The sequence below is a fragment of the Oncorhynchus masou genome, chromosome 4 (assembly GCF_036934945.1).
Source record: "Oncorhynchus masou masou isolate Uvic2021 chromosome 4, UVic_Omas_1.1, whole genome shotgun sequence".
Lineage (NCBI taxonomy): Eukaryota > Metazoa > Chordata > Actinopteri > Salmoniformes > Salmonidae > Oncorhynchus > Oncorhynchus masou.
Window position 1 is genome coordinate 14,102,664 of NC_088215.1, and position 144,179 is coordinate 14,246,842.

A 144,179-nucleotide genomic window follows, 5' to 3' on the forward strand; every position below is an offset into this window, starting at 1 on the left:
GATTTAACAAGTGACATCAATAAGGGATCATAGCTTTCACCTCGATTCAACTATGTCATGGAAAGAGCAGGTGTTCCTAATGCTTTGTACACTCAATGTATAGAGTACTTGTCAAAAGCACCTACTCATCCAAGGCTTTTTCTTTATTTTTACTATTTTCTACATTGTAGAATAATGATGAAGACATAATAACTATGAAATAATACATGTGGAATCATGTAGTAACCAAAAAAGTGTTATTTTGTATTTGAGATTCATTCAAAATGGTCACCCTTTGCCTTGACAGCTTTGCACACTTTTGACATTCTCTCAACCAGCTGCATGAGGGAGTCACCTGGAATGTATTTCAATTAACAGGTGTGCCTTGTTAAAAATTAATTTGTGGAATTTCTTTCCTTCTTAATGCATTTGAGTCAATCAGTTGTGACAAGGTAGGGGTGGTATACAGAAGATAGCCCTATTTGGTAAAAGACCAAGTCCATATTATGGCAAAAACAGCTCAAATAAGCAAAGAGAAATGACAGTCCATCATTACTTTAAGACATAAAGGTCAGTCAATCCGGAAAATTTCAAGAACTTTGAAAGTTTCCTTAAGTGCAGTTGCAAAAACCATCAAGCACTATGATGAAACTGGCAGTTACCTCTGCTGCAGAGTAAAAGTTCATTAGATTTACCTGCCTCAGAAATTGCAGGTAAATTGTGTGGTTCCCACTGTGAAACTGATAAAAGAATTTATAAGGGTAAAGATAAATGATTAAATAATTCTACCCGGAAACTTAACCGTTAGGTATTAGAGGTTTTGCAGCATGGATAATGAGTAATTAAAAAACACAAGTCTGACTAGGTTAGACCGGGAGAGAGAGGAATGTGTGTGTGCCTAAGAAAACACCTAGAACAATTCAACTGTGTTTGGACCGACCCGGCTATAACTCTGAGAAAGAGCGATAGGACAGGGAGTACCCCTCCAGGTTTCCCTTATCTGGGGGAGGGGGGGGGGGGGACTGGAACTGTCAGCTGGTTAGTGATAAACTGTGGAGAGAATTTTGGAGAACAAGATAGCTCTCCTGATGTTAGTGTGCATGTGTGTGCGTAAGTAAGAAGAATGTTATAAAAGGAATGTCTTTGTGTATGAACGGCAGAGCTCTCATGAATAAACTTTGATTTGACTATTGTGAGCTGGGAATTCTGTCTGTTTCATTTAAACCAGAACTTTACACATTCTGGGTTGCAGACACATTAGAATAATTGAAATTTAGGAACATTGATAGCAAAATTCCATATCAGAAACATGGAGAAGGAGGTGTGATGGTGTGGGGGTGCTTTGCTGGTGACACTGTCTGTGATTTATTTAGAATTCAAGGCCCACTTAACCAGCATGGCTACCACAGTATTCTGCAGCAATATGCCATCGCATCTGGTTTGCACTTAGTGGGACTATCATTTGTTTTTCAACAGGATAATAACCTAAAACACACCTCCAGGCTGTGCAAGGGCTATTTGACCAAGAAGGAGAGTGATGGAGTGCTGCATTAGATGACCTGGTCTCTACAATCACCCGACCTCAATACAATTGAGATGGTTTGGGATGAGTTGGACCGCAGAGTGCAGCCAACAAGTGGGAAAAAAAGCAGCCAACAAGTGCTAAGCATATGTGGGAACTCCTTCAAGACTTTTGGAAAAGCATTCCAGGTGAAGCTGGTTGAGAGAATGCCAAGAGTGTGCAAAGCTGTCATCAAGGCAAAGTTCGGCAACATTTTAACATCTAAAATAAAAAGTATATTTGGATTTATTTAACACTTTTTTGGTTAATACATGATTCCATATGTGTTATTTCATAGGTGTCATGTCTTTCACTATTATTATACAACGTATAAAATAGTTTAAATAAAGAAGAGCCCTTGAATGAGTAGGTGTGTCCAAACTTTTGACTGGTAACTTTTGACTGTAAGTCTATGCTACTAACCCACAGTTTTGGGACATATTTCTGCGAAAACAAAGAGACTATATCAAATGGGGAAATTACAAGGAATATGCCAGGGGGTTTCGACTTGTGATGTTGAGGCTTGCATGGCATGGTATTTCATTCATGTGATGGAATTCTGAAGGATATAAATCTCATGAGGTCGACAGAGTACATATGACTCACTTATGACCTGACCCTGTTTATTGCAATTTTTACATTTTAGTCATTTAGCAGAGTGGGACCAATTCCGGGACGTGTTAGGGAAGGAGTTTTGGTGGAGCTTTCTCTCTCTCTATGTTTCTTCCAGTAAAAATAATAAAATACTGAATACAATTATTTTTTCAATCAGTGATCACGTAGCTGCTTTTATGCATCTTTATACTTTAGACAATAGTGATGCAAAATTGCATGAATATAATAACATATGAATCAGTTGCATCTACAATAAAACACATTCAAAACTCATAATAATAAAATCTATAATTATGTTAATTTATCATTTTAACTTTCACTAGGCCTATTTATTAAGTGATGAACACTATGTAGAACCCTTCTTGTCTTCCAAAGAATCCTTCTTGCCTTCCAAATAATCATCAAACAACCCTTTCTTCCAAAAACTGTTATTAGTTCTTAGCATTGCAGTTGCAAAGGATTCTGAAAAAATATCCTACAAATTCAGACAGTGGAGAAAACGTATGTTTGCCCTGACTGTGGCACAGGCTTCAATCCAATTGGACATCAAAAGATACACATGAGGTCCCACACAGGGGACAATAGACATCATCTGTGACATACTGTATGTTTGAAGTACACATGAGTACTCACAGGGTAGAGACCATTTAGATGCAATGATTACAGAAGGCTATATACACAATGTATACAAAAGTATGTGGACAGCCCTTGAAATGAGTGGCTATTTCAGCCACACCCGTTGCTGACAAGTGTATACAATTGAGCACACAGCCATGCAATCTCTGTAGACAAACACTGGCAGTAGAATGGCCTTACTGAAGAGCTCAGTGACTTTCAACATGGCACCGTCATAGGATGCCACCTTTCAAACAAGTCACTTCATCAAATGTCTGCCCTACTAGAGCTTCCCCGGCCAACTGTAAGTGCTGTTATTGTGAAGGGAAATGTCTAGGAGCAACAACAGCTCAGCCACACAAATTCACAACACGGGTTCGCCGAGTGCTGAAGCGCCTAGCTCGTAAAAATTGAGTTGCAACACTCACTACCAAGTTCCAAACTCCCTTTGGATTTTAAAATATTTTTATTTATTTAGTTAAGTTACTTTTTTACATTTTACATTATTTATGTATGTTATCTATTTATTTATTTTACCCCCGGAAGTTATCGTCCAACTCGTTTTTCGATATTATCAGTACATGGGGCGCAATGAAGAAACGTCCGGTAGGCTACTCGCGTCACAGCAGCAGCTCAGCTAACGTTAGCTAACTAGCTAGCAGTCACAGCCTATCTAGGTAGCTATTTATCTAAATATCAACACCATAGCTACAGATCACATTATATTATGGACTGTTATTGGACAAAACTGCTAATGATTTCTAATGGAAGTGCTTCCAAAGGTTGACAATATTACATGTCCTTGACCTTGTTATTGTTGATAAGCTCAAGGTAGACTTATATCAGCATTCAGCACAAATGTAACGTTATCTTTTATTAAATTACCCAATTGCATGTTTAGAAAATTGTGTTTCTTCATCTTATCATCCTGCAGTCAAAGAGAAGGAGGAGCAACCTCCAAATCCTAGAGAATTGACTATCCAGAGTGCTCACATGAAAACCACCATCGTCTACAAGGAAAACTTTGTTCCTTATTCTACAAGGGTCTACAATTTTGTCAGCTCGCTCAGTCGGGACTCTGCATCGGCTGACAGCCAAGACAATACAAAGTAATTGTGAAAAGGTGAAAGCTGTAATGAACTGATGCCATTGCCTGCCTAGGCTACCACATTTGTGATGTGTGTAGCAAAAATATTTAGGAATTAACACTGTAAATTGTACATTGAATATATCTCTGTGTAAAATACACTGGCTGAAATTGTCACTTGTACAATGCATTGAAATACCACAGTATCCCTCTGTTCGAGAACCCCTCTGCTAACCTAGAAACATTCTCTACCGACACTGTACACGGTCTCAATGCAAAGTGTTGACAACATCTGTCTGTTGAACTTCTAGATATGGCAGTGATAACCTGTCCTGTGCATTGCTGCTGTATTACATTCAGTCCAATCAGATTTTTGCAAACATCTGAAGTAGGAGCATAACTTTTATACAACTAGCAGAGTGTCTGACAGCTGGCCTATGCATGAATTTCAGCACTTCAAGATAAATCAATAAAACATCTGTCAAATTATCTTAATTTGTAAATGAAGTGCAACTGCCAGTTAAATGTTTGCTGTCGTCTGTGTTGATCACGGTAATGTAATATCCATTTATCTGAGGATGTCCTCAACACATTAGCCTGTTATGACCTGTGGATTGTGTCTGGATGATAAAATTGGGGGAGTACCAGTACCACTCACCACTTTTTAATTGGAGGCAACTGTTAGCAGTAAAATATTTGACAGTTGAAAATGTTATGATGTGAAGAGGGAATTCAACAACTCTTGGAGGGTAGTGAAAGTAGATTTTTTTTTAAACGACCTCTAATTGAAAAAAAATGACTGGATAAAATCAACGTGTCTCTACCTTTAGCTCAGTCAGCTCTTCTCTGTCCATTTCTTAACGATTGATTGGATTGGTTTTACAGAGGGTAAAATGTTGGAGGCTTTAGAAAAACAAATAGAAATGCATTTTCAAAACAGCCATGTATGGATTCAGTGACCAATCGCAATCTTGATACAAAACAAAATGTTGGTTCTCATGTAATTGGTTTTAAATTCCCATTGTGATTGTTCCCGTCCCTAAACCATTTTGAAATATATAAAAGCCTTCATCAATTTTTCATCTGACTATAAAACTAACCCGAGCACGAAGCAGTGTCTACACTATGCCGCTACTCAAATGTGATGATAGATCCTTGCAATGCTTTATTATGGTAAAATGTTTTTCACCCCATGCATTCCGGTGTTATTGAGGCTTTCTCTGAACTGATGGCTTCTACGGTTGTGGCTAAATGGAGTACAGCGCCTTCTAGTTGTCACGTCGGGACAACTACCATTTTAGCTAACCCTAACCTTGACCTAATTCTCCTTACCTGCTGCATTAGTTATCCTAACTTGCTGCGTTTGTTCTCCTTACCTGCTGTGTTAGTTCTCCTTACCTGCTGTGTTAGTTCTCCTTGCCTGTTGCGTTAGTTTTCCTTACCTGCTATGTTAGTTATCCTTACCTGCTGCGTTAGTTCTCCTTACCTGCTATGTTGGTTCTCTTTACCTGCTGCGTTAGTTCTCCTTACCTGCTATGTTAGTTATCCTTACCTGCTGTGTTAGTTCTCCTTACCTGCTGCATTAGTTCCCCTCACTTGCTGCGTTATTTTTCCTAACCTGCTGTGTTAGTTCTCCTTGCCTGCTGTGTTAGTTCTCCTAGCCTGCTGCGTTAGTTCTCCTAGCCTGCTGCGTTAGTTCCCCTCACTTGCTGTGTTAGTTCTCCTTACCTTCTGTGTTAGTTCCCCTCACTTGCTGCGTTATTTCTCCTAACCTGCTGCGTTAGTTCTCCTAACCTGCTGCGTTAGTTCTCCTAACCTGCTGCGTTAGTTCTCCTAACCTGCTGCGTTAGTTCTCCTAACCTGCTGCGTTAGTTCTCCTAGCCTGCTTCGTTAGTTCTCCTTACCTGCTGCGTTAGTTCTCCTAGCCTGCTGCGTTAGTTCTCCTAGCCTGCTGCGTTAGTTCTCCTAGCCTGCTGCGTTAGTTCTCCTAGCCTGCTGTGTTAGTTCTCCTTGCCTGATGCGTTAGTTCTCCTTGCCTGCTGCGTTAGTTCTCCTTGCCTGCTGCGTTAGTTCTCCTAGCCTGCTGCGTTAGTTCTCCTAGCCTGCTGCGTTAGTTCTCCTTGCCTGCTGCGTTAGTTCTCCTAGCCTGCTGCGTTAGTTCTCCTAGCCTGCTGCGTTAGTTCTCCTAGCCTTCTGCGTTAGTTCTCCTAGCCTGCTGCGTTAGTTCTCCTAGCCTGCTGCGTTAGTTCTCCTAGCCTGCTACGTAAAGTCACTTCTGTCCGTAGCTGAACTCCATCCACCCACCACCATAGAAGCCATCCGCTCCAGAGAAGCCATCAGTATCACCACAGTTGTACCTCAGATCCCCCCCAAGTCACCCTGCACTAGCGCTCGCTTTGTGTTCCAGCACCTCCTGATTTACAAATGAAGCACTGGATAAAGCAGATGCTTCTTGAGCCCTACCACCAAGTAACTACTACTACTATTTTTTAAATCCCTGATCAAGGTTAAAGGCTGATTAATAAAGATTGGAGAACACTTTGGGAGGGATCTTTTACCATTCCTCCATACAAATTTTTTCCAAATCCTTGATATCCTTGTGTGTGCTTGGTGATATTGTCTTGCTGGAAGATCCATTTGTGGCCAAGTTTCAGCCTCCTGACAGAGGCAACCAGGTTTTTGGCTAAAATGTCCTGGTACCTGGTAAAGTTCATGATACCGTTGACATTAACAAGTGCCTCTAGACCAGTGGAACCAAAATAATCCCATAACATCCAAGATCCACCACCATATTTTACACTCGTTCTGAGTTACTTTTCTGCATACGTTTCCATGTTTCAATGCCAACACCACCACTGGTGTGTGTGGCCAAAGAGGTCTATTTTCATGTCATCTGACCATAGCACCGGTTCCAATCCAAGTGCTCACTCTGTTTAGCAAACTCCAGGTGGTGGATGGTCAGATGACATGAAGATAGGCTTAGTGTCATTATCCTCGCAAGAGGAGGGTGCTGGAGTATTGAAAACAAGGGTGCCATTTTGACCTCAATCTTTTATTTTATTACTTGTTAATTTTAAACAAAATAGTTCTCAGTTGTATTAGTATAAAATTATTTTTAAAACTTGAGCATACAATATACACTAGCTCAGTATGTTATTTATTTTATACAGTCTTAATTTATGCCAATAATGTCGGTCCTGACTGTATATCCCTTTCATACACAGACCAAAATCACACTAATTTCCCATACATGCTTTTTTTGCACCAGCATTTTTTGTATATCTGAAAGGGGTAAAATAACATGGTAAACTAAAAGCCACCTGAAGACCTGGTCATGATTCCTGTATTTTCACAGACCCTGTAACCAAAATACAGGTATCGGGTCTGAGTGGTGCTCTGCTTTTGTTCAGGTAAATTCATCAACACTTCCATTGTTTAACATCTCCCTAATTTGAAATGCAAACAGCCCTAATGGTTTAACAACAACAACTCAGCCTTCCAATGTGCCAGTTACCCACTGATATGTACAGTTGAAGTCGGAAGTTTACATACACCTTATACAAATACATTTAAACTCAAGTTTCTCACAATTCCTGACATTTAATCCAAGTAAAAATGACCTGTCTTAGGTCAGTAGGATCACCACTTTATTTTAAGAATGTGAAATGTCAGAATAATAGTAGAGAGAATTATTTCATTCATCACATTCCCAGTGGGTCAGAAGTTTTACATACACTCAATTATTATTTGGTAATGTTCCCTTTAAATTGTTTAACTTGGGTCAAACGTTTGGGGTAGCCTTCCACAATAAGTTGGGTGAATTTTGTCCCATTCCTCCTGACAGAACTGGTGTAACTGAGTCAGGTTTGTAGGCCTCCTTGCTCACACACGCTTTTTCAGTTCTGCCCACAAATTTTCAATGGGATTGAGGTCGGGGCTTTGTGATGGCCACTCCAATACCTTAACTTTGTTGTCCTTAAGCCATTTTGCCACAACTTTGGAAGTATGCTTGTGGTCATTGTCCATTTGGAAGACCCATTTGCGACCAAGCTTTTACTTCCTGACTGATGTCTTGAGATGTTGCTTCAATATATCCACCTAATTTTCCTGCCTCATGTTGCCATCTATTTTGTGAAATGCACCAGCCCCTCCTGCAGCAAAGCACCCCCACAACATGTTGCTGCCACCCCCGTGCTTCACGGTTGGGAGGGTGTTCTTCGGCTTGCAAGCATCCCCCTTTTTCCTCCAAACATAACGATGGTCATTATGGCCAAAGTTCTATTTTTGTTTAATCAGACCAGAGGAGATTTCTCCAAAAAGTACGATGTTTGTCCCCATGTGCAGTTGCAAACTGTAGTCTGACTTTTTATGGCAGTTTTGGAGCAGTGGCTTCTTCTTTGTTGAGCAGCCTTTCAGGTTATATCGATACAGGACTCGTTTTACTGTGAATAGAGATACTTTTGTACCTGTTTTCTCCAGCATCTTCACAAGGTCCTTTGCTGTTTTTCTGGAATTTATTTGCACTTTTCGCACCAAAGTACGTTCATGTCTAGGAGACAGAACACGTCTCCTTCCTGAGCGGTATGACGGCTGCGTGGTCCCATGGTGTTTATACTTGCGTAAAATTGTTTGTACAGATGAACGTGGTACCTTCAGGCGTTTGGAAATTTATCCCAAGGTTGAACCAGACTTGTGGAGGTCTACATTTCTTTCTAAGGTCTTGGCTGATTTCTTTTTATTTTACCCATGATGTCAAGCAAAGAGGCACTGAGTTTAAAGGTAGGCTTTGAAATACATCAAATCAAATGTATTTATATAGCCCTTTGTACATCAGCTGATATCTCAAAGTGCTGTACAGAAACCCAGCCTAAAACCACAAACAGAAAGCAATGCAGGTGTAGAAGCACGGTGGCTAGGAAAAACTCCCTAGAAAGGCCAAAACCTAGGAATAAACCTAGAGAGGAACCAGGCTATGTGGGGTGGCCAGTCCTCTTCTGGCTGTGCCGGGTGAAGATTATAACAACATCCACAGACAGACCTCCAAAATACATCCACAGATACACCTCCAGTTGACTCAAATTATGTCAATTAGCCTATCAGAAGTGTCTAAAGCCATTACATAATTCTCTGGAATTTTCCAAGTTGTTTGAAGGCACAGTCATCTTAGTGTATGTAAACTTCTGACCCACTGGAATTGTGATACAGTGAATTATAAGTGAAATAATCTGTCTAAACAATTGTTGTAAAAATGACTTGTGTCATGCACAAGGTAGATGTCCTAACCGACTTGCCAAAACTATAGTTTGTTCACAATAAATGTGTGGATTAGTTGAAAAACGAGTTTTAATGACTCCAACCTAAGTGTATGTAAACTTCCGACTTCAACTGTATAAAAGGATACATTATACTGTCTGCAAGAAAATAGTAAATAAGGCACTGTTTGAAAGGGAGTCAACTTTGCCTTATATATTTGATTTGTTACTGGTAATATACCAGATTTTCTGTCGAAAATGGGTATTACACTGCCCTCCAGGAGTTGCTGAATTTCCTCTTCATTTTGCTCCAAAACTCATGCACCTTGGTGTGGAGAGCGAGGTAGTGACAGCGCTCCCTTCCCTTTGAAAATGCTCATAATGACAGTATCGTAGGTTTTTGGGACAAATGTGCAAAACACCAATTTAACCCCAGCAATCAGTACAGAAGGTATTTTTTTAGCACTTTAATGCTGTTTTATATGGTAGCAAAATTGATCTACTGTACTCCCAACTGCTGCCGCTAGAGGCCTCTGACAACGCAGCAAGGATTCATGGGAAGTATGACGTTTACGTCTGTGCACCGCTTCAATCTGATTCATTCTAGCGAGCGAGCTAATCAAAACAATGAAGGCAATCATTCAAAGAGTGACAACAGCCAGCGTGTCAGGTGAGTAACGCTATCTACTTGTAATTATTTTATTTCTATATCGCTCATGGTGTCAAAGAATGACAGTTCTTCACCGGTAGGCATGTTGCAGGCAGCACAGAGGATTGCTAACGTTAGCTACGGTAGTTTGGTAGCCGCACGGCTATCCAATCAAATGTATTTATAAAACACTTTTTCAGTGGTGTATAGTAACTTACTTAAGTAAAAATACTTTAAAGTACTACCTATGTCGTTTTTGGGGTTATCTGTACTTTGCTATTTATATTTTTGACTACTTTTACTTTCACTTCTACATTCCTAAAGATGATAATGTACAATTTACGCCATACATTTTCCCTGACACCCACAACTAGTCAAAACATTTTGACAGAAAAATGGCCCAATTTAAACACTTAGTTGGTGATAGTCGTAGTTGGTGATCAAAATAACATTCCTGGTCATCTCTACTGTACTGCCTCTGACTCCCTACTGTGAGCACAAATGTTTATTTTGTAAATTATGTCTGAGCGTTGGAGTGTGCCCATGGCTATCCGTAAATACAATGAAACAAGTTAATTGTGCCGTGTGTTGTGCTTAATATAAGGAATCTGAAATGATTGACTTTCACTTTTGATACTTAAGTATATTTGAGCAATTCCATTTACTTTTAATACTTAAGTATATTTAAAACCACACACTTTTGGAATTTTACTCAAGTAGTATTTTACTGGGAGACCTTTGACTTGAATAATTTTCTATTAGAGTATATTTACATTTACTCAAGTATGCCCATTTTACATCAGCAGATGTCACAACGTGCTTCTATAGAAACCCAGCCTAAAACTGGAACCTAGGAAGAAACCTAGAGAGGAACCAGGCTCTGAGGGGTGACCAGTCCTCTTCTGGCTGTGCCAGATGGAGATTATAAGAGTACATGGCCATTAAGTCTGAACATCTTGAAGAATGATCTAAACTTTCATAGATGACCAGCAGGGTCAAATAATAATCACAGTGGTTGTAGAGGGTGCAACAGGTCAGCACCTGTAAATATCAATCACACTTTTTGAGAACCTGACTAAAGTAGCTATATGCCATGCTGAATTGCCCCAATATGTAATGATGTGTGCACTGACATGTCCAATGACTATTCCAAATGCTGGCTTTATGGTAATCTCTCTAGGTGGGTTCACACTAAAAGTGCTTGTTACTAGTTACCACAGCTACAAAATCCCAATCCCTGCCTGTTTATACAATTTCTCTGCATCAAATGTGATTTGAAACCTAACATTAACCATGCTGTTAACCTCATTGAATCTCCCAGGTACTGTACTGTACTATAGGAGCCTAATACTACTTGCAAGACTGTCTGTGTGTGCTAGATTAACCACACTTTTTGAGGAGGATGTGACACTGAATAATGAAAAGGACAATTATTGTATTGATTTGATAATTCTGTCCTGTGTTGTCACAGTGGGAGAGGTGCCCATCAGCTCAATAGGCAGAGGACTGTGTGTGTTGCTGGGTATATCCATGGAGGACACACAGAAGGATGTGGACTACATGTGAGTGTGGGTTCGTTCAGTCACAAAACATGGTCTTTGCACTACGGTACTGTAGCCCTTCTCCTACATAGGCAGGGCATAAGGGCCAGGTCAGGTTCATATCTGTAATAGGAATTTGTAAGACAAGCTTTCACATAGCTTTTCTTTTGTATTAGCCCAATAATTTTGGAACATCTGCACAAAATACTTGCTCACTCCTACAGCCATCTCCTTTGTGTCCCCAACACATAAATATTCAAATAAATACATTCTATATTTCAATCAATTCTACGCCCCAACGTTCATTTCTCTGCTCCTCAGGGTTCGTAAGATCCTTAACCTGCGTCTGTTTGACGATGAGAATGGCCGGGCGTGGAGCAAAAGCGTCATGGACAAGGAATATGAAGTCCTGTGTGTCAGTCAGTTCACTCTGCAGTGCATACTAAAGGGTAACAAGCCAGACTTCCATGCTGCCATGCCTGCAGAGCTGTCCCAGCCCTTCTATAATAACATCCTGGAACACCTGAGGAGCACCTACAAGCCGGAGATGATCAAAGGTGGGTGAACACACAGGACTAAATAGAAAACGATATTACTATGGGTGGACATCAATGACTGACACTGCAGGCCTACAGTCTGCTAAATACGCGCTAGGCCTCTATCAGCTGCTTTAACTCTATTACTACTAAACAAGCCTGAGATGATCAAAGGTGGGTAGCCTAGCGGTTAGAGCGTTGGTACAGTAACCGACAGGTTCCTTGTTCGAAACCCAGAGCGGACAAGGTGTAAAAATCGTCCGTTCTGCCCTTGAGCAAGGCAGTTGACAATTGATCCTCGGGGGCCGATGATCTCTGGTTATGAGGGGATGAGTTAAATGCGGAAGACACATTTCGGTTGAATGCATTGAGTTCTACAACTGACGCGGTGTCAGTTTTCCCTCTAACCTGCGTACAGCTCCCATCAGACTGCCGCGCAGACGAAATAGCCGTCCAGCCAGAGAAACGTGAGTTTGAACTTCACTCACCTTTCTTGAGTTTACCCCTTTAGTTAACACTATCAACATTTCGCTCTACTGTGGGAGTTGTGATCGAATCAACGCAATCTTAACCAATTTCAATGTAACATAGCGACATAAAACAAACTATTCAAGACTTGGCAAAACTAACTGTGCAATATATTTTCTTGTAGGCAGAGCACATTGGAGTAGGATTCTAAAGTATTGATAGGTAAGACTATAGTATTGACAGGCAGGTACTCTACACAGACCTATATGCAAATAACCATTGCAATATATGGATCTGTGTCTCTCACTTTGAGCTGGACCGTATTTAGGCTACAGTATGAGCGGTTCATATTCTTTGCTAGTTAGTGAGTTATTAGCCCAGTTATAGCTCATTTCGAGTCAACAATGGGGGAGTGTTTGCTTCCTACAAGAGCACAAAACGTCTACATTTCTAGACATCTTTGAAAACGTGTCAGGTAAATAGCTTTTTAGGTCTTAGGGTCAGTGTTGTATTTTGAGACATGCTTGAATAAGTTAAGGTGCCAATAAGCAGAGCATAGCTTAATTTGACTGATTCTCTGTAGTAATGGTATGGGAATAATAATGTATTTTATTTTGAAAAGTGCTTTTTTGCATAAAAAAAACAAACATTTTCAGTCACCTCCTTGTCTGAATGACAGGTGTATGAACAGGTTCATGTCAAGCCCTGCATGTGTTTTTTTTTCAAAAGTCTCATGGAATGTAGGTGTACATTGAACACCACACATTGGCTGCTACTGTAGGCTGAATGATAGAACAGCTATTTCTGTGTTCAAATGTTATTGGATGCATTTTTCTCCATGGTTTTTGATGGTAGGTCACTCTGGTTGGCCTACATTATGACCAAATAGCCACAGTAGCCTACTTGACCACTCTTACAACTGTAACTTAAAGCAGGTAGAACCTCAGTGTTCACAGTAAACGCGCCGGAAGTTGCACAGAATTTTCACAACCTTCAAGTTTTGCGCTCAGCCGTTCTTTAAATTTGCTCAGGGTCCCGGAGAATTTGAGGGAACATTGCTAGGTATCCCATTTCCTTTCCTCACTATTGAGTTGAACCAAGCTGAGATGTGTGCTGTGCTGACCTGGTTACACTTCCACTTTAGTTGCTGGAACCATGCTGGAAAGGACAATGTGAACAGATCATATAATAATAAAACATTAGGAACACCTCTTTCCATGACATACTGACCAGCTGAATCCTGGTGAAAGCTATGATCCCTTCTTGATGTCACTTGTGAAATCCACTTCAATCAGTGTAGATGAATGGAAGGAGACAAGTTAGAGGAGGATTTTTAAGCCTTGAGACAATTGAGACATGGATTGTGGATGTGTGCCATTCAGAGGGTGAATGGGCAAGACAAAGAGTTAAGTGTCTTTGAACGGGGTATATTAGTAGGTGCCAGGCGCACTGGTTTGTGTCAATAACTGCAACGCAGCTGGGTTTTCCACACTCACCTGCTTCCTGTGAGTATCAAGAATGGTCCACCACCCAAAGGACATCCAACCAACTTGACACAACTGCATTGGAGTCAACATGGGCCAGCATCCCTGTGGAACGCTTTCGACACCTTCTAGAATCCATACCCCGACAAATTGAGGCTGTTCTGAGGGAAAGGGGAGAAGGTGTTCCTAATGTTTGTTATACTCAGTATATATTGCAATATCACTATATCTATACTGGGCTGAGTTGGGCTGGGTGAGCGAGACACTGCAAGATGAGCCATATATATCGTTTTTAAAATAGACTGCTATTGTACAGAATTTCACATCCAGTGACCCAAAAGTGTCGAGGACACTTTGCTGTGTAGGCAGTTTGTGGGCAGAGAGAAATTAACTCTCATAAGACACGCTAGATAGGAAAAGCGTAAACGAAGAGATCATTTTGATACCTAATAGTCACTATTATCTTGGTTATTTAATAGATGGTAAAAGGATCGGCATTCTGCTAAGTGTGTGGTTTTAATATATAATAGCATTGGGTCAATGTTTTGCTCAATCATGGTTATGATGGATTGCAAAAGGTAATTTGTTCAAGCAAGGAGGTGAAGCTAAACTGAACAAAAATCTAAACGCAAACATTTCAAAGATTTTACTGAGTTACAGTTCATATAAGGAAATCAGTCAATTCAAATAAATTCATTAGGCCCTAATCTATGGATTTCATATGACTGGGAAGGGGTGCAACCATACCCCTTTGTGAGGAAAAACTCATTTTGATTGGCTGGGCCTGGTTGTCAAGTGGGTGGGCATAGGCATAGGCATAGGCCCTAATCTATGGATTTCATATGACTGGGAAGGGGTGCAACCATACCCCTTTGTGAGGAAAAACTCATTTTGATTGGCTGGGCCTGGTTGTCAAGTGGGTGGGCATGGGCATAGGCCCACCCACTTGACAACCAGGCCCAGCCAATCAAAATGAGTTTTTCCTCACAAAGGGGTATTAGTACAGACATAGATACTCCTCACCAACCCCCCTCAGATGATCCCACAGGTGAAGAAGCCAGATGTGGTGATATGCAGTTTTGACGCCGGTTGGATGCACTGCCAAATTCTCTAAAATGATGTTGGAGGCAGCTTATGTTAGAGAAATGAATATTCAATTATCTGGCAACAGCTCTGGTGGACATTTCTGCAGTGTGCATGCCAATTGCACGCTCCCTCAACTTGAGACATCTGTGGCATTGTGTTGTATGACCATTTTAAAGTGGCCTTTTATTGTCCTCAGCACAAGGTGCACCTGCGTAATGATCATGCAGTTTAATCAGCTTCTTGATATGCCACACCTGTCAGGTGGATAGATGATATTGGCGAAGGAGAAATGCTCACTAACAGGAATCCAAGAAATTTGAACACAATTTGAGATAAATAAGCTTTTTGTGCACATGGAAAATCTCTGGTATATTTTTTTATTTCAGCTCATGAAACATGGGACCAACACTTTACATTTTATTTTTGTTCAGTCTAATTGATAGCCTAAGGTCAATATCACAAACACCTGGAGAACTATAGTGAAGAGAAGGGTTGCTGTTCACAGTTTGGGGAATTGAGACACTAGCTTAAGGCTTAACAAGGGTTAGGGTTGATAAGCCAATGCACTCCTAAGTGAAACAGCCTAGACTACAGGATCACAAGCAGTAGCCTTTATCCTTAAGGCCACTCAAGACTTGACTCCTGACCTGAAAGGCTCGGAATCAGTTGGAACGCCTGCTTTCCTGTTGAAACAGAGGTTACATACATCGGCCTTTAAGGTCATAGTTCACAGTGCAAAGGTTATGGTGGTTCCACACATCTACATGGGGGTGGGTTAGTCAGGCCATGTTTAGTAATGAATTGGGTCTATAAGGTCGTTGGGCACAGTATAGAAATAAACAGTTATATTTAATTATATGGGTCACAGTGCAAGGGTTATGGCGGTTCCACATTGGGGTGGTTTTCTTTTATCGGGTCGTAGTTGGTGATGGTGTTTGGTGGGGAATTGGTTCAAGCCACCGGGGAGAAGGTGTAGTGGAGGAACTCTGTGTCCCTGCTTGTAGTGGGACGCAAGCTCTCTAATTAGTCTTCTCGCTGCCAAGGCCCAATCCCCTGAGTGGGAGAAACGAGATGATTAGGCGCTTTTTAGAACACACCACCCAGCCACCGGTTTCATGGGCAGATGATGTAATAAATCGAAACATACCTGGACCATTTTAAGTATAAACTTCCTGTCTTATTGTATCTTAACACCCTCTACCCCCATGTCCCTGTGGTACTGAGATGCCACCTGCTTATAAACCATTGATATAGAATAATGTGCCCAATAAGCAAACTGCAGTAGCTGTTACTGGATGGAAACGTTGAGTGGTGTCATTTATATGGGCCTATTTAGATGTATTAAGGTTAACCTTTACATTTTCCTTTTGTCTTTGTTTTTTGTTTTGTTTTTAGATGGGCAGTTTGGGGCCTACATGCAGGTTCACATTCAGAATGATGGACCAGTCACCATCGAACTGGTGTCTCCTTCTGCTCCCATGGACCCCAAACAGGTACAGTTGTTGTTGTTGATGCTGTTGATTTCTGCAAGTATGGAGTTGGCTCATGTTGTATGATGGTGTCATATTGCGAAGTCTCCCTTTAGCCTGTGTATTGCTAGACTATATTTGTTCTAAGTAGTTCAGACTTTCTCTCAGCACTCACTGTCTATCCTGCTATCCTCCAGCAGGTGGTGCTGCAGGCCTAACTTATTGTAGTAACAGATGGAGAGCGGACCATGATCAACAAGCAAAGCTGCACTATTGCTTTTCTTAGTGCAGTATTAGTCGACCTCTGGTCCATGGACCGGCACCGCTCCCTGAGATGTGGCTTACTGGTTCCTGAGATAGCTGTCAGACATTTAGTTGGTCAGTTTTCTGTTGTAATTTTAGTCCCTGGCTTCAAGGAGGTGAACCAGAGATTTGCTGGTCCCTGACACAAAAACCAATCCTGATACCGTAGATGTGTACTGATTATCCCATGAATCTGTCCTGCTCTGTCCCAGCATCCCTCTGGCCTTGCTGAAAGACCACTGATTGACCAAAACACACTCTGAAAGGTTTGAGTTGTCATGTGTCGGAAGTGTGTGTGTGTGTGGGGGCGGCATAACATATGATTGGCAGGCCAGGGCGAGGTGGGGGTCGCCACCGCATGGGTGCCCCCGCTCTCCCCACAGGGATCGGTTGACTCCTGAGTCACTGTGCACTCTGTTACCATGACGACGGCCTCTGCAGGTGGCGACTCAGGCCATGCTGGCTAAGAAATATATTTGAATGTGGAATAATGATTTATGAGTTCTGATGTGTAGCCTATGTAGTGACAAGTTCACCCACAATGTTATATTAATAATGGATGTCCTCTCCTAGGGCCAGTGTCCTGGCCCTAGATTAAGCTCTGTCCTGGACTATAAAGCATGCTCATTCCAAATTCTCCATTGAACATGCTTTCAGGACTAGGCTCAATCCTGATCCAAGAAACAGGCCCTTAATGTCTTACTGGGCATCTGTTTTTGAATGGTAAACTATGTTAAAAGTCATTTCAGGTCGTTTTAAGTGTATTTTAGGCAACGTATCCATCTTTAAACATGACAAATGGATAACCGTTGGGTAACACTGCTGATTCCACAGTATCGCCCAGTCCTGTTGTGTAACACAGAGGGATTTGAAGGAGCAAAAGCCTTGATGAATGTGTTACGCCACCACATCTACTTGAAGACATCGCGCTATGATCCAAACTTATAGCAGAAAGCAGTCAGGTCCACTCCAAACAGCAGCAGCCATGAGGGAGTAGGGACATCCCTCCCTGCTTCTCCTAAACCGTCCGCTTCACATTGTAATTTATTCAAATCAAACTTTTTGTCACATGCGCCAAATACAAGTGTAGACCTTACCGTGAAGTGCTTACTACAAGCCCTTAACCAACAGTGTAGACCCTACCGTGAAGTGCTTACTACAAGCCCTTAACCAACAGTGTAGACCCTACCGTGAAGTGCTTACTACAAGCCCTTAACCAACAGTGTAGACCCTACCGTGAAGTGCTTACTACAAGCCCTTAACCAACAGTGTAGACCCTACCGTGAAGTGCTTACTACAAGCCCTTAACCAACAGTGTAGACCCTACCGTGAAGTGCTTACTACAAGCCCTTAACCAACAGTGTAGACCCTACCGTGAAGTGCTTACTACAAGCCCTTAACCAACAGTGTAGACCCTACCGTGAAGTGCTTACTACAAGCCCTTAACCAACAGTGTAGACCCTACCGTGAAGTGCTTACTACAAGCCCTTAACCAACAGTGCAGTTCAAGAAGAGTTAAGAAAATATATACCAAATAAACTAAAGTAAAAAATAATAGAAAGTCACACAAAAAAATAACAATGTATACAGGGGGTACTGTATATATCTATACAATATATACAGGCTATATACAGGGGGTACCGGTATCGTGTCAATGTTTGGGGGTACAGTGAGTCATTTGAAATTGTAGTGTTTTAGCTATTTGTGAATTGTTGAAGACTTCCTGAATGTGATTCCAGTCACCTCTGTGTGTGCATGCATGGTCTTTGTGTGTGTAAACTTGACTGCTCGGTCCAATGGATGTGAGCGGCAGTCCTCAGAATTTGAATCCTGTCTGTTTTGGATGTTTGGGATGTTGTTGTTTAGTTAGAGGGGTGTATGCCAAGGCTGAGAGGATCACCAGTCAACTGGGGGAGCAGCTTAAACACACACACACACACACTTTCCATGAATCGGAAGCTTTATCGGATCCTAGGAGAGGGACAACAGAGCCTAGCAAACAATACCATTAAGTCAAGTTATCCTGATTCTATTGTTCTGTGAAAGTCATTTTGAATATAAACAGTGGTCTTAATCACTGAAATATCATGTGATCTTTTTTTATTGGGGTTTTCAAAGCCACACAACACCCTGGGAAAGATGGTATATTGCTTGCTAGCTAGCTAACTCCGATGGAGTTTGTACAGGGATAACTAGATCATTGGTGTTTTTTTAAAGTCTTATTCCCTTTAAATAATTAAGAGTTTGTGGGATGTTGTGGCTTTAGCATAACATTTAAGGCATAAATATTTCCTGTGGCGCTCATGAAAGTTTTAGCATGTATGTTTACAAACCTTTTCAGGGATAGTTGTGTACCTTTTTAGTGTAGGGTTCTTGTTTAATGTTCATTGAGCAGAACAGAGATAGCTGCTACAGTAGTTTCCTCAGAGAGGAGTTCAATAGATAAGCCTCGCAGCTAACCGTAGATGGTGAGTGAATGGGAAGATGACTCGGCTCTTTCTGAGTGTGACAGCTTTATATTGTGAAGACAGTTAATGCTACATCGAAATGGCCATGGCTTCCGGAAATAGCGGCACAGTGAAACAAAGCTCTGGTGTTTATTTCTCTTTCTTCTGCCCTTTTCATCTTCTCTTTTCTTGTTTTTATGTAGCCAAGTATTTGGTACAGTTATACATAGCTAGGTCCCTGGGTTTCTCTTGGGCACGTGACTTGACCAGTAAAAACAGGTCACGTGACCACGAACAACTCAGGTCCCTACTAATTGCATTAGATCAATCCAAGTTTTGTCCTTCTCTTTTTAACCCTTTACCACTGGCCTTGTTTCCCCCCTCAGCTCGCTAAACAGGAGAAACAGCAGCAGAGGAAAGAGAAGCAGCGCTCTAAAGGACCCTCGGAGTCAGGCAGGGAGAGGGCCGCCCCGCGCCCCAGAGCCCAGGACCCTAACGCCAGCAGTGGAGCAGACGGCGACGTGTCGTCAGAGAGGGAGACCTAGGGCAGCACGGTGAGCCTGGAGTCCCAACCTGCTGTGCTGGTAGTGCTGTATTACTTATACTAAAAAATGTACAAATAAATAACCAGTAAAGTTGTCCTCTGTTTTGGAGAGTTGATGTTAGGTCAAAGTAGGGGTATCTAGTACTGTATGCATCTGCTACAAAACGCTTTACGTCACTGGTCCTTTATCTCAGCTTCTGGATTTCCTCTCTGTATTTATTGCACACAATCATGGATGAAATAGAACCACTTCAATCCACATTGGTGTATGTTGTACTGCACATGGTCCTTGGTCGCTCCATGTTATTGTTGACATTGTAGTGAAATCCAGGAGGAGGCTGTTTCTTATACAAGTGTTCAGATCTCCGGATTAGAGGGCTTTGCTCTTATTCATCCCTAGCGTTTGTTTGTTTACTAAAAACATGGAAGTGGAGTCACTGAGTTAGTCCGTCAACCCGCCCCTGCTTGCTTGCGCGAGCGAGCCTGTGGTGTGGTGTGGTCGCGCCTACGTGTTGGGGTCAAAAATGCAGTGATCCGTGGTGGAGTTGGTATGGCTTCGGAGCGAACACACCACCACACGACGTCACTACTTGGTTACGTATCCTCTCTTTCATAACCATGCACATACCCACATCATGCACATACCCACATCATGCACATACCCACATTATGCACATACCCACATCATGCATGCGCACACACATTATACACACACACACACACACACACACACACACACACACGGTACATACAATGTATGTAATTTAGAGAGACAACACACACACTCCATGTCCCTCATGGCTCTTGGTACTCAGCCTCCGGCGGTATCCCAGACTCCCCGGTGGTGAGGACACTACTCCCCTCACTTTATGAGACAAAAAGAGAGAAGGAGACGGGAGAGAGGGGGGCAGGCTGGGTAAATATGCCGCAAGACATCAGCAAGGCCTCCCCGAGATGGTTGCATAAGGCCACTTCGCCTGACAGAGAGCGAAAGCCAAGGGAGGGAGGGGGAGGGGCGAGAGAGATTGAGAGTTGTTTTCATTTTTCACTTTCGGGGGGGAATGCAAAGGCAGCAGTTCTCTGTGTGATAAGCGAGCTCAGACTTGAAGGTAGAGAAATGCTCACTCTCCTCCTCATTGCTTCCTTTCCTCTCCTTTCCTCTCGCTTTCTCAGTTCTGTCGCTTCATTTTTTTGGGGGGGACTTTGTCTCCCTGAGGTTTGCTTACTATGACTTAAACATGAGCAGTGTGCACCACTGTGTGTGTCTCAGAATGATTAGAGTCATTTTGTGACAAGTCTTCGGCCTATCTTCCCTCCCTTCCTTCCTGCAATGTTCTATTTAAATGAAATGTTCTTGTGGTTCTGTTACTGCAAGAATCCCCCTGCTCTCAATACTACAACGACTGCTCTTTACACGGCTACTGTGTCCAATGCTACTGTGTCTAATGGTACTATGCCTTAATACTACTAACAGTCTATACAAGTTGCTCTGGATAATGGCACGTGCTAATTGATGTTCTATATATGAATATACTGATAACGATGTGTGTTGCTGCTTATAGATTTACCATATTGATGTTGGAGGAGCCCAGTCGGCCAAAATAGACTTCATCTGCAGAGACGTGACTCTGGACTGTCCTCCTGGAAGAACGTATGGCCCTCTTCCTCTCCATCTTTCTCTACAACATTGGCAGTCTCTGCCTTGTACCCTCTCTGCCACTGTCTTCCTCTACTCAAAGACAAGGGACCTTCCACCCCAAAATCCAAAGGCACCTATGACAGAGAGGGGTAGTGGCATCACAAGATGGAGATGTCGGACATTCTCTCACCTTACTTTTGTAGTTCTTGTCTTAATAAGGACAACACATTTGATATTTATGAATGTTGTGAACACGATATGTTATACTGCTGTTTAGTGAATTTGAATGTAAATGTGGTCATTTTATAAAAGAAGACATGGTGTGTGGACCTATGCTGTGTTTGTTGTCTGTGTGTGAGTGCGTACATGCTCTATCCTTGTTCTTGGATGGTCTGAGGGAGGAACACACCTACCTTCCCACTGAACACAAATACCTTCAAAACTCCAGTATTTAGTTGACAGAGCATCTATTCCTGGCCTACAGGAACTGCTGTGCCCTCGCAACGTGACGTTGTGCTGGGATGAGATTTCTCTCCAAGTTTATTTCTGGTTGAGAACAGAACAGGAGGAAACTGAAAAACAACGTCATATCATATGAGGAGAAGACGAGACATGACCCAAATATGTCTGGATCTACTGTGGTTTTTAGGGGGCTCCAGACAGTAGACAGCCCCGACCTATGTTTCATCACAACAGGGAAAGTGACTGCTGGACTATGGATGTAGATACCAACCAAGACAGTACGGCAGAAGTGATGAAAGCCATTTTGATTTTAGTGGTGAGACTGTGTGGTTCCATATGTATATTGGGGTCCCTACTGGCAATGACTCATTGGGGGGGGGGGGGGAGTCAACAGCTTGTGAGTTGTTCGGTCTTTGATAGTGTTTTGTTGTGGATCTCAGTACTGTACTACAAGTGTGCACTTCCGTGTGTGTACGTGTGTATCATCTTCCAGGCCTTTGGAGCTGTGTCTGGGTGCGGTGTCAGTTCAGTTGGACATGGGAAAGTGGGTTAAATTCCAGGCATTCTGCTACATCTGAGACTGCTACAGCGTTTGGGATTGTCTGGTTCTTTCTGAGGCTTTATCTTGCCTCATGTGTGAGCCAGTCTCTTGCCAAACCCCACTGGCTATGGAAAAACAATTTAACTGGATTTAATTTGTTGCCCCCCCCACCCCCACCACCACTTCCCTTCCTCTCCCTCTTTCTTTTCTTTTGTGCACCTCTGAGACTTTGGGAATTCATCTTATTTAGTATACTAAATAACTCCATGCCCGGGTTGAGTGCAGGATTCCTCTCTACAGGTTATAGGCAATCGTCCATTTCAGGTGTGTGTTTTTGTTGTTGCACAAAACCAAATCTGGGTCGCAATGGACAGTTTGGTTGTGTGTGATGTCTGGCTTTTGCTTCTCATGTATTTTCTCATGACAGTACAATGGCATACTTCCTTCTGTGGTCAGGTAGCTTAGAAATACTAGTGTGAGAGGACAAACCTTCTGAGACATAAAGCACTATCTTGTTGGTGGCATTATTATGCTACTTTTGTTTTTCAATTTCACCACCTCTTTTTACTTTTTTCATCTTTCATTTTCTGATTCTCTCTCTCTCTCTCCTGCTCTCCCTCCCCAGTCCTTGACTCAAAGGGTTAATGAAACCTAGTTGTTAAGAGCCCTAACCACTTTTTCCACTCTTGCTGGAAACTTTCCAGTGCTATTTATAAGATCTCAAACAATCAAAACTCACAATCAAGAGTGGCTGTTTGTCAGAATTAAGATATAATCCTAACATTATAAATATCCGAGAAACCTTTATTTTTATTTTTTTTTATCCATAATTTTATGTGAATAGCCTAATAATTTGTTTGGAGGAAAAGTTGCCTCATATCATTTTCATTATGTGAAGGCTTGGCCTGTTTATTCAAAGCATGCATGTCTAATGATAGTAAATAAAGTCAAGCTAGTTATATTGCCCACTGTAAAGTAATCACAGTCCATCTTATTTGATGACATAGATAGAAATTCATGTAAATTTCATGAGCAATGCATTCATTGATCTATTATGTAACGTATGCATAAATAGCCTATAGCCTACTCAAATATTCTCTAAGTTGGTCTGGGCACAAACAACTTTTGAAGATGTCTTTATGTAAACTTGTGTAATTCAGCTATCATGTTTTAATGCCAACATCATGCAAAAAAAACTTTCCAAGGAGAGGGTGTACCGAGGCAGTGTACCTAGCCTCGGAAAAAAAATCATGTTATACTCTCTAGGCAATTTCTACGTCAAACAGCTTGCACATTTGATCTAGCTTTCTCTCTCGCGCGCTCTCTCTCTCTCTTGTCGGACACAGCATCCTACAATAACATCACCATACACATCAGTGAGCAATCCGGCGTTGCGCGCACGAGACGCCACAGTCGCATCTATGGAGCGCTCCTGCCGCCTGTCCTACTATTGCATGGAATGAAAGTGTAATATGACATAGAAGCAAGACGCCCTGGCACTTCAAAAGGAAAACATACCTTGCAGTCTACACCTCAACACTCGCGACTTTCCAACGATACCGACTTGAAACTTTTACAAGATACCCCTCCCCCCCGCACATTACACACACACACACACCGTTCCTCCACTTTGTATCCGTTCGTGTAAAATTCCCTCGGAGCTTTGCTGCTCATTTCACTCCGGCGGCTAGATGGACGAGGAAGAAGCCGCAGAAAGGATGCCTCCAGCCGGTGTCCGACCCCGGACTCGCCCGCCGCAAGTGATGCTGAACCAGAAAAAGATTAAAGCGAGACGGAAAAAGCGGAAGGAGCTGGTTTTGATCCAAATATGCTTGTTGGGAGGGATGCTTCTCATCGTCAAGGGGTTCTCCTACCTAGCAGAAAATTCAGGTGAGGGTAGGCCTATCAACTTACCCCCCTGTTGAGGGATGGAATGCTGAAGTGGGAGTTCCATAATGGCTGTTATGTAGCCCATAGAGTCCATTGTTTTGTTACCATGTTTTGTAACAATACAATGTTACATTGATTTTGCACATCATGCAAATTGTGTTTAAACTGTAGGCTACTTTTGAGTACTCGCTTTGCAGAGTTTTGGACTGGACTGGAGTGTGGTCAGGGGTGTCATGCACCCTTAAAAATCTGAGGGGGCACAAAGTATGTGAGGATGGCTCCTGTGGGTGTGTGGTCAAGAGGGGGGTAGGGCCCTTGTACTGAAGTTGGAGAATTTTTTTATATTTTTCTAACAGCTGAAACAGTTTTTTCCTGCAATGTAGAGCACGGGTTGGAACCACATTTATTTTCCAATGGTTTCGTTCCGAACAGAACCATTCTTTTTTCGTTCCATTCCACTGTTCCAACCAGCAAAATGAAGTTCTGAACCAGTTCGAACCAAAATAAAAGTAACAGTTTATGGCGTTCCTTTCGGCTATTTTTTAAACCTCTGAAATATATATTTTTACATTTAGCTCGACAATAAATGACTTCACCAATAAATGTGCATAGAGCAGTTTTCTATGGAGTGGGTAAGCGATTTCATCTGTATAGGAAATTTAGTTCATTTTATTTTGCCCTAACAGCATGGTATAATCATAATGAAAGACAAACACACACACACACTGTGCTGCCAGTCACAGTGTAGAGCGCAATATGCAACTTTATCTGAATTAGGCCCGCAGAATTATACCAATGGAGGAGTGGCTTCTACAAAGAAACTTTTTAAATGTCATTGAACTTCCGAGTAGGTTTAACGTTGGACCACCGCAAACGTTAGCTAGGTAGCTAACACGCTTGTGTGTGCAGGGCAGCACTAGAATAAAAACATGTCTTAACTTTTTTGTAGTTAATAAATCCAATGTGACAACTATAGTATCCTTAGCTAGCGTTGAAAAGTCCATCCACTCTTCTCTAATTAAACATCTCTCCCTAATTTCTGAATTATGCTTGTAATGTCGTCAGTAGACTACAGTAACCTATGTAACGTTGTCAGTTGGCTACAATAACCTATGTAACGTCATCAGTAGGCTACAGTAACCTATGTAACGTTGTCAGTTGGCTACAATAACCTATGTAATGTCGTCAGTAGACTACAGTAACCTATGTAACGTTGTCAGTTGGCTACAATAACCTATGTAATGTCGTCAGTAGGCTACAGTAACCTATGTAACGTTGTCAGTTGGCTACAATAACCTATGTAAAGTCATCAGTAGGCTACAGTAACCTATGTAACGTCAGTTGGCTACAGTAACCTATGTAATGTTGTCAGTAGGCTACAGTAACCCATGCAATGTTGTCAGTAGGCTACAGTAACCTATGTAATGTCATCCGTAGGCTACAGTAACCTATGTAATGTCGTCAGTAGACTACAGTAACATATGTAATGTCGTCAGTAGGCTACAGTAACCTACAGTAACCTATGTAATGTTGTCAGTAACCTACAGTAACCTATGTAATGTTGTCAGTTGGCTACAGTAACCTATGTAATGATGTCAGTAGGCTACAGTAACCTATGTAATGTCATCAGTAGGCTACAGTAACCTATGTAATGTTGTCAGTAGACTACAGTAACCTATGTCATGTTGTCAGTAGGCTACAGTAACCTATAATGTCGTCAGTAGACTACAGTAACCCATGTAATGTTGTCAGTAGGCTACAATAACCTATGTAATGTCGTCAGTAGGCTACAATAACCTATGTAATGTCGTCAGTAGACTACAGTAACCCATGTAATGTCATCAGTAGGCTACAATAACCTATGTAACTATGTCAGTAGACTACAGTAACCTATGTAATGTTGTCAGTAGGCTACAGTAACCTATGTAATGTTGTCAGTAGACTACAGTAACCTATGTCATGTTGTCAGTAGGCTACAATAACCTATGTAATGTCGTCAGTAGGCTACAATAACCTATGTAATGTCGTCAGTAGACTACAGTAACCTATGTAATGTTGTCAGTAGGCTACAGTAACCTATGTAATATTGTCCGTAGACTACAGTAACATATGTAATGTCGTCAGTAGGCTACAGTAACCTACAATAACCTATGTAATGTCGTCAGTAGGCTACAGTAACCTATGTAATGTCATCAGTAGACTACAGTAACCTATGTAATGTTGTCAGTAGGCTACAGTAAACTATGTAACGTCGTCAGTAGGCTACAGTAATGTTGTCAGTAGGCTACAGTAACCTACAGTAACCTATGTAATGTCGTCATTAGACTACAGTAACCTATGTAATGTCGTCAGTAGGCTACAGTAACCTATGTAATGTTGTCAGTAGGCTACAGTAACCTATAATGTTGTCAGTAGGCTACAGTAACCTATGTAATGTTGTCAGTAGGCTACAGTAGCCTATGTAACGTCGTCAGTAGGCTACAGTAATGTTGTCAGTAGGCTACAGTAACCTACAGTAACCTATGTATTGTTGTCAGTAGGCTACAGTAACACAGTAACCTATGTAATGTCATCAATAGGCTACAGTAACCTATGTAATGTCGTCAGTAGGCTACAGTAACCTATGTAATGTTGTCACTAGTCAGGTTTGTAGGCCTCTTTGCTCGCACACACATTTTCAGTGCTGCCCACAAATTGTCAATGGGATTGAGGTCAGGGCTTTGTGATGGCCACTCCAATAGCTTGACTTTGTTGTCCTTAAGCCATTTTGCCACAACTTTGGATGTATGCTTGGGGTCGTTGTCCATTTGGAAGACTCATTTGCGACCAAGCTTTAGCTGTTGTCTTGAAATGTTGCTTCACTATATCCACATAATTTTCATACCTCATGATGCCATCTATTTTGTCTCCATGTGCAAGAGAGGAAGGGATATGTGCAGTTGCAAACCGTAGTCTGACTTTTTTATGGAGGTTTTGGAGCAGTGGCTTCTTCCTTGCTGAGCTGCCTTTCAGGTTATGTTGATATAGGACTCGTTTTACTGTGGATATAGATACTTTTGTACCCGTTTCCTCCAACAAGGTCGTTTTACTGTGGATATAGATACTTTTGTACCCGTGTCCCCCAGCATCTTTACAAGGTCCTTTGCTGTTGTTCTGGGATTGATTTGCACTTTTTGCACCAAAGTACATTCATCTTTAGGAGACAGAACGCGTCTCCTTCCTGAGCGGTATGACGGCTGCATGGTCCCATGGTGTTTATACTTGCGTACTGTTGTTTGTACAGATGAACGTGGTACCTACAGGCGTTTCGAAAATTGCTCCCAAAAACTGAGTTTAAATGTATTTGGCTAAGGTGTATGTAAACTTCCATCTTCAACTGTATATATTTACAGGACTTGTCAAAGGTTTGGACACACCTACTCATTCTAATTTTTTATTTCTATATTTTTACTATTTTCTACATTGCAGAATAATAGTGAAGACATCATAACTATTAAATAAGACATATGGAATCACGTAGTAATCAAAAAAGTGTTCAACAAATTCTTCAAAGTAGTTACCCTTTGCTTTGATGACAGCTTTGCATACTCTTGGCATTGTCTCAACCAGCTTCATGAGGTAGTCACCTGGAATGCATTTCAATGAATCGGTGTACCTTGTTAAAAGTTAATTTGTGGAATTTCTTTCCTTCTTAATGTGTTTGAGTCAATCAGATGTGTTGTGACAATTTAGGGGTGGTATACAGAAGATAGCCCTATTTGGTTAAATACCAAGTCCATATTATGGCAAGAACAGCTCAAATAAGCAAATATGAATGACAGTCTATCATTACTTTAAGACATGAAGGTCAGTCAAAACTTTGAACGTTTCTTCAAGTGCAGTCTCAAAAGCCATCAAGCGCTATGATAACTGTTTCTCATGAGGACCGCCACAGGAAAGGAAGACCCAGAGTTACCTCTGCTGCAGAGGATAAGTTCATTAGAGTTACCAGCCTCAGAAATTGCAGCCCAAATAAATGCTTCACAGAGTTCATGGTCGAGTTGCTGCAAAGAAACCACTACTAATGGACACCAAAAATAAAACCGCTGTGTGTTTGTGAGACGCGGAGTAGGTGAATGGATGATATCCGCATGTGTGATTCCCACCATGAAGCATGGAGGAGGAGGTGTGATGGTGTGGGGGGTGCTTTGCTGCTGACACTGTCTGTGATTTATTTAGAATTCAATGCACACTTAACCAGCATGGCTACCACATGCTGCAGCGATACACCAACCCGCTTAGTTTGTTTCCGCTTTTGTGGAACTATCATTTGTTTTTCAACATGACAATGACCAAAACACACCTCCAGGCTGTGTAAGGGCTATTTGTCCAGTGAGAGTGATGGAGTGCTGCATCAGATGACCTGGCCTCCACAATCACCTGACCTCAACCCCATTGAGATGGCTTGGGATGAGTTGGACCGCAGAGAGAAAAAAAAGCAGCCAACAAGTGCTCAGCATATGTGGGAACTCCTTCAAGACTGTTGGAAAAGGATTCCTCATGAAGCTGGTGTGAGAATGCCAAGAGTGTGCAAAGCTGCCATCAGGGCAAAAGGGGGCTACTTTGAAGAATCTCAACATCTAAAAAAATATGTTGAACATTTTTTTGGTCACTACATGATTCCAAATGTGTTATTTCATAGTTTTGATGTCTTCACTATTATTCTTCAATGGAGAAAATATTTAGAGTAAAGAAAATCCCTTGAATGAGTAGGTGTGTCAGAGAAGCATTGCCTGTACAACCGCAGTAAAGCTCAGGTGTTTTTACTGCAGCTAAGCTGAAATCAGGGCAGAGTACCCAGGGGTATACTAAAAACACTTCTCCAGGTTACAGAGAGAGACAAAAGCTGTCCACTCCTACTCTCTTCTTCTACTACTCTATTCGAGGTCGACGTCTGCTTTTCGTGAGCTGTCACATATATCCCATTGAATCCATTACAGAACAGGGACAGAAGGCTTGGTGCTTGTATATGAATATTCATATTTCATACTCATGATTTGTGCATCACTGCTATGTCAGTGTGCTCATCCTGGTAATGGAACAATGCAATGCAACAGGGACACACACTACCATGTGTGTGTGTTCAAACCAACAATGACACTCCAGCTAATGCATTTCTCCTCTTCCCATTGTGTGCTTGTCTGCGAAACTATTAAACAACGTGCCAAATATATATGAATTCTGTTGATTATTTATGATCCACTTCATGAAGTGCGTGCGTGTGTGTGTGTTATGTTCTCCGAGCTTAATGGAGAAGCACTCAATGCCTTGCAGGCAGTGACACATTAATCACCGGTGCGATCTGCTTGTTATTTCTGTGTATGTGTGTGTATGGATGGCCTGTGTGTGTGTGTGTGTGTCTATGAGAGGAGGTAAATACACATTGAATGTTGGCACGCAATGCCCGCTGCCTGCCTGGTGAGTACAGAATCAAAGGTGAAGATGCCAGGTGGAAAGTTCAGGCATACCTCTAGGTCTGACTATAGGACAATTGAATACCTCTGCTTCTGATTTTGATTCGAAGCTTTTCTCTTTTGTGTCTGTCAGACGTGTGGTCAGCCAGCTGAAAAGGTTAGAGTGGGTTCAGGGTTGACCAAAGGAGAAAATGAATGAATCCTGGACCCTGTTTTTGCCTCTAGATGTGTTATTTATTCAGAGTGCACTCATGATTCAAGTGGCATTTTGTGTGATTCAATACAATGTATTCTGCCCCCAGTCCTTTCCCTTCGTTTCATTCCTTAGTGCTTAATAACTTGATAAATATAACTTCAACACTGACAAAATAATCCTCCTCAGTCTTTTTGTTGATTTCAAAGTAGATCATGGTCATGTTAAGTAGGGACAAAACAGAATAAAACAGAGAGAAACCGGGAGGTAATACTCAACTGGTCCAATAACAAATGCTCCTTTTCATTTTGTGTTGCAAAGAATTTTGATCCATGTGCCTTAAGGAACATGCCCTGGTTACCTCTTTTCAAGCCTCCTTTACCTGTGTCTCGTAGGTTATGACACATCCAGCCCCACCACGTTTGATGATGAGCGATGGGGAGGCAGGAAGCTACTGCAGGAGGTGGACACATTGGACAGTAATAGCAGCATGGAAGAGGACGAGGAAAAGAAAAACTGCACCGAACCAGGTAACAAAATGAAAGAAAGAAATTAAACATCTCATATCTCTTCCTGTCTTGCCCCCGCTCCAGGTAAGAGAGAAAGAAGGAAGAAAGAGAGCACCCCGTATTCTCCCTCCCTCCCTCCGTTATTCCCATCTCTCCTTGTCTTCCCAATCTGGGGTAAAAACAGACTTGGGTCAGATAGGCTCCCATGAGTCTACAGTACATCACACACACACACACACACACACACACACACACACACACACACACACACACACACACACACACACACACACACACACACGGTAGTGTTCTTTCTGGGTGTTTCAGCACTTTTCACACTTATTCACGGTCACATTCTGGGACCCCTGTAGCTTTTCTGAAAAGTGAATGTCCCCAGTTTCCATGGCGACCTCTTATCTGATCATCAACGAGCGACTTGGGCTTGACTGTTCAAGCCGGCACTCGTCGATGGATGAATGGTGTGTAAGAATGCTTGAGTTACATGTTTTTATTTTACCTTTATTTAACTAGGCAAGTCAGTTAAGAACAAATTCTTCTTTTCAATGACAGCCTAGGAACAGTGGGTTAACTGCCTTGTTCAGGGGCAGAACGACAGATCTATACCTTGTCAGCTTGGGAATTCGATCTTGCACAACCTTCCGGTTACGAGTCCAATGCTCTAACCACTAGGCTACACACTGCTAGATGAAATGGTGCTGTATAGAACCAAACATGGTTAAACCAGTCAAACGTTTTGACACACCTACTCATTCAAGGATTTTTCTTTATTTTTACTATTTTCTACATTGCAGAATAATAGTGATGACATCAACACTATGAAATAACACATATGGAATCATGTAGTAACCAAAAAAGTGTTAAACAAATCAAAATATATTTTTCTTCAAAGTAGCCACCTTGATGACAGAACTTTTAAAGTTCATCAAGCGCTATGGTGATACTGGCTCTCAAGAGGACCACCACAGGAAAGGAAGACCCAGAGTTACCTCTGCTGCAGAGAATAAGTTCATTCGAGTTACCAGCCTCAGATTGCAGGCAAAATAAATGCTTCACAGAGTTCAAGTAACAGACACATCTCAACATCAACTGTCCACAGGAGACTGAGTGAATCAGGCCTTCATGGTCAAATTGCTGTAAAGAATGGACACCAATAATAAGAAGAGACTTACTTGGGCCAAGAAACGTGAGCAATGGACATTAGACAGGTGGAAATCTGTCCTTTGGTCTGATGAGTCCAAATGTGAGATTGTTGGTTCAAATCACCGTGTCTTTGTGAGATGCAGACTAGGTGAACGGATTATCTCTGCATGTGTGATTCCCACCATGAAGCATGGAGGAGGAGGTGTGATGGTGTGGGGGTGATTTTGCTGGTGACACTATCTGTGATTTATTTAGAATTCTAGGCACACTTAACCAGCATGGCTACTACAGCATTCTGCAGCGATACACCATCCCATCTGGTTTATGCTTAGTGGGACTATCATTTGTTTTTCAACAGTACAATGACCCAAAACACCACCAGGCTGTGTAATGTCTATTTGACCAAGAAGGAGTGTGATGGAGTGCTCCATCAGATAACCTGGCCTTCACAATCACCTGACCTCAACCCAATTGAGATGGTTTGGGATGAGTTGGACTGCAGAGTGAAGGAAAAGCAGCAAACAAGTGTTCGGCATATGTGGGAACTCCTTCAAGACTGTTGCAAGAGCATTCCTCATGAAGCTGGTTGAGAGAGTGCCAAGAGTGTACAAAGCTGTCATCAAGGCAAAATGTGACTACTTTGAAGAATCTCAAATATAAAAATATGTTTAACACTATTTTGGTTACTAGATGATTCCATATGTGTTATTTCATAGTTTTGATGTCTTCACTATTATTCTGCAATGTAGAACAACCCCTGAATGAGTATGTGTGTCCAAACTTTTGACTGGTTCTGTATGTATAACTGCTAAGCACTATTATTCTTAGCAGTGTATTTGACAGGTTTAGAAGTGCATTCCCCTACAGAGTTAATAAAGTGACTCAAATCTTAGGCTAAAACTGAGGGAATTTGAAGCAGGTCTCTTATATGTTTTTCGTCTTCAAAATCCCACATCCTTCCCAGATGAACCACAGCTTCTACTGTGTTCTTATTGGTCAGCTGCGTATGCATTTATGGACTTTCATCACCATCACCATCCTCTTCCAGACCGGCCTATCCTGCATCATCTAGCCCAGTGTCTATTTATAGCCCCATATGGATGGAGGAAATTTGACATTCAACTCTGTTGTAATGGTGGGTTGAACTGAAGCTTGGGAGAAGGAAGGAGGGGAAGAGGGGATGGAGAGGGGTTCACTGAAGGATTGCATTGACGTTTTGTTTTCTTACCTTGAGATAATGATGACAGACATGCTGTCATATCCCCCCCCCCCACAATCCCTTCACCATTTACCTTACCCACCACATTCCCTCTCCTTTCCCCCGCTCTCTGGTGTGCTAATTAAGCAAAATGGCCACAATCAATCTCCCATCTCATCCTCCTCCCTCAAGGTCACCGTTATGGTCTATTAAAGGGAGATGGGGGTCGGAGGTCAAGTTATTCTCCTTTCCCTGCCTATTATAGTTCACCTCTCCTTCTCCTTGTTAAAATGAAAGCGAGCGTTTAAGAGGCCAGGACTCTGGGGTGACTCCAGTGACGCGTGGCGTAAAGGTAGAGGTTGGACTAAATGATAACCTCTCCTTTAAATATACACACACACACACACACAGTTTGGACTAATAACCACTCTTAAAGGTGTACTTTCTTTCACCCCTTTTCCTAATTTAATTTGCGAGTCCTATTCTGGTAAAAAAAAAATAGATGTCGTTCGTGTTAAGAGTGAGTCATGTTTTGATTTGACCTTTTGAGAAAGCGCTTTTCAGGAGAGGGGGGGGGGGTGTATGATTGCATTTATGATTGCGTGTGTCTGTGAGTGTGTTAGTGTACATTTACAGTGTGTGCAGCTTTGTGTGTCTTTGAGTGCATATTTTCTTGTCTGTCTGTGTGTGTTATTGTCCATGTGAGAGAGAGCACCCTGTATGTGTGTCTGTGTCTGAGTACCCTGCTGCCTCAGCAGTAGAGATGGACAGTGCAGTACCGGTTCCCCTGCTGCCTCAGCATTAGAGATGGACAGTGCAGTACTGGTACCCCTGCTGCCTCAGCAGTAGAGATGGATGTGTATAGTGCAGTACCGGTTCCCCTGCTGCCTCAGCAGTAGAGATGGACAGTGCAGTACCGGTTCCCCTGCTGCCTCAGCATTAGAGATGGACAGTGCAGTACTGGTACCCCTGCTGCCTCAGCAGTAGAGATGGATGTGTATAGTGCAGTACCGGTTCCCCTGCTGCCTCAGCAGTAGAGATGGACAGTGCAGTACTGGTACCCCTGCTGCCTCAGCAGTAGAGATGGATGTGTATAGTGCAGTACCGGTTCCCCTGCTGCCTCAGCAGTAGAGATGGACAGTGCAGTACCGGTACCCCTGCTGCCTCAGCAGTAGAGATGGATGTGTATAGTGCAGTACCGGTTCCCCTGCTGCCTCAGCAGTAGAGATGGACAGTGCAGTACCGGTACCCCTGCTGCCTCAGCAGTAGAGATGGACAGTGCAGTACTGGAACCCCTGCTGCCTCAGCAGTAGAGATGGATGTGTATAGTGCAGTACCGGTTCCCCTGCTGCCTCAGCAGTAGAGATGGACAGTGCAGTACCGGTACCCCTGCTGCCTCAGCAGTAGAGATGGATGTGTATAGTGCAGTACCGGTACCCCTGCTGCCTCAGCAGTAGAGATGGACAGTGCAGTGCCTCAGCATTAGAGATGGACAGTGCAGTACCCCCTGCTGCCTCAGCAGTAGAGATGGACAGTGCAGTACCGGTACCCCTGCTGCCTCAGCAGTAGAGATGGATGTGTGCAGTACCGGTACCCCTGCTGCCTCAGCAGTAGAGATGGATGTGTATAATGCAGTACCGGTACCCCTGCTGCCTCAGCAGTAGAGATGGACAGTGCAGTACCGGTACCCCTGCTGCCTCAGCAGTAGAGATGGATGAGATGGATGTGTATAATGCAGTACCGGTACCCCTGCTGCCTCAGCAGTAGAGATGGACAGTGCAGTACCGGTACCCCTGCTGCCTCAGCAGTAGAGATGGACAGTGCAGTACCGGTTCCCCTGCTGCCTCAGCAGTAGAGATGGACAGTGCAGTACCGGTACCCCTGCTGCCTCAGCAGTAGAGATGGATGTGTATAGTGCAGTACCGGTACCCCTGCTGCCTCAGCAGTAGAGATGGACAGTGCAGTACCGGTACCCCTGCTGCCTCAGCAGTAGAGATGGATGTGTATAGTGCAGTACCGGTTCCCCTGCTGCCTCAGCAGTAGAGATGGACAGTGCAGTACCGGTACCCCTGCTGCCTCAGCAGTAGAGATGGACAGTGCAGTACCGGTACCCCTGCTGCCTCAGCATTAGAGATGGATGTGTATAGTGCAGTACCGGTACCCCTGCTGCCTCAGCAGTAGAGATGGACAGTGCAGTACCGGTACCCCTGCTGCCTCAGCAGTAGAGATGGACAGTGCAGTACTGGTACCCCTGCTGCCTCAGCAGTAGAGATGGACAGTGCAGTACTGGTACCCCTGCTTCCTCAGCAGTAGAGATGGATGTGTATAGTGCAGTACCGGTACCCCTGCTGCCTCAGCAGTAGAGATGGACAGTGCAGTACCGGTACCCCTGCTGCCTCAGCAGTAGAGATGGATGTGTATAGTGCAGTACCGGTACCCCTGCTGCCTCAGCATTAGAGATGGATGTGTATAGTGCAGTACCGGTACCCCTGCTGCCTCAGCAGTAGAGATGGACAGTGCAGTACCGGTACCCCTGCTGCCTCAGCAGTAGAGATGGACAGTGCAGTACTGGTACCCCTGCTGCCTCAGCAGTAGAGATGGATGTGTATAGTGCAGTACCGGTTCCCCTGCTGCCTCAGCAGTAGAGATGGACAGTGCAGTACCGGTACCCCTGCTGCCTCAGCAGTAGAGATGGATGTGTATAGTGCAGTACCGGTACCCCTGCTGCCTCAGCAGTAGAGATGGACAGTGCAGTACCGGTACCCCTGCTGCCTCAGCAGTAGAGATGGACAGTGAAGTACCGGTACCCCTGCTGCCTCAGCAGTAGAGATGGATGTGTATAATGCAGTACCGGTACCCCTGCTGCCTCAGCAGTAGAGATGGACAGTGCAGTACCGGTACCCCTGCTGCCTCAGCAGTAGAGATGGACAGTGCAGTACCGGTACCCCTGCTGCCTCAGCAGTAGAGATGGATGTGTATAATGCAGTACCGGTACCCCTGCTGCCTCAGCAGTAGAGATGGACAGTGCAGTACCGGTTCCCCTGCTGCCTCAGCAGTAGAGATGGACAGTGCAGTACTGGTACCCCTGCTGCCTCAGCAGTAGAGATGGATGTGTATAGTGCAGTACCGGTTCCCCTGCTGCCTCAGCAGTAGAGATGGACAGTGCAGTACTGGTACCCCTGCTGCCTCAGCAGTAGAGATGGATGTGTATAGTGCAGTACCGGTTCCCCTGCTGCCTCAGCAGTAGAGATGGACAGTGCAGTACCGGTACCCCTGCTGCCTCAGCAGTAGAGATGGATGTGTATAGTTCAGTACCGGTTCCCCTGCTGCCTCAGCAGTAGAGATGGACAGTGCAGTACCGGTACCCCTGCTGCCTCAGCAGTAGAGATGGACAGTGCAGTACTGGTACCCCTGCTGCCTCAGCAGTAGAGATGGATGTGTATAGTGCAGTACCGGTTCCCCTGCTGCCTCAGCAGTAGAGATGGACAGTGCAGTACCGGTACCCCTGCTGCCTCAGCAGTAGAGATGGATGTGTATAGTGCAGTACCGGTACCCCTGCTGCCTCAGCAGTAGAGATGGACAGTGCAGTACCGGTACCCCTGCTGCCTCAGCATTAGAGATGGACAGTGCAGTACCGGTACCCCTGCTGCCTCAGCAGTAGAGATGGACAGTGCAGTACCGGTACCCCTGCTGCCTCAGCAGTAGAGATGGATGTGTATAATGCAGTACCGGTACCCCTGCTGCCTCAGCAGTAGAGATGGACAGTGCAGTACCGGTACCCTGCTGCCTCAGCAGTAGAGATGGACAGTGCAGTACCGGTACCCCTGCTGCCTCAGCAGTAGAGATGAATGTGTATAATGCAGTACCGGTACCCCTGCTGCCTCAGCAGTAGAGATGGACAGTGCAGTACCGGTACCCCTGCTGCCTCAGCAGTAGAGATGGACAGTGCAGTACCGGTTCCCCTGCTGCCTCAGCAGTAGAGATGGACAGTGCAGTACCGGTACCCCTGCTGCCTCAGCAGTAGAGATGGATGTGTATAGTGCAGTACTGGTACCCCTGCTGCCTCAGCAGTAGAGATGGACAGTGCAGTACCGGTACCCCTGCTGCCTCAGCAGTAGAGATGGATGTGTATAGTGCAGTACCGGTTCCCCTGCTGCCTCAGCAGTAGAGATGGACAGTGCAGTACCGGTACCCCTGCTGCCTCAGCAGTAGAGATGGACAGTGCAGTACCGGTACCCCTGCTGCCTCAGCATTAGAGATGGATGTGTATAGTGCAGTACCGGTACCCCTGCTGCCTCAGCAGTAGAGATGGACAGTGCAGTACCGGTACCCCTGCTGCCTCAGCAGTAGAGATGGACAGTGCAGTACTGGTACCCCTGCTGCCTCAGCAGTAGAGATGGACAGTGCAGTACTGGTACCCCTGCTTCCTCAGCAGTAGAGATGGATGTGTATAGTGCAGTACCGGTACCCCTGCTGCCTCAGCAGTAGAGATGGACAGTGCAGTACCGGTACCCCTGCTGCCTCAGCAGTAGAGATGGATGTGTATAGTGCAGTACCGGTACCCCTGCTGCCTCAGCATTAGAGATGGATGTGTATAGTGCAGTACCGGTACCCCTGCTGCCTCAGCAGTAGAGATGGACAGTGCAGTACCGGTACCCCTGCTGCCTCAGCAGTAGAGATGGACAGTGCAGTACTGGTACCCCTGCTGCCTCAGCAGTAGAGATGGATGTGTATAGTGCAGTACCGGTACCCCTGCTGCCTCAGCAGTAGAGATGGACAGTGCAGTACTGGTACCCCTGCTGCCTCAGCAGTAGAGATGGATGTGTATAGTGCAGTACCGGTTCCCCTGCTGCCTCAGCAGTAGAGATGGACAGTGCAGTACCGGTACCCCTGCTGCCTCAGCAGTAGAGATGGATGTGTATAGTGCAGTACCGGTACCCCTGCTGCCTCAGCAGTAGAGATGGACAGTGCAGTACCGGTACCCCTGCTGCCTCAGCAGTAGAGATGGACAGTGCAGTACCGGTACCCCTGCTGCCTCAGCAGTAGAGATGGATGTGTATAGTGCAGTACCGGTACCCCTGCTGCCTCAGCAGTAGAGATGGACAGTGCAGTACCGGTACCCCTGCTGCCTCAGCAGTAGAGATGGATGTGTATAGTGCAGTACCGGTACCCCTGCTGCCTCAGCAGTAGAGATGGACAGTGCAGTACCGGTACCCCTGCTGCCTCAGCATTAGAGATGGACAGTGCAGTACCGGTACCCCTGCTGCCTCAGCAGTAGAGATGGACAGTGCAGTACCGGTACCCCTGCTGCCTCAGCAGTAGAGATGGATGTGTATAATGCAGTACCGGTACCCCTGCTGCCTCAGCAGTAGAGATGGACAGTGCAGTACCGGTACCCCTGCTGCCTCAGCAGTAGAGATGGACAGTGCAGTACCGGTACCCCTGCTGCCTCAGCAGTAGAGATGAATGTGTATAATGCAGTACCGGTACCCCTGCTGCCTCAGCAGTAGAGATGGACAGTGCAGTACCGGTACCCCTGCTGCCTCAGCAGTAGAGATGGACAGTGCAGTACCGGTTCCCCTGCTGCCTCAGCAGTAGAGATGGACAGTGCAGTACCGGTACCCCTGCTGCCTCAGCAGTAGAGATGGATGTGTATAGTGCAGTACTGGTACCCCTGCTGCCTCAGCAGTAGAGATGGACAGTGCAGTACCGGTACCCCTGCTGCCTCAGCAGTAGAGATGGATGTGTATAGTGCAGTACCGGTTCCCCTGCTGCCTCAGCAGTAGAGATGGACAGTGCAGTACCGGTACCCCTGCTGCCTCAGCAGTAGAGATGGACAGTGCAGTACCGGTACCCCTGCTGCCTCAGCATTAGAGATGGATGTGTATAGTGCAGTACCGGTACCCCTGCTGCCTCAGCAGTAGAGATGGACAGTGCAGTACCGGTACCCCTGCTGCCTCAGCAGTAGAGATGGACAGTGCAGTACTGGTACCCCTGCTGCCTCAGCAGTAGAGATGGACAGTGCAGTACTGGTACCCCTGCTTCCTCAGCAGTAGAGATGGATGTGTATAGTGCAGTACCGGTACCCCTGCTGCCTCAGCAGTAGAGATGGACAGTGCAGTACCGGTACCCCTGCTGCCTCAGCAGTAGAGATGGATGTGTATAGTGCATTACCGGTACCCCTGCTGCCTCAGCATTAGAGATGGATGTGTATAGTGCAGTACCGGTACCCCTGCTGCCTCAGCAGTAGAGATGGACAGTGCAGTACCGGTACCCCTGCTGCCTCAGCAGTAGAGATGGACAGTGCAGTACTGGTACCCCTGCTGCCTCAGCAGTAGAGATGGATGTGTATAGTGCAGTACCGGTACCCCTGCTGCCTCAGCAGTAGAGATGGACAGTGCAGTACTGGTACCCCTGCTGCCTCAGCAGTAGAGATGGATGTGTATAGTGCAGTACCGGTTCCCCTGCTGCCTCAGCAGTAGAGATGGACAGTGCAGTACCGGTACCCCTGCTGCCTCAGCAGTAGAGATGGATGTGTATAGTGCAGTACCGGTACCCCTGCTGCCTCAGCAGTAGAGATGGACAGTGCAGTACCGGTTCCCCTGCTGCCTCAGCAGTAGAGATGGATGTGTATAGTGCAGTACCGGTACCCCTGCTGCCTCAGCAGTAGAGATGGACAGTGCAGTACCGGTACCCCTGCTGCCTCAGCAGTAGAGATGGACAGTGCAGTACCGGTACCCCTGCTGCCTCAGCAGTAGAGATGGATGTGTATAATGCAGTACCGGTACCCCTGCTGCCTCAGCAGTAGAGATGGACAGTGCAGTACCGGTACCCCTGCTGCCTCAGCAGTAGAGATGGACAGTGCAGTACCGGTACCTCTGCTGCCTCAGCAGTAGAGATGGATGTGTATAGTGCAGTACCGGTTCCCCTGCTGCCTCAGCAGTAGAGATGGACAGTGCAGTACCGGTACCCCTGCTGCCTCAGCAGTAGAGATGGACAGTGCAGTACTGGTACCCCTGCTGCCTCAGCAGTAGAGATGGATGTGTATAGTGCAGTACCGGTACCCCTGCTGCCTCAGCAGTAGAGATGGACAGTGCAGTACTGGTACCCCTGCTGCCTCAGCAGTAGAGATGGATGTGTATAGTGCAGTACCGGTTCCCCTGCTGCCTCAGCAGTAGAGATGGACAGTGCAGTACCGGTACCCCTGCTGCCTCAGCAGTAGAGATGGATGTGTATAGTGCAGTACCGGTACCCCTGCTGCCTCAGCAGTAGAGATGGACAGTGCAGTACCGGTACCCCTGCTGCCTCAGCATTAGAGATGGACAGTGCAGTACCGGTACCCCTGCTGCCTCAGCAGTAGAGATGGACAGTGCAGTACCGGTACCCCTGCTGCCTCAGCAGTAGAGATGGATGTGTATAATGCAGTACCGGTACCCCTGCTGCCTCAGCAGTAGAGATGGACAGTGCAGTACCGGTACCCCTGCTGCCTCAGCAGTAGAGATGGACAGTGCAGTACCGGTACCCCTGCTGCCTCAGCAGTAGAGATGGATGTGTATAATGCAGTACCGGTACCCCTGCTGCCTCAGCAGTAGAGATGGACAGTGCAGTACCGGTACCCCTACTGCCTCAGCAGTAGAGATGGACAGTGCAGTACCGGTACCCCTGCTGCCTCAGCAGTAGAGATGGATGTGTATAGTGCAGTACCGGTACCCCTGCTGCCTCAGCAGTAGAGATGGACAGTGCAGTACCGGTACCCCTGCTGCCTCAGCAGTAGAGATGGATGTGTATAGTGCAGTACCGGTTCCCCTGCTGCCTCAGCAGTAGAGATGGACAGTGCAGTACCGGTACCCCTGCTGCCTCAGCAGTAGAGATGGACAGTGCAGTACCGGTACCCCTGCTGCCTCAGCATTAGAGATGGATGTGTATAGTGCAGTACCGGTTCCCCTGCTGCCTCAGCAGTAGAGATGGACAGTGCAGTACCGGTACCCCTGCTGCCTCAGCAGTAGAGATGGACAGTGCAGTACTGGTACCCCTGCTGCCTCAGCAGTAGAGATGGACAGTGCAGTACTGGTACCCCTGCTGCCTCAGCAGTAGAGATGGATGTGTATAGTGCAGTACCGGTACCCCTGCTGCCTCAGCAGTAGAGATGGACAGTGCAGTACCGGTACCCCTGCTGCCTCAGCAGTAGAGATGGATGTGTATAGTGCAGTACCGGTACCCCTGCTGCCTCAGCATTAGAGATGGATGTGTATAGTGCAGTACCGGTACCCCTGCTGCCTCAGCAGTAGAGATGGACAGTGCAGTACCGGTACCCCTGCTGCCTCAGCAGTAGAGATGGACAGTGCAGTACTGGTACCCCTGCTGCCTCAGCTGTAGAGATGGATGTGTATAGTGCAGTACCGGTACCCCTGCTGCCTCAGCAGTAGAGATGGACAGTGCAGTACTGGTACCCCTGCTGCCTCAGCAGTAGAGATGGATGTGTATAGTGCAGTACCGGTTCCCCTGCTGCCTCAGCAGTAGAGATGGACAGTGCAGTACCGGTACCCCTGCTGCCTCAGCAGTAGAGATGGATGTGTATAGTGCAGTACCGGTACCCCTGCTGCCTCAGCAGTAGAGATGGACAGTGCAGTACCGGTACCCCTGCTGCCTCAGCATTAGAGATGGACAGTGCAGTACCGGTACCCCTGCTGCCTCAGCAGTAGAGATGGACAGTGCAGTACCGGTACCCCTGCTGCCTCAACAGTAGAGATGGATGTGTATAATGCAGTACCGGTACCCCTGCTGCCTCAGCAGTAGAGATGGACAGTGCAGTACCGGTACCCCTGCTGCCTCAGCAGTAGAGATGGACAGTGCAGTACCGGTACCCCTGCTGCCTCAGCAGTAGAGATGGATGTGTATAATGCAGTACCGGTACCCCTGCTGCCTCAGCAGTAGAGATGGACAGTGCAGTACCGGTACCCCTGCTGCCTCAGCAGTAGAGATGGACAGTGCAGTACCGGTTCCCCTGCTGCCTCAGCAGTAGAGATGGACAGTGCAGTACCGGTACCCCTGCTGCCTCAGCAGTAGAGATGGATGTGTATAGTGCAGTACCGGTACCCCTGCTGCCTCAGCAGTAGAGATGGACAGTGCAGTACCGGTACCCCTGCTGCCTCAGCAGTAGAGATGGATGTGTATAGTGCAGTACCGGTTCCCCTGCTGCCTCAGCAGTAGAGATGGACAGTGCAGTACCGGTACCCCTGCTGCCTCAGCAGTAGAGATGGACAGTGCAGTACCGGTACCCCTGCTGCCTCAGCATTAGAGATGGATGTGTATAGTGCAGTACCGGTTCCCCTGCTGCCTCAGCAGTAGAGATGGACAGTGCAGTACCGGTACCCCTGCTGCCTCAGCAGTAGAGATGGACAGTGCAGTACTGGTACCCCTGCTGCCTTAGCAGTAGAGATGGACAGTGCAGTACTGGTACCCCTGCTGCCTCAGCAGTAGAGATGGATGTGTATAGTGCAGTACCGGTACCCCTGCTGCCTCAGCAGTAGAGATGGACAGTGCAGTACCGGTACCCCTGCTGCCTCAGCAGTAGAGATGGATGTGTATAGTGCAGTACCGGTACCCCTGCTGCCTCAGCAGTAGAGATGGACAGTGCAGTACTGGTACCCCTGCTGCCTCAGCTGTAGAGATGGATGTGTATAGTGCAGTACCGGTACCCCTGCTGCCTCAGCAGTAGAGATGGACAGTGCAGTACTGGTACCCCTGCTGCCTCAGCAGTAGAGATGGATGTGTATAGTGCAGTACCGGTTCCCCTGCTGCCTCAGCAGTAGAGATGGACAGTGCAGTACCGGTACCCCTGCTGCCTCAGCAGTAGAGATGGATGTGTATAGTGCAGTACCGGTACCCCTGCTGCCTCAGCAGTAGAGATGGACAGTGCAGTACCGGTACCCCTGCTGCCTCAGCATTAGAGATGGACAGTGCAGTACCGGTACCCCTGCTGCCTCAGCAGTAGAGATGGACAGTGCAGTACCGGTACCCCTGCTGCCTCAGCAGTAGAGATGGATGTGTATAATGCAGTACCGGTACCCCTGCTGCCTCAGCAGTAGAGATGGACAGTGCAGTACCGGTACCCCTGCTGCCTCAGCAGTAGAGATGGACAGTGCAGTACCGGTACCCCTGCTGCCTCAGCAGTAGAGATGGATGTGTATAATGCAGTACCGGTACCCCTGCTGCCTCAGCAGTAGAGATGGACAGTGCAGTACCGGTACCCCTACTGCCTCAGCAGTAGAGATGGACAGTGCAGTACCGGTACCCCTGCTGCCTCAGCAGTAGAGATGGATGTGTATAGTGCAGTACCGGTACCCCTGCTGCCTCAGCAGTAGAGATGGACAGTGCAGTACCGGTACCCCTGCTGCCTCAGCAGTAGAGATGGATGTGTATAGTGCAGTACCGGTTCCCCTGCTGCCTCAGCAGTAGAGATGGACAGTGCAGTACCGGTACCCCTGCTGCCTCAGCAGTAGAGATGGACAGTGCAGTACCGGTACCCCTGCTGCCTCAGCATTAGAGATGGATGTGTATAGTGCAGTACCGGTTCCCCTGCTGCCTCAGCAGTAGAGATGGACAGTGCAGTACCGGTACCCCTGCTGCCTCAGCAGTAGAGATGGACAGTGCAGTACTGGTACCCCTGCTGCCTCAGCAGTAGAGATGGACAGTGCAGTACTGGTACCCCTGCTGCCTCAGCAGTAGAGATGGATGTGTATAGTGCAGTACCGGTACCCCTGCTGCCTCAGCAGTAGAGATGGACAGTGCAGTACCGGTACCCCTGCTGCCTCAGCAGTAGAGATGGATGTGTATAGTGCAGTACCGGTACCCCTGCTGCCTCAGCATTAGAGATGGATGTGTATAGTGCAGTACCGGTACCCCTGCTGCCTCAGCAGTAGAGATGGACAGTGCAGTACCGGTACCCCTGCTGCCTCAGCAGTAGAGATGGACAGTGCAGTACTGGTACCCCTGCTGCCTCAGCTGTAGAGATGGATGTGTATAATGCAGTACCGGTACCCCTGCTGCCTCAGCAGTAGAGATGGACAGTGCAGTACCGGTACCCCTGCTGCCTCAGCAGTAGAGATGGACAGTGCAGTACCGGTACCCCTGCTGCCTCAGCAGTAGAGATGGATGTGTATAATGCAGTACCGGTACCCCTGCTGCCTCAGCAGTAGAGATGGACAGTGCAGTACCGGTACCCCTACTGCCTCAGCAGTAGAGATGGACAGTGCAGTACCGGTACCCCTGCTGCCTCAGCAGTAGAGATGGATGTGTATAGTGCAGTACCGGTACCCCTGCTGCCTCAGCAGTAGAGATGGACAGTGCAGTACCGGTACCCCTGCTGCCTCAGCAGTAGAGATGGATGTGTATAGTGCAGTACCGGTTCCCCTGCTGCCTCAGCAGTAGAGATGGACAGTGCAGTACCGGTACCCCTGCTGCCTCAGCAGTAGAGATGGACAGTGCAGTACCGGTACCCCTGCTGCCTCAGCATTAGAGATGGATGTGTATAGTGCAGTACCGGTTCCCCTGCTGCCTCAGCAGTAGAGATGGACAGTGCAGTACCGGTACCCCTGCTGCCTCAGCAGTAGAGATGGACAGTGCAGTACTGGTACCCCTGCTGCCTCAGCAGTAGAGATGGACAGTGCAGTACTGGTACCCCTGCTGCCTCAGCAGTAGAGATGGATGTGTATAGTGCAGTACCGGTACCCCTGCTGCCTCAGCAGTAGAGATGGACAGTGCAGTACCGGTACCCCTGCTGCCTCAGCAGTAGAGATGGATGTGTATAGTGCAGTACCGGTACCCCTGCTGCCTCAGCATTAGAGATGGATGTGTATAGTGCAGTACCGGTACCCCTGCTGCCTCAGCAGTAGAGATGGACAGTGCAGTACCGGTACCCCTGCTGCCTCAGCAGTAGAGATGGACAGTGCAGTACTGGTACCCCTGCTGCCTCAGCTGTAGAGATGGATGTGTATAGTGCAGTACCGGTACCCCTGCTGCCTCAGCAGTAGAGATGGACAGTGCAGTACTGGTACCCCTGCTGCCTCAGCAGTAGAGATGGATGTGTATAGTGCAGTACCGTTTCCCCTGCTGCCTCAGCAGTAGAGATGGACAGTGCAGTACCGGTACCCCTGCTGCCTCAGCAGTAGAGATGGATGTGTATAGTGCAGTACCGGTACCCCTGCTGCCTCAGCAGTAGAGATGGACAGTGCAGTACCGGTACCCCTGCTGCCTCAGCATTAGAGATGGACAGTGCAGTACCGGTACCCCTGCTGCCTCAGCAGTAGAGATGGACAGTGCAGTACCGGTACCCCTGCTGCCTCAACAGTAGAGATGGATGTGTATAATGCAGTACCGGTACCCCTGCTGCCTCAGCAGTAGAGATGGACAGTGCAGTACCGGTACCCCTGCTGCCTCAGCAGTAGAGATGGACAGTGCAGTACCGGTACCCCTGCTGCCTCAGCAGTAGAGATGGATGTGTATAATGCAGTACCGGTACCCCTGCTGCCTCAGCAGTAGAGATGGACAGTGCAGTACCGGTACCCCTGCTGCCTCAGCAGTAGAGATGGACAGTGCAGTACCGGTTCCCCTGCTGCCTCAGCAGTAGAGATGGACAGTGCAGTACCGGTACCCCTGCTGCCTCAGCAGTAGAGATGGATGTGTATAGTGCAGTACCGGTACCCCTGCTGCCTCAGCAGTAGAGATGGACAGTGCAGTACCGGTACCCCTGCTGCCTCAGCAGTAGAGATGGATGTGTATAGTGCAGTACCGGTTCCCCTGCTGCCTCAGCAGTAGAGATGGACAGTGCAGTACCGGTACCCCTGCTGCCTCAGCAGTAGAGATGGACAGTGCAGTACCGGTACCCCTGCTGCCTCAGCATTAGAGATGGATGTGTATAGTGCAGTACCGGTTCCCCTGCTGCCTCAGCAGTAGAGATGGACAGTGCAGTACCGGTACCCCTGCTGCCTCAGCAGTAGAGATGGACAGTGCAGTACTGGTACCCCTGCTGCCTCAGCAGTAGAGATGGACAGTGCAGTACTGGTACCCCTGCTGCCTCAGCAGTAGAGATGGATGTGTATAGTGCAGTACCGGTACCCCTGCTGCCTCAGCAGTAGAGATGGACAGTGCAGTACCGGTACCCCTGCTGCCTCAGCAGTAGAGATGGATGTGTATAGTGCAGTACCGGTACCCCTGCTGCCTCAGCAGTAGAGATGGACAGTGCAGTACTGGTACCCCTGCTGCCTCAGCTGTAGAGATGGATGTGTATAGTGCAGTACCGGTACCCCTGCTGCCTCAGCAGTAGAGATGGACAGTGCAGTACTGGTACCCCTGCTGCCTCAGCAGTAGAGATGGATGTGTATAGTGCAGTACCGGTTCCCCTGCTGCCTCAGCAGTAGAGATGGACAGTGCAGTACCGGTACCCCTGCTGCCTCAGCAGTAGAGATGGATGTGTATAGTGCAGTACCGGTACCCCTGCTGCCTCAGCAGTAGAGATGGACAGTGCAGTACCGGTACCCCTGCTGCCTCAGCAGTAGAGATGGATGTGTATAATGCAGTACCGGTACCCCTGCTGCCTCAGCAGTAGAGATGGACAGTGCAGTACCGGTACCCCTGCTGCCTCAGCAGTAGAGATGGACAGTGCAGTTCCGGTACCCCTGCTGCCTCAGCAGTAGAGATGGATGTGTATAATGCAGTACCGGTACCCCTGCTGCCTCAGCAGTAGAGATGGACAGTGCAGTACTGGTACCCCTGCTGCCTCAGCAGTAGAGATGGACAGTGCAGTACCGGTTCCCCTGCTGCCTCAGCAGTAGAGATGGACAGTGCAGTACCGGTACCCCTGCTGCCTCAGCAGTAGAGATGGATGTGTATAGTGCAGTACCGGTACCCCTGCTGCCTCAGCTGTAGAGATGGACAGTGCAGTACCGGTACCCCTGCTGCCTCAGCAGTAGAGATGGATGTGTATAGTGCAGTAGAATGCAGTACCGGTACCCCTGCTGCCTCAGCAGTAGAGATGGACAGTGCAGTACCGGTACCCCTGCTGCCTCAGCAGTAGAGATGGATGTGTATAATGCAGTACCGGTACCCCTGCTGCCTCAGCAGTAGAGATGGACAGTGCAGTACCGGTACCCCTGCTGCCTCAGCAGTAGAGATGGACAGTGCAGCAGTGGACAGTGCCGGTACCCCTGCTGCCTCAGCAGTAGAGATGGATGTGTATAATGCAGTACCGGTACCCCTGCTGCCTCAGCAGTAGAGATGGACAGTGCAGTACCGGTACCCCTGCTGCCTCAGCAGTAGAGATGGACAGTGCAGTACCGGTACCCCTGCTGCCTCAGCAGTAGAGATGGATGTGTATAGTGCAGTACCGGTACCCCTGCTGCCTCAGCAGTAGAGATGGACAGTGCAGTACCGGTACCCCTGCTGCTTCAGCAGTAGAGATGGACAGTGCAGTACCGGTACCCCTGCTGCCTCAGCATTAGAGATGGATGTGTATAGTGCAGTACCGGTACCCCTGCTGCCTCAGCAGTAGAGATGGACAGTGCAGTACCGGTACCCCTGCTGCCTCAGCAGTAGAGATGGACAGTGCAGTACCGGTACCCCTGCTGCCTCAGCAGTAGAGATGGAGAGATGGAGCATGAGATGGATGTGTATAGTGCAGTACCGGTGCTGCCCAGCAGTAGAGATGGACAGTGCTGCCTCAGCAGCATAGAGATGGACAGTGCAGTACCGGTACCCCTGCTGCCTCAGCAGTAGAGATGGACAGTGCAGTACCGGTACCCCTGCTGCCTCAGCAGTAGAGATGGACAGTGCAGTACCGGTACCCCTGCTGCCTCAGCAGTAGAGATGGATGTGTATAGTGCAGTACCGGTACCCCTGCTGCCTCAGCAGTAGAGATGGACAGTGCAGTACCGGTACCCCTGCTGCCTCAGCAGTAGAGATGGACAGTGCAGTACCGGTTCCCCTGCTGCCTCAGCAGTAGAGATGGACAGTGCAGTACCGGTACCCCTGCTGCCTCAGCAGTAGAGATGGACAGTGCAGTACCGGTACCCCTGCTGCCTCAGCAGTAGAGATGGATGTGTAGTGCAGTACCCCCTGCTGCCTCAGCAGTAGAGATGGACAGTGCAGTACCGGTACCCCTGCTGCCTCAGCAGTAGAGATGGACAGTGCAGTACCGGTTCCCCTGCTGCCTCAGCAGTAGAGATGGACAGTGCAGTACCGGTACCCCTGCTGCCTCAGCAGTAGAGATGGACAGTGCAGTACCGGTACCCTGCTGCCTCAGCAGTAGAGATGGATGTGCATAGTGCCCCCCTGCTGCCTCAGCAGTAGAGATGGACAGTGCAGTACCGGTTCCCCTGCTGCCTCAGCAGTAGAGATGGACAGTGCAGTACCGGGTACCCCTGCTGCCTCAGTGAGATGGACAGTGCAGTACCGGTACCCCTGCTGCCTCAGCAGTAGAGATGGACAGTGCAGTACCGGTACCCCTGCTGCCTCAGCAGTAGAGATGGACAGCCTCAGCAGTAGATGGACAGTGCAGTACCGGTACCCCTGCTGCCTCAGCAGTAGAGATGGACAGTGCAGTACCGGTACCCCTGCTGCCTCAGCAGTAGAGATGGACAGTGCAGTACCGGTACCCCTGCTGCCTCAGCAGTAGAGATGGATGTGTATAATGCAGTACCGGTACCCCTGCTGCCTCAGCAGTAGAGATGGACAGTGCAGTACCGGTACCCCTGCTGCCTCAGCAGTAGAGATGGACAGTGCAGTACCGGTACCCCTGCTGCCTCAGCAGTAGAGATGGATGTGTATAATGCAGTACCGGTACCCCTGCTGCCTCAGCAGTAGAGATGGACAGTGCAGTACCGGTACCCCTGCTGCCTCAGCAGTAGAGATGGACAGTGCAGTACCGGTACCCCTGCTGCCTCAGCAGTAGAGATGGATGTGTATAGTGCAGTACCGGTACCCCTGCTGCCTCAGCAGTAGAGATGGACAGTGCAGTACCGGTACCCCTGCTGCCTCAGCAGTAGAGATGGATGTGTATAGTGCAGTACCGGTTCCCCTGCTGCCTCAGCAGTAGAGATGGACAGACAGTGCTGCCTCAGCAGTAGAGATGGATGTGTATAGTGCCCTTCCCCTGCTGCCTCAGCAGTAGAGATGGACAGTGCAGTACCGGTACCCCTGCTGCCTCAGCATTAGAGATGGATGAGATGTATAGTGCAGTACCGGTTCCCCTGCTGCCTCAGCAGTAGAGATGGACAGTGCAGTACCGGTACCCCTGCTGCCTCAGCAGTAGAGATGGACAGTGCAGTACTGGTACCCCTGCTGCCTCAGCAGTAGAGATGGACAGTGCAGTACTGGTACCCCTGCTGCCTCAGCAGTAGAGATGGATGTGTATAGTGCAGTACCGGTACCCCTGCTGCCTCAGCAGTAGAGATGGACAGTGCAGTACCGGTACCCCTGCTGCCTCAGCAGTAGAGATGGATGTGTATAGTGCAGTACCGGTACCCCTGCTGCCTCAGCATTAGAGATGGATGTGTATAGTGCAGTACCGGTACCCCTGCTGCCTCAGCAGTAGAGATGGACAGTGCAGTACCGGTACCCCTGCTGCCTCAGCAGTAGAGATGGACAGTGCAGTACTGGTACCCCTGCTGCCTCAGCTGTAGAGATGGATGTGTATAGTGCAGTACCGGTACCCCTGCTGCCTCAGCAGTAGAGATGGACAGTGCAGTACTGGTACCCCTGCTGCCTCAGCAGTAGAGATGGATGTGTATAGTGCAGTACCGGTTCCCCTGCTGCCTCAGCAGTAGAGATGGACAGTGCAGTACCGGTACCCCTGCTGCCTCAGCAGTAGAGATGGATGTGTATAGTGCAGTACCGGTACCCCTGCTGCCTCAGCAGTAGAGATGGACAGTGCAGTACCGGTACCCCTGCTGCCTCAGCATTAGAGATGGACAGTGCAGTACCGGTACCCCTGCTGCCTCAGCAGTAGAGATGGACAGTGCAGTACCGGTACCCCTGCTGCCTCAACAGTAGAGATGGATGTGTATAATGCAGTACCGGTACCCCTGCTGCCTCAGCAGTAGAGATGGACAGTGCAGTACCGGTACCCCTGCTGCCTCAGCAGTAGAGATGGACAGTGCAGTACCGGTACCCCTGCTGCCTCAGCAGTAGAGATGGATGTGTATAATGCAGTACCGGTACCCCTGCTGCCTCAGCAGTAGAGATGGACAGTGCAGTACCGGTACCCCTGCTGCCTCAGCAGTAGAGATGGACAGTGCAGTACCGGTTCCCCTGCTGCCTCAGCAGTAGAGATGGACAGTGCAGTACCGGTACCCCTGCTGCCTCAGCAGTAGAGATGGATGTGTATAGTGCAGTACCGGTACCCCTGCTGCCTCAGCAGTAGAGATGGACAGTGCAGTACCGGTACCCCTGCTGCCTCAGCAGTAGAGATGGATGTGTATAGTGCAGTACCGGTTCCCCTGCTGCCTCAGCAGTAGAGATGGACAGTGCAGTACCGGTACCCCTGCTGCCTCAGCAGTAGAGATGGACAGTGCAGTACCGGTACCCCTGCTGCCTCAGCATTAGAGATGGATGTGTATAGTGCAGTACCGGTTCCCCTGCTGCCTCAGCAGTAGAGATGGACAGTGCAGTACCGGTACCCCTGCTGCCTCAGCAGTAGAGATGGACAGTGCAGTACTGGTACCCCTGCTGCCTCAGCAGTAGAGATGGACAGTGCAGTACTGGTACCCCTGCTGCCTCAGCAGTAGAGATGGATGTGTATAGTGCAGTACCGGTACCCCTGCTGCCTCAGCAGTAGAGATGGACAGTGCAGTACCGGTACCCCTGCTGCCTCAGCAGTAGAGATGGATGTGTATAGTGCAGTACCGGTACCCCTGCTGCCTCAGCAGTAGAGATGGACAGTGCAGTACTGGTACCCCTGCTGCCTCAGCTGTAGAGATGGATGTGTATAGTGCAGTACCGGTACCCCTGCTGCCTCAGCAGTAGAGATGGACAGTGCAGTACTGGTACCCCTGCTGCCTCAGCAGTAGAGATGGATGTGTATAGTGCAGTACCGGTTCCCCTGCTGCCTCAGCAGTAGAGATGGACAGTGCAGTACCGGTACCCCTGCTGCCTCAGCAGTAGAGATGGATGTGTATAGTGCAGTACCGGTACCCCTGCTGCCTCAGCAGTAGAGATGGACAGTGCAGTACCGGTACCCCTGCTGCCTCAGCAGTAGAGATGGATGTGTATAATGCAGTACCGGTACCCCTGCTGCCTCAGCAGTAGAGATGGACAGTGCAGTACCGGTACCCCTGCTGCCTCAGCAGTAGAGATGGACAGTGCAGTTCCGGTACCCCTGCTGCCTCAGCAGTAGAGATGGATGTGCATAATGCAGTACCGGTACCCCTGCTGCCTCAGCAGTAGAGATGGACAGTGCAGTACTGGTACCCCTGCTGCCTCAGCAGTAGAGATGGACAGTGCAGTACCGGTTCCCCTGCTGCCTCAGCAGTAGAGATGGACAGTGCAGTACCGGTACCCCTGCTGCCTCAGCAGTAGAGATGGATGTGTATAGTGCAGTACCGGTACCCCTGCTGCCTCAGCTGTAGAGATGGACAGTGCAGTACCGGTACCCCTGCTGCCTCAGCAGTAGAGATGGATGTGTATAGTGCAGTACCGGTACCCCTGCTGCCTCAGCAGTAGAGATGGACAGTGCAGTACCGGTACCCCTGCTGCCTCAGCAGTAGAGATGGATGTGTATAATGCAGTACCGGTACCCCTGCTGCCTCAGCAGTAGAGATGGACAGTGCAGTACCGGTACCCCTGCTGCCTCAGCAGTAGAGATGGACAGTGCAGTTCCGGTACCCCTGCTGCCTCAGCAGTAGAATTGGATGTGTATAATGCAGTACCGGTACCCCTGCTGCCTCAGCAGTAGAGATGGACAGTGCAGTACCGGTACCCCTGCTGCCTCAGCAGTAGAGATGGACAGTGCAGTTCCGGTACCCCTGCTGCCTCAGCAGTAGAGATGGATGTGTATAATGCAGTACCGGTACCCCTGCTGCCTCAGCAGTAGAGATGGACAGTGCAGTACCGGTACCCCTGCTGACTCAGCAGTAGAGATGGACAGTGCAGTACCGGTACCCCTGCTGCCTCAGCATTAGAGATGGATGTGTATAGTGCAGTACCGGTACCCCTGCTGCCTCAGCAGTAGAGATGGACAGTGCAGTACCGGTACCCCTGCTGCTTCAGCAGTAGAGATGGACAGTGCAGTACCGGTACCCCTGCTGCCTCAGCAGTAGAGATGGATGTGTATAGTGCAGTACCGGTACCCCTGCTGCCTCAGCAGTAGAGATGGACAGTGCAGTACCGGTACCCCTGCTGCCTCAGCATTAGAGATGGACAGTGCAGTACCGGTTCCCCTGCTGCCTCAGCAGTAGAGATGGACAGTGCAGTACCGGTACCCCTGCTGCCTCAGCATTAGAGATGGATGTGTATAGTGCAGTACCGGTACCCCTGCTGACTCAGCAGTAGAGATGGACAGTGCAGTACCGGTACCCCTGCTGCCTCAGCATTAGAGATGGACAGTGCAGTACCGGTACCCCTGCTGCCTCAGCAGTAGAGATGGACAGTGCAGTACCGGTACCCCTGCTGCCTCAGCAGTAGAGATGGACAGTGCAGTACCGGTACCCCTGCTGCCTCAGCAGTAGAGATGGATGTGTATAGTGCAGTATCGGTACCCCTGCTGCCTCAGCAGTAGAGATGGACAGTGCAGTACCGGTACCCCTGCTGCCTCAGCAGTAGAGATGGACAGTGCAGTACCAGTTCCCCTGCTGCCTCAGCAGTAGAGATGGACAGTGCAGTACCGGTACCCCTGCTGCCTCAGCAGTAGAGATGGACAGTGCAGTACCGGTACCCCTTCTGCCTCAGCAGTAGAGATGGATGTGTATAGTGCAGTACCGGTACCACTGCTGCCTCAGCAGTAGAGATGGACAGTGCAGTACCGGTACCCCTGCTGCCTCAGCAGTAGAGATGGATGTGTGTAGTGCAGTACCGGTTCCCCTGCTGCCTCAGCAGTAGAGATGGACAGTGCAGTACCGGTACCCCTGCTGCCTCAGCAGTAGAGATGGACAGTGCAGTACCGGTACCCCTGCTGCCTCAGCAGTAGAGATGGATGTGTATAGTGCAGTACCGGTACCCCTGCTGCCTCAGCAGTAGAGATGGACAGTGCAGTACCGGTTCCCCTGCTGCCTCAGCAGTAGAGATGGACAGTGCAGTACCGGTACCCCTGCTGCCTCAGCAGTAGAGATGGACAGTGCAGTACCGGTACCCCTGCTGCCTCAGCATTAGAGATGGACAGTGCAGTACCGGTACCCCTGCTGCCTCAGCAGTAGAGATGGATGTGTATAGTGCAGTACCGGTACCCCTGCTGCCTCAGCAGTAGAGATGGATGTGTATAGTGCAGTACCGGTACCCCTGCTGCCTCAGCATTAGAGATGGATGTGTATAGTGCAGTACCGGTACCCCTGCTGCCTCAGCAGTAGAGATGGACAGTGCAGTACCGGTACCCCTGCTGCTTCAGCAGTAGAGATGGACAGTGCAGTACCGGTACCCCTGCTGCCTCAGCAGTAGAGATGGATGTGTATAGTGCAGTACCGGTACCCCTGCTGCCTCAGCAGTAGAGATGGACAGTGCAGTACCGGTACCCCTGCTGCCTCAGCAGTAGAGATGGACAGTGCAGTACTGGTACCCCTGCTGCCTCAGCAGTAGAGATGGACAGTGCAGTACTGGTACCCCTGCTTCCTCAGCAGTAGAGATGGATGTGTATAGTGCAGTACCGGTACCCCTGCTGCCTCAGCAGTAGAGATGGACAGTGCAGTACCGGTACCCCTGCTGCCTCAGCAGTAGAGATGGATGTGTATAGTGCATTACCGGTACCCCTGCTGCCTCAGCATTAGAGATGGATGTGTATAGTGCAGTACCGGTACCCCTGCTGCCTCAGCAGTAGAGATGGACAGTGCAGTACCGGTACCCCTGCTGCCTCAGCAGTAGAGATGGACAGTGCAGTACTGGTACCCCTGCTGCCTCAGCAGTAGAGATGGATGTGTATAGTGCAGTACCGGTACCCCTGCTGCCTCAGCAGTAGAGATGGACAGTGCAGTACTGGTACCCCTGCTGCCTCAGCAGTAGAGATGGATGTGTATAGTGCAGTACCGGTTCCCCTGCTGCCTCAGCAGTAGAGATGGACAGTGCAGTACCGGTACCCCTGCTGCCTCAGCAGTAGAGATGGATGTGTATAGTGCAGTACCGGTACCCCTGCTGCCTCAGCAGTAGAGATGGACAGTGCAGTACCGGTTCCCCTGCTGCCTCAGCAGTAGAGATGGATGTGTATAGTGCAGTACCGGTACCCCTGCTGCCTCAGCAGTAGAGATGGACAGTGCAGTACCGGTACCCCTGCTGCCTCAGCAGTAGAGATGGACAGTGCAGTACCGGTACCCCTGCTGCCTCAGCAGTAGAGATGGATGTGTATAATGCAGTACCGGTACCCCTGCTGCCTCAGCAGTAGAGATGGACAGTGCAGTACCGGTACCCCTGCTGCCTCAGCAGTAGAGATGGACAGTGCAGTACCGGTACCCCTGCTGCCTCAGCAGTAGAGATGGATGTGTATAGTGCAGTACCGGTTCCCCTGCTGCCTCAGCAGTAGAGATGGACAGTGCAGTACCGGTACCCCTGCTGCCTCAGCAGTAGAGATGGACAGTGCAGTACTGGTACCCCTGCTGCCTCAGCAGTAGAGATGGATGTGTATAGTGCAGTACCGGTACCCCTGCTGCCTCAGCAGTAGAGATGGACAGTGCAGTACTGGTACCCCTGCTGCCTCAGCAGTAGAGATGGATGTGTATAGTGCAGTACCGGTTCCCCTGCTGCCTCAGCAGTAGAGATGGACAGTGCAGTACCGGTACCCCTGCTGCCTCAGCAGTAGAGATGGATGTGTATAGTGCAGTACCGGTACCCCTGCTGCCTCAGCAGTAGAGATGGACAGTGCAGTACCGGTACCCCTGCTGCCTCAGCATTAGAGATGGACAGTGCAGTACCGGTACCCCTGCTGCCTCAGCAGTAGAGATGGACAGTGCAGTACCGGTACCCCTGCTGCCTCAGCAGTAGAGATGGATGTGTATAATGCAGTACCGGTACCCCTGCTGCCTCAGCAGTAGAGATGGACAGTGCAGTACCGGTACCCCTGCTGCCTCAGCAGTAGAGATGGACAGTGCAGTACCGGTACCCCTGCTGCCTCAGCAGTAGAGATGGATGTGTATAATGCAGTACCGGTACCCCTGCTGCCTCAGCAGTAGAGATGGACAGTGCAGTACCGGTACCCCTACTGCCTCAGCAGTAGAGATGGACAGTGCAGTACCGGTACCCCTGCTGCCTCAGCAGTAGAGATGGATGTGTATAGTGCAGTACCGGTACCCCTGCTGCCTCAGCAGTAGAGATGGACAGTGCAGTACCGGTACCCCTGCTGCCTCAGCAGTAGAGATGGATGTGTATAGTGCAGTACCGGTTCCCCTGCTGCCTCAGCAGTAGAGATGGACAGTGCAGTACCGGTACCCCTGCTGCCTCAGCAGTAGAGATGGACAGTGCAGTACCGGTACCCCTGCTGCCTCAGCATTAGAGATGGATGTGTATAGTGCAGTACCGGTTCCCCTGCTGCCTCAGCAGTAGAGATGGACAGTGCAGTACCGGTACCCCTGCTGCCTCAGCAGTAGAGATGGACAGTGCAGTACTGGTACCCCTGCTGCCTCAGCAGTAGAGATGGACAGTGCAGTACTGGTACCCCTGCTGCCTCAGCAGTAGAGATGGATGTGTATAGTGCAGTACCGGTACCCCTGCTGCCTCAGCAGTAGAGATGGACAGTGCAGTACCGGTACCCCTGCTGCCTCAGCAGTAGAGATGGATGTGTATAGTGCAGTACCGGTACCCCTGCTGCCTCAGCATTAGAGATGGATGTGTATAGTGCAGTACCGGTACCCCTGCTGCCTCAGCAGTAGAGATGGACAGTGCAGTACCGGTACCCCTGCTGCCTCAGCAGTAGAGATGGACAGTGCAGTACTGGTACCCCTGCTGCCTCAGCTGTAGAGATGGATGTGTATAGTGCAGTACCGGTACCCCTGCTGCCTCAGCAGTAGAGATGGACAGTGCAGTACTGGTACCCCTGCTGCCTCAGCAGTAGAGATGGATGTGTATAGTGCAGTACCGGTTCCCCTGCTGCCTCAGCAGTAGAGATGGACAGTGCAGTACCGGTACCCCTGCTGCCTCAGCAGTAGAGATGGATGTGTATAGTGCAGTACCGGTACCCCTGCTGCCTCAGCAGTAGAGATGGACAGTGCAGTACCGGTACCCCTGCTGCCTCAGCATTAGAGATGGACAGTGCAGTACCGGTACCCCTGCTGCCTCAGCAGTAGAGATGGACAGTGCAGTACCGGTACCCCTGCTGCCTCAACAGTAGAGATGGATGTGTATAATGCAGTACCGGTACCCCTGCTGCCTCAGCAGTAGAGATGGACAGTGCAGTACCGGTACCCCTGCTGCCTCAGCAGTAGAGATGGACAGTGCAGTACCGGTACCCCTGCTGCCTCAGCAGTAGAGATGGATGTGTATAATGCAGTACCGGTACCCCTGCTGCCTCAGCAGTAAAGATGGACAGTGCAGTACCGGTACCCCTGCTGCCTCAGCAGTAGAGATGGACAGTGCAGTACCGGTTCCCCTGCTGCCTCAGCAGTAGAGATGGACAGTGCAGTACCGGTACCCCTGCTGCCTCAGCAGTAGAGATGGATGTGTATAGTGCAGTACCGGTACCCCTGCTGCCTCAGCAGTAGAGATGGACAGTGCTGTACCGGTACCCCTGCTGCCTCAGCAGTAGAGATGGATGTGTATAGTGCAGTACCGGTTCCCCTGCTGCCTCAGCAGTAGAGATGGACAGTGCAGTACCGGTACCCCTGCTGCCTCAGCAGTAGAGATGGACAGTGCAGTACCGGTACCCCTGCTGCCTCAGCATTAGAGATGGATGTGTATAGTGCAGTACCGGTTCCCCTGCTGCCTCAGCAGTAGAGATGGACAGTGCAGTACCGGTACCCCTGCTGCCTCAGCAGTAGAGATGGACAGTGCAGTACTGGTACCCCTGCTGCCTCAGCAGTAGAGATGGACAGTGCAGTACTGGTACCCCTGCTGCCTCAGCAGTAGAGATGGATGTGTATAGTGCAGTACCGGTACCCCTGCTGCCTCAGCAGTAGAGATGGACAGTGCAGTACCGGTACCCCTGCTGCCTCAGCAGTAGAGATGGATGTGTATAGTGCAGTACCGGTACCCCTGCTGCCTCAGCAGTAGAGATGGACAGTGCAGTACTGGTACCCCTGCTGCCTCAGCTGTAGAGATGGATGTGTATAGTGCAGTACCGGTACCCCTGCTGCCTCAGCAGTAGAGATGGACAGTGCAGTACTGGTACCCCTGCTGCCTCAGCAGTAGAGATGGATGTGTATAGTGCAGTACCGGTTCCCCTGCTGCCTCAGCAGTAGAGATGGACAGTGCAGTACTGGTACCCCTGCTGCCTCAGCAGTAGAGATGGACAGTGCAGTACCGGTACCCCTGCTGCCTCAGCTTTAGAGATGGATGTGTATAGTGCAGTACCGGTACCCCTGCTGCCTCAGCAGTAGAGATGGATGTGTATAGTGCAGTACCGGTACCCCTGCTGCCTCAGCATTAGAGATGGACAGTGCAGTACCGGTACCCCTGCTGCCTCAGCATTAGAGATGGATGTGTATAGTGCAGTACCGGTACCCCTGCTGCCTCAGCAATAGAGATGGACAGTGCAATACCGGTTCCCCTGCTGCCTCAGCAGTAGAGATGGACAGTGCAGTACCGGTTCCCCTGCTGCCTCAGCAGTAGAGATGGACATGTGTATAGTGCAGTACCGGTACCCCTGCTGCCTCAGCATTAGAGATGGACATGTGTATAGTGCAGTACCGGTTCCCCTGCTGCCTCAGCATTAGAGATGGACATGTGTATAGTGCAGTACCGGTTCCCCTGCTGCCTCAGCATTAGAGATGGACAGTGCAGTACTGGTACCCCTGCTGCCTCAGCAGTAGAGATGGACAGTGCAGTACCGGTTCCCCTGCTGCCTCAGCATTAGAGATGGACAGTGCAGTACTGGTACCCCTGCTGCCTCAGCAGTAGAGATGGATGTGTATAGTGCAGTACCGGTACCCCTGCTGCCTCAGCAGTAGAGATGGACAGTGCAGTACCGGTTCCCCTGCTGCCTCAGCAGTAGAGATGGATGTGTATAGTGCAGTACCGGTACCCCTGCTGCCTCAGCAGTAGAGATGGACAGTGCAGTACCGGTACCCCTGCTGCCTCAGCTTTAGAGATGGATGTGTATAGTGCAGTACCGGTACCCCTGCTGCCTCAGCAGTAGAGATGGATGTGTATAGTGCAGTTCCGGTACCCCTGCTGCCTCAGCAGTAGAGATGGATGTGTATAGTGCAGTACTGGTACCCCTGCTGCCTCAGCTTTAGAGATGGATGTGTATAGTGCAGTACTGGTACCCCTGCTGCCTCAGCAGTAGAGATGGATGTGTATAGTGCCGTACTGGTACCCCTGCTGCCTCAGCAGTAGAGATGGACAGTGCAGTACCGGTACCCCTGCTGCCTCAGCTTTAGAGATGGATGTGTATAGTGCAGTACCGGTACCCCTGCTGCCTCAGCAGTAGAGATGGATGTGTATAGTGCAGTACCGGTACCCCTGCTGCCTCAGCAGTAGAGATGGATGTGTATAGTGCAGTACTGGTACCCCTGCTGCCTCAGCTTTAGAGATGGATGTGTATAGTGCAGTACTGGTACCCCTGCTGCCTCAGCTTTAGAGATGGATGTGTATAGTGCAGTACTGGTACCCCTGCTGCCTCAGCAGTAGAGATCAAATCAAATCAAATCAAATTTATTTATATAGCCCTTCGTACATCAGCTGATATCTCAAAGTGCTGTACAGAAACCCAGCCTAAAACCCCAAACAGCAAGCAATGCAGGTGTAGAAGCACGGTTTGAAAAACTCCCTAGAAAAGCCAAAACCTAGGAAGAAACCTAGAGAGGAACCAGGCTATGTGGGGTGGCCAGTCCTCTTCTGGCTGTGCCGGGTAGAGATTATAACAGAACATGGCCAAGATGTTCAAATGTTCATAAATGACCAGCATGGTCGAATAATAATAAGGCAGAACAGTTGAAACTGGAGCAGCAGCACGGCCAGGTGGACTGGGGACAGCAAGGAGTCATCATGTCAAGTAGTCCTGGGGCATGGTCCTAGGGCTCAGGTCAGTTGAAACTGGAGCAGCAGCACGGCCAGGTGGACTGGGGACAGCAAGGAGTCATCATGTCAGGTAGTCCTGGGGCATGGTCCTAGGGCTCAGGTCCTCCGAGAGAGAGAAGGAGAGAATTAGAGAACGCACACTTAGATTCACACAGGACACCGAATTGGACAGGAGAAGTACTCCAGATATAACAAACTGACCCCAGCCCCCCGACACATAAACTACTGCAGCATAAATACTGGAGGCTGAGACAGGAGGGGTCAGGAGACACTGTGGCCCCACCCGAGGACACCCCCGGACAGGGCCAAACAGGAAGGATATAACCCCACCCACTTTGCCAAAGCACAGCCCCCACACCACTGGAGGGATATCTTCAACCACCAACTTACCATCCTGAGACAAAGCTGAGTATAGCCCGCAAAGATCTCCGCCACGGCACAACCCAAGGGGGGGGGGGGGGGCGCCAACCCAGACAGGATGACCACAGATGGATGTGTATAGTGCAGTACTGGTACCCCTGCTGCCTCAGCAGTGGAGATGGATGTGTATAGTGCAGTACTGGTACCCCTGCTGCCTCAGCAGTAGAGATGGATGTGTATAGTGCAGTACTGGTACCCCTGCTGCCTCAGCTTTAGAGATGGATGTGTATAGTGCAGTACTGGTACCCCTGCTGCCTCAGCTTTAGAGATGGATGTGTATAGTGCAGTACTGGTACCCCTGCTGCCTCAGCAGTAGAGATGGACAGTGCAGTACCGGTACCCCTGCTGCCTCAGCAGTAGAGATGGATGTGTATAGTGCAGTACCGGTACCCCTGCTGCCTCAGCAGTGGAGATGGATGTGTATAGTGCAGTACTGGTACCCCTGCTGCCTCAGCAGTAGAGATGGATGTGTGTACAGTGGAGGCCTTGATGACGCTCGGCGTGAGCTCCCCTGAAGTACCTGCAGAAGATTTCTCTGATTGTTCTGTTCCTTCCACCAACGTCCTGCTGCTCCTCCACTTCAGATGGAACCCCTCATTTCACTAACACACACACACACACACACACACGCACACGCACACGCACACGCACACACACACACACACGTGAGTGCCCACAAACACAAGAACACACACACACACACACAGACAAACATATACACACATGCCGCCAGAAAGACAAGACATTACACATAACCCATCATACCCATCATTACGCCACCTTCCATGATTTTAATTGCGGGGACCCCGCTGGGTGAGTTTCTTTCTGATTTCTGATGCTTGGGGAAAGGATAGGAGGGGAGGGGAAAGAAGAGAGGAGAGGAAAGGAAGGAATGGAGGGGAAAGGAGAGGGGAGAGGAAAGGAAGGGATGGATGGGAAAGGAGAGGGGAGAGGAAAGGAAGGAATGGAGGGGAAAGGAGAGGGGAGAGGAAAGGAAGGAATGGAGGGGAAAGGAGAGGGGAGAGGAAAGGAAGGGATGGAGGGGAAAGGAGAGGGGAGAGGAAAGGAAGGGATGGAGGGGAAAGGAGAGGGGAGAGGAAAGGAAGGAATGGAGGGGAAAGGAGAGGGGAGAGGAAAGGAAGGGAGGCGAAAGGAGGGGATGGGAAAGGAGAGAGGAGCAGAGGAGGGTAGAAAAGAGCAGAGGAGGGGATAGAAGTAAAGGAGGGGATGGGAAATGGGAGAGGAGGGGAGGAAAGATCAGGGGAGAGGACAGGAGAGGAGGGGGTAAAAAAACAGGGGAGGGGAGAGGAAAGGAGGGGAAAGAAGAGAAGATTGGAAAGGAGGAAAGTGGAAAGGAGAGAGGAGAGGGGAGGGGAGGGGAGAAAAGAGCTGTGGAGAGGAGGGGAGAGGAGAGGAAATCAGGGGAGGGGAGAGAGAAGAGGACAGGAGAGAGGAGAGGAAAGGAGGGGAGGGGAAAGGAGAGAGGATAGGAGGGAAGAGGAGCGGAAAGGAGGTGAGGGGAAAGGAGAGAGGTGAGGAGAGGAAAGGAAAAGAGGGGAAAGAGGAGAGGAAAGGACAAAGGAGCAAAGGAGGGGAGGAAAGAGCAGAGGAGGGGAAATGAGAGAGCCGAGGAGGGAGGGGAGAAAAGATAATAGGAGGGGAGAGGAGAGGAGAAGAGGAGAGGAGAGGAGAGGAGAAGAGGAAAGGAGAGGAAAGGAGAGCGGAGAGGTAAGGAGAGCAGAGAGGAAATGAAGGGAAGGGAAGGAGACAGGAGAGGAAAGGTGGGAAGGGGGAGGAGGGAAGGGGAGAAAAGAGCAGAGGAGAGGAAAGGAGAGAAGAGAGGAGAGGAAAGGAAGGGAGGGGAAGGAGAGAGGAATGGAAAGGAGGGAAGGGGAAAGGAGAGAGGAGAGGGGAGGGGAGAAAGAGCAGGGGAGGGGAGAGAAGGGGGAGGGGAAATCGGAGAGGAGGGGAGGGGAGAAAAGAGGAGAGGAGAGAATGTACAGATGAAAGTAGATAAAGGTATAGAATAGGCCAGAAAAGAAGAGAGGGAACAAGCCACTTGTGGCTTCAGAGATTTCTGCCCTTCATTATTTTTTAGAGGTTTCTGGTAGTGTAGGTAGATGGGTGTTCTCACTCTTCTTCTGGTAGTGTAGGTTGATGGGTGTTCTCACTCTTCCTCTGGTGGTGTTGGTAGATGGGTGTTCTCACCACTGGTAGTGTAGGGAGATGGGTGTTCTCACTCTTCTTCTGGTAGTGTTGGTAGATGGGGGTTCTCACTACTGGTAGTGTAGGGAGATGGGGGTTCTCACTCTTCTACTGGTAGGTAGATGGGTGTTCTCACTCTTCTACTGGTAGGTAGATGGGTGTTCTCACTCTTCTACTGGTAGGTAGATGGGTGTTCTCACTCTTCTGGTAGTATAGGAAGATTCTTCTCTTCTTCTGGTGGTGTTGGTAGATGGGTGTTCTCACTCTTCTACTGGTAGGTAGATGGGTGTTCTCACTCTTCTTCTGGTAGTGTTGGTAGATGGGCGTTCTCACTTTTCTACTAGTAGTGTAGGTAGATGGGTGTTCTCACTCTTCTGGTAGTGTAGGTAGATGGGTGTTCTCACTCTTCTTCTGGTGGTGTTGGTAGATGGGTGTTCTCACTCTTCTTCTGATAGTGTAGGTAGATGGGTGTTCTCACTCTTCTGGTAGTGTAGGTAGATGGGTGTTCTCACTCTTCTTCTGGTGGTGTTGGTAGATGGGTGTTCTCGCTCTTCTTCTGTTAGTGTAGGTAGATGGGTGTTCTCACTCTTCTTCTGGTGGTGTAGGTAGATGGGTGTTCTCACTCTTCTTCTGGTGGTGTAGGTAGATGGGTGTTCTCACTTTTCTTCTGGTAGTGTTGGTAGATGGGTGTTCTCACTTTTCTTCTGGTGGTGTAGGTAGATGGGTGTTCTCACTTTTCTTCTGGTGGTGTAGGTAGATGGGTGTTCTCACTCTTCTGGTAGTATAGGAAGATTCTTCTCTTCTTCTGGTGGTGTTGGTAGATGGGTGTTCTCACTCTTCTACTGGTAGGTAGATGGGTGTTCTCACTCTTCTTCTGGTAGTGTTGGTAGATGGGCGTTCTCACTTTTCTACTAGTAGTGTAGGTAGATGGGTGTTCTCACTCTTCTGGTAGTGTAGGTAGATGGGTGTTCTCACTCTTCTTCTGGTGGTGTTGGTAGATGGGTGTTCTCACTCTTCTTCTGATAGTGTAGGTAGATGGGTGTTCTCACTCTTCTGGTAGTGTAGGTAGATGGGTGTTCTCACTCTTCTTCTGGTGGTGTTGGTAGATGGGTGTTCTCACTCTTCTTCTGTTAGTGTAGGTAGATGGGTGTTCTCACTCTTCTTCTGGTGGTGTAGGTAGATGGGTGTTCTCACTCTTCTTCTGGTGGTGTAGGTAGATGGGTGTTCTCACTTTTCTTCTGGTAGTGTTGGTAGATGGGTGTTCTCACTTTTCTTCTGGTGGTGTAGGTAGATGGGTGTTCTCACTTTTCTTCTGGTGGTGTAGGTAGATGGGTGTTCTCACTCTTCTTCTGGTGGTGTAGGTAGATGGGTGTTCTCACTCTTCTTCTGGTGGTGTAGGTAGATGGGTGTTCTCACTCTTCTTCTGGTGGTGTAGGTAGATGGGTGTTCTCCCTCTTCTTCTGGTGGTGTTGGTAGATGGGTGTTCTCCCTCTTCTTCTGTTGGTGTAGGTAGATGGGGGTTCTCACTCTTCTTCTGGTGGTGTTGGTAGATGGGGGTTCTCACTCTTCTTCTGGTGGTGTAGGTAGATGGGTGTTCTCCCTCTTCTTCTGGTGGTGTTGGTAGATGGGTGTTCTCCCTCTTCTTCTGTTGGTGTAGGTAGATGGGGGTTCTCACTCTTCTTCTGGTGGTGTTGGTAGATGGGTGTTCTCCCTCTTCTTCTGTTGGTGTAGGTAGATGGGGGTTCTCACTCTTCTTCTGGTAGTGTAGGTAGATGGGTATTCTCACTCTACTTCTGGTGGTGTTGGTAGATGGGTGTTCTCACTCTTCTTCTGGTAGTGTAGGTAGATGGGTGTTCTCACTCTTCTTCTGGTAGTGTCTGTAGATGGGTGTTCTCACTCTTCTTCTGGTAGTGTCTGTAGATGGGTGTTCTCACTCTTCTTCTGGTGGTGTTGGTAGATGGGTGTTCTCACTACTGGTAGTGTAGGTAGATGGGTGTTCTCACTCTTCTGGTAGTGTAGGTAGATTGGGTTCTCACTCTTCTTCTGGTAGTGTTGGTAGATGGGGGTTCTCACTCTTCTTCTGGTAGTGTCGGTAAATGGGGGTTCTCACTCTTCTTCTGGTGGTGTTGGTAGATGGGTGTTCTCCCTCTTCTTCTGTTGGTGTAGGTAGATGGGGGTTCTCACTCTTCTTCTGGTAGTGTAGGTAGATGGGTATTCTCACTCTACTTCTGGTGGTGTTGGTAGATGGGTGTTCTCACTCTTCTTCTGGTAGTGTAGGTAGATGGGTGTTCTCACTCTTCTTCTGGTAGTGTCTGTAGATGGGTGTTCTCACTCTTCTTCTGGTAGTGTCTGTAGATGGGTGTTCTCACTCTTCTTCTGGTGGTGTTGGTAGATGGGTGTTCTCACTACTGGTAGTGTAGGTAGATGGGTGTTCTCACTCTTCTGGTAGTGTAGGTAGATTGGGTTCTCACTCTTCTTCTGGTAGTGTTGGTAGATGGGGGTTCTCACTCTTCTTCTGGTAGTGTCGGTAAATGGGGGTTCTCACTCTTCTTCTGGTGGTGTAGGTAGATGGGTGTTCTCCCTCTTCTTCTGGTGGTGTTGGTAGATGGGTGTTCTCCCTCTTCTTCTGTTGGTGTAGGTAGATGGGGGTTCTCACTCTTCTTCTGGTGGTGTTGGTAGATGGGTGTTCTCCCTCTTCTTCTGTTGGTGTAGGTAGATGGGGGTTCTCACTCTTCTTCTGGTAGTGTAGGTAGATGGGTATTCTCACTCTACTTCTGGTGGTGTTGGTAGATGGGTGTTCTCACTCTTCTACTGGTAGGTAGATGGGTGTTCTCACTCTTCTTCTGGTAGTGTCTGTAGATGGGTGTTCTCACTCTTCTTCTGGTAGTGTCTGTAGATGGGTGTTCTCACTCTTCTTTTGGTGGTGTTGGTAGATGGGTGTTCTCACTACTGGTAGTGTAGGTAGATGGGTGTTCTCACTCTTCTGGTAGTGTAGGTAGATTGGGTTCTCACTCTTCTTCTGGTAGTGTAGGTAGAGGGATGTTCTCACTCTTCTTCTGGTGGTGTTGGTAGATGGGTCTTCTCACTCTTCCTCTGGTAGTGTAGGTAGATGGGTGTTCTCACTCTTCTTCTGGTAGTGTAGGTAGATGGGTGTTCTCACTCTTCTTCTGGTAGTGTAGGTAGATGGGTGTTCTCACTCTTTGTCTGGTAGTGTCTGTAGATGGGTGTTCTCACTCTTCTTCTGGTAGTGTTGGTATCAGATGGGTGTTCTCACTCTTCTTCTGGTGGTGTTGGTAGATGGGTGTTCTCACTACTGGTAGTGTAGGTAGACGGGTGTTCTCACTACTGGTATTGTAGGTAGATGAGTGTTCTCACTACTGGTAGTGTGGGTAGATGGGTGTTCTCACTACTGGTAGTGTAGGTAGACGGGTGTTCTCACTCTTCTTCTGGTGGTGTTGGTAGATGGGTGTTCTCACTACTGGTAGTGTAGGTAGACAGGTGTTCTCACTACTGGTAGTGTAGGTAGATGGGTGTTCTCACTACTGGTAGTGTAGGTAGACAGGTGTTCTCACTACTGGTAGTGTAGGTAGATGGGTGTTCTCACTACTGGTAGTGTGGGTAGATGGATGTTCTCACTACTGGTAGTGTAGGTAGATGGGTGTTCTCACTCTTCTTCTGGTGGTGTTGGTAGATGGGTGTTCTCACTACTGGTAGTGTAGCTAGATGGGTGTTCTCACTACTGGTAGTGTAGGTAGATGGATGTTCTCACTCTTCTTCTGGTGGTGTTGGTAGATGGGTGTTCTCACTACTGGTAGTGTAGGTAGATGAGTGTTCTCACCACTGGTAGTGTAGGTAGATGGGTGTTCTCACTACTGGTAGTGTAGGTAGATGGGTGTTCTCACTACTGGTAGTGTAGGTATATGGGTGTTCTCACTACTAGTAGTGTAGGTAGATGGGTGTTCTCACTACTGGTAGTGTAGGTAGATGGATGTTCTCACTCTTCTTCTGGTGGTGTTGGTAGATGGGTGTTCTCACTACTGGTAGTGTAGGTAGATGAGTGTTCTCACCACTGGTAGTGTAGGTAGATGGGTGTTCTCACTACTGGTAGTGTAGGTAGATGGGTGTTCTCACTACTGGTAGTGTAGGTATATGGGTGTTCTCACTACTAGTAGTGTAGGTAGATGGGTGTTCTCACTACTGGTAGTGTAGGTAGATGGGTGTTCTCACTCTTCTTCTGGTAGTGTAGGTAGATGGGTGTTCTCACTCTTCTTCTGGTAGTGTTGGTAGATGGGTGTTCTCACTCTTCTTCTGGTAGTGTTGGTAGATTGGTGTTCTCACTCTTCTTCTGGTAGTGTTGGTAGATGGGTGTTCTCACTCTTCGTCTGGTAGTGTAGGTATCAGATGGGTGTTCTCACTCTTCTTCTGGTTGTGTTGGTAGATGGGTGTTCTCACTACTGGTAGTGTAGGTAGATGGGTTTTCTCACTACTGGTAGTGTAGGTAGATGGATGTTCTCACTCTTCTTCTGGTGGTGTTGGTAGATGGGTGTTCTCACTACTGGTAGTGTAGGTAGATGAGTGTTCTCACCACTGGTAGTGTAGGTAGATGGGTGTTCTCACTACTGGTAGTGTAGGTAGATGGGTGTTCTCACTACTGGTAGTGTAGGTATATGGGTGTTCTCACTACTAGTAGTGTAGGTAGATGGGTGTTCTCACTACTGGTAGTGTAGGTAGATGGGTGTTCTCACTCTTCTTCTGGTAGTGTAGGTAGATGGGTGTTCTCACTCTTCTTCTGTTGGTGTAGGTAGATGGGGGTTCTCACTCTTCTTCTGGTAGTGTAGGTAGATGGGTATTCTCACTCTACTTCTGGTGGTGTTGGTAGATGGGTGTTCTCACTCTTCTACTGGTAGGTAGATGGGTGTTCTCACTCTTCTTCTGGTAGTGTCTGTAGATGGGTGTTCTCACTCTTCTTCTGGTAGTGTCTGTAGATGGGTGTTCTCACTCTTCTTTTGGTGGTGTTGGTAGATGGGTGTTCTCACTACTGGTAGTGTAGGTAGATGGGTGTTCTCACTCTTCTGGTAGTGTAGGTAGATTGGGTTCTCACTCTTCTTCTGGTAGTGTTGGTAGATGGGGGTTCTCACTCTTCTTCTGGTAGTGTAGGTAGAGGGATGTTCTCACTCTTCTTCTGGTGGTGTTGGTAGATGGGTCTTCTCACTCTTCCTCTGGTAGTGTAGGTAGATGGGTGTTCTCACTCTTCTTCTGGTAGTGTAGGTAGATGGGTGTTCTCACTCTTCTTCTGGTAGTGTAGGTAGATGGGTGTTCTCACTCTTTGTCTGGTAGTGTCTGTAGATGGGTGTTCTCACTCTTCTTCTGGTAGTGTTGGTATCAGATGGGTGTTCTCACTCTTCTTCTGGTGGTGTTGGTAGATGGGTGTTCTCACTACTGGTAGTGTAGGTAGACGGGTGTTCTCACTACTGGTATTGTAGGTAGATGAGTGTTCTCACTACTGGTAGTGTGGGTAGATGGGTGTTCTCACTACTGGTAGTGTAGGTAGACGGGTGTTCTCACTCTTCTTCTGGTGGTGTTGGTAGATGGGTGTTCTCACTACTGGTAGTGTAGGTAGACAGGTGTTCTCACTACTGGTAGTGTAGGTAGATGGGTGTTCTCACTACTGGTAGTGTAGGTAGACAGGTGTTCTCACTACTGGTAGTGTAGGTAGATGGGTGTTCTCACTACTGGTAGTGTGGGTAGATGGATGTTCTCACTACTGGTAGTGTAGGTAGATGGGTGTTCTCACTCTTCTTCTGGTGGTGTTGGTAGATGGGTGTTCTCACTACTGGTAGTGTAGCTAGATGGGTGTTCTCACTACTGGTAGTGTAGGTAGATGGATGTTCTCACTCTTCTTCTGGTGGTGTTGGTAGATGGGTGTTCTCACTACTGGTAGTGTAGGTAGATGAGTGTTCTCACCACTGGTAGTGTAGGTAGATGGGTGTTCTCACTACTGGTAGTGTAGGTAGATGGGTGTTCTCACTACTGGTAGTGTAGGTATATGGGTGTTCTCACTACTAGTAGTGTAGGTAGATGGGTGTTCTCACTACTGGTAGTGTAGGTAGATGGATGTTCTCACTCTTCTTCTGGTGGTGTTGGTAGATGGGTGTTCTCACTACTGGTAGTGTAGGTAGATGAGTGTTCTCACCACTGGTAGTGTAGGTAGATGGGTGTTCTCACTACTGGTAGTGTAGGTAGATGGGTGTTCTCACTACTGGTAGTGTAGGTATATGGGTGTTCTCACTACTAGTAGTGTAGGTAGATGGGTGTTCTCACTACTGGTAGTGTAGGTAGATGGGTGTTCTCACTCTTCTTCTGGTAGTGTAGGTAGATGGGTGTTCTCACTCTTCTTCTGGTAGTGTTGGTAGATGGGTGTTCTCACTCTTCTTCTGGTAGTGTTGGTAGATTGGTGTTCTCACTCTTCTTCTGGTAGTGTTGGTAGATGGGTGTTCTCACTCTTCGTCTGGTAGTGTAGGTATCAGATGGGTGTTCTCACTCTTCTTCTGGTTGTGTTGGTAGATGGGTGTTCTCACTACTGGTAGTGTAGGTAGATGGGTTTTCTCACTCTTCTTCTGGTGGTGTTGGTAGATGGGTGTTCTCACTACTGGTAGTGTAGCTAGATGGGTGTTCCCACTACTGGTAGTGTAGGTAGATGGGTGTTCTCACTACTGGTAGTGTAGGTAGATGGGTGTTCTCACTACTAGTAGTGTAGGTAGATGGGTGTTCTCACTACTGGTAGTGTAGGTAGATGGGTGTTCTCACTCCTCTTCTGGTAGTGTAGGTAGATTGGTGTTCTCACTCTTCTTCTGGTAGTGTAGGTAGATGGGTGTTCTCACTCTTCTTCTGGTGGTGTTGGTAGATGGGTGTTCTCACTACTGGTAGTGTAGGTAGACGGGTGTTCTCACTACTGGTAGTGTAGGTAGATGGGTGTTCTCACTCTTCTTCTGGTGGTGTTGGTAGATAGGTCCTCAGGGACTGGAGAAGATTCCGATGAGGAGTGTTAGTTTTTAAGGAGATGGATTTGGTGCTCTATGGTTTGTAGGTAGAGGAGTTAGCCCTATGCACTTGTAGGGCATAGGGTTATTTTACAGAGGCTGTCATGAGGAGGTATAGGAGGACGGGCTCATTGTAATGCCTGGAATGGAATGAGTGGAACGGAGTCAAACGTGGTTTCCATATGTTTGATACCATTTCACGTATTCCATTCCAGCCTTTACAATGAGCCCATCCTCCTGTAGCGCCGTCCAACATCCTCCTCTGCTATGTAGGCTATTTTCACTCAGCATCTGGCCAGAAAAGGGAAGAGTAGAGATGTGTGAGATTGCTGATAGGGCTGTGCGGTTGAAGAATAGGTGACAGACAAAGAGAGAGAGACCCAAAGGTTGCGTGGGTTTATGATAAGCTTTCATGGCCTTTGATTTACTGCTGTGAGACGATCAGACTTGTACAGTTTGTAATAAAACAACACAAAAGGATGTTCTTAGAACTAGACCTTGTTGTGGTCATTGAAAGGTAAGTGTTTTCATTAGAACTTGGTTTTTCTACTCCTCCTTTTGATTTGAAACCTGATATTTGAAACATGACATGATTTGAAAACTGCTTCTCTTTTATAACTAATCCTTGTGTTCTTCAAGTTCTCTTGTCCTTCAATAGGATGCTGGAGACAATTCCATATGCATTATGCACAAAGTCTAGACTTGACCGGTAACGTTCTCGACAACTGCGTGCCGATATGATACAGTATGCCACGATCAAATGAGAACACACACACACACACTGCTGCTGCAGCGGGGACCCCAGGCCGTGTGTGAGGCTGCGACAGTACACTGCTCTCTCAAGGGGTCTCCTGCCTTCCTGGAGGCATTCAGTCTTCAGCACACACTGCACACACACTGTTCTGCACACACACTGTTTTGGCCATGACTTAATTAGGGATCCCTCTGAACAGTGTGGGTGTGTGATACCCTTAGGAAGCTGGAAGGGCCAATTGATTAATTGCAGTGTGATGCCCCAGATGTCTGTAGAGGTGGGTGATGGCTAAGTAGGTAGGTATGTGTGTTTGCCTGCGTGCGTGCGTGCGTGGATGAAGCCTTGTCTAACTCAATATACAGTTGATGAAATCAAATAATAAAACAATCTTCTGACTTATAACTGTCAGCTTTTACGTCGTGATAAACATCAGATCTGGGTTCAGCTACTATTCCAAAGCTTTCAAGTACTTTAAGTTTTTCCTCTAGCCTGCCTTGAGTTGCTGTAGCCTGCCAGATGGGTGGACTGGGCGGTTGCCGTTTCAATTCTATTTGAACACAGGTTTGCTAATCATATTCATATTGGTGATGACCCGTCTATACCAAGAGAGATTTCCTTTGAGAAATCAACTGCTGGGTATTGTGATGCTTGAGGGGGCTGAGGTTGGGGTTTTCATAATAACCACAACAGCTACAGATGGTGTGTGTGTACTTTAGTGTGCAGATTGCAGACGCCATATACTTATTGCATGAGGAATGAGGAGGAGATCATTCCTCGTGGGAATAAGACCCATCTATCGCCGCAATTAGCTTAGCAAGTTTCCCCGAAACTGTCACTGGGGTCACCACCTCTTTCTTTGCTTTTATCATTTTCTCTCTATCTCTCCCTCTCTCTCCCTCTCCCTCTCTCTCCCTCTCTCTGTCTCTCTCCCTCTCTCTCTCTCTCTCTCTGTCTCTCTCTCTGTCTCTCTCTCTCTCTGTCTCTCTCTGTCTCTCTCTGTCTCTCTCTCTCTCTCTCTCTCTGTCTCTCTCTCTGTCTCTATCTCTCTCTCTCTCTGTGTGTCTCTCTCTTTGTGTGTCTCTCTCTCTCTCTCTCCCTCTCTCTCTCTGTGTCTGTCTCTCTCTCTCTCTCTGTCTCTGTCTCTGTCTCTCTCTCTCTCTCTCTCTCTCTCTGTGTGTCTCTCTCTCTCTCCCTGTGTCTCTCTCTCTCTGTGTCTCTCTCTCTCTCTGTGTCTCTCTCTCTCTCTGTCTCTCTCTCCCTCTCTCTCTCTCTCTCTCTCTCTCTCTCTCTCGCTCTCAATTTCCCATCTTTACCTCTCTCTCTCTCGCTCCCTCTCTGTCTCACCATATCTCTCCTTCTTTCTCCTTCCCTCTCTTAGCAGCTCACCGTTGAATTATAGAACCAAGGATGTTGTCCTACAGCGGAAGTCAATCCACACACCTTTAAAGATTCATCTGATAGTGAATGATATTCAGCAGTCCTCCTTACTGCTAGGAACATCCTATTCCTTTAACTGTTTCCCCAGAGAGGTCAGAAGAGCTTAAAGAAATGTCTTTTTACATTTTTACACAGTCATACATTCCTCTTGAGTAGGTAGTAGGCGTAATGCTGTGGCTCAGTGCAGTAGAATGAGCGTCCCTGAGTTAGTTAGTTAGTTAGTGCAAGTGAGGCCAGGGATTTCAGTAGAAGATGCTAGGTCACATCAGCACATACTTTTCACTCTGTGGCGTCGATAGAGTTTCCCCTAGTGATAGTCATGAGTCCTATCTTAGGCTAGCTTATTGCAGGTTCGGTTAAGATGGGCATTTATGGTGACACAGATGTAGGATCTTAATTTGATCACTCTTTTGTTGCTGAGGATTTTCTATGCCACCGTAGGTAATGCAGATTAGCTTTGTGATTTACATAAATTCACTGAAAACCTGCACTAACACACGGTTATATTAAGTGTTGCACTTTTCATGTAGCCTACTTCTGGTCAGCTTATAGCCTCATCACAGATCATGCAACATTATGGTCTAAACGTTCAGATCCTCTTGCTGCAGGATTATTTTGCTGTGACAATACTGGTCAATTGAAGCTCCATCCATAGGTCTATCTGTATATCGGAGAGTGGTTACATTTCACAACAATATACCTTCCCAAACCAATGACCCGAAGAGGGTTCTTTTAAGTTATTTTTAGTCTTTCTCATTGTCTCCCCAGGCGTGTGTCCACACAGCTTGGCACGCGATCCTAGTGTCTAACTGACACTTTCAACTGAGAAAACTCCTCCAAACAGCACGCAATCACCCCCCCCCCCCCCCCTGTATAGCACCCAGGTCAGTTATCACTTAATCTCTGTTAACCCAGAAGTAAACACTTGCGTAATTTGGTCAGCTGCGTGATGTGATTAACTTCTGTGTTCGTACCCGTTAAAATGTTTGTCTCCACCCTCGCAAAAGGAAAACTCTCAGCCAAAGCCCCCTTGTGAAAGAGATGCTATTTTACTGTCTCTCACACCTATCTGTGCTCTTACTGTAACTCAAGTCAAAGCAGTTTAATAACACTGCCTTCACCCAATACTGAAACGTCCAAATAACCAGTGACAATAACCCCAAAACCAGAACTAATGCTGCTTGTTAGATCATGCATCCCCATTCAGTCCCGGCTGATCGGTCTACACACAGAATCTGCCCCCGGTAGGTTAGTTGTCACTTAGTGTGAATTCACTCATATGTCATTCGCTGGGGGTGGATGTGATATGTCAGTTCGGAAGCCCGCTTTGACTTGTCATTGGCTGGAGGGGATTGGAGGGGAGGGGCCGGATGTCATCTTGCGTTCAAAGACTGTTGGTGTTGAATCAAGCAGACAGGTATCAAATAACAGCAAAATACTTGTTTATAATGTTACTTATTATAATCTGTTCACTTTTACACTGGGAATTGGCCTATATGGAAAGGGCTAAATTGATATGTTTCTTACAGAAGGAATATGACAAGCACATGCATAACCATGGTAGCAATTGAAAGGGAACAGTTTGGAGTTATTGGGAAAATGATTAGACTAAAGGTGAGCACACAACAGTTCACCTGACTGACCCGAGACTGAATCCAAAGGTAACATGTACTGTTACTTTTCGCCGCATTTGTTGATAACGAAATCTGAAAATACTCTGGATACATTCTGTAACATGATAAGAATATCCCTGTAAAATGTGAGGTAGGTGCAACATAAGACAAAAACACAACAAGGGTTTGAGTGAGAGGACTAACTGGAGTCTCCGTGTGGACGCTGTGTAGCTGCGCCGTTGAGGAACTAGAACAAAGCACATTTGTAGTTGTTCCGTTTGGAACACAACCCTGCGTCACCGCCATCACACAATTACTGTTGATGTTTACGCAATCCCATCCTCTTGATCGCGCATTCTTCTGTCTCTGACATAGCAGGCGTAAAAGAAACACAGCCCGGACAAGTAGCCTCGCTATGGATTATGGTCATTATAGCTAATTATCACATTTTCTGTGCTAAACTATGCAGAACATTGGCCTCTTGGAAACTACAACTCCCTACTACATTGCACAGTTCGGGCGTGATCTGATTTATCTCTAGAGAAACTGCAGCGCATTGAGTTCACAATTATACATTTTTTTTTTCATCTAATCATTTGACATAGGTCGATTAGTTGTTTAAAACACTTTAAATGACCGACATTTCGGTTAGTCATTCAGCACTACAAATGTAACATACAACTGCAGGAAGGCGTTACTATGGGAAATAGTGGAGGATATGTGTTCAGAAGTGGAGGTTTCATGCTGTAGACAAAATGTGGTTTGCCATACACACGCATCTTGTTTTGCTCCGCACAGATTGTGTGTGTGCGATGCACCACAGCGAGCGAAAGCAGGAGACCTTAAATGTCACATTACTCAGCAAGGTAGCTACACTCACGACACGCAATGTGTCACCACGCGTCAGCGTCTGCTGAGCATGTGTTGAGAGGAGGCCCCTAACCCTCCACGTGCACAACCAGGCTGCACACAAGAGCATCCGTGCGCGGTGCACATGCATGAGCCTGGCTCCGGAGAGCGTGAAATAACAAGGTTAAGCGTCATTTTAATCCCAACACTGAAAACTACCGTATAGACCCTAATGATGTTGCTGCTGTTCTGTCATTGTTGTCCTCAATATCCTCAAATCATACTAAATGTCAGGTGATGAGTGTGCACGGCTAGGGTACGATGACTTTCGTCACAACACAACTCCTGTTAACCCTTCGTTTTGTCGACCTATGCATGAGAGAGATACTGTACGTGCTATTCTATCACTTTTCCCTTGTCCTTGTTCTAACGCCATCTCTCTTCCACAATGTTCTAGTTCCCCAACGCGTCAAGTCAATTCCCCAGAATGCTTTGCAACACAGCCATATGGTGCATGGGGCTGAAGTTCCGTGTCTATTTTTATCCCGGTGATGTATGTCATATTTTAAGCAGCAGTGCTTTCAGCTCGTATTTCCGTTTCTTTCTTTCTTTCTTTGACAATAGAAGACACAGGCTGTGTCCCAAATGGAACACTATTCTATTTGTAGTGCACTTCTTTTGACTAGAGCCTTATGGGCTTCAGGATCTCATCGTTCCTTTTTTTCTATTCCACAATAGAAGACAGTTGAAGATTTAAAGTCAAAGGCTGAATCCAAAATAACGCCCTACTACCTACATAGTGCACTACTTTGTCCAGGGCCCATATAGCTCTGGCGAGAAGTAGTGCACTGTGAAGGGAATATGGTTTCTGTTTTGACTTTGACATCGGCCTTGAGTAGGAGTGATCAACATCCAATCACAAACACCGTTGCTGCTCTGCTGTTATCCTAATGGATTCCGCAACGACTGATTTTAACAGCAGGTAAACTGATTCAAGATTTCTTTCTCTTCTCGCCAGTCCCAGTGAAATGGATTTGGTGTGTGTGCGTGTGGATGGTTGGGTTGGATGGTTGGCCTACTTCAGGGTTATTTGAGGCTGTTGTTAATCTACCAGGTGTACAGGGATACAGTACTGTGGGCAATGTGAATCTGTGTTTTATCTGTGTTAGAGGATTGAAAGGAACAAGTGGCCTGAATGGTCTAGCAGTTTAGACCACAGCCTCCTGCATACATATGTAGATGTGTCGGCGTAGATTTGAATCAAGACTACTGCCTTGTGTCTCATTCTCTCTCTACCCTCCATATATCTGTCATCCTCTCTCTGTCTTTTCGAGAAATAAGAAAAAAAGGACCGGAAGGAATTAGGGAAACAATGAATGTTTGGAGCGACTAGTTTGGATCATGCTTCAGTCAACATATTCGCTTTGTTGAGGTTAGAAAGGAGTAGGCCTATAGATGCTATGGTTGGTTCGATTTTCATTGGTTCGATTTCTGTTTTGATGATAGTGAATATGATAGTCGAGATTTGAACATCCCTTCAAAGACCAGAAGATACATTTGATAACATTTTAAATTCACCTCAGGGTCAACTTAGGACGATTGAAAATCTTTCAACCAAATCTCCCTCATCTCAAGTTCCAAAAATCGGACTCTGTTCCTTTCAAACCCCTGTTAGTGTCTGCTTCCCTTCAAACCCCTGTTAGTGTCTGCTTCCCTTCAAACCCCTGTTAGTGTCTGCTTCCCTTCAAACCCCTGTTTCTCTATTTTAGTGGAAGAAGGCTTTCCCTCTCTCTCTCTCTCCTTTCTTTCTTTCTTTCTTTCCCTGCCTTTTCTCTCTCTCTCTTTTTCTCTCTCTCTCCCTCTTTCTACATCAGTCAGACCCAGTGTTGTGTTTAATTGAGAGGAGTGATGCGTGATGAGTCTGTCTGCACATCAGAGCAGGGTTCTCAGACAGACTGGTCCAGCTGATGTTCTGTCTGTCTATCTCCCTCCCCCCCTCCCTCCCAGAAGATACATTTGATAACATTTTAAATTCACCTCAGGGTCAACTTAGGACGATTGAAAATCTTTCAACCAAATCTCCCTCGTCTCAAGTTCCAAAAATCGGACTCTGTTCCTTTCGAAGACCCTCTTCAAACAGACATTTTGAAACCTACTCCTTTAAAAGCTCTTCCTCTCTTCCCCTCTCCATTGTCCTTCCATCGTTCTCGTCGATAACAACATGTCTTAGCCAAGCAATTAGACAGTAGGATTAAAGGAAGTGCCTACAACAACCTCGTCACTTGGGGGTTGCTTTTTGTGTCTGAAAGGAACACCTCTCACCGTGTATAATTATCCTGCAGTGTGAGATGCCGAAACATGCAGGCACACACACACACACACACACACACACACACACACAGGCACACACACACACGCAGGCACACACACACACGCAGGCGCGCACACACACACACACACACACACACACACACACACACAAAATTATTCATGACTGTGAAATTCCGAAACGCCCAACTCATAATTGGCTGGATCACCTCCAGCAGCCGATGATGGTTGATAGGAGTGTGTGTGTGTGTGTGTGTGTGTGTGTGTGTGTGTGTGTGTGTGTGTGTGTGTGTGTGTGTGTGTGTGTGTGTGTGTGTGTGTGTGTGTGTGTGTGTGTGTGTGTGTGTGTGTGTGTGTGTGTGTGTGTGTGTGTGTGTGTGTGTGTGTGTGTGTGTGTGTGGTAAATCTATACTACTTGATGCCCTGTTAAGAAGAGCTAGTTAGCGAAGAATTCATTAGCTCTGTATTTAGCGGTTATTTATCATCATTATTTGTCATTGCCATGACGCCTATACATTAATGAGCCTTCACCGCAACAACAACTAATTATGTTACAATTTGATACAATTATAATGAATGGTATGGAGACTCAGTTAACACATTATACAGATATAGTATATTCCCACAATAGTAATCAAGCTCACAATAAGAAACTTCTACTGGTTGTCTCCTATTCGCCCTTAGTAATGTTGACATGGACTTTCATAGTGTTCCCCTGAACAGTTAACAGGGGAATGGTCCCTGAACAGGGGAATGGTCAATCCCTGCTAGTGTCTGCTTCCCTTCAAACCCCTGTTAAGTGTCTGCTTCCCTTCAAACCCCTGTTAAGTGTCTGCTTCCCTTCAAACCCCTGTTAGTGTCTGCTTCCCTTCAAACCCCTGTTAGTGTCTGCTTCCCTTCAAACCCCTGTTAAGTGTCTGCTTCCCTTCAAACCCCTGTTAGTGTCTGCTTCCCTTCAAACCCCTGTTAGTGTCTGCTTCCCTTCAAACCCCTGTTAGTGTCTGCTTCCCTTCAAACCCCTGTTAAGTGTCTGCTTCCCTTCAAACCCCTGTTATTGTCTGCTTCCCTTCAAACCCCTGCTAGTGTCTGCTTCCCTTCAAACCCCTGTTAAGTGTCTGCTTCCCTTCAAACCCCTGTTAGTGTCTGCTTCCCTTCAAACCCCTGTTAAGTGTCTGCTTCCCTTCAAACCCCTGCTAGTGTCTGCTTCCCTTCAAACCCCTGTTAAGTGTCTGCTTCCCTTCAAACCCCTGTTAGTGTCTGCTTCCCTTCAAACCCCTGTTAGTGTCTGCTTCCCTTCAAACCCCTGTTAGTGTCTGCTTCCCTTCAAACCCCTGTTAGTGTCTGCTTCCCTTCAAACCCCTGTTAGTGTCTGCTTCCCTTCAAACCCCTGTTAGTGTCTGCTTCCCTTCAAATCTCTGTTTCTCTATTTTAGTGGAAGAAGGCTTTCCCTCTCTCTCTCTCTCTTTTCTTTCTTTCTTTCTTTCCCTGCCTTTTCTCTCTCTCTCTTTTTCTCTCTCTCCCTCTTTCTACATCAGTCAGACCCAGTGTTGTGTTTAATTGAGAGGAGTGATGCGTGATGAGTCTGTCTGCACATCAGAGCAGGGTTCTCAGACAGACTGGTCCAGCTGATGTTCTGTCTGTCTATCTCCCTCCCTCCCTCCCTCCCTCCCTCCCTCCCTCCCTCCCTCCCTCCCTCCCTCCCTCCCTCCCTCCCTCCCTCCCTCCCTCCCTCCCTCCCTCCCTCCCCCTCCCTCCCTCCCTCCCTCCCTCTTTCTTTCTCTCTCTCTCTCTCTTTTTTCTCTACCCTTTCTCTCTCTCTCTCTCTCTCTCCTTTTCTCTTGCTTCTTGGGCGGTTAACAGTAACACAGATTTTGTATTAAACTTTTCATTGACAAACGACTTAATGAATCAAAAGTGTAAAACAACGGAAGGCGGTGATTATATTTGACAAATGGAGCTGGCTATTACTGGTTTGGTAGAAGAGAAATGAGACATGAAATTCACGGAACAGGCACGGACAGTACATCTTGTCGTCTTCCCAAATGTTTTTAAATGTCACAGAGTTGTCTCTCTCCTTCTTTGCGTCTCTCTCTTTCACTTTACGCCCTTTCTGTCTCTATCTTTCTTTCTTATTCCTTATCTCTGTTCTCCTCTCCCTTTCCCCCACCCAATCAAAATGACTACACGTTATCCCCCTCTTCCCCCAGCAGTGTGTCTGTCCGTTTCCATGACAACGACCTAAAATAATTATATAATTGTTAGAGAGGGGAGAGCGAGAGATAAAATGAGGGGGGGGGGCGAGCGGTAGCGTGGTAGCCCCCTGGAGCATACACACACGCGCGCACACACACACAGACACAAACAGAGCGTTGCTCACGTTATGTAACAGGCCCGGGCCTCGGCTCAGGAGAGATGACATCACCAGGAAGAAGAGAGGAAAAGAGGAGATAAGAGGAATATTTGGGGATTGCTTTTTCTGCTGTAACTGCTGCTCTGTTGCTTACACAGAGGAATGGGTCCCCTCTCTGTCTGTTTCTCTCTATCTTTGTCTCTCTCTCTCTGACTGTTTCTGTCTCTCTCTCTGTTTCTCTCTCTCTCTGTTTTTCTCTCTCTCTCTCTCTCGCTCTCTCTCTCTGTTTCTCTCTCTCTGTCTCTCTCTCTGTCTCTGTTTCTGTCTCTCTCTCTGTTTCTCTCTCTCTCTGTTTTTCTCTCTCTCTCTCTCTCGCTCTCTCTCTCTGTTTCTCTCTCTCTCTCTGTCTCTCTCTCTGTCTCTGTTTCTCTCTCTCTCTGTTTTTCTCTCTCTCTGTCTCTCTCTCGCTCTCTCTCTCTGTTTCTCTCTCTCTGTCTCTCTCTCTTTTTTTCTCTCTCTCTCTCTTTCTCTCTCTCTCTCTGTCTCTCTCTCTCTGACTGTCTCTGTCTCTCTCTCTCTCTCTTTTTTCTCTCTCTCTTTTTCTCTCTCTCTCTCTTTTTCTCTCTCTCTCTCTCTCTCTCTCTCTCTCTCTCTGTCTCTCTGTCTCTCTGTCTCTCTGTCTCTCTGTCTCTCTGTCTGTCTGTCTGTCTGTCTGTCTGTCTGTCTGTCTGTCTGTCTGTCTGTCTGTCAGAGTGTTTTCACCAGGCTTATGGTATTTAATATATAATACTATGCCTGGTGTATCTATTCATTAATTATCTGTTAAGGGAAGGACTGTGTGTGTGTGGATGGACCAATATTGTATGAGTGTGTTTGCAATGTTTGGGAAGTTTGTGTTAATAGGTTTGGCATTTGCTTGATTTAATATCCCAGTTAGTGCAATCAGAGTAGAGTTCTAATCAAAATGATAAAGAAGGAGAACTGGACTTGGGTGTCATGCATAGGCCCCTGAGTTTGTCCTGATCAGGTCATATGGCGAAGAAAAATTCCTGTCCCCGAATGTATGTGTATTTTAAACAATTGTATGCACTAACCACAAAGTTTTGCTTAAATAAGAGAACACCTGGAAAAGTTGTTTCAATAATACCTGACAACTCGTGTAGTTCCGCTTTGCATAATTTAAATTGAGAACCTCATCAACATCGTTAATCACTTAATGAACTTAATGGAACGTTTAACAAGCATGTAGGGGTTACCACGGTAATTATACACATCTTGCTTTTAACGAACCCAAGAGAGCGACACAGCGCCCTACTGTGCTCATACATGTTCAGATTGCGGCTGGTTTCTCTTGCAGCCAACAAACTTGCTGTGACACATCCATTTTAGTGATTTCACACACACACACACACACACACACACACACATCCTCTCTCATTAGGTCCTGTTTGATGTACATGTGGAGATATTAGTTGTGATGAACAATATGAAATATGCAGTAGTGGCATGAGTTTCATTGTGTTTCGTCTTCTCAGTGAAGGAAGAGCGGGAGGAAGAAAGGAAGCGAGGGAGAGAGAGGAAGGATGGATGGCGCGCACTATATTTAAACTGCAGAGATTGCGGGATGGATGGATCTCCCTAAAGACTCTCAGAACGTCGCTCTCTTGCTCTCCAACTTTTCATCCCTTCGCTCCAACTATAAATAAATGAAACAGAGAAGGACAGGAGTGATTGAGAGAATATGAAAGAGGAAGAGAGAGGAGGAGAGGGAAAGAGTAAGGGATGAGATCTCCAGTGGGAGGTATGGATATGTGTAGCTGTGGGATACACTGAGCCAACTTAATATCTTTACCCACACACACAGTACACACACACACACACAGTACACACACACACAGTACCCACACAAACAGTACCCACACAAACAGTACACACACACACAGTACACACACACACAGTACACACACACACAAACAGTACACACACACACAGTACACACACACACAGTACCCACACACACAGTACACACACACACAGTACCCACACAAACAGTACCCACACACACAGTACACACACACACACAGTACCCACACAAACAGTACCCACACACACAGTACCCACACACACAGTACCCACACACACAGTACACACACACACACACAGTACCCACACAAACAGTACACACACACACAGTACACACACACACAGTACCCACACACACAGTACACACACACACACAGTACAAACACACACAGTACCCACACAAACAGTACCCACACACACAGTACACACACACACAGTACCCACACACACAGTACACACACACACACAGTACACACACAAACAGTACCCACACACACAGTGCCCACACACACAGTACACACGCAAACAGTACTCACACGCGCAGTACCCACACACACAGTACCCACACACACAGTACCCACACACACAGTACACACACACACACACACACAGTACCCACACAAACAGTACCCACACACACAGTACACACCCACACACAGTACACACACACACAGTACCCACACACACAGTACACACACACACACAGTACACACACACACAGTACCCACACAAACAGTACCCACACACACAGTACACACACACACAGTACACACACACACACAGTACACACAAAAACAGTACCCACACACACAGTACACACACACACACAGTACACACACACACAGGACCCACACAAACAGTACCCACACACACAGTACCCACACACACAGTGCCCACACACACAGTACACACGCAAACAGTACTCACACGCGCAGTACCCACACACACAGTACACACACACACAGTGCCCACACAAACAGTACCCACACAAACAGTGCTCACACACACAGTACCCACACAAACAGTACCCACACACACAGTACACACACAAACAGTACCCACACACACATTACCCACACAAACAGTACCCACACACACAGTACCCACACACACAGTACCCACACAAACAGTACCCACACAAACAGTACCCACACAAACAGTACTCACACAAACAGTACTCACACAAACAGTACCCACACACACAGTACTCACACAAACAGTACCCACACACACAGTACACACACACACAGTACACACACAAACAGTACCCACACACACAGTACCCACACACACAGTACCCACACAAACAGTACCCACACAAACAGTACCCACACACAGTACCCACACACACACAGTACCCACACACAAACAGTACCCACACACACAGTACCCACACACACATTACCCACACAAACAGTACCCACACACACAGTACTCACACGCGCAGTACCCACACACACAGTACCCACACACACAGTACACACACACACAGTGCCCACACAAACAGTACCCACACAAACAGTACCCACACACACAGTACCCACACAAACAGTGCCCACACACACACAGTACACACACAAACAGTAGCCACACAAACAGTGCCCACACAAACAGTACCCACACAGACAGTACCCACACACACAGTACTCACACAAACAGTGCCCACACAAACAGTACCCACACAATAGTACCCACACACACAGTACTCACACAAACAGTGCTCACACACACAGTACCCACACACACAGTACTCACACACACAGTACCCACATAAACAGTACTCACACACGCAGTACCCACACACGCAGTACACACACATGCAGTACCCACACAAACAGTAGTCACACAAACAGTACTCACACAAACAGTACCCACACAAACAGTACTCACACAAACAGTACTCACACAAACAGTACTCACACAAACAGTACTCACACAAACAGTACTCACACAAACAGTACCCACACAAACAGTACCCACACAAACAGTACTCACACAAACAGTACCCACACAAACAGTACCCACACACACAGTACTCACACAAACAGTGCTCACACACAGTACCCACACACACAGTACCCACACAAACAGTACCCACATAAACAGTACCCACACATTCAGTACTCACACACTCAGTACCCAATCAAAAAGTGCCCACACATTCAGAACCCACACAAGAATTGCCCACACATTCAGTACCCACACACGCAGTACCCAATCAAAAAGTGCCCACACATTCAGAACCCACATAAACCGTACCCACACAACAATTGCCCACACATTCAGTACCTACACACACAGTACCCACAAAAATAGTACCCACAAAAATAGTACCCACACAAATAGTATCCACACACACAGTACCCACACACACAGTACCCACACACACAGTACCCACACACAGTACCCCCACACACAGTACCCAAACATATAGTGCCCACACACGCACTACCCACACACGCAGTACCCACACACAAACAGTACCCACACACACAGTACCCACACACAGTGCCCACACACACAGTACCCAAACATATAGTACCCACACATGCAGTACTCACACACGCAGTACCCACACAAACAGTGCTCACACATGCAGTACCCACACACAGTACCCACACACACAGTACCCACACACACAGTACCCACATATATAGTACCCACACACACAGTGCCCACACAAATAGTACTCACACACGCAGTACCCACACAAACAGTGCTCACACACGCAGTACCCACACAAACAGTGCTCACACATGCAGTACCCACACACACAGTACCCACATATATAGTACCCACACACACAGTGCCCACACAAATAGTACTCACACACGCAGTACCCACACAAACAGTGCCCACACACGCAGTACCCACACATGCAGCGCCCACACACAGCACATGGCATGTTTCCCAAAGTGATGAACTATCCCTTACAATCTGTTGACCTCTGACACTGTACATCTCATCAGAGAGGAGAAACCAGTAGTCATGATACTTGCGCTCTGTACTGTAAGAGACGGTGAAAGAGAGAGTGACTGAAAGAGGAAGCGGCATGACACACTGTATTAATCAAGAGAGAGGCGGAGAGAGGGGGGGCAGTTAGAGAGAGAGAGGTGGGTGAGAGAGAGACCATTAGAGTGAGAAAGAGAGGGAGGGAGAGGGGACAATTGGAGAGGAGAGAGAGAGACCATTAGAGGGAGAGGGAGCAGCAGAGTGAGGGTGGGACAGAGCGAGACCATTTTAGTGAGGGTGAGAGAGAGCGCAGCAGAGTGAGGGTGGGAGAGAGAGAGGGAGTACAGCTGACTGAGGTCTGATTGCTGATTGATGCATTGACTTCCTCTGATTGAGCTTTAGTGAGGGGTGAACTGGGAGACTGGCTTATGATTGCAGAGAGTATTGAGTGGGGTGGTGGCAGTGTGTGTGCACGTGTGCGTGTGTGTGTGTGTCCTCTTGTGCATACATATGGAGCCAGTGTTATCTACCAGCTCTCACAGTCTCGCGTCAGAAATAGACGTGCATCCCTGTTTCTCAAATCTAATGTTTGTAAGTTGTTCCAAACTTCAAATTTCCAGGTGTTTAAGGTTTAGTTTAGACATTAACTCCGAATGTTTCAGGTTAGGGTTAAGGTTTGGGAAGGCTTTAAACAACAATATAAAAAATGTTCTATCGCTGGATTCAAACTTGCAACCTTTGGAATCAGAGGCTTACAGTGAACCTACTTGAAGGTAAAAACAAGCACTTTTGCCTCTAGTGGCCGGCTATCACATCATCTCCCGACATCCTGGGGTGGCAGGGTAGCCTAGTGGTTAAAGCGTTGGACTAGTAACTGAAAGGTTGCAAGTTCAAACCCCCGAGCTGCCTGTTCTGCCCCTGAACAGGCAGTTAACCCACTGTTCCCAGGCCGTCATTGAAAATAAGAATATGTTCTTAACTGACTTGCCTAGTTAAATAAAGGTAAAAATTATATATATATATAAAACATATTTTTTTAAATCCTCAGACATGGATGGACGTCGAATACTGACTTGTATCATGGGTGACCTGGCTGAGTGTTATAGCCAACACAGAGTGTGTGTGTTATAGCCAGTAGGCGATAGAAGGCTCAGACCACCTCAGTAAACCCAGCTAACCTCATGCTAATTACCATGGTGTTCCAGGCCAGGCTTAGACAGCCTGGAGGAGGATCTCTGGTCCTTTCTTTCCCTCATTTTCTCTATATATCTTTCTCTCATCTCTTTGATGTACACACTCTTGATGTGCACATTCTTTCTTTCTTTTTCTCTCTCTCTCTCTCTCTCTCTCTTTCTGTCTGTCGCTCTCTCTCCTTCGTTGTCTCTCGCTGTCTTGTGAGGCCATTAGCAAAGTGGAGAAGGTAGCCTGGAAAGAGAGATACATAGAGAGATTTGTCCACTCTGGAAAGTCAAAATTCTGTGGGGGTTTCAGTTGAGACCATAACACATTATAGACCATAACACATACAGTGCCTTGCAGAAGTATTTATCCCCCTTGGCGTTTTTCCTATTTTGTTGCATTACAAACTGTAATTTATATTGATTTTTATTTGGATTTCATGTAATGGACATACACAAAATAGTCCAAATTGGTGAAGTTAAACATAAAATTACAACAACAAAAACGGAAAAGTGGTGCGTGCATATGTATCCACCCCCTTTCCTATGAAGCCCCTAAATAAGATCTGTTGCAACCAATTACCTTCAGAAGTCACATAATTAGTTAGAGTGCACACAGGTGGACTTAATTTAAGTGTCACATGATCCGTCACATGATCTCAATATTTATACACCTGTTCTGAAAGGCCCCAGAGTCTGCAACACCACTAAGCAAGGGGCACCACTTAGCAAGCGGCACCATGAAGACCAAGGAGCTCTCCAACACGTCAGGGACAAAGTTGTGGAGAAGTACAGATCAGGGTTGGGCCGCCCACCAAAACTCACGGGCAAGGAGGGCATTAACCAGAGAGGCAACAAAGGGACCAAAGACAACCCTGAAGGAGCTGCAAAGCTCCACAGCGGAGATTGGAGTATCTGTCCATAGGACCACTTTAAGCCGTATACTCCACAGAACTGGGTTTTTACGGAAGAGTGACAAGAAAAAAAGCCATTGCTTAAAGAAAAAAATAAGCACAAAACATTTGGTGTTCGCCAAAAGGCATGTGGGAGTCTCCCCAAACATATGGAAGAAGGTACTCTGGTCAGATGAGACTAAAATTGAGATTTTTGGCCATCAAGGAAATCGCTATGTCTGGCGCAAACCCAACACCTCTCATCACCCCGAGAATACCATCACAGTGAAGCATGGTGGTGGCAGCATCATGCTGTGGGGATGTTTTTTCACCGGCATGGACTGGGAAACTGGTCAGAATTGAAGGAATGATGGATGGTGCTAAACACAGGGACATTCTTGAGGGAAACCTGTTTCAGTCTTCCAGAGATTTGAGACTGGGACGGAGGTTCACCTTCCAGCAGGACAATGACCCTAAGCATACTGCTAAAGCAACACTTGAGTGTTTAAGGGGAAACAATTAAATGTCTTGGAATGGCCAAGTCATAGCCCAGAGCTCAATACAATTGAAAATCTGTGGAATGACTTAAAGATTGCTGTACACCAGCGGAACCCATCCAACTTGAAGGAGCTGGAGCAGTTTTGCCTTGAAGAATGGGCAAAAATACCACTGGCTAGATGTGACAAGCTTATAGATGCATAGCCCAAGAGACTTGCAGCTGTAATTGCTGCAAAATGTGTCTCTACAAAGTATTGACTTTGGGATGGTGAACGGTTATGCACGCTCAAGTTTTCTGTTTTCTTGTTTGTTTCACAAGGAAAAATGTTTTGTATCTTCAAAGTGGTAGGCATGTTGTGTAAATCAAATGATACAACCCCCTCAAAAAATCTATTTTAATTCCAGGTTGTAAGGCAACAAAATAGGAAAAATGCCAAAGGGGTGAATACTTTCGCAAGCCACTGTATGACTGTATGCATTTTCTTACTGACGTTCAGGCATAAACGCTTTCCATATCTTCCACCCACAATAGCCATTATTCTGATAATGAATACTCGCAGTACCACATCTTTCCATGTATTGTATTCCTCCACCATTCCCTTTCCATAATATACATCTGGATCTAGTAAAAATGGTAAGTCGTTTGAATACAGACACACACACTCTGCCAACCTTGTATCTATAGAGCACGTCAATGCTAATGGTCAATGTACTGTATACTAGTGAGTGTCTGCCCCCAGGTTAAAGATGTGTATTATTTTTGTGCACCTCTCTCCCTCTGCCACTTAAACCCACTCATTCTGGAGAAAACACCGTTGCTATGGAGTGGGTTGCTGCCTCGGCTTGCACTTGGCTACGTCGCCAGCTAGCACTCACTCCGACACGAGTAGTGGAGTTGATTATATCAAATAGGAGTGAGTGAAGAGATGTGAACTCCATTCAAGGCAGATTGAAGGGTGGAAGATTCTGTCCCTTAATTGTTACATAGATATAAAGTAGTATAGTGCTATGGTAACTTTATTTGACATGGTCATTATGACATTATAACAATATTAAAATTAACATGACTTGATAGCTGTCATTTAGATCTTAATATCTGTCATTTAGATCTTGGCTGCCCCTACCCCGGTCAACAACCTCCCACAGCAACTTGCCCAAACCTCCCCCATTTCTGCTTCACCCAAATCCAGATAGCTGATGTTCCCGAAAGAGTTGCAAAATCTGGACCCCTACAAATCGACTGGGCTAGACAATCTGGACCCTCTCTTTCTAAAATTATCCGCCGCAATTGTTGCAAACCCTAATACTAGCCTGTTCAAACTCTCTTTCGTATCGTTTGAGATCCCCAAAGATTGCCGCGGTCATACCCGCGGTCATACCCCTCTTCAAAGGGGGAGACACTCTAGACCCAAACTGTTAGACCTATATCTATCCTGCCCTGCTTTTCTACGGTCTTTGAAAGCCAAGTTAACAAACAGATTACCGATCATTTCGAATCCCACCTTAACTTCTCCGCTATGCAATCTGGTTTCTGAGCTGGAAAGGGGTGCACCTCAGCCACGCTCAAGGTCCTAAACTATATAATAACCGCCATTGAGAAAAGACAATACTGTGCAGCCGTCTTCATCGACCTGGCCAAGGCTTTCGACTCTGTCAATCACCACATACTTATCGGCAGACTCAACAGCCTTGGTTTCTCAAATGACTACCTCGCCTGGTTCACCAACTACTTCGCAGACAGAGTTCAGTGTGTCAAATCGGAGGGCCTGTTATCTGGACCTCTGGCAGTCTCTATGGGGGTGCCACAGGGTTCAATTCTCGGGACGACTCTTTTCTCTGTATACACCAATGATGTTGCTCTTGCTGCTGGTGATTCTCTGTTCCACCTCTACGCAGACGACACCATTCTGTATACATCTGGCCCTTCTTTGGACACTGTGTTAACAAACCTCCAGACGAGATTCAATGCCATACAACTCTCCTTTTAGTGGCCTCCAACTGCTCTTAAATGCAAGTAAAACTAAATGCATGCTCTTCAACCGATCGCTGCCTGCACCTGCCCGCCTGTCCAGAATCACTACTCTGGACGGTTCTGACTTAGAATATGTGGACAATTACAAATACCTAGGTGTCTGGTTAGACTGTAAACTCACCTTCCAGACTCACATTAAGCATCTCCAATCCAAAATTAAATCTAGAATCATCTTTCCATTTCGTAACAAAGCATCCTTCACTCATGCTGCCAAGCATACCCTCGTAAAACTGACTATCCTACCGATCCTTGACTTTGGCGATGTCTTTAATAAAAAGCCTCCAACACTCTACTCAACAAACTGGATTCAGTCTATCACAGTGCCATCCGTTTTGTCACCAAAGTCCCATATACTACCCACCACTGCGACCCATATGCTCTAGTTGACTGGCCCTCGCTTCATATTCGTCGCCAAACCCACTGGCTCCAGGTCATCTATAAGTCTTTGCTAGGTAAAGCCCCGCCTTATCTCAGCTCACTGGTCACCATAGCAGCACCCACCCGAAGCACGCGCTCCAGCAGATATATTTCACTGGTCACCCCCAAAGCCTATTCCTCCTTTGGCCACCTTTCCTTCCAGTTCTCTATTGACAATGACTGGAGCAAATTGCAAAATTCACTGAAGCTGGAGACTCATATCTCCCTCAGTAACTTTAAGCATCAGCTGTCAGAGCAGCTCACAGATCACTGCACCTGTACATAGCCCATCTGTAAATAGCCTATCTGTAAATTTCCCATCCAACTACCTCATCCCCATATTGTTATTTATTTATTTATTTAGCTATTTTGCACCCCTGTATCTCTTCTGCACATCTATCACTCCTGTGTTTAATTGCTAAATTGTAATTACTTCGCCACTACCGCCTATTTATTGTCTTACCTCCCTAATCTTACGTCATTTGCCGACACTGTATGTAGATTTTGTCTATTGTGTTATTGACTGTACATTTTTTTTATTCCATGTGTAACTCTGTGTTGTTGTTTGTGTCGTACTGCTTTGCTTTATCTTGGCCAGGTCACAGTTGTGAATGAGAACTTGTTCTCAACTGGCCTACCTGGTTAAATAAAGGTGAAATAAAAATGTAGATCTTAATATCTGTCATTTGGATCTTAATATCTGTCATTTAGATCTTAATATCTGTCATTTAGATCTTAATATCTGTCATTTAGATCTTAATATCTGTCATTTAGATGTTGTCTGCCATTTAGATGAGTGGTCATGGGTTACTTACCTGTGTGTGTGTGTGCGCGCCTGCCTGTCTACAGTAATGGCATGTACATGAGTGAGTACAAAACAGTACAGTACAAGGTAGACAAGATAACTCATTTCACGAGTCTACTGTCATTAATCCACCACATTACTGTATCTTTGTTGAGAGGATAACCTTCATACTGCAACACAACACTAGTCACGTCCCATTTCTACCTTTCTTTCTCTCTTTCTCACTTCCTCTCTGACCTCCTTTGTCCTTATACAGGTGTGTTACTGCATTTTCCTGACAAAGAACACACACACACAAACACACAAACACGCACTCAGTACCCTGTTGATGGACTATGGAGAAGCCAGCTGTACCTTTTTTCTTCTAAAGCACAGGCATCTTTTGTGCTCTTGAAATGGCCCTCCAATACCCCACCGTTGTACAATAGAATCATGTGACTCATATCTCCAATGCAACATTTCCATAAAAGTCAGGAGTTGTTAGGCAGTACAGATGAATTGGGGGGGTATATTCACTTCCTGCTCTTTTTATTTGTCCATTCAGAGTCAGACACAGATGATAACTTTAGAAGAGATACTGTACCGTCTCTACATTTAGTGGTGCATCAGGGTGAAACTCTCTGCAGGCAATGCTTTAGAGTGTTTGTGCCATTGGCGGCAGTGTGTGTGTGCGTGCATACTTGCTTGATTGTGTGTGCACACGATTTCTCATATCTTGCGTGCATGCGCGGGTGCGTGCATGGGCACCTCCATGTGTGTGGAAGGGTGTTGACTTGGCTGTGAGTTGGTATCTGGCATCGTGGCACTGTTCACAGTAGAGAGGGCCAGGGTGGTGGAGTGTTGGACATGGCTGGGCACATCTGCTGCCTGTATCCCTCTGGCAATGGGCATTAGTCTGGGCACACTGACTCCATTACACTCTGCCATGCTACAGACAGACAGACAGACAGACAGACAGACAGACAGACAGACAGACAGACAGACAGACAGATAGACAGATAGACAGATAGATAGATAGATAGATAGATAGATAGATAGATAGATAGACCCACTGCTGTGTTTTCAGTTTCACACAAAGAGATGTAATGGCCTCCTCGGTGGCAGCAGGGGCTCATGATAAAACAGGATTTGGGCCAAGTGCTCACCCTCTATACAACTCCATGGTTTGATGTTAAAGATGAATGGGGATGGTGGAATTGTAGTGCTTCAGTGGTAATGTACTCATGCATGAACTTAATGTATGTGGAACGTGTTTGTGTGAGTGCTGCCTGTCCCTATGGGAATTCTACAGTAGGCATGAACAACCCATTGAACAGTCATTAGAAGGTTTTATCTTCTGTCTGTGAAGATCTTCTCTCTCTTTCTTCCTTTTCTTTTGTTGTCTGTCTCTCTCGTTCTCTCATTATTTCTCTCTTCTCTCTCTCTGTTCTTCTCTTTCCTCTCTCTCCATTTCTCTCCCTGGTTCCTAGAGCAGATCCTTTATCCTCTCTGTAATGTTTATTTCCCATCATAATAATGTGTTTTCCTTAGCAAACAGAACAGAAAAGGCGTAGGTAGGGCAGGCGTCTTGATCTGTGTGTGTGTGTGTGTGTGTGTGTGTGTGTGTGTGTGTGTGTGTGTGTGTGTGTGTGTGTGTGTGTGTGTGTGTGTGTGTGTGTGTGTGTGTGTGTGTGTGTGTGTGTGTGTGTGTGTGTATGCTTCCGTGCGTGTAGCACTCGTAGCTGTAAAAATTAAACACATCCAGCTGCCGACACCAAGATTCACACACACACACACACACACACACACACACACACACACACACACACACCATGAGATGTCCTTCCTCCTCCTGCTCTCTACTCTCTGTGTTGTTTTACTGTGAGCTCTGCGTTGTGTTAGACGAGTTTCCTAATATAACATAGGAACAGACCTGTGTTCAATCAAACACATGCAGAATGTACGGCACACGGGTCACCGGAGAACTAGGCCCCTTTCACACTATTGAGCTGAGCAACCGCTGAGCTGTACAGTGCCGGGCTGTTTACTCATCCACCGTCGTTGCTGGAAAGGACGACATCTGAGCCAGCACAGTATGTCTCAGGTCGACAGGAGAGTGGGAAAAGGATAATCCACTCAGGAACATTGAGAGGTTGAGTTAGTTTGCAGTGTGAATGAGTCAGGGAAAGGTAGAATCTGAAAGGTTGGGAAGAGGTGAACTAAGTTTATGCAGGTGAGGAGGAAAAGCCATTTTAGAGTGTTGGGATTCAGCTGCTGTAGCTAGCTGACTGGCTGGGCTTTTTCAGTGGAAATGTGTTCAAATAAACAAAGAATGCTAGCTTAAGTTAGCAATGGCATCACATTGCTGTATTAACTACTGTAGTTAGCCTGTCTGGCTGTGCTTTCCAGTGAAAAGCGGTGAAATCGCATTTTAGTTAGCGGTAGTTAGCACTATTTACGTTGCCCCCCTCCTCCAACCTGTCTTTTACGCTGCTGCTACTCTCTGTTTATCATATATGCATAGTCACTTTAACCATACTTCCATGTACATACTACCTTAATTAGCACGACAATCCGGTGCCTGTATATAGGCTTGCTACTTATAGCCTCGCTACTGTTATTTTTCACTGTCTTTTTACTGGTGTTTTTATTTTTTTACTTATCTAAGTTTACATACACTTAGGTTGGAGTCACTAAAATTTGTATTTTAACCACAAATTTCTTGTGAACAAACTATAGGTTTTGCAAGTCGATTAGGACATCTACATTGTACATGACACAAGTCATTTTTCCAACAATTGTTAACAGACAGATTATTTCACTTATAATTCACTGTATCACAATTCCAGTGGATCAGAAGTTTACATACACTAAGTTGCCTGTGCCTTTAAACAGCTTGGATAATTCCAGAAAATTATTTCATGGCTTTAGAAGCTTCTGATAGGCTAATTGACATCATTTCAGTCAATTGGAGGTGTACCTGTGGATGTAATTCAAGGCCTACCTTCAAACTCAGTGCTTCTTTACTTGACATCCTGGGAAAACAAAAGACCTCAGAAAATAAATTGTAGAAAAAAAATTGTCTGGTTCATCCTTGGGAGCAATTTCCAAACGCCTGTAGGTACCACGTTCATCTGTACAAACAATAGAACGCAAGTATTAACACCATGGGACCACGCAGCCGTCATACCACTCAGGAAGGAGACGCGTTCTGTCTCCTAGAGATGAACATACTTTGGTGCAAAAAGTGCAAATCATTCCCAGAACAGCAGCCACAGACCATGTGAAGATGCTGGAGGAAACAGGTGCAGAAGTATCTATATCCACAGTAAAAAGAGTCCTATGTCAACATAACCTGACAGGCCGCTCAGCAGGGAAGAAGCCACTGCTCCAAAACCGCCATAAAAAAAGCCAGACTATGGTTTGCTATTTCACATGGGGACAAAGATGGTACTTTTTGGAGAAATGTCCTCTGGTCTGATGAAACAAAAGGGGAACTGTTTGGCCATAATGACCATCGTTATGTTTGGAGGAAAAAGGGGGAGGCTTGCAAGCCGAAGAACATCATCCAAACTGTGAAGCATGGGGGTGACAGCATCATGTTGTGGGGGTGCTTTGCTGCAGCAGGGACTGGTGCACTTCACCAAATAGATGGCATCATTATGTGGATATATTGAAGCAACATTTCAAGACATCAGTCAGGAAGTTAAAGCTTGGTCGCAAATGGGTCTTCCAAATGGACATTGACCCCAAGCATACTTCCAAAGCTGTTGCAAAATGGCTTAAGGACCACAAAGTCAAGCCCTGACCTCAAGCCCTGACCTCAATCCCATAGACAATTTGTGGGCAGAACTGAAAAAGCGTGTGTGAGCAAGGAGGCCTACAAACCTGACTCCGTTACACCAGCTCTGTCAGGTGGAATGGCCCAAAATTTACCCAACTTATTGTGGGAGGCTTGTGAAAGTCTACCCGCAACGTTTGACTCAAATTAAACAATTTAAAGGCAATGCTACCAAATACTATTTGAGTGTAAACTTCTGACCCACTGGGAATGTGATGAAAGAAATAAAATCTGAAATAAATAATTATCTCTACTATTATTCTGACATTTCACATTCTTAAAATAAAGTGGTGATCCTAACTGAGCTAAGACAGGGATTTTTTACTACGATTAAATTTTACATTTACATTTAAGTCATTTAGCAGACGCTCTTATCCAGAGCGACTTACAAATTCCCTCTCTCTTCCTCTCTCTCTCTTTCCCCTCTCTCTCATTCTCTCTCTTCCTCGGTCTCTCTCTTTCCCCTCTCTCTCATTCTCTCTTCCTTTCTCTCTTTCCTCTCTCTCTCATTCTCTCTCTTTATCTGTCTCTCTCTTTCCCCCTCTCTTTCCCCTCTCTCTTCCTCTCTCTCTCTCTCATCCTCTCTCTTTCCCCTTTCTTTCTCTCTCTCTCTCTTCCTCTCTCTCTCTTTCCCCTCTCTCTCATTCTCTCTCTCTTTCCCCTCTCTCATTCTCTCTCATTCTCTCTCTCTCTTTCCCCTCTCTCATTCTCTCTTTCCCCTCTTGCTCATTCTCTCTCTTTCCCCTCTCGCTCATTCTCTCTCTCTCTTTCCCCTCTCTCTCATTCTCTCTCTTTCCCCTCTCTCATTCTCTCTTTCCCCTCTCTCTCATTCTCTCTCTGTATCTGTCTCTCTCTTTCCCCTCTCTCTTCCTCTCTCTCTTTCCCCTCTCTCTTCCTCTCTCTCTCTCTCATTCTCTCTCTTTCCCCTCTCTTTCTCTCTCTCTCTCTTTCCCCTCTCTCTCATTCTCTCTCTCTTTCCCCTCTCTCATTCTCTCTCATTCTCTCTCTCTCTTTCCCCTCTCTCATTCTCTCTTTCCCCTCTCTCATTCTCTCTCTTTCCCCTCTCGCTCATTCTCTCTCTTTCCCCTCTCGCTCATTCTCTCTCTCTCTTTCCCCTCTCTTTCATTCTCTCTCTCTCTTTCCCCTCTCTCATTCTCTCTCTCATTCTCTCTTTCCCCTCTCTCTCATTCTCTCTCTTTCCCCTCTCTCATTCTCTCTCTCTTTCCCCTCTCTCTCATTCTCTCTCTTCCTCTCTCTCTCTAATTCTCTCTCTTCATCTGTCTCTCCAACCTAACTTAACCCCCATTCATACAGCTCTGTGGATAGATGGCAACCCAACAACCCAAATCCAACCAGTGTGGTATTTCCAGCAAACTTTCCCTAATTTCGAAGAACACAAATAAAGAGTTTCATTTTGGTTGGCTAGGGTAGTGTGGGATTATCAAGCTACGGCTGGGTCTGTGGAGTCTCACCAGTTTAGTCCGACCGGGAGGTTATAGTGTGTGCGTGTGTCTGTCAATGTGTGTGCATGCGTGTGTTTGCGTGCTCGTGCATGCGTGGGTGCCTGTGTGTGCGGAGGGAAAAAGCTCAGAGAAAAAACACAAGGTTGACCTGAAGTGTGGTCCACTCTCACAGGACTCGGCCATGAACTTTGACCTTGTTGATAGAGGGGTTTGAAATACACCCCAGGAGAAAAAGCTATGTCAAAAGTCAATGGAACTTGATGAACCAAAAGTGTGGTAAGATACAAGCGGAACCAAAAGGAGACAGCTGTAAGAAACTCACACTGTTCCATTCACACATGACTGGAATTGTGAGAAACTGAGTTTAAATGTATTTGGCTAAGGTGTATGTAAACTTTCTACTTCAACTGTACCTGTTGTTTAGGGCTTGTAAGTAAGCATTTCACTCTAAGGTCTTCACCTGTTGTTTTCGGCGCACATGACAAATATACTTTGATTTGATTTGGAATAGCATTACTGTATTAGCAGCTATTAGCATTGGTGGAAGCAGTGGTTGTGCTAGCTACTAGCTATAGCTACTAGCTAGCACAACGTTGACCGTTTGGCTGGCCTTTCCAGTGGAAACGTGGTGAAATCCGGAGCAGATGTTAGCAGTGGCCCATGAATAGACTGTTGATTGGTGGATGAGGTGGGATGATGAGAAAAAGGAGAGAGGAGCCTGGAGAATGAATGGAGGGAGAGAGAAGGAAGGAGAATGGAGGGAGAGGGAAGGAAGTGTGGAGTGAGAGGATAACATAGGTATATAAGCTCTCTTTTTCTTTCTTTCTATCTCTTATTTTTCCCTCTCTCTTTCCCCTATCTCTTCACCTCTCTTTCCCCCTCTCTCTTTCCCCCTCTCTCTTTTCCCCTCTCTTTCTCTCTCTTCCACACTTTTTTATGCACAATAAGGAGTGATAGCTTCTAGCGCTTCTTGTACCACTTCCTCTTGTAGCCCTACTCTCTTTCCATGTATAATTTCCCTCTCTCCTCCTCACCCTACATATCCTAACCCTGAGCTCTATTTTTACTCTCTCTCTCTCCTCCCTTTGTCCTCTTCTTTGCTCTCACTTTATCCATCTCTTTTTCGCTTCTCCTCTGGTGGGTCTTTCAGTTCTCAGAGGAGGCGTACACACACACACACACACACACACACACACACACACACTCATACACACAATCCTTGGCAGGATGCTGCAGGTCTATCATACAGACACACACTCACAGATGGTCGGACGCAGGCATGCACACGCACACAAATAGACATTTAGGCAAGGTGCTGCAGGGCCAGCCCTTGTCAGTTCATATGAGTTATGTGTCCTCCATTAGCTTGTGAGTAGCAGTGACCTCACAGGACAGACGTCAGAACACACACACACACCATCCATCCATCCACACACATATACACACAAACACACAATCTCTTGCTTGAGTAACCCGAAATCTCTGTCTCTTCCAGCTTTGCACGAGTTCCCTACAGATCTGTTTACCCACAGGGAGAGGACAGAAGGAGCTGTGGCCCTACACGTCCTGTGTGTGAGTTCAGCCTTCTTCACTTTGATCTTTGTCTGTCTGTCTGTCTGTCTGTCTGTCTGTCTGTCTGTCTGTCTGTCTGTCTGTCACCCACCCACCCACCCACCCACCCAGGAAGTGGCCTGGCAGTTAAGAGCGTTGGGCCAGTAGCAGAAAGGTTGCTGGTTCGAATCCCCAAACCGTCAAGGTTTAAAAATCTGCTTTTCTGCTTCTGCCAACAACAACTGGATGCTGAATAAGGCAGCTCCTCTCACCTCTCTGATTCAGAGATATTGGGTTAAATGCAGAAGACACGTTTTGTTTGAATGCATTCAGTTGTGCAACTGACTAGGTATCCCCTTTCCCACTAGGTATCCCCTTTCCCACGAGGTATCCCCTTTCCCACTAGGTATCCCCTTTCCCATGAGGTATCCCCTTTCCCACGAGGTATCCCCTTTCCCACGAGGTATCCCCTTTCCCACTAGGTATCCCCTTTCCCACTAGGTATCCCCTTTCCCACGAGGTATCCCCTTTCCCACGAGGTATCCCCTTTCCCACGAGGTATCCCCTTTCCCACTAGGTATCCCCTTTCCCACTAGGTATCCCCTTTCCCACGAGGTATCCCCTTTCCCACGAGGTATCCCCTTTCCCACAAGGTATCCCCTTTCCCACTAGGTATCCCCTTTCCCACTAGGTATCCCCTTTCCCACGAGGTATCCCCTTTCCCACTAGGTATCCCCTTTCCCACGAGGTATCCCCTTTCCCACAAGGTATCCCCTTTCCCACTAGGTATCCCCTTTCCCACTAGGTATCCCCTTTCCCACTAGGTATCCCCTTTCCCACTAGGTATCCCCTTTCCCACTAGGTATCCCCTTTCCCACGAGGTATCCCCTTTCCCACAAGGTATCCCCTTTCCCACTAGGTATCCCCTTTCCCACTAGGTATCCCCTTTCCCACTAGGTATCCCCTTTCCCACTAGGTATCCCCTTTCCCACTAGGTCTCTCTGTGTGTCTTTAATCAACCTTTCACCTCAATAATCTATTTTAAGTTCCCGTAAAAAAAAACATAGTGGAAAACTAACAACTTCACGTCAGTCCCCCTGTATTTCCCGGCTGGCTGGGTGTGTGTGCATAGTGCGAACCATGGGATAATTGTTAGCGGGCCGCCATCCAAGGCTTAACAAATGGCCCCCGAGTCCAAGCTATCCCGCTTGGAGGAACAGAACAGAACACAGCATCTGGTACCGAATGAGGCCTGCCAAGTGTGTGTGTGTGTGTGTGTGTGTGTGTGTGTGTGTGTGTGTGTGTGTGTGTGTGTGTGTGTGTGTGTGTGTGTGTGTGTGTGTGTGTGTGTGTGTGTGTGTGTGTGTGTGTGTGTGTGTGTGTGTGTGTGTGTGTGTGTGTGTGTGTGTGTGTGTGTGTGTGTGTGTGTGTGTGTGTGTGTGTGTGTGTGTGTGTGTGTGTGTGTGTGTGTGTGTGTGTGTGTGTGCGTGCGTGCGTGCGTGCGTGCGTGCGTGCGTGCGCGTGCGTGCTCCTCACTCTAGCTGGGGTCCTGTCAGCACAGCCGGCATTTTATTTATTGCCGGTTGGAAATACACACCCGATTACAACCAGATTTAGGTGTAGACTCTGAGCAGCGTGAGTGGGAGGGAGACGTGAACTTCCATCAAATATAGTGGACTAGTTCTGGGTGGAAGCCGGTGCAGGTTGAGTAGGTAGAGTTGGGGAATGTGTATGTTTGTAATTGTGTGTGAGGCCTGTGTGTGTGGTGGGAGGATGAAGCGGAAGGCTGGGCATTTCTGTAGGCTGGGATTTAAAGGTAGGGTGAGCAGGCAGGATGCGTGGAGGTGTGTTGGGCAGAGGACTAAACTGAGGTGTAGACTACAGAGGTAGCAGGGATGTGGAGGTGGCGAAGATAGAGGGCATAGGCGATACAGAGGATGGGTAGATGTAGGGATGGAGAGGAACAAGTATGAGGGGAATAGATCACATGTACCATTTCCATTTGTTTGATGGGCCTCCATGTTGGTTCAACGTCATTTCATTTAAACGACGTGGAAACAACATTGATTCAGCCAGTGTGCCTAGTGGCATACAGTTAGTTACCTGTAAGGTCCCTCAGTCGAGCAGTGAATTTTAGACACAGATTTAACCCCAAAAATCAGGGAGTTTTTCCAATGCCTCTCAACGAAGGGCTCCAATTGGTAGATGGGTAAAAATAATAATACAAGTAAGCAGAAATTAATTACACTTTGGATGGTGTATCAATACACCCAGTCACTACAAAGATACAGGCGTCCTTCCTAACTCAGTTGCCGAAGAGGAAGGAAACCGCTCAGGGATTTCACCATGAGGCCAATGGTGACTTTAAAACAGTCATCTTGTCATCTGGGACTTTTTTTAGGATAAAAAGAAACGGAATAAAGCTAAGCAGAGGCACATTCCTAGAGAAAAACTGGTTTCAGTCTGCTTTCCAACTGTCATTGGGAGACAAATTCACCTTTCAGCAGGACATTAACTGAAAACGCAAGGCCAAATATACACTGGAGTTGCTTATCAAGGCAACTAAATTGGAACTAGTGGCCATGTTAGTGTTTTGACTTAAATCGTCTTGAAAATCTATGGCAAGGCTCGAAAATGCCTGTCGAGCAATGATCAGCAACCAACTTGACAGAGCTTGAAGAATATTTAACAGAATAGTGTAAATCAAAGTATTGTACAACCCAGGTGTGCAAAGTTCAGACTTACCCAAAAAGACTCACAGCTGTAATCACTGCCAAAGGTGATTCTAACATATATTGTCCTCGGGGGTGTGAATAATTACAGTGGGGCAAAAAAGTATTTAGTCAGCCACCAATTGTGCAAGTTCTCCCACTTAAAAAGATGAGAGGCCTATAATTTTCATCATAGGTACACTTCAACTATGACAGACAAAATGAAAAAAGAAAATCACATTGTAGGATTTTTAATGAATTTATTTGCAAATTATGGTGGAAAATAAGTATTTGGTCAACCACAAAAAAGCAAGATTTCTGGCTCTCACAGACCTGTAACTTCTTCTTTAAGATTCTCCTCTGTCCTCCACTCATTACCTGTATTAACTTCTTGAAACTCCCCATCCCGGATCCGGGATCGTGACTAAAGCCTCAGGCTCATTAGCATAACGCAACGTTAACGATTTCTGAAAATCGCAAATAAAATTAAAATAATGCGTTTGCTCTCAAGCTTAGCCTTTTCTTAACAACACTGTCATCTCAGATTTTCTAAATATGCTTTTGAACCATAGAAATTGACTAATTTGTGTAAGAGTATGCAAAGCTAGCATAGCATTTTGTGTAGCATGTAGCACGCAACATTTTCACAAAAGCCAGATAACCAAATAAATAAAATCATTAACTTTGAAGAGCTTCGGATGTTTTCAATGAGGAGACTCTCAGTTACATAGCAAATGTGCAGTTTTTCAAAAAAATATTATTTGTGTAGGACAAATCGCTCCGTTTTGTTCACGTTTGGCTATGAAAAAACCCTGTATACAGTTATAGCCTGAAGCTCATTAGCATAATGTAACGTTAACGATTTCTGAAAATCGCAAATAAAATGAAAATAATGCATCTGCTCTCAAGCTTAGCCTTTTCTTAACAACACTGTCATCTCAGATTTTCAAAATATGCTTTTGAACCATAGAAATGGACTAATTTGTGTAAGAGTATGCAAAGCTAGCAATGCATTTTGAATAACATGTAGCACGCAACATTTTCACAAAAACCAGATAACCAAATAAATAAAATCATTTACCTTTGAAGAGCTTCTGATGTTTTCAATGAGGAGACTCTCAGTTACACACCAAATGCGCAGTGTTTCCTGAAAGCGTCTGTGTGTAGGAGAAATCGTTCCGTTTTCTACATTGCGCCTGGCTACTGAAATGAACCGAAAATGCAGTCACCTACAACGTAAAACTTTTTCCGGATTAACTACATAATATCGACCGAAACATGGCAAACGTTGTTTGGAATCAGTCCTCAAGGTGTTTTTTCACATATCTCTTCATTGACATGCAGTTCGTGGAAGCTTGCTTTAGTCTCTGTATTGTTTGGAAAAATACTGGCAGGTGACTTTTGCGCACCAATTTCGGCGCAGGACACCGGGCGGACACGTGGTAAATGTGGTCTCTTATGGTCAATCTTCCAATGATCTGCCTACAAATACGTCACAATGCTGCAGACACCTTGGGGAAACGACAGAAAGGGCAGACTCATTCCTCTTGCGTTCACAGCCATATAAGGAGATCATGACAAACAGAGCCTCAAAAATCCTTGTCATTTCCTGGATGCCATCTCATCTTGGTTTTGCCTGAAGCTCACGTTAAAGGGCACGCACAGAGAAGATCTTTGTATTTCTGGACACGTCAGAGTGTTTTCTTTCGAACAGTAGCAATTATATGCATAGTCGAGCATCTTTTTGTGACAAAATATCTTGTTTAAAACGGGAACGTTTTTCATCCAAAAATGAAATTGCGCCCCTAGAGTTCAAAGAGGTTAATGGCACCTGTTTGAACTTGTTATCAGTGTAAAAGACACCTGTCCACAACCTCAAACAGTCACACTCCAAACTCCACTATGGCCAAGACCAAGGAGCTGTCAAAGGACCCCAGAAACAAAATTGTAGACCTGCACCAGGCTGGGAAAGACTGAGTCTGCAATAGGTAAGCAGCTTGGTTTGAAGAAATCAACTGTGGGAGCAATTATTAGGAAATGGAAGACATACAAGACCACTGATAATCTCCCTCGATCTGGGGCTCCACGCAAGACCTCACCCCGTGGGGGGGTCAAAATGATCACAAGAACAGTGAGCAAAAATCCCAGAACCACACGGGGGGACCTAGTGAATGACCTGCAAAGAGCTGGGACCAAAGTAACAAAGCCTACCATCAGTAACACACTATGCCACCAGGGACTCAAATCCTGCAGTGCCAGACGTGTCCCCCTGCTTAAGCCAGTAGATGTCCAGGCCCGTCTGAAGTTTGCTAGAGAGCATTTGGATGATCATATGGTCAGATGAAACCAAAATATATATTTTTGGTAAAAACTCAACTCGTCGTGTTTGGAGGACAAAGAATGCTGAGTTGCATCCAAAGAACACCATACCTACTGTGAAGCATGGGGGTGGAAACATAATGCTTTGGGGCAGACAGAAAGAATGAATGGGGCCATGTATCAAATCAAAATCAAATTTTATTTGTCACATACACATGGTTAGCAGATGTTAATGCGAGTGTAGCGAAATGCTTGTGCTTCTAGTTCCGACAATGCAGTAATAACCAACAAGTAATCTAACTAACAATTCCTAAACTACTGTCTTATACACAGTGTAAGGGGATAAAGAATATGTACAAAAGGATATATGAATGAGTGATGGTACAGAGCAGCATAGGCAAGATACAGTAGATGGTATTGAGTACAGTATATACATATAAGATGAGTATGTAAGCAAAGTGGCATAGTTAAAGTGACTAGTGATACATGTATTACATAAGGATGCAGTCGATGATATAGAGTACAGTATATACGTATGCATATGAGATGAATAATGTAGGGTAAGTAACGTTATATAAGGTAGCATTGTTTAAAGTGGCTAGTGATATATTTACATCATTTCCCATTATTAAAGTGGCTGGAGTTGAGTCAGTGTCAGTGTGTTGGCAGCTGCCACTCAATGTTAGTGGTGGCTGTTTAACAGTCTGATGGCCTTGAGATAGAAGCTGTTTTTCAGTCTCTCGGTCCCAGCTTTGATGCACCTGTACTGACCTTGCCTTCTGGATGATAGCGGGGTGAACAGGCAGTGGCTCGGGTGGTTGATGTCCTTGATGATCTTTATGGCCTTCCTGTAACATCGGGTGGTGTAGGTGTCCTGGAGGGCAGGTAGTTTGACCCCGGTGATGCGTTGTGCAGACCTCACTACCCTCTGGAGAGCCTTACGGTTGAGGGCGGAGCAGTTGCCGTACCAGGCGGTGATACAGCCCGCCAGGATGCTCTCGATTGTGCATCTGTAGAAGTTTGTGAGTGCTTTTGGTGACAAGCCGAATTTCTTCAGCCTCCTGAGGTTGAAGAGGCGCTGCTGCACCTTCTTCACAATGCTGTCTGTGTGAGTGGACCAATTCAGTTTGTCTGTGATGTGTATGCCGAGGAACTTAAAACGTGCTACCCTCTCCACAACTGTTCCATCAATGTGGATAGGGGGGTGTTCCCTCTGCTGTTTCCTGAAGTCCACAATCATCTCCTTAGTTTTGTTGACGTTGAGTGTGAGGTTATTTTCCTGACAGAACACTCCGGGGGCCCTCACCTCCTCCCTGTAGGCCGTCTCGTCGTTGTTGGTAATCAAGCCTACCACTGTTGTGTCGTCCGCAAACTTGATGATCGAGTTGGAGGCGTGCGTGGCCACGCAGTCGTGGGTGAACAGGAAGTACAGGAGAGGGCTCAGAACGCACACTTGTGGGGCCCCAGTGTTGAGGATCAGCGGGGAGGAGATGTTGTTGCCTACCCTCACCACCTGGGGCCAGCCCGTCAGGAAGTCCAGTACCCAGTTGCACAGGGCGGGGTGGAGACCCAGGGTCTCGAGCTTGATGACGAGCTTGGAGGGTACTATGGTGTTGAATGCCGAGCTGTAGTCGATGAACAGCATTCTCACATAGGTATTCCTCTTGTCCAGATGGGTTAGGGCAGTGTGCAGTGTGGTTGAGATTGCATCGTCTGTGGACCTATTTGGGCGGTAAGCAAATTGGAGTGGGTCTAGGGTGTCAGGTAGGGTGGAGGTGATATGGTCCTTGACTAGTCTCTCAAAGCACTTCATGATGACGGAAGTGAGTGCTACGGGGCGGTAGTCGTTTAGCTCAGTTACCTTAGCTTTCTTGGGAACAGGAACAATGGTGGCCCTGTTGAAGCATGTGGGAACAGCAGACTGGTATAGGGATTGATTGAATATGTCCGTAAACACACCAGCCAGCTGGTCTGCGCATGCTCTGAGGGCGCGGCTGGGGATGCCGTCTGGGCCTGCAGCCTTGCGAAGGTTAACACTTTTAAATGTTTTACTCACCTCGGCTGCAGTGAAGGAGAGACCGCATGTTTCCGTTGCAGGCCGTGTCAGTGGCACTGTATTGTCCTCAAAGCGGGCAAAAAAGTTATTTAGTCTGCCTGGGAACAAGACATCCTGGTCCGTGACTGGGCTGGATTTCTTCCTGTAGTCCGTGATTGGCTGTAGACCCTGCCACATGCCTCTTGTGTCTGAGCCGTTGAATTGGGATTCTACTTTGTCTCTGTACTGACGCTTAGCTTGTTTGATAGCCTTGCGGAGGGAATAGCTGCACTGTTTGTATTCGGTCATGTTACCAGACACCTTGCCCTGATTAAAAGCAGTGGTTCGCGCTTTCAGTTTTACGCGAATGCTGCCATCAATCCACGGTTTCTGGTTAGGGAATGTTTTAATCGTTGCTATGGGAACGACATCTTCAACGCAAGTTCTAATGAACTCGCACACCGAATCAGCGTATTCGTCAATGTTGTTGTTTGACGCAATACAAAACATGTCCCAGTCCACATGATGGAAGCAGTCTTGGAGTGTGGAGTCAGCTTGGTCGGACCAGCGTTGGACAGACCTCAGCGTGGGAGCTTCTTGTTTCAGTTTTTGTCTGTAGGCAGGGATCAGCAAAATGGAGTCGTGGTCAGCTTTTCCGAAAAGGGGGCGGGGCAGGGCCTTATATGCGTCACGGAAGTTAGAGTAACAGTGATCCAAGGTTTTTCCCTGGTTGCGCAATCGATATGCTGAAAAAATTTAGGGAGTCTTGTTTTCAGATTAGCCCTGTTAAAATCCCCAGCAACAATGAATGCAGCCTCCGGATAAATGGTTTCCAGTTTGCAAAGAGTTAAATAAAGTTCGTTCAGAGCCATCGATGTGTCTGCTTGGGGGGGGATATATACGGCTGTGATTATAATCGAAGAGAATTCTCTTGGTAGATAATGCGGTCTACATTTGATTTTGAGGAATTCTAAATCAGGTGAACAGAAGGATTTGAGTTCCTGTATGTTTCTTTCATCGCACCATGTCTCGTTAGCCATAAGGCATACGCCCCCACCCCTCTTCTTACCAGAAAGGTGTTTGTTTCTGTCGGCGCGATGCGTGGAGAAACCCATTGGCTGCACCGCTTCGGATAGCGTCTCTCCAGTGAGCCATGTTTCCATGAAGCATAGAACGTTACAGTCTCTGATGTCCCTCTGGAATGCTACCCTTGCTCGGATTTCATCAACCTTGTTGTCAAGAGACTGGACATTGGCAAGAAGAATGCTAGGGAGTGGTGCACGGTGTGCCCGTCTCCGGAGTCTGACCAGAAGACCGCCTCGTTTCCCTCTTTTTCGGAGTCGTTTTTTTGGGTCGCTGCATGCGATCCATTCCGTTGTCCTGTTTGTAAGGTAGAACACAGGATCCGAGTCGCGAAAAACATATTCTTGGTCGTACTGATGGTGAGTTGACGCTGATCTTATATTCAGTAGTTCTTCTCGACTGTATGTAATGAAACCTAAGATGACCTGGGGTACTAATGTAAGAAATAACACGTAAAAAAACAAAAAACTGCATAGTTTCCTAGGAGTGCGAAGCGAGGCGGCCATCTCTGCCGGCGCCGGAAGTAAAATGTATCGTGAGATTTTCAGCATGACAATGATCCCAAACACACCGCCCGGGCAACGAAGTAGTGGCTTCGTAAGAAGCATTTCAAGGTCCTGGAGTGGCCTAGCCAGTCTCCAGATCTCAACCCCATAGAACATCTTTGGAGGGAGTTGAAAATCCGTGTTGCCCAGCAACAGCCCCAAAACATCACTGCTCTAGAGGAGATCTGCATGGAGGAATGGGCCAAAATACCAGCAACAGTGTGTGAAAACCTTGTGAAGACTTACAGAAAACGTTTGACCTCTGTCATTGTCAACAAAGGGTATATAACAAAGTATTGAGATAAACTTTTGTTATTGACCAAATACTTTTTTTCCACCATAATTTGCAAATAAATTCATTAAAAATCCTACAATGTGATTTTCTGGATTTTTTTTCTCTCATTTTGTCTGTCATAGTTGAAGTGTACCTATGATGAAAATTACAGGCCTCTCTCATCTTTTTAAGTGGGAGAACTTGCACAGTTGGTTGCTGACTAAATACTTTTTTGCCCACTGTATGTAAATGAGATTACATTTGCAACATTTCAAAAAGAAAAATGTTTTCACTTTGTCATTTAGGGGTATTGCGTGTAGATGGGTGAAGATTATATAGATTTTTTTATCCATTTTGAATTCAGTCTGTAGCACAACAAAATGTGGAATATGTCAATGGGTATGAATACTTTCTGAAGGCACTGTATCTCTCTCCCTCCAAAAAAACGCTATTATGCCTTGTTGACCCCATTCACTCATGTAAGCATGAGAGGATTAGTCCGCTGTCAAAACATCATGTCATTTCTTGGAATTCCCTTGTCCGCCCCAAAAAAACTCAACCAATCAAAAGCTCTTACTCAACCAACCGACAACAGCAACAGGCGGCTGTGTCTGAAAACACACACAGAGAGAGAGACACACACACACACACACACACACACACATATACATACATAACGGGACTTAATGGCTGGATAGAGAGAGAGAGAGACGGCTGCTATACTGCCACAGTATTACAACTCTGTTAACTGCCATCTGTTGTTGTCTCTAACCTTGATCTCAACCCCATGTCATTCCACACCCAGATTAAAATCTCTAACAGGGATTGTACTTTACCTTTGACCCCTGATTCACCAAATTAAGAAATCCACCCCACCCCTCCTACCTGGTCAGGCCCATTGATGGAGACAGAGGCTAATGGCACTGTGACGTTGAAGGGTTTTCTTTCCCAGCTTTTTATTCAACCACGGCGTGGTGTCTATGATCTCTTCCTCTCTCTGCCTGTCTGTTTCTCTCTCTGCCTGTCTGTTCCTCTCTCTGCCTGTCTGTTTCTCTCTCTGCCTGTCTGTTTCTCTCTCTTTGCCTCTGTCCTGTATTACCTCTCTCTTTCTCTCCCTCTCTCTATGTCTCCCTCTGTCTCTGTGTGGCTGTGGTGGTAAACTAATTCTGTCTGTCGTTTTGTTTTGAAGGATATTAGTGTACCAGTGATTTTTGTATTACAGTAAACCAGATTTGGATATTATGATTTGGCGGGATTTGCAGTTAGGTTGTTGGCTAGCCATCAGCATGTATAAAGCCATGTTTAGTCCAATATCACTGACACATCATCTACAGTGTGTTCTTATGAAATTCAGATGGTGGTTTCCATCCATGTGTCTCTAACATATTTACTCGGGTCTGTTCAGGAGAGTATACCGTTTACAGAATGTTACGCAATATTACAGAATGTTCAGATAGAAATGCATTGAGAAAAGATACAAAAGTCCACCCCAATTATAGGAAATTGTCCACCCCAATTATTACTCAATAAACACCCCCCTGTTATCTTTCCTCTCTGTGTCTATTTCCTTTCAGGCCATGTATATGTTCATTGCCCTGGCCTTGGTTTGTGACGATTACTTTGTCCCTTCGCTGGAGAAGATATGTGAGGTAAGTATGGACAAAGACAGAGTCTGCATCCCAAAAGGCAGCCTATTCCATATGTAGTTTACTAACCTATGGGCCCTGGTCTAAGGTATAGTGCACTATATAGGGAATAGGGTGCCATTTGGGAGGCAGCTTAACAGGATGTGGATAAGATGTGCTTATGTTGCTGTTTGTCCTTCTGTGTGTTAGGGTCGCAGTTCAGGGTCAAGGGTTAGGCTGTGGTATTCTTCTCAATTGGATCCTGTGCCACTCGCATCTTATTACAGTGTTACACTGATATACAGTGAAGCTTCTGTTGACAAGTCTCAGCTTCTGCTTTTGTCTGTCTATTACCTCTCTCGCTCTCTTTCTCTCTCTTTCTCTCTCTCTCCCTCCCTCCCTCGTTCTCTTTCTCTCTCTTCCTCTCTTTCTTTCTCTCTCTCTCTTTCTCTCTCTTTCTTCCTCTCTCCCTCCCTCGTTCTGTTTCTCGCTCTTTCTCTCTCTCCCTCCCTCCCTCGTTCTCTTTCTATCGCTCTCTCTTTCTCTCTTTCTTCTCTCTCTCTCTAGCGTCTTCATCTCAGTGAGGATGTAGCAGGGGCAACCTTTATGGCAGCTGGAAGCTCCGCCCCTGAACTCTTCACCTCTGTCATAGGTAACACACACATGCAATACACATACTTACTCACTTTCATGGACACACACACACACACACACACACACACACACACACACACACACACACGACCCAGTCGAAAAGGAACCTGTATAGGGATTAACAGCATGTTAATAGAGTAGAAATGAACATTGATGAGAAGCAATGCGTTGACGTCAGTATTTTAGATTGGCGCTTTTGACAACACTGTGGTTTAGAAGCAGACTGTTGTGTTCACTGTAAACAGAGACGGTTTTAGAACAAGACTCTGTAGTTTAGTTTAACCCTTTGACGCGGCTGAGCTGTTTATATGTGTTGTGACAGCCATGGGGGAGTTGTTTGATCCCACTGTCAATGTATCACATCCAGTCATCCTGGGCCACCACACACACACACACACACACATACAGACACACACACGCACACACACATACGACGACGACACCCACAGAGGACACACACACAGCGCCGCTAAGACTAGAGACGTCAAAATCGTTTTGAGTAGACTGCATGTTAAACAAGGACAAAGTGCCGTGTCATACCGTGTGTACATGTGTGTCCCTCTCCTCAGGGGTCTTCATCACTAAAGGAGATGTGGGTGTGGGGACCATTGTGGGATCAGCAGTCTTCAACATCCTCTGCATCATCGGAGTGTGTGGAATCTTTGCTGGCCAGGTATCATGTCATACTGTCATTTAAAAAAAAACGTGGCTCCGGAATGAGTTCTTGGTATTTTGACTTGCTTGTATATCTCAATACAGCGTAGCATATATACAGTACACACATATATCTACAGAATACAGATTTATAGATATAAATATAGGCTACATACACTGTCCCTATATATTGTACAAGAACATCTATAACAACATGTGTTCTCCATACTGTATACAAATTGAGTACCTTTACATTTGCCCGTACAGTGCACCATACATTATGAAGATGAACTGACCACAGTTACAGTATCACATCTGTAGAGCCATAGCCTGCCTTACTGGCCTACTGTAACATGTATTCTCCCTGTCCAGATCCCTGCACCATGCCGTGCCAAGCCTGAATCCAACATGATATATTCCCTGATGAAATCATCCAATCAACTGTATTTATAAAGCCCTTATTACATCAGCTGATATCTCAAAGTGCTGTACAGAAACACAGCCTAAAACCCCAAACAGCAAGCAATGCAGGTGTAGAAGCATCTGACATAACGTTTACATGATAGGGTGCAGACATAGTGATTTGATCTCAGATTGACCTTTATGTAAGGAAGTAAAGGCCTACTGCCAGGAAACCGTGTATTACTGTAAAGTCATCTTAATACTGCCAGGAAACAGTGTATTACTGTGAAGTCATCTTAATACTGCCAGGAATACAGTGTATTACTGTAAAGTCATCTTAATACTGCCAGGAAACAGTGTATTACTGTGAAGTCATCTTAATACTGGCAGGAATACAGTGTATTACTGTAAAGTCATCTTAACACTGCCAGGAAACAGTGTATTACTGTAAAGTAATCTTAACACTGCCAGGAAACAGTGTATTACTGTAAAGTCATCTTAACACTGCCAGGAAACAGTGTATTACTGTAAAGTCACCTTAAGTCTCACTATTGTTGATCTAATAGAGATCAGTTAGTAACATCTTGCTAGCTCATACGGTCTATTCTGACTAAACAGCGCAAACACATCTGGGACCAGACTTTGGCTACGTGTTTCTCATAGGAAGACATTATGAGCTTTACAGTTTGGATAGCCTGATCCCAGATCTGTTGGTGCTGTCTAGCATGACATGACTATCGGAGTTTGCTGTACAGCACAAACAGATCTGGGACCAGGCTAGGGCTTGACTGTGTTTCTCTAAGGAAGATATGTCTTTCACTGTAGTAGTGTGTGTGGGTTGATTTGCATGCTAAATACAGGCTCTATAACGCATTAGTCACTGTGTGGTAGGCTGCCTGTGCTGCATATCATTATGTAAAATCAGTGGATACACTGCCAACGTTTTGGAGGAGTTGAGCACTGCCTGCTTGTCCTTTGTAAGTAGTGGGATCTATTCAGGTCAACTCAAGAGCTCTTAGTGTATCTCGGTATGCTTGTGAGGGAGCTGGAGCTATAATCGTTATTGTTGCGCCGAAGCGCTGTCATGAGGGTATGCTTGACTGCAGTTCATCAGTGTGATAATGCTATGTCTTTTGTTTGTGCCCTGTTTGTCTTCTCTCCATCTGTCTCTAGGCTGTGAAGCTCTCCCATTGGACACTACTCAGAGACTCCGCCTACTACACGCTCTCTATCGCAGCCCTCATTGCAGTAAGTGGCCAACTACATGCACACGCGCGTAAGCACGGATATACACACGAGAGAGAGAGAGAGAGAGAGAGAGAGAGAGAGAGAGAGAGAGAGAGAGAGAGAGAGAGAGAGAGAGAGAGAGAGAGAGAGAGAGAGAGAGAGAGAGAGAGAGAGAGAGAGAGAGAGAGAGAGAGAGAGAGAGAGAGAGAGAGAGAGAGAGAGAGAGAGAGAGAGAGAGAGAGAGAGAGAGAGAGAGAGAGAGAGAGAGAGAGAGAGAGAGAGATGGTGTAATACAGGACAGAGGAACATCATCTGGACCAGTCTGTATGAGAACCCTGCTCTGATGTGCAGACAGACTCATCACGCAACACTCCTCCCAATTTATTTATTGAATTTTGCCCTGGATGCAGAACTGAGCGATGTCCGATACAGACATTCGGGGGGGGGTTCTCAAACATCCCCCCCTCCATTCCCTCTTCCCCCTAAACAATGGCTTGACTGACTTTTGACATTAACCGAATAAAGTTACAAAACATTTGTGAAGGTTTGGTGTGGCTATTATTAAGCTACTGCCGGCCTATGATATGAAGGCAGTGCGCCACATCACTGCAACTGACTTGAGCTGAGGAAGTCTGTTTCGGGCCTACCAGAGTTACTCCTATAATACGAATAAAACAGGTGTAGACCTTAGTGAAATGCTTACTTACAGGCTCTAACCAATGCTTATCTTTATGCAAAATAGTCTGATCTAAAATGTATGAATTAGCCCTCTTCTGTACTCCTATATATGTATAGCAGACGCATGAAGAAATGCATGTCGGTGTCATAGCTACGGCATCTCTCTCTCTCTCTCTCTCTCTCTCTCTCTGGGGTTAGGCCTACGCTTCTCTTATAGGCTCTATATGTATATACAGTCTGAAGTTTACATACACTTAGGTTAGAGTCATTAAAACTCGTTTTTCAACCACTCCACACATTTCTTGTTAATATTATATAGATTTGGTAAGTCGGTTAGGACATCTACCCTTGTGCATGACACAAGTCATTTCTCCAACAATTGTTTACAGACAGATTATTTCACTTGTAATTCACTGTATCACAGTTCCAGTGGGTCAGACGTTTACATACACTAAGTTGACTGTGCCTTTAAACAGCTTGGAAAATTCCAGAAACCGTCATCACGGCTTTAGACATCATTTGAGTCAATTGGAGGTGTACCTGTGGATGTATTTCAAGGCCTACCTTCAAACTCAGTGCCTCTTTGCTTGACATCATGGCAAAATCAAAATAAATCAGCCAAGACCTCAGAAAATAAATTGTAGACCACCACAAGTCTGGTTCATCCTTGGGAGCAATTTCCAAACGCCTGAAGATACCATGTTCAACTGTACAAACAATAGTACTCAAGTATAAACACCATGGGACCACACAGCCGTCATACCGCTCAGGAAGGAGACGTGTTCTGTCTCCTAGAGATGAACGTACTTTGGTGTGGAAAGTGCAAATCAATCATAGAGCAACAGCAAATGACCTTGTGAAGATGCTGGAGGAAACAGGTACAAAAGTATCTATATCCACAGTAAAACGAGTCCTATATCGACATAACCTGAAAGGACACTCAGCAAGGAAGAAGCCACTGCTCCAAAAATGCCATAAAAAGCAAGACTACGGTTTGCAACTGCACACGGGAACAAAGATTGTACTTTTTGAAGAAATGTCCTCTGGTCTGATGAAACAAAAATAGAACTGTTTGGCCATAATGACCATCGTTATGTTTGGAGGAAAAAGGGGGAGGCTTGCAAGCTGAAGCACACCATCCCAACCATGAAGCACGGGGGTGGCATCATCATGTTGTGGGGGTGCTTTGCTGCAGGAGGGACTGGTGCACTTCACAAAATAGATGGCAACATGAGGTATGAAAATTATGTGGATATATTGAAGCAACATCTCAAGACATCAGTCAGAAAGTTAAAGCTTGGTCGCAAATGGGTCTTCCAAATGGACAATGACCCCAAGCATACTTCCAAGGTTGTGGCAAAATGGCTTAAGGACAACAAAGTGAAGGTATTGGAGTGGCCATCACAAAGCCCTGACCTCAATCCTATAGAAAATTTGTGGGCAGAACTGAAAAAGTGTGTGTGAGCAAGGAGGCCTACAAACCTGACTCCGTGACACCAGCTCTGTCAGGAGGAATGGCCCAAAATTCAACCAACTTATTGTGGGAGGCTTGTGGAAGGCTACCCAAAATATTTGACCCAAGTTAAACAATATAATGCTGTCAAATTCTAATTGAGTGTATGTAAACCTCTGACCCACTGGGAATGTGATGAAATAAATAAAAGCTGAAATAAATCATTCTCTCCACTATAATTCTGACATTTCACATTCTTATAATAAAGTGGTGATCCTAAGTCTAAAGGCCTATGCATGCAATGCCCTGACACAATTGGAGCTCAAATCTCTGACCATGAGGTGGACAATTATTAATTTACCCTAATTAGCCTAAAAACCAATCCATATATAGGCTATTGTGGGGAAGGGATGCATTTTTTAGGACATCTTGAGTTGGACCAGCCCCCCAGTATATTTCGATCACTCCCCTAGATGGGCCAGCTGCAAAGTCAAAGTGGTCTATATTGTAAAAATACATGAAAAGAAAATTAATAATTTTGGTCTTAATTTAAGGTTAGGGTTTGCAATTTGGTTAGGGTTAAGGTTAGGTTTAAAATCAGATTTTAGGACTTTGTGGCTGTGCCAGCTAGTGACCAGTCTGCAGAGCTGCCTCCAGGGCAAGATTCAGGACAATAAATGCCAATCTGGAATGATAACATGCCTTTGACTCTACAGTCTGGATAATAGTGGTATGAAATGCCAATGACTCACTGGATAATAATTTTCAGTTCTGGGTATATGTTAGCCGTTTAGCATGAAGCATGATGACACAACACATACATCCACAGAAAGAGAAGTACTGTATTTTTCCACTTGACATTGACTAAGTGAGACTGTAATGAATCAGATGTGGAGTAACAGGTGTTTTTGTCCTGGTTCTGTCGTGGAGGAAAGTTCTTGAGTTGGCATTACCCTCTGGTGGTCAAGATAGACATAGCATTGCTTTAATAATCAGTACTGGAAATGATAGTGTTGTCACGCCTCTCCCTTTTCCTAAATATGATCAATCCCTCTCTTTCTCCTCACAGTTTATCTACGACGGTGAGGTTACATGGTATGTAAAAATGTCTCTTGATATTTAGTCGGTTGATAATCAGTTGATAAGTCTCTGCGGTGGTGTGTTTTGAATTAGATTGTCCTGTGCTCATCTCAACTGTATGTGTGCTGAGGGGGGGGGGGGGGCTCTGAGAACAGAGCAGAAGACACACTTTCGTTGTTCGCATGGACAATAAAGTTGGATTCATTCCATTCTATATTGTATTCAAGGTGGGAGTCTCTAGTCCTGAACGTGATGTACCTCTTCTACATTCTAATCATGAAGTGAGTATGAGCATCATCTGGCGGACACATCATCACACACACGAACACACACACTTCCCATCTGGACCAAGAGCTATTCAGTCATTTAGATACTGTACATTGAGGCAGATGTATGACACTGTTACTGACAGGAAAGTCTGCATTCTTCTGTAAACTCTTGAATACTTTCTACTCAATTCTCATTATCTCTGAATGTTCATCACTTTTGTGTGTAGGTTTAACGGCAGAGCCAGGCGCTACTTTGACCGACGGAAGAAGAGCTCCGTGAGTCTGGCCAACGGTCTGACGGGCAGCACTGACCTGGAGGACAATGTCACCTGTGATGCCACCGCCGTCCTGCTCAAGAAAGGTACCTACCCTGGTGGCACACAGATATGACATCACGTTATCAGGCTTCTGTGGGGCAACACTTTATTTGGATAGTACATCTACAGACTAATTCAACTAACTATCTACTAACCTTAACCCTTTACCCTAACTCTTATTCTAAACCGAACCATAACCTTTGCAAGCAGTTGCTTATCAACAGATAGTTTGTTGATGGTGTGAGTATCTTAACTATCCAAAAAAACTGTGACCTTCTGTGGTACGATCCAGAGAAATACAGTTTACCTTGAAATTATTTTGGATAGTTGTGGTGGTTCCACTGAAAAAGGAACTATTGTAGTATCTCAGTTTCAGTTACTTCAGGCCCTTTATCTACTTCCCCATAGTCAGATGAACTCTTGGATACCATTTTTATGTCTCTGCGACCAGTTTGAAGGAAGTTGCTAACTAGTGTTAGCTCATTGCGCTGACGGTAGTTAGCATTGGTTCCTGAAACTACCTCCAACTTCCTTCATACTGGACACAGTTCATCTGACTCCGGGGAAGTCGATAAAGGGCTTCATTTCCAAAATCCTGAAGAATCCCTTTAATGCACTCAGTGGAAGGTACACACGTGTCTGTATGAGTTTCTTTTGTCACCAGTCTGTTAGCGATAACAGTAGCCATTTTGTGACTGTGCCCATAGCGAACTTGCAGTGTGCCGATGGTGGATGAGCTACTGTCAGCCTACCCCCACCAGCTGTCCTTCTCTCATTGAGAAACTATTAGAGAAGAAGTAACCAGGCGGCCATTTTGTGTCTGTCCCCATAGCTAACTTCCAGTGTAAGCCCAGTGTGCTGATGGTGGATGAGCTACTGTCAGCCTACCCCCACCAGGTGTCCTTCTCTCATTGAGAAACTATTAGAGAAGAAGTAACCAGGCGGCCATTTTGTGTCTGTCCCCATAGCTAACTTCCAGTGTAAGCCCAGTGTGCTGATGGTGGATGAGCTACTGTCAGCCTACCCCCACCAGCTGTCCTTCTCTGAGGCTGGCATGAGGATCATGATCACTAGTCACTTCTCCCCCAGGACACGATTAACCATGGCTTCACGCATGCTCATCAATGAGGTAAGATTATCTCTTATCTCCCTCACTAGCTTTAAGCACCAGCTGTCAGAGCAGCTCACAGATTACTGCACCTGTACACAGCCCATCTATAATTTAGCCCAAACAACTACCTCTTTCCCTACTGTATTTATTTATTTATTTTGCTCCTTTGCACCCCATTATTTCTATCTCTACTTTGCACATTTTTCCACTGCAAATCTACCATTCCAGTGTTTTACTTGCTATATTGTATTTACTTTGCCATCATGGCCTTTTTTTGCCTTTACCTCCCTTATTTCACCTCATTTGCTCACATCGTATATAGACTTATCTTTCTACTGTACTGTAATATTGACTGTATGTGTAACTCTGTGTTGTTGTATGTGTCAAACTGCTTTGCTTTATCTTGGCCAGGTCACAATTGTAAACTTGTTCTCAACTTGACATTTACACCCTACCCTCTACACACACATGGCTGTACACACACACACACACACACACACACACACACACACACACACACACACACACACACACACACACACACACACACACACACACACACACACACACACACACACACACACACACACACACACACACACACACACACACACACACACACACACACACACACACACACACACACACACACACACACACACACACACACACACACACACACACACACACACACACACACACACTCTATCTCTCTCTCATTGACCCAGTATTGTGTGTGTGCAGAGACAGAGGGTGATCAACACCAGTGAGACCAGGGTCAACCAACACATCACCAACGGAGACTCAGACTCTGCAGCCGCCAGGGCTCCAGAGAGGCGGGGTCTGGAGAACGGCAGGACGGGAGGGGCCGAGAGAGGGCTGAACGGGAGATGCCTAGGTCAGGGGGTCCTGGAGTCGGGGAATGAGACGGAAAACGAGAACGAGGATAATGAGAATAATGAGAACGACGGAGAGGAGGAGGAAGAGGACGAGAACGAAGGACCTCTGGTCCCTCACAGACCACCAGGTGTGTGATCATGTTATATGTCTATATTCTTTATTCTATGTTTTACATATTTCAATTCACTGACGCTCATTTTCTCTCTTCCAATCCCCTTCTCTCTCTCTCTCTCTCTCTCTCTCTCTCTGTCCCTCTCTCTCTCTCTCTGTCCCTCTCCCTCTGTCCCTCTCCCTCCCTGTCCCTCCCTCTCTCTCTCTCTCTCTCTCTCTCTCTGTCTCTCTCTCTCTCTCTGTCCCTCCCTCTCTCTCTCTCTCTGTCCCTCTCCCTCTGTCCTTCTCCCTCCCTGTCCCTCTCCCTCCCTCCCCCCCTCTCTCTCTCTCTCTCTCCCTCCCTCCCTCCCTCCCTCTGCTCCAGCGGGTGTGTGTAACAAGATGAAGTGGCTGCTGTGCTGGCCTCTGTGCCTGCTCCTCTTCTTCACCATCCCGAACTGTGCCAAGCCACGCTGGGAGAGATGGTTCATGGTCTCCTTCGTCACCTCCACCATGTGGATCGCTGGCTTCTCCTACATTATGGTCTGGATGGTGAGTTATTATTTAACCTTTATTTACTAAATGTCATATTAGCCTTGGCTCCAGCTGTCCTCTCAAACGGGAATACAGTGTTGAGGTCTGGTAATTGTCTTGCAGAAAAATGTCATGTGTGACGGTTCCATTCTAGCCTTGCTTACAATTCTAATGGTACGACTGCCATGTTGTCATTGACTATAGGTGACTGTGATTGGGTACACGCTTGGCATCCCTGATGTCATCATGGGCATCACGTTCCTGGCGGCGGGGACTAGTGTTCCAGACTGCATGGCCAGCCTCATCGTGGCACGCCAAGGTACTGTAGGGAGAGAGACACACAGAGACCGCTCCATCAGAACCAACTCCACATCACGTGTCTTTTATGAGGTTACTCAGAGCTGTTGAACTGCGGTACTGCACACACGAAGTACGGTGTTATAATACAATGTGTTACGATAGATCTTTCTCTTCTGTCTAGGTCTGGGAGACATGGCCATCTCTAACTCCATTGGCAGCAATGTGTTTGATATTCTGGTGGGCCTTGGCCTGCCCTGGCTTTTACAGACCCTCTGCATTGACTATGGATCAACTGTGAGGATTCCTGCTATTACCCATGTTATTATTATTTTTTGACTATTTCCCAACATTGTAGACAGGCTTAGAGCTGATCATGTGTTTCTGGGTCCTCTTCAGATCTCTCTGAACAGTAGAGGATTGATCTTCTCTGTTGCGCTGCTCTTGGCCTCAGTGTTCCTCACAGTGAGTACAGGCTGTACTCGGATCAGCCTAACCCCAATTCTAGCTTCAACTTTATTTCAAAACAGCTGTCTATAAACCAGTGTGTTTTGCTAATGTTTTCACCTGTGACCTGCCTAGAATACCTCCAACAACCTATCACTCTCAATGGTCTATCGATGAAACACACAGAAATGTAGTGTACTATGTTAACTCCAAATCAAATCTAATCTCTCCTTTCCTTCCTCCTCTCTTCCTCTGTCCTCAGGTGCTGGGCGTCCACTTAAACAAATGGACTCTGGACCGTCGACTGGGTCTGACCTGTCTCCTTATGTACGCCGTCTTCGTCTGTTTCTCCGTCCTCATTGAGTTCAACGTCTTCATCTTCGTCAACCTGCCCATGTGCCGCGAGATCCTCTGATCCTTGTGCTCTTCCTCCTCCTCTTCCTCCCGCTTTTGCTCCTGGAGGATGTCTTTGCCACAGGTCTTTGCTCCCTGTCTGCTCGCCCCACCCTCGAGTGGATTTTTATCTTGAAATAATAGTTGTTTAATTTATCTTTGGTGCAATACAAGCGAAAGATGAACGGAGATTTGCGTTCGTCTGGTTTTGGCTGGAGAAGAGAAGACGTAAGAGAACGTTCCCATTGGAACATGATGAGGTCAAAGGTCAACCGAACAGGAAGTAGTAGTGACTGCTTCCTGTTAGCTTTCTGTTGCCAGGTAAACTGAAGACATTGGTTTGGATAAACTAAACTGTATTATCATCGACGTCGATGTATAAGCTGCTAACTGACAAAAAGAAAATGATTGGCCAATGGCGGTTGATAGCCAATAGGATTGTGTTATTTTCTTACTCTTTGTACATGTTTGGATATAAATATTATACATATTGTTTAAGGTGTTTTAAGTTAAGATGGATGTGCGACAGGATTCCATGTGTGCTGTACATATTTGAAGAGAATATTGACATGGAGAAGTTTATTGACATATTGCTCTCACTTAGACTGGTCCGGGTCTTCAACCGTTCGGTGAAGAAGGCAAGAATCGAAGAAGAGGAGGATGACATTTCTTTGTTTAAGCTGAGTGCACTGCAGTGACTTGACCAAACAGTGATGCTCTCATGCCAACCATGTCTTCTCGCAAAGTGTAAGACAGCATGACATGCTAATCGCGAGTCTATTCCTTGAGCTTTGTGCTGTCAGGGAGAGTTCATATCAATCTCTTCTATTTGCAGTCAGATATATTTATGTACAGTACAGTTTCTCTTGAGTTATTTCGTCTCCAAATATATCCAAGTGTATGTGGGATGTGGAGTACCAGTCAAAATGTTTTGGACACGGCTGCTCATTCCAGGGTTTTTCTTTATTTTGACTATTTTCTACATTGTGGAATAAAAGTGAATACATCAAAACTATGAAATAACACACATGGAATCATGTAGTAACCAACAAAATGTGTTAAACAAAATATATTTTATATTTGAGATACTTCAAATAGCCACTCTTTGCCTTAATGACAGCTGCACAGTCTTGGCATTCTCTCAAACAGCTTCATGAGGTAGTCAACTGGAGTTCATTACAATTAACAGGCGTGCCTTGTTAAAAGTTTATTTGTGGAATTTCTTTCCTTCCTAATGCGTTTGAGCCAATCAATGGTGTTGTGACAAGGTAGTAGTGGTATACAGAAGATAGCCCTTTTTGGTAAAAAACCAAGTCCATATTATGACAAAAACGGTTCAAATAAGCAAAGAGAAATGACAGTCCATCATTACTTTAAGACATGAAGGTCAGTCAATCCGATACATTTAAAGAACTTTGAAAGTTTCTTCAAGTGCAGTCGCAGAAACCATCAAGCGCTATGATGAAACTGGCTCTCATGAGGCCCGCCACAGGAATGGAAGACCCAGAGTTACCTCTGCAGCAGAGGATAAGTTCATTAAAGTTAATAGCCTCAGAAATTGCAGCCCAAATAAATGCTTCATGGAGTTCAAGTAACAGACATCTCAACATCAACTGTTTAGAGAAGACTGCATGAAACAGGCCTTCATGGTCAAATTGCTGCAAAGAAACCACTATTAGGACACCAATAAGAAGAAGAGACTTGCTTGGGCCAAGAAACATGAGCAATGGACATCAGACCAGTGGAAATCTGTCCTTTGGTCTGATGAGTCCAAATTTGAGATTTTTGGTTCCAACCGCCGTGTTTGTGTGAGAAGCAGAATAGGTGAACGGATTATCTCTGCATGTGTGGTTCCCACCATGAAGCATGGAGGAGGATGTGTGAGGGTGCTTTGCTGGTGACATTGTCTGTGATTTATTTAGAATTCATGGCACACTTAACCAGCATGGCTACCACAGCATTCTGCAGCGATACACCATCCCATCTGGTTTGCGCTTTGTGGGACTATCATTTGTTTTTCAACAGGACAATGACTGAAAACACACCTCCAGGCTGTATAAGGGCTATTTGACCAAGAAGGTGAGTGATGGAGTGCAGCCTCAGATAACCTGGCCTCCACAATCACCCAACCTCAACCCAATTGAGATGGTTCGGGATGAGTTGGACCGCCGAGTGGAGGAAAAGCAGCCAACAAGTGCTCAGCATATGTGGGAACTCCTTCCTCATTGGAAAAAAGCATTCCTCATGAAGCTGGTTGAGAAAAAGCCAAGAGTGTGCAAAGTTGTCATCAAAGCAAAGGGTGGCTACTTTGAAGAATCTAAAATATATTTTGATTTGTTTAGCACTTTTTTGGTTGCTACACGACTATGTTTTTCATAGTTTTGATGTCTTCACTATTATTCTACAATGTAGAAAAAAAAACCTTGAATGAGTAGGTGTGTCCGAACTTTTGACTGGTACTGTATATTTTTCCTAATGTATCCCAAAATGATTGTAAATAAGGGATATCCCTGGAGTTGAAATCCAGCACCGTCACTTTATTGAACAGAGATACGCTATATGATATGTTTCTGTTGTACAGCATCTAGTTGTATGTAACTGTAACTACTGCACTTTAGGACCCTTTTAGGCTATAGAATCTTGTACAATAGCAGAATACCTTCTACTCAATAGTAGAATATGTTCTACCCAGTTCGACTACAACATTTCTACTTAAGGAAAATAAGTATTTTTAGAATAGTAGGTGATGTAAGGACTGTCGAGTTAAAGCTGGATTGAAGTGTGTGTGTGTGTGCGTATGGGTGTTTGTGTTGTCTGTGTGTGTGTCTGCACCACGCATGTGTGCAAGTATGTTTTTGTGCGTGTGTGTGTGGGTGTGGGTGGGGGGACCATGGAACATCTTGTTAATGAGCAGACATAATCACAATTGATTTATTTATGGATTCATTTATTCACGGATCATGTCTGCTCTATCAGTATCAGAAGATCATGTGGATCCAGTTGTAAATGGAATGCTTAATGTTCTTCTTTCTATGTTATTGAGATTCTGTGTCCCAATTATATAATCAAAATACTGGAAACCTGACTATGTTGTTTATATTTAAGAATATAGAACTTTATCATTTATAAGTTTTGTATAGTTCTTATTTCAAATAGTATATATTGCAGCGTTTGTATCTTGTAAAAATGAACACTTTGGTCGATGCAGTACATGACACATTAACTAGACTGGTTTAGCCACCAGGGGGCAGTGAAGTAAATTACATTTAGGAGCCATTGAATTTGATTTGATATCTCTTAGTAATAACGGTGTCAGTTTCTACATTTTCTAGCAAGCAAACCTTTCGCACTCGCACAACACATGTATTCTCTAAACAGTGCTTCTTGAACTCTGGTAATATCCCAGGCCCCGTGTTCACAGATTCTCAGAGTAGAAGTGCTGATCTAGGATCAGGTCCCAGCTGTCCAAATAACCTGATTCATTATGAACTAACAGACCCACCTGATCCTAGATCAGCACCCGTACTCTGAAACGTTTGGTGAATACAGGTTCAGGTATTCAGTTAAGGCCTCAAACCAACAACAATTGTGGATGTGTTCATGTAATTGAGCCAAAACAGTAACATATTTTGTCAACAACAGTTTTGCCACTTTGTTTCAGTGCTTTGTATCCACAGCATGTGTTCAAACCAAAAGTGGAGATGTGATAACTGGGAATGTCTACTATTGCTTACTTTTATGAGGATTGCCAATGGTTACCAGATTAAAGGACCAGTCCGTCTTCTTTTTGACGCTTTGTAGCCACATGAATGGTCCTCAGACTCAGTGTGTGGTATTTGTACAGTTTCAATTAGGGCAGTAAAACAATAAGATTATTGATTTTGCCACATAGAGAACAGTTTGGGTAAGTGAATGGAAGAGGAATTTTGTGTTAGTCTGCATGTCTCTTCATGATAAATCTACTTATTTTTGTGTGTACATTTGAATTAAGGTATTTCATGATCAAAAGGCTCTGTTTTGATACTGTTCATATCAAAAGGGAATATAAACAATGTTTAAATAACTTATGACGAGCATATTTATTTGAAAGAAATACAGTATTTAGAATGTAGGTCTACTTCCCTAATAGGTTTCAACAAGAACCAATGTCATTTTACTGTCATGTCTTTGCAATTGTTTGTAAATCCTCCTTTACTTTCGTGAGGGCCTCTGGTTAACGTAGCCTCTTGTAGTACTCTGTGTTTAGGAGGGATTCGGGCATATTTTGCTCCCAGGGGTCTTCTTGCAATAAACAGATTTACATACAGTACAATAGTTTCTACATGGTTATTATTGTGATTATGTATTTTTTATTTATTTAAGCTTTATTTATCCAGGAAATACCCATTGAGGTCAGAAGACCTCTTTTCCACTTGACAAGTGTTCATTGGAAAATCAGCAGGATGAGAAGACCAAAGGAAGGAATTCACGTGGACGAAGGTTGAATAAGGTTTATGGACATAGGGTAGCGGAGTTATAAATTGTAGTGATTGTCATGTATTTGGCACAGTAGGCTACTTTTGATTGAAAGTCTTTGGGGGTGTTTGTTTCAGCATTTTACACCAACGTCCTGCAGATGTTCTAATCTCCCACCATATTGAAAAATGAATCAATCTAAACAACTGTGGAATAAGTGTATGTTTATAGGCCTACAGTACACGAAGAATAAATAGTAGGTCTGTGAAATAGTCGTCCAACATCCCCATCAGCGCATGAAGACGTTCCAGAACTGGTCATGTGATCTAGAAGTTAGCACTCGCTCGAGCCTTGCACTCTGGCTGCAGTGGTTTGCCCGGAGATGGTTGAGCCTGAGCGATGTGAACTGAACTGGAGTTCAGTGCAATGGAGACGTTTTGGCAAGAATGAAACTTCAAAAGAATGAAACTATACAATATAATGCAAAACTATATGAAACAAAAGTAAAACTTTGAGTCCGCGTTGCACTACGCATAGACCACTTGGAATTGTGTGGTTTCTGCCACAAGGAGACTGGACTTTGTCTTTAGGTAAGCGCTTTACGCCGTCTTTATCCTTAAGTGTTTACAAACATTGGTTTCTTACTAATGCAGTTTTAACAATATTGTCGTTATGGCCAATTGAGATGTGAACTGTAAACGAATGATTACTTATTCTTTTGATATGGTCATAAATACAGATTTTAGTTGACTTACAAATATATAGTTTATCAGAGACTTGGTCTTTCTGGTTGAATCATGTCGTAACAAAAGAATGCACGTTAGAGGGGCGATCAGCTGTTGCTACATCCAATGTTGGACTTCAATTACTGATATGTACCCATTGATACTTGAAGAATATAACTTGTAAATGGATCATGAGCTGTCATACCACATCAGAACCCCAAATATACGCTTGGTTTACACCAATGTTTGTATACAAAGTAAAAGTAAACAACAACTATACAGCCTAAAAACATGGTTAAAGCTATAATATTAATATCCTGAATGGTCAGTCCTTGCATCCATAGCTCTGTCTATAAAATTGAGAGTGATTGCATTTCTCCAGCCCCATCCAGCTTTTTACCAAAACAGAGGCGTGGATCTCCTTTGTTATGATTTCAACTTCTGATTGCCGCTTTAAATAGTGTTAAAAGGATGAATGGTGTAACTCAGAGCTGACAAAGGAATGTCCATATAGACATAACCTTTCCATTCGGGGATATGAAAGTCTGGATGTGAGTTTTTATGAGGGACCTGTAGTATCAAGTCAGACTTACTTGGAACGTGAAAAGTGATGGATAATGTAGATGAATTAAGCTGTACACATCAAGCAGTAACACATCTTTTAGTCGAATGCTTTTCCAGTCTAAGGGTAATAATTTCTCCTGGCACAGATAAGAATTCCTCCTGTCCAATGTGCTGTATTTGACTAGGTCTTATCTATAGACTTAACTCTACTTCTGAGTACAGTACACTTAGACAACTTTAGTCATTCAGGGGTTTGCTACTTGTTTGGCCAAGAGATTTGGAACAAGTTTGAAAGATGCAGGAATATGTCTGGAACAGACATCGAAAAGGGGATTTCAGACCATTTATTAGTCTGCTACGGTCATGTTCAGAGGTGTAGCTACTCTGACCGCGTTTGACCTGACCTGGTTCAGTTTGATGTGTTCAGATAAGCAGTACTTGTACCCCTATACAAACATATCATCATACACCACTACCATATCCTCAAGTTAAAGTATGGAGGCAGTGTGCTCTCGCTCTCTTTCTCTCTCTCTCTCCCCTTGCTACTCTGTGAAGCGATGGTGGGCTTTCTTCCCATAGCTGTCTGTTCAACTTTCCGCCTTTCCATCCAAGAAGAGCGAATGGAAAACATTGGAGAACACATTGGCACAGACCTGGCTAGACCTGAACATACAGAAAACATACCACAATCGACTGCATCTCCTGCAACCCCATTGGTCAGCAATTGTTACCAGGTGTTTGTCAATAATCATTTTGGGGATCTTTTTCCTGGTTAAAGTTCAAGGGAGAGAGATTTTGGCGGCCGGTGGGAAGTTACACTCTTATGAGGTTATGAATCAGCAGATAGGATTTTTTAAATTATTTTTTTTTACAAATGGACAACGGGTTTTGACCATGGATTGATTATGTTACTATGGTAGTAGTCCCTTGTTTCCCATAGCCAGGCCCAGACCATGTCCTCACTGTAAGTTAAGCCAGATACTGTCTGTATCTCACTCCAGGTGTTTTTTTCATTTGGAGGGGAGCATGGAAGGTTATTTTAGTAGCCAGGAGTCTTTGTTTTCTACTGTATAAAGTACCTTGAGACTGAGACTAAAGTCTGATAACTGTTGGTCCAACAGGTGTTTGTGGATGTTGGACTGTAGACTTGTTTTGTTCACAAGAACCTCGATGTGTGACAGAGTAGTTACATATGTAGGTATACAGTCTGAAAGCTGCATGTCCAGGATGTACAGTGGTGCAAAAAAGTATTTAGTCAGCCACCAATTGTGCAAGTTTGTTTTAGTTGGTCAGGACGTGAGTTGGGAGGACATTCTATGTTTTGTGTTTCTAGGTTGGTTTTCTGTGTTCGGCCAAGTATGGTTCTCAATCAGAGGCAACTCACGACACCTGCCTCTGAATCATACTTAGGTTAGCCTGGGTTTCACTGTTGCTTTGTGGGTGATTGTTTCCGTGTCTGTGTTTGTTCGCCACACGGTACTGTTTTGTTCATGTTTATTGTTTTTGTATTAGTGTTCATGTTGAGTTTTTTCATATTAAAAACATGGACACTTACCACGCCGCATCTTGGTCCGATCCTTGCTACACCTCCTCAGAAGAGGAGGAGGAAAACCTTTACACAGCCCTATATATATATATATATATATATATATATATATATATATATATATATATATATATATATATATATATATATATAATAATTTCCACTGACCCCTGGCACCCCGTTGCGGACCACCGGGGGTCCCTGGACCTCGGTTTGAGAACCCCTGAACTAGAGCATTGGCTAAGTCAGAGGTTGCAAATGCGGTCTAGACACATTTCTCTGCCTTCTGAGGCGACATTGGAATATCCATGGTTTTGTAGTGGGCGATGTCATCAGGAAGCAGGCACTCAAGTTACAGCCGTGAGGATTGTGCCCTGTTGTTCCCCAAAGACATATCCCACTGAATGCTTTCACAGGATCAGACTGTACTGGTGACGTTACTCCTGCACGGCATAGAAACACACACACACACACACACACACACACTTTCTGTCTAGGTTCAAACATCTTCAATACCACAGGTTTTCCTAGTATGGCTTGAGGAAATGATTCTGTAACTGTATATTTAGGATTTATTACCCTGCCAGTTTTAAATTCATATTAACTCTCACTGTGGCCTACATAACTTTTTACCTTTTATTTTATTTTACGTTTATTTAACCAGGCATGTCAATTAAGAACACATTCTTGTTTACAATGACGGCCTGGCAAGAGGAAGAATACCTCCTGTTGGGACAAGGGCCGGGATACTACTGTGGATGCCCCAAAATTTGAGTTTTTGAATAATTTTTCCTTCATTTTCAAGGGGAACTAAAGTCATTGGAATTCAGAATATGCCAGACAGAGAGGGAGTTGGAGCGCTCAGACCCTGAACTGTTCTCCCCACATAATACTATATATTATGGCCTACTTTGGTTTCCTTTCAACACCACAGAGTGCTGGTGGGTTCAGTTTGCGACCTAGTGGACGGGTTTGGGTGGAGTCGCCATAACTAACCAACATCCCTCTTGGTTTCTTGGCCTTGCTCCCTCCTTTCGTCTTTATCCATCCATCTCTCTTCCCTCCCCCCATCTCTCTCTTTCTCTGCCCCATCCTTACTGGTCTCCCAATCTCTGCTTCCCAGTGGCTAAGACATCTGAAGAGAGAGAGAGAGAGAGAGAGAGAGAGACATTACACATACTTATTCTAAGTGGAGAACTACATCCTCAGTCTTCACCCTTATTTCTGCTTCTCATTTAGTGGGGAGTGGCCCAGTGCTTTGAGTCATGTGACTCAATACAGAATGTGCTAAAACAACTCCAAACTTTTCCACTTGGTGTTGACCATAGAGCAGAAATCACAGAGTGGAAAGTAAGTTTTGATAGGGCGGTGGTGGTGGTGTTTGGTGCTTGCTGTAACAACATATTAAGTTGAGGTGGTTGTGTTTATTTTGAGCTTGTATTCTCTCCATGTGTTTCTCTAGAGACCTCTGTTCATGCTGGTCATTGGAATTACAAAGTTTATCCTTCTAGTCACTGTAAACAACTACTATAGTATCATAACAAGCACCATGCCTACCTGGTGGGCTATGTACTGCTATGCAATGTTTATTATAGTGTTGCCACGTTACCAATATCGCGATACTAGGAAGTAAGAACGCAAAGGAAACAAGAAATGAAGCGGAGTAAATTTCCTGAGGAGAACAGTCCTAATGTTTGAACCAAACAGCTTTATGTTGTCATATTAGTTTCTTGTCCAGGCTATAGCACACAATATTTAACAAAAGTAGGCTTTAAAGGACCAGAGAGTTGATTGTTCTCCGTGTTTTCTTTTTTTGCCAAGGAAAATCTGGTACCGTCATATGGTGATACTGGTATCATGACAACACTAGTTCATGACTCTTTATAAGCTCCTATGCTCAGTCACTACATAATCCCACTGAGAGTAGTATGGGTCTACAAAGCATCTCAGAGTAGGAGCGCTGATCTAGGATCTGTCCATATAATCTAAGGATCTGTCCATATAATGTGATTCATTATGGGATCTTAGCTAGCGAACGTCTCCGCTGTCGCCGAGTAGCTCATCGCGTGTTCTCTGGTCGTCTAAACCCACCACGTGTGTCTCCTTCGAGCAGAAAGTTGGCCGGCAGAACAGAGTGACGACGTCTGGCGCTTAATGACACCTGTTTGTTTCCTTGGAAGACTAAAGTGTTTTTTTTTTTATGCAATTACTCAACTTCCTTTAAATAGTGCCAGGTTCTTCTTCCGTCCCCTATCAGGCCAAAGTCATCGTTCCTCTAGGTAGATTGTCTGGGTCGTTTATGGAACCTCCTCAAGTATCTCTTTCTTTTCGTCTTTTTCTCTCCTTTTGTTCTTCTCTCGCCATTACAAAGCAATGGACTGCTCTGTAGCTACAGTATCTGTTGTTTAGCTTCATTGTCTGCGTTTGGTCTTTCCCTTCCTCCCCAACGTACAGTCTGTGTTTTAGGTGGTTCGTGCTTGTCATAACTGCACGTAAAGGTTCTATTAGGCTAAGTCTTCATAGTTCGTACGGTGTGAACTTTCAAGCCATGTAGGGCCTCAAGCTTTCTCTTGGGACTACAGTCAGTGATATTACGTAACCAACAGAGTTTGGGGACTTATAGGGCATCAACTAGGAACCTGTGACTCTAGTGTGAACCTCATTCCGCTCTGTTGCCTCCAGGTCTCTCACCCTATCCAGTATTACTCCTGGGTCATGTTCAGTAGGGAGAACATCATGTGAAATTGAGAGGTACGAGCTGAATATTTCCAATCAGAACACATGTTTTAGTTTTCCGTTGCAAAACATTTTTTCTACGGTGTAGCCTGTTGAACACAACCTCTGATGTTCCTTCTCTCTCTGGATCTGCCCTGTTCCGCCTCTCTTTATTGATATTTCTCCCTCTTGCTCTCACAGCAACAAGAGGCCGTTGCACTTCAGTGCCTTATCATCTGGGTGGACAGAGGGGAGACAGGGGGAATTTATTGTCTGTGACTAAGTAAAGCCTTGAAGGTTCTTGGTGAATCTGGCAGAGGATGAATCAAAATAGGAGGAGAAGAAGGGGAAAGCTTATCTTCACTGTATGTCTCAGACAGCTATAACATGTCCCAGAACTCCCTTTAATTGCACGCTAATGTTTCAGCACCAAACATATGGGTTGTTTAGCCTGATCCCAGATCTGTTTGAGCTGTCTTGTTGACCTATGGACATTGTAACACTAACGAGTCTGTACAGATCTGCGACCAGGCTATGGGCCGCTTGGTTCATCTGGTCCTGCATCAACTCCTCCTTAACCCAGACACTGACCCACATACAGAACAGAAAAGCTATCTTGCCGTACGCAAACAGGATGGTCCGGAAAGTTCTTCATGTCAGTCTCTGCTATGAGATCAGCTCTGATTAAACTACTGCAACAGTACCTCTGCAGCTGAGGAATCCTCTTCAAGCTGCCTGTGAGGCATGCCTTAAGTAAATAAACTGATCTCTGTCTCTCTCCCCCTCTCTCTAAAATACACATACACGCAGTCACACACACTCCCTACGCTAAGGTTGCCTATGGTCTGAGCAGTAACATGACCCCCCCTCGCTACCCCTCTGTATCTGTTATTACAGCAGGACCACTGCACAAGTGGTGTCATTTCACGCAGGATTTCACTCAGGCAGTATGATGGGCTACTCGGTAAGGACACACGCAGTATTCGCTCTCTCTCTGTGTGTGTGTGTGTGCGTGCGCTTGCGCTTGTGCGTTTGTGTGTGCGTATGTGTTATAAAGTTGAGGTGATAGCTTCAACAGGTCCCCATAAACCACAGACGTGTCTTGAGAGTGACAACAGATTGAGTCTAGACCTTAACAGAAGGTTTGGCCAAATGTGTTGTGTGAGGACTATTGTTTCTGTCTGTTTCCATTGAGTTACTGTCTGCTTGCTGTTGTTAGGCACCCAATAGGACATGCTTTGTGCATTAGGCTGTCTGGGTTGGTTCTCTAATAAAAGTTGTTTCTCCATAAGTCTCGGGCTGGCAATGATAGAGGGTGGAAATTTTCTTTAAATTAGTGTAGGAGCTGGCAGATGTTGGCAGACGTCGTGTCATGCCAATCCTTTGTGATGATGTAAACCGTGGCCTGTTGCGCGCACACACACACACACACACACACACACACACACACACACACACACACACACACAGATAACATGTCAGAATAATGACTGATTATGCAACTAGTTGGTCTTTAAACCTCTATGCAAGAGGAATTTTGTTGAAAATTACATTTTTTTTAATGAGTAACAGGGTATGTACTGTAGAAGGGAGTGCTTCTCTAGTTGTGTATATCTACATTCTCAAACCTCAATTAATGAAAGGTTACTTACACACATGCGCACACGCTCACAGACACACACACACACACACACACACACACACACACACACACACACACACACAGAGGGAGAGATTGGTCCTGTCTGTGGAACAGTGTGTCTCTGTGTTGCTGGATTGCAGTGCCAGGGGCCTGTCTGTGTTCCTGTGTGGAGAAACTCACTCCGATGTGTCTTTGTTAGTCTGCAGCTGAGGCACACTCACACACGCACACTCACAGACACGGCCAATAACAACATTTCTCTGATTCGTGTGAATATCCTCTCTCTTTGATGACTATGATTATAAGCATGCATCACTTTGAAATGCTCCCTCTGAACTGGATGTCAACATTCTTGCCGTTGGATACAGCACAGGCAATAGTCTCATCGTTTCCATCACCTGGATTCTCTCTGTTGTTACTGTGCTCCAGACAGTATCTCTGTTATTAACACGTCTGATGTGGTGAAGTTTTCTCTTCCAGAGCTGGGTGTTGCCAGGGACCTCGCCATGAGATATTATCACGATGCTTAGGTGCCTGATAACGATATGTATTGCGATTCTACATGTATCACGATTGATCCCGATGCTCTATATGTATTGCGATTCGATATTCCAAACACATTGCTCATATGTCTGCTATAGAGGGACAAGAGAGAGCCGTGATAAAAACGAGTTCTGATCAGTCATGGAAATAAACGTGCTGAAAACATGTTGGCTCGCCATTTAAAAAATGATACAATTGTGGCCAAGCTACAGGAGGAGAATAACCAAAGATGTGGTGCTGGTACAGCCGACTAGTGCTAGCTAATGTTAACTACATTTTTAGAGAATCAATTCTTGGAGTCATAGAATCGATATAATATAGTCTAAATAATATTGTGATACTCTACTGTATCGATTTTTTTCCCCCCCATCCCTATGGTCTTGTTTGTCTACACTCTCGTCTAGTCTCGACCAAACTGAGCCAGTGGAGTGAACATAATGACATTTCCACAGTTCATTCTGCCTGAGCTGAACTGCCACTCTCTTCCTGTTAATCCCAATACCCAGCATGCACTGTGTGTCTCATGTTACGGTTTGTGACAGAGTGTTAACCCCAGATAGGTAGATTCCATTCATTTTAATGAGAGGCATGCGTACATAGTAGCCTACACACAGCAGTGCTATTGAGTGTAGGAACACACATCAGAGGATATGAGAGTTGCTCTAGGAACTAGAATCTTCATAAAATCAGACTGTTCCTAGAACAGGGAAAAGGGATATATGATGCAGTCATTTGATAGAGACACAGTCAGAACAGCAAGGAGTGCTGTCCAGGAAATGTCCTCTGCAGCAGGTACTTAGTTGATGTTTTGTTTTAATTTTCTCTGCTGGTCGACGGCTCTCGTATCAAACCAGACTTCCCCCTTTTTAAAGACAGGCTATATTTTTATTGTACATTTATTAAACCATGTCGTCCCATTGAGGTCAGAAGACTTCGTTCCCAATCCCTTTTCTGCTGACAAGACACCAGGTGGAACTTACGGTTACAACGTTTTCCCAGTTGGGTTTTTACAACACACCATGGTTGGATTTATAGAGTCATTTCCTGAGAAAGTCCCTTGACAATGACCTGGCTGGGTGAAGGAACATGTGTTCCTCCGTTATTACTGTGTTCCCCAGCCTAAATAAAACAGCCATGCAGAACTGGAGATAACCCCATGTCTCTGTGAGCCAGTCAGGAAACAACAGGCCTGTACAACGACAGGCTTCCAGCCACAGACAGGCGGACCAGCTGGGGATGGACTGAAAACGCCTTTCACTTCAGGTCCACGGTCAGGTTTCTTTATAGTTGTTCATAATGGTAACGATAACTTCTGTATTTTAGTGTGGGAGGCTCATTCGAGAACAAATAGAAGACGTGGTTTCTGTTTGGAATGGGAGAATGCGGTGGAATGTTGAACGATGATGACACACTTCAAAGCCTCCATTACCCTGCACACAACACCGTGCAGAACTGATGAATAAGTGCCCTATTAATTCTGCTGAACTCCAGCTGAGAATGTCTTACCACAGAGACTCCTGCCAGTACTGTGTTATCTGACAGGAAACTAGGTCGTTCCATTCCTCTCCTCTGTTTCTTTTATTCTCTTTTCTGGGGGATCACTTCCTTCCTGTTGGAGATGAAAGTGAATAGAACATCTCACTGAACTGCTGCCAGATAGGGAAGAGAGAGAGAGAGAGGAGAGAGGGCAGGGGTCCTGCTAATGGCTTCAGCCTGGAATGGAGAGAGAGAGAGAGAGAGAGAGAGAGAGGGGGAAAGAGAGAGAGGGGGAGAGGAGGAGAGAGGAGAGAGAGGGGAGGGGGAGAGAGGGGAGGGGGAGAGAGAGGAGTGAGAGAGGAGGGGAGAGAGAGAGGGGGAGAGAGGAGGGGGAGACAGAAGAGAGAGAGGGGGGGGAGAGAGAGAGGGATGCACAACTGTCCCCTTTCATCTACAGCCTCCAATAACACCCCTCCACTACACACTTTCATTCTCGCACATAAACAAACACACAGACAAACACACAGACAGAAGAGTGGTGTCTTGCAGCCCTAGGTGTGAGCATAACCATATATATATATTATATTATATATATATATATAACGCAGGTTATCAGGTTTATTGGGAAGAATTTTATCCTGGAGGCAGAACTGGGTTATTTCCACTAGATGGGACAGCTGCAATGTCAACATTGGCTGTATTGTAAAAAATCTAAAATTAGCTTTTTGGTTTTAATTTTAGATTTAAGGTTATGCATTAGGGTTAGCAGTGGGGTACATCCATTTGAATTCAATCACTTTTTGACTGCACCCCTTTTGATTTGAACGAAACCTTCCATACATATTTGCCCATTGTAGAAGTGCTCAGAAAGTTTCGGGTTGAGATTTATATCATTTAAATCATAGGTCATGGGTGTCATGATCATTGATGTCATTTCAATCATAGAAATATTTTTCATAGAATGGACCTATCCCTTCAGACCACTGCAATTTAGCTGGTACACCATTGAAATGTAAATTTGATTGATATTTGATCTTTTAATTCAAATCAAATGTTACTGGTCACATACACATGGTTAGCAGATGTTAATGTGAGCACCTCTACACTAAATCATTTTCTCTGGGTGTGCGCCAGCTCATGCTTTTTATGATGTCAATGACGTTATGTCAGGGGCGTTATGTCAGTGGCGTTATGTCAGTGGCGTTATGTCAGTGGCGTTATGTCAATGGCGTTATGTCAATTATGGCTGGAGGGGCAAGTCTAAGACTTGGGGCTAAGTCTTACCTTCCAAATCTGGTGACTAGTATGCCCACCGTGAGGCTGCCCACCATGCCCCCGATGGCAAACACAGACACGGTGACAGAGTAGAACAACGTAAGAGTCTTGTCATCCAGACCCGTCCCGTTCCTTGCTACCATCGTCTGGTTATAGAATGCCTTGATGTACTGGGAGAGGAGGAAGAGAGGGAGGAAGAGTCAAACATAGCGTAGATACTAGCTAGAAGCAGACACCATCTAGATTGCTAGAAGCAGACACCGTCTGGATTGCTAGAAGCAGACCCCATCTGGATTGCTAGAATCAGACACCATCTAGATTGCTAGAAGCAGACCCCATTGTCTTGTTGTAAAGCTGCTTTATCAAATCAAATCGAATGTTATTGGTCACATACACATAGTTAGCAGATGTTAATGCGAATGTAGCGAGATGCTTGTGCTTCTAGTTCCGACAGTGCAGTAATATCTAACAAGTAATGTAACAATTCCACAACTACCTAATACACACAAATCTAAAGGGGTGAATGAGAATATGTACATATAAGTATATGGATGAGCGATGTCCGAACGGCATAGGCAAGGTGCAATAGATGGTATAAAATACAGTATATACATGTGATATGAGTAATGTAAGATATGTAAACATGATTAAAGTGGCATTATTTAGAGCGGCATTGTATAAAGTGACTAGTGATCCATTTATTAAAGTGGCCAGTGATTGGGTCTCAATGTCGGCAGCAGCCTCTCTGAGTTAGTGGTGGCTGTTTAGCAGTCTGATGGCCTTGAGATAGAAGCTGTTTTTCAGTATCCCAGCTTTGATGCACCTGTACAGACCTTCTGGATGGTAGCAGTGTGAACAGGCAGTGGCTCGGGTGGTTGATGTCCTTTTTGGCCTTCCTGTGACATCAGGTGCTGTAGCCATCATGGAGTGCAGGTAGTTTGCCCCCGGTGATGCGTTGTGCAGACCTCACTACCCTCTGGAGAGCCTTGTGGTTGGGGGAGGTGTAGTTGCCGTACCAGGCTGTGATACACCCGACAGGATGCTCTCGATTGTACATCTGTAAAAGTTTGTCAGGGTTTTGGGTGACAAGACAAATTTCTTCAGCCTCCTGAGGTTGAAGAGTCGCTGCTGCGCCTTCTCCACCACGCTGTCTGTGTACGTGGACCAATTTGTCCGTGATGTGTACGCCGAGGAACTTAAAACTTTCCACCCTCTGCACTGTCCGTCAATGTGGATAGGGGGCTGCTCCCTCTGCTGTTTCCTGAAGTCCATGATCATCTCCTTTGTTTTGTTGACATTGAGTGTGAGGTTATTTTCCTGACACCACACTCCGAGGGCCCTCACCTCCTCCCTGTAGGCCGTCTCGTCGCTGTTGGTAATAAAGCCCACTACTGTTGTGTTGTCTGCAAACTTGATGATTGAGTTACTATTTACTACTACAAAGATGACCGCCGTCCAACCACTGTCAAATGTCAACTTAAATGGTCATATCTATTCTATTCTCTATATTTCTATGATTTCAATAATGTTTCCTATGGAAGATTTACAGTAGCAATTGAACACAACAGATATTCATTTTCAAGACAACGTTCTCTGGCGTGTGGACCTCCAACCATCTCTGTGGTACTATTTGAAAGATGAAATGTTTCTTTTAATCCCATTTTAATACATTTATCAGCCCAAATATGACACCATCCCTGTATTAAAGAGCATGTTGTGTCACAACTGATGGCAGGCACAACACAAAAACCTCAGATGGTGGAAAATATGGTCTAAGCTACAACATATGCAAATATATTTTGATAATTGAGGTAAAACAAAATGACAAACAGAGTTTAGTTTAAATTGAAAGGAATGCTGTCAAAAAGTGATTGAATTCAAATGGTTTTAACCAGTGTGGTTAAGTGCAGGGTTACGGTCAGGGTTAGGTTTAAGATCAGACTTTATGACTTTGTGGTTGTGCCAGCTAGTGACCAGTCTGGAGAGCTGCCTCCAGAAAAAGATTCATGGCAAAACGCTAACCTGCGCAGATAAAATGGTTGATGAACGCCCTTGTTTGGTCTATGGGAGAGGAAATGAAAAGTTATTGTAACATCAAGGTTCACTCGAAGACTGAAGCAGACCAAACAGGCTGTATTAACTTACTATGGGAAAAAGGAGAGGAATAACAATGTTGGAACCATGGCTGTAATTGCTGGAACATAGATTAAATGAAAGGACATGGGGAAAAGAAGCTAGCTAGAGGGACAGAGAGAGGGAAGGAGTTTGATACTGTCCTACTTAGCCTCTGTCATTTGTTGACTTGCTGTGGCCATAGATTGGAATTTTCTCCAGTCTCACCCACGCTAATCTGTCTGCCTGTTTGTTTGACCCCATAGGACTCCAGCCGACGTGAACACAGACGTCTAGACCTAAGCATGGCGTCTACGCTGCCCTCTACGCTGCCATCTACGCTGCCATCTATACTGCCCTCTATGCTGCCATCTACACTGCCCTCTACGCTGCCCAGACCAGACTGTCATATGGACAGGAGCGGGAGCTTCTTTAAGGTAAGTTAAGTCTAAGTCTCTAACTCTTGTTAGAGAGAGTACAAAGACGAGAGAGAGAAAGGGATGAGATAAGACGAGGGGTTGTCGGTGATGATATTACATTAGAGAGACAGAGTTTTATACTGTCCTGGTAGAGCCTATAAGAAGAAGAACAACAACAATTCCCTGTCTGCTCTCTCAATGTGGCCAGAAATTGAATTTCCATCAGCCTCACCACCAACTGCATGTGTTTGTGCTTGACTCCATATACACTCTCAGAAAGAAAGTACAGAATTGTGCTTAATGTGGTACACACGCCTGTCACTGTAGTGGTACCCTGTAAGATATGTCTATTGTTCCATTAATTGTAGGTATGTAATTGTAGTCTTGTAGTTTGTATCTTAAAAGAGCCCAAATATAGAAATCTGCCTTTTTAGGGTACCACCACAGTGACAAAGCCGTTTGTTCCTTTTAAGTGGCAAAAATGTACCACTTCTCTATATATTAAGGCCCTCATATGTACACAACTCTTCGCCATCCCACTTCTGACACCAATTTAGTAAATTTGGTGGGTTGTTTCGACCGGGATTCAAACCTGGGTCCAGCAACTGCAAAGCCAACGCCTTAACCAGTAAGCCAAGTGATACCTATTGACAAGGTCGCTCAGTGTTTTGTTAAGGTTGCTACAATATTAATTAAAGCTCTTTATTGTCACATGCGTTCATGTTGACTTTATAAAGACTTCAGAGCTGGCAGCGGACATGCTCACACTTGAACTAACATAACCACAGACCACTTAAACTGGTACAACATTTCCAATCACGGGTGGCCAAAAATAATTAACTGAAAGCCACGCCCCCACTAAAGCCATACCTCTGATGATTGTATAAAAATGTACCATTATACTAGATTATCCGCACATGTACCCTAAAAGGTACTGAACAGTTCCATGTGAGCTCATATGTGTACCTCTGAAGGTACATACCCCAGGGAAAAATACTGTACCCTAACCGTACCCTTTTCTCCGAGAGTGTAGGTCTCAGACGGACTCACAGACTCAGACCTAAGCATGTCTGCTACGCTGCCCAGACCAGACTGTCATATGGACAGGAGAGGAAGCTTCTTTAAGGTAAGTTAAGTTTACTCTTCAGTTTATTCGTTAGCTTACTTTTGTTCCAAGGTTTATCTTATGTAGCCACATAGTGTGTTAGGGCTCAAGTTGAGGGCAGATGGAGAGTGTGAGGATTGAACAATGCCTGCTGCAGTCGTTGGAATCATGACAAATGCACACACAGCAACCATAAAGTACAAAGACACACACACACACACACACACCATGGAGCAGTTGTCAGCCCTTTATGCAGTCTCCGGTTAAACCCTTGCATGATGTTGTTTCAGGAACACGGTCTATTCCTAGAGACATAAGGAGCACGGTCCGTTCCGCTGTGTCTTAGTTTCATGCTGCTGTTTCTTCCATCAGTATCCTCTGCCTTCATCTCTCCCTCTTCAGTCAGACCACACTATCTGCCTCTGAGAGTTATCCAATCGTCATGTCATAATCGTTCTGTTATCCAATCTTCATGACTGCAGTGGGCTATCCGCTATATATCCGGTAATAGAATGATGCCTTATACGGCAACTGTTGTGTATTTAGCCATATACTGTTGGTTCAGTTGGTAAAATTTACACAAGGTGTCTACAGTAAACAGAGGATGGAGACGAGGTTATGGATATGTGCAATGTAAAGAGTTAGGGAGGCTTACAGAGGGAATGGATACACTGACAGATAGACGTGAGATTGTACTGTCTCTTCTTATCTCTTTTCCCCCTCTGTCTCTCCATCCGCTCTCTCTCTCTCTGTTTCCCCGTCACCCCTCTCTCTCTCTCTCTGTTTCCCCGTCACCCCCTCTCTCTCTCTCTCTCTCTGTTTCCCCGTCACCCCCTCTCTCTCTCTCTCTGTTTCCCAGTCACCCCCTCTCTCTCTCTCTCTCTCTCTGTTTCCCCGTCACCCCCTCTCTCTCTCTCTCTCTCTCTCTCTGTTTCCCCGTCACCCCCTCTCTCTCTCTCTCTCTCTGTTTCCCTGTCACCCCCCCTCTCTCTCTCTGTTTTCCCGTCACCCCAGCTCTCTCTCTGTTTTCCTGTCACCCCCTCTCCCTCTCCCTCTGTTTCCCTGTCACCCCCCTCTCTCTCTCTCTCTGTTTCCCTGTCACCCCCTCTCTCTCTCTCTCTCCCTCTGTTTCCCCATCACCCCCTCTCTCTCTCTGTTTCCCCATCACCCCCTCTCTCTCTCTCTGTTTCCCTGTCACCCCCCTCTCTCTCTCTATTTCCCCATCACCCCCGCTCTCTCTCTGTTTTCCCGTCACCCCCACTCTCTCTCTGTTTTCCTGTCACCCCCTCTCTCTCTCCCTCTGTTTTCCTGTCACCCCCTCTCTCTCCCTCTGTTTCCCTGTCACCCCCCCTCTCTCTCTCTCTCTGTTTCCTCGTCACCCCCTCTCTCTCTCTCTCTCTTTCTCTCTCTCTCTCTGTTTCCCTGTCACCCCCCCTCTCTCTCTGTGTTTCCCCGTCCCCCCCCTCTCTCTCTCTGTTTTCCCGTCACCCCTCTCTCTCTCTCTCTGTCTCTCTCTCTGTTTTCCCGTCACCCCCGCTCTCTCTCTCTGTTTTCCTGTCACCCCCTCTATCTCTCCCTCTGTTTCCCCGTCACCCCCCCTCTCTCTCTCTGTTTCCCCCGTCACCCCCCTCTCTCTCTCTCTGTTTCCCCGTCACCCCCTCTCTCTCTTTCTCTCTCTCTCTCTGTTTCCCTGTCACCCTCCCCTCTCTCTCTGTGTTTCCCCGTCCCCCCCTCTCTCTCTGTTTTCCCGTCACCCCCCCTCTCTCTCTCTCTCTCTCTCTGTTTTCACATCACCCCTTCTCTCTATCTCTCTCTGTTTTCCCGTCACCCCCTCTTCTCTCTGTTTCCCTGTCACCCCCCTCTCTCTCTGTTTTCCCGTCACCCACTCTCTCTCTATCTCTCTCTGTTTCCCTGTCACCCCCCTCTCTCTCTGTTTTCCCGTCACCCTCTCTCTCTCTCTCTGTTTCCCCGTCACCCCCCTCTCTCTCTCTCTCTCTCTCTCTCTGTTTCCCCATCACTCTCTCTCTCTCTCTGTTTCCCCATCACTCTCTCTCTCTCTCTCTCTCTCTGTTTCCCCATCACCCCGTCTCTCTCTCTGTTTCCCTGTTCCCCCCCTCTCTCCCTCTGTTTTCCCGTCACCCCCTCTCTCTCTCTCTCTGTTTTCCTCTCACCCCCTCTCTCTCTCTGTTTTCCCATCACCCCCTCTCTCTTTCTCTCTCTGTTTCCCGTCCCCCCCTCTCTCTCTCTGTTCCCCGTCACCCAATCTTCTCTCTGTTTCCCTGTCACCCCCCTCTCTCTGTTTTCCCGTCACCCCCTCTCTCTCTCTCTCTGTTTTCCCGTCACCCCCTCTCTCTCTCTCTGTTTTCCCGTCACCCCCTCTCTCTCTCTCTGTTTCCCTGTCACCCCCTCTCTTTCTCTCTCTGTTTCCCCGTCCCCCCACTCTCTCTGTGTTTCCCCCGTCACCCCCCCTCTCTGTTTCCCCGTCACCCTCTCTCTCTCTCTCTGTTTCCCCATCATCCCCCTCTCTCTCTCCCTCTGTTTCCCCATCATCCCCCTCTCTCTCTCCCTCTGTTTCCCCCTAAACCCCCCCCCCTCTCTCTCTCTCTCTGTTTCCCCGTCACCCCCCCTCTCTCTCTCCCTCTGTTTTCCCGTCACACCCCCCTCTCTCTCGCTCTCTTTTGTCCCGTCACCCCCTCTCTCTCTCTCTCTGTTTCCCCGTCACTCCCTCTCTCTCTGTTTCCCGTCACTCTCTCTCTCTCTCTCTGTTTTCCCGTCACCCCCTCTCTCTCTCTCTGTTTTCCCGTCACCCCCTCTCTCTCTCTGTTTCCCTGTCACCCCCTCTCTCTTTCTCTCTCTGTTTCCCCGTCCCCCCTCTCTCTCTGTGTTTCCCCGTCACCCCCTCTCTCTCTCTGTTTCCCCGTCACCCCCTCTCTCTCTCTCTGTTTCCCCATCATCCCCCTCTCTCTCTCCCTCTGTTTCCCCCTAAACCCCCCCCTCTCTCTGTTTCCCCATCACCCCCTCTCTCTCTCTGTTTCCCCATCACCCCCTCTCTCTCTCTGTTTCCCCGTCACCCCCTCTCTCTCTCTGTTTCCCGTCACCCCCTCTCTATCTCTGTTTCCCCGTCACCCCCTCTCTATCTCTGTTTCCCCGTCACCCCCTCTCTCTCTCTCTGTTTCCCGTCACCCCCTCTCTCTCTCTCTCTGTTTCCCCGTCACCCCCCCTCTCTCTCTGTTTCCCCGTCACCCCCTCTCTCTCTCTGTTTCCCCGTCACCCCCTCTCTCTCTCTGTTTCCCCGTCACCCCCTCTCTCTCTCTGTTTCCCCGTCACCCCCTCTCTATCTCTGTTTCCCCGTCACCCCCTCTCTATCTCTGTTTCCCCGTCACCCTCTCTATCTCTGTTTCCCCGTCACCCCCTCTCTCTCTGTTTCCCCGTCACCCCCTCTCTCTCTCTCTGTTTCCCCGTCACCCCCTCTCTCTCTCTCTGTTTCCCCGTCACCCCCCCTCTCTCTCTGTTTCCCTGTCACCCCCTCTCTGTTTCTGATTCCCCGTCACTCCCTCTCTCTCTGTTTCCCCGTCACCCCCTCTCTCTCTCTGTTTCCCCGTCACCCCCTCTCTCTCTCTCTCTCTCTCTGTTTCCCTGTCACCCCCCCTCTCTCTCTGTTTCCCTGTCACCCCCTCTCTCTTTCTCTCTCTCTCTGTCTCTCTCTCTTTCTCTGTTTCCCCGTCACCCCTCTCTCTCTCTCTCTCTCTCTGTTTCCCCGTCACCCCCTCTCTCTCTCTCTCTCTCTCTCTCTGTTTCCCGTCACGCCCGCTCTCTCTCTCTGTTTCCCCGTCACCCCCTCTCTCTCTCTCTCTCTCTCTCTGTTTCCCCGTCACCCCCCTCTCTCTCTCTCTCTCTCTCTCTCTCTGTTTCCCCGTCACCCCCCCTCTCTCTCTCTCTCTCTCTCTCTCTCTCTCTGTTTCCCCGTCACCCCCCCTCTCTCTCTCTTTCTCTCTGTTTCCCCGTCACCCCCTCTCTCTCTCTCTGTTTCCCCGTCACCCCCTCTCTCTCTTTCTCCCCCTCTCCACTCTTCCCTAGCCCCAGTGAAAGCGCTCTCTCTCTCTCTCTCTTTCTCCCTCTCTCCACACTTCCTAGCCCCAGTGAAAGTGCTCTCTCTCTCTCTCTCTTTCTCCCTCTCTCCACTCTTCCTAGCCCCAGTGAAAGCGCTCTCTCTCTCTCTTTCTCCCTCTCTCCACACTTCCTAGCCCCAGTGAAAGCGCTCTCTGTAGGTCAAAACAACATAGTTTCCCATTGACTCCATCATCATGGCTTTAACTTCAGCCCATGCAGAGAATCACTTACCTCCGAATCTGCACTCATTAAAGAGCTAGAATTGATGATGACATTGTTGTTGGACACAGCCCTCCTGAGAGAGAGAAAGACTGTGTGGAGAGAGAGAGAGGTGGAAAGAGAAAGAGAGTGAGAGAGGGGAAAAAGCGTTGTATCCAATGCGATATGATTGATAAAAATGGGAAAAGAAGAGAAAGAAAGAGTGGGATGAAGAGTAAGAGAGAAATATACATAAAGAGAGAGAGGGAAGGATATGTGTTATTTTTCCTCAGCATTTTCCTGGGCACCAGTAGTTTCAACCTCACCAGGAAGGAGTGGTCCACCCCCAATAGGTACAGGACTGTCCATGGCCCGTGCCTCGTAAAATCAAATCAAATGTTATTAGTCACATGTGCCGAATACAACAATACTTACATTGAAATGCTTACTTATAAGCCCCAAACCAATAATGCAGTTTAAAAAATACAAATAAGAATTAAAAGGAACAAGTAACTAAAGAGCAGCAGTAATATAACAATAGCAAGACCACAGTATACAAAGGGGTGCCGGTAAAGAGTCAACTGTGCAGAGATAATGACAGAGAGTAGCAGCAGTGTAAAGGGGGAGGGGGGGGGCAATGCAAAAGGTCTGGGTAGGCATTTGATTAGATGTTCAGGAGTCTTATGGCTTGGGGGTAGAAGCTGTTTAGAAGCCTCTTGGACCTAGACTTGGAGCTCCTCTGACACCGCCTGGTATAGGTTCAGGATAGCAGGAAGCTTGGCCCCAGTGATGTACTGGGCCGCACGCACTACCCTCTGTTGTGCCTTGCGGTTCAAAGCCATTCAGTTGCCATACCAGGCTGTGATGCAACCAGTCAGTATGCTCTCGATGGTGCAGCTGTAGAACATTTTGAGGATCTGAGGACCCATGCCAAATCTTTTCAGTCTCCTGAGGGGGAGTAGGTTTTGTCATGCCCTTTTCACCACTGTCTTGGTGTGCTTGGATTATGTTAGTTTGTTGGTGATGTGGACACCAAGGAACTTGAAGCTCTCAACCTGCTCCACTACAGCCCCGTTGATGAGAATGGGGGCGTGTTCGGTCCTCCTTTTCCTGCAGTCCACAATCATCCCCTTTGTTTTGATCACGTTGAGGGAGAGGTTGCTGTCCTGGCACCACACAGCCAGGTCTCTGACCTCCTTCCTATAGGCTGTCTCGTTGTTGTTGGTGATCAGGATCACTGTTGTGTCATCAGCAAATGTAATGATGGTGTTGGAGTCGTGCCTGCCTGCCTGTGCAGTCATGGGTGAACATGGAGTACAGGGGAGGACTGAGTACGCACCCCTGAGGGGCCCCTGTGTTCAGGATCAGCATGGCAGATGTGTTGCTCCCTACCCTTAGCACCTGGGGGCGGACCGCCAGGAAGTCCAGGATCCAGTTGCAGAGGGAGGTGTTTTGTCCCAGGGTCCTTAGCTTAGTGATGAGCTTTGAGGGCACTATGGTGTTGAACGCTGAGCTGTAGTCAATGAATAGCATTCTCACATAGATGTTCCTTTTGTCCAAGTGGGAAAGGGTAGTGTGGAGTGCAATAGAGATTGCATCATCTGTGGATCTGTTAGGGCGGTATGCAAATTGGAGTGGGTCTAGTGTTTCTGGGATAATGGTATTGATGTGAGTCATGAACACTTGATATGAGCCTTCCAAAGCACTTCATGGCTACAGAGGCATTAAGCAAGCCCCCTATGTGCCTGTGGGGTGGAGCAAACCATGCACCACATTTCTGAAGTCTGTCCAATTTACAAACTCAGCAGAGGTCTACTCACCCTCAACACAGCAGGACCGGAAGCAATCGCTTGGCTAAGGTACTTTGCTTTCGCTAAATAAAATATATAAGTGGTTCCTCTATAAAAGTCATTGGGTTGAAACAGGGCCTGTGTTGATGCTCCCATTTACTTCCATAGCAGGGCACTATGCCCAGAGTAGACCATTGAAGACCTTTCATAATAAATGTGTTCATTTGACCTCATTTTCTGGCAGAGGGGTCTCTCTCACCCTCTCTCCCTGTCTAATTTTCTTTCAGACTCTCTTGTTCTTTCTCTGTCTCTCTCTTTTCCTCTCTTTGTTTTTCTCCCCCTCTCTGTCTCTCTCTCTTTTCCCCTCTTTGTTTTTCTCCCCCTCTCTCTGTCTCTCTCTTCCCCTCTTTGTTTTTCTCCCCCTCTCTCTGTCTCTCTCTCTTCCCCTCTTTGTTTTTCTCCCCCTCTCTGTCTCTCTCTCTTTTCCCCTCTTTGTTTTTCTCCCCCTCTCTGTCTCTCTCTCTTTTCCCCTCTTTGTTGTTCTCCCCCTCTTTGTCTCTCTCTCTCTTCCCCTCTTTGTTTTTCTCCCCCTCTCTCTGTCTCTCTCTCTTCCTCTCTTTGTTTTTCTCCCCCTCTCTGTCTCTCTCTCTTTTCCCCTCTTTGTTTTTCTCCCCCTCTCTCTGTCTCTCTCTTCCCCTCTTTGTTTTTCTCCCCCTCTCTCTGTCTCTCTCTCTTCCCCTCTTTGTTTTTCTCCCCCTCTCTGTCTCTCTCTCTTTTCCCCTCTTTGTTGTTCTCCCCCTCTTTGTCTCTCTCTCTCTTCCCCTCTTTGTTTTTCTCCCCCTCTCTCTGTCTCTCTCTCTTCCCCTCTTTGTTTTTCTCCCCCTCTCTGTCTCTCTCTCTTTTCACCTCTTTGTTTTTCTCCCCCTCTTTGTCTCTCTCTCTCTTCCCCTCTTTGTTTTTCTCCCCCCCTCTCCCCCTCTCTCACTTTTCCCCTCTTTGTTTTTCTCCCCCTCTCTCTGTCTCTCTCTCTTTTCCCCTCTTTGTTTTTCTCCCTCTCTCTCTTTTCCCCTCTTTGTTGTTCTCCCCCTCTCTCTCTCTCTCTTCCCCTCTTTGTTGTTCTCCCCCTCTCTCTGTTTCTCTCTCTTTTCCCCTCTTTGTTGTTCTCTCTCTCTCTCTCTTTTCCCCTCTTTGTTGTTCTCCCCCTCTCTCTGTCTCTCTCTTTTCCCCTCTTTGTTGTTCTCCCCCTCTCTCTGTCTCTCTCTCTTCCCCTCTTTGTTTTTCTCCCCCTCTCTCTGTCTCTCTCTCTTTTCCCCTCTTTGTTTTTCTCCCCCCCTCTCTCTGTCTCTCTCTTTTCCCCTCTTTGTTGTTCTCCCTCTCTCTCTTTTCCCCTCTTTGTTGTTCTCCCCCTCTCTCTGTTTCTCTCTCTTTTCCCCTCTTTGTTGTTCTCTCTCTCTCTCTCTTTTCCCCTCTTTGTTGTTCTCCCCCTCTCTCTGTCTCTCTCTTTTCCCCTCTTTGTTGTTCTCCCCCTCTCTCTGTCTCTCTCTCTTCCCCTCTTTGTTTTTCTCCCCCTCTCTCTGTCTCTCTCTCTCTTCCCCTCTTTGTTTTTCTCCCCCTCTCTCTCTCTCTTTTCCCCTCTTTGTTTTTCTCCCCCTCTGTCTCTCTCTCTTCCCCTCTTTGTTTTTCTCCCCCTCTCTCTGTTTCTCTCTCTTTCAGACACTGTCGTTCTTTGTCTTTCACTGTCTCTCTCTCGCTCTCTGTTGGTCTCTCTCCTCAGTTTAGAAATATACTCAGCTCTTTCTTTGCTGACTAATGCTTTAAAAGACGTCCGACCATCAGAGACAGAGACAGAGCTGGCTCCACATAGTCCCTGTCATAGTGTAGTAACAGGGGTAACCTGTGGTCTGTGGTTAGTGGTTACAGTGGTCTGGACCCTTCAGCTATGGGGAGTGGAATAGATTAGCTGATCTAAGGTCAATTTTGTGTTTTTCCCACCAATCGTTCACGATAGGTTTGGGAAACAGTAAGCTGATCCTAGAACTGTGACGATTGGTGACTTCTACTCAGAGCAAACGATTAGGGGGTCTGTGGTGTGGGAAATATTTCCACCTAGTGGTCAGATTATGTAACACAGTTGGTAAGAACCTACAGGCTTCCCTTCTTTCCTTGTCTCCTTACCTTCAGATTCACTTATGTAGAAATACAAACTAGTGAGAGAAATGCCTTAAAAGCCTGCTTGTCCTGAAAGGAGGAAATGAGACAAGGAGAGAAAAGCCTCTTAAGACTTGATATGCACCCATGGTGTCAACACCTAGAAATATACACTGCTCCAAAAAATAATCGAGTGCAGTATATACATATGAGATGAGTATGTAAACAAAGTGGCATAGTTTAAAGTGGCTAGCGATACATGTATTACATAAAGATGCAGTAGATGATATAGAGTACAGTATATACGTATACATATGAGATGAATAATGTAGGGTATGTAAACATTATATTAAGTAGCATTGTTTAAAGTGGCTAGTGATATATTTTACATCAATTCCCATCAATTCCCATTATTAAAGTGGCTGGAGTTGAGTCAGTGTGTTGGCAGCAGCCACTCAATGTTAGTGGTGGCTGTTTAACAGTCTGATGGCCTTGAGATAGAAGCTGTTTTTCAGTCTCTCGGTCCCAGCTTTGATGCACCTGTACTGACCTCGCCTTCTGGATGATAGCGGGGTGAACAGGCAGTGGCTCGCGTGGTTGTTGTCCTTGATGATCTTTATGGCCTTTTTGTGACATCGGGTGGTGTAGGTGTCCTGGCGGGCAGGTAGTTTGCCCCCGGTGATGCGTTGTGCAGACCTCACTACCCTCTGGAGAGCCTTACGGTTGTGGGCGGAGCAGTTGCCGTACCAG

The 144,179-nt window shown here is 46.4% G+C and overlaps 3 protein-coding genes and 1 long non-coding RNA gene across 5 annotated transcripts in view; all 4 read left to right on the plus strand.

Moving 5' to 3' along the window:
- The first annotated feature begins 3,343 nt into the window (after positions 1-3,343).
- Positions 3,344-4,912, plus strand: LOC135524172 (uncharacterized). The gene is made up of 2 exons (XR_010452915.1): positions 3,344-3,447; positions 3,705-4,912. It is a non-coding gene; the product is annotated as an uncharacterized LOC135524172 (long non-coding RNA).
- A 4,748-nt stretch (positions 4,913-9,660) lies between these two features.
- On the plus strand, positions 9,661-21,604 carry dtd1 (D-aminoacyl-tRNA deacylase 1). 2 transcript variants are annotated; one of them, XM_064951471.1, is made up of 6 exons: positions 9,661-9,779; positions 11,230-11,320; positions 11,621-11,856; positions 16,269-16,366; positions 19,479-19,676; positions 21,199-21,604. In XM_064951471.1, the coding sequence occupies exons 1-5, from the start codon at positions 9,737-9,739 to the stop codon at positions 19,635-19,637; spliced, it is 627 nt and encodes a 208-aa protein (XP_064807543.1). In that variant the 5' UTR covers positions 9,661-9,736; the 3' UTR covers positions 19,638-19,676; positions 21,199-21,604. The 2 variants fall into 2 exon arrangements, with proteins under 2 accessions (XP_064807543.1, XP_064807532.1); XM_064951460.1 differs by having other exon boundaries at positions 19,479-19,646.
- Positions 21,605-23,644: 2,040 nt separating this feature from the next.
- On the plus strand, positions 23,645-117,137 carry LOC135524182 (sodium/potassium/calcium exchanger 3-like). Its single transcript, XM_064951487.1, has 17 exons — positions 23,645-24,168; positions 30,210-30,344; positions 95,453-95,529; positions 106,050-106,124; positions 106,668-106,752; positions 107,324-107,427; positions 108,984-109,058; positions 112,238-112,263; positions 112,476-112,529; positions 112,745-112,878; positions 113,803-113,963; positions 114,690-114,972; positions 115,321-115,487; positions 115,674-115,788; positions 115,951-116,063; positions 116,166-116,231; positions 116,476-117,137. The coding sequence occupies exons 1-17, from the start codon at positions 23,970-23,972 to the stop codon at positions 116,626-116,628; spliced, it is 2,022 nt and encodes a 673-aa protein (XP_064807559.1). The 5' UTR covers positions 23,645-23,969; the 3' UTR covers positions 116,629-117,137.
- Positions 117,138-121,434: 4,297 nt separating this feature from the next.
- LOC135524189 (ras and Rab interactor 2-like) overlaps positions 121,435-144,179 on the plus strand; it is a 55,688-nt gene continuing 32,943 nt past the window's right edge. The window contains 3 exon segments of the mRNA XM_064951500.1: positions 121,435-121,651; positions 133,926-134,096; positions 135,112-135,204. Coding sequence (XP_064807572.1) covers positions 133,965-134,096; positions 135,112-135,204 — 225 coding nt within the window. The 5' untranslated portion in view covers positions 121,435-121,651; positions 133,926-133,964.

Bases quoted from the DNA above. Each gene is read 5' to 3' on its own strand.
- dtd1 (XM_064951471.1), top strand. From the start codon at position 9,737: ATGAAGGCAATCATTCAAAGAGTGACAACAGCCAGCGTGTCAG. The intron at 9,780-11,229 runs GTGAGTAACGCT...GTGTTGTCACAG, and splicing joins GACAACAGCCAGCGTGTCAG to TGGGAGAGGTGCCCATCAGC. The intron at 16,367-19,478 runs GTACAGTTGTTG...TTCCCCCCTCAG, and splicing joins CTCCCATGGACCCCAAACAG to CTCGCTAAACAGGAGAAACA.
- LOC135524182 (XM_064951487.1), top strand. From the start codon at position 23,970: ATGGACGAGGAAGAAGCCGCAGAAAGGATGCCTCCAGCCGGTGTCCGA. The intron at 30,345-95,452 runs GTAACAAAATGA...TGTCTCTTCCAG, and splicing joins GAAAAACTGCACCGAACCAG to CTTTGCACGAGTTCCCTACA. The intron at 112,530-112,744 runs GTGAGTATGAGC...TTTTGTGTGTAG, and splicing joins TTCTACATTCTAATCATGAA to GTTTAACGGCAGAGCCAGGC.